The sequence below is a fragment of the Pinus tabuliformis genome, chromosome 5_1, assembly GCF_031772625.1.
Source record: "Pinus tabuliformis cultivar Carrire ecotype Pingquan chromosome 5_1, CPIR1, whole genome shotgun sequence".
In the NCBI taxonomy this organism is placed as follows: domain Eukaryota; kingdom Viridiplantae; phylum Streptophyta; class Pinopsida; order Pinales; family Pinaceae; genus Pinus; species Pinus tabuliformis.
Genome location: NC_142305.1, coordinates 95462135 through 95606313, shown reverse-complemented (window position 1 = coordinate 95606313; position 144179 = coordinate 95462135). Strand labels below are relative to the sequence as shown.

General features: G+C 37.9%; 1 protein-coding gene across 2 annotated transcripts; it reads left to right on the top strand.

Annotated features, from left to right (window-relative positions):
* The first annotated feature begins 52852 nt into the window (after nt 1-52852).
* LOC149163618 (uncharacterized) lies at nt 52853-133063 on the top strand. 2 transcript variants are annotated; one of them, XM_089430776.1, is made up of 7 exons: nt 52853-53008; nt 53094-53206; nt 53517-53596; nt 78930-79077; nt 79187-79336; nt 79423-79624; nt 132663-133063. In XM_089430776.1, the coding sequence occupies exons 1-7, from the start codon at nt 52930-52932 to the stop codon at nt 132755-132757; spliced, it is 867 nt and encodes a 288-aa protein (XP_089286902.1). In that variant the 5' UTR covers nt 52853-52929; the 3' UTR covers nt 132758-133063. The 2 variants fall into 2 exon arrangements, with proteins under 2 accessions (XP_089286902.1, XP_089286901.1); XM_089430775.1 differs by having other exon boundaries at nt 52860-53008; nt 53091-53206.
* Nucleotides 133064-144179: the final 11116 nt, after the last annotated feature.

Genomic DNA, 144179 nt, shown 5'->3' with positions numbered 1-144179 from the left:
CACTGGGAGTCCGTACATCCTGATCCACACCGGAGCCCAGCTGAAATCTTCCTTATCTGGGTCGAATCGAGGCTTCCATTCTGTAAGGTACAGTCCAGAGGAATTGAAAAAGTAAGGGCCGCCTTCAAATACCTTGGTTTTGTCCTCCAGGCAATTAAATATGGCTGTGAAGAAGCCCTTTGGTCCTAGCTGCAGTGTTACTTGTCCCTTTGGTTTCCATTTGGATGCGATCCAGCCATTCAGGGCTCTTTCTGTCGGCCAGAAGCCCAGGAATTTGCCTAACAGTGCATGATCCTGCATGTACTGTATTTCTTCATTAATTCGGTGACTAGGCAGTTCTATCTTGATGCGCTCTGTCGACTTGGGAATACAAGTAGCCGAGGTCGCCTTTGGCTGTGACGAAGAGGCGTTTGGGTCCTGTTCCGTTTCAGAGTCCGTGGCTGCAGTCTGATCTGCAGGGATCTCGTGATCACTGGCTTTCTGTCGTTCTTTCTCTTTGTCGCTATTCGTTTCAGGAGGAGGCGGCGGCATGCGTTTTGTTTTCCCGCTGATGGAGGAGTCATTCGAAGGAGGGGGGGCAGAGCCCGCCCCTCCTGCAGGTGTAGCCATAGAAGTTCTTCAGCCGAGGACTGGCGGCTTGTCGTGCCCTGTCAGGGTTGAGCAGGTAGGGTTCAGAGATGGCGGCAGGTACCTGTGCATTCGTAGGGTTGCAGAGCTCTTTCTCCCTTCAACAATTATATACTTATCAAAATGCAAGTATAGTTATTCTAGCAACAAACTTACAATTCAAGTTCCCCATTCCTATTATTGATGAATTACTGGATGAATTGCATGGATCAATTTACTTCACCAAGTTGGATCTTCGTTCAGGATATCATCAAATCAGAATGACGATTTAAGACATTCCGAAAATGGCATTTAGAACTCATGAGGGTCATTATGAATTTTTGGTCATGCCTTTTGGCCTTACCAATTCACCTTCAACATTTCAAGGTTTGATGAATTCAATTTTCAAACCATTCCTTAGAAAATTTGTGTTAGTATTTTTTGATGATATACTAATCTACAACAAGTCTTGGAAGGATCATGTTGAATATGTTGATAGGGTGCTACAACTATTGGAGGAGAAACAATTATATGCAAAAAGATCCAAATGTTTCTTTCGAGTCCAGGAGGTGCAATATGTGGGTCATATTGTATCTCATGAAGGAGTTAAGGTAGACCCTAGCAAAATTAAAGCCATTAAGGAATGGAAAATCCCCACATCCATAAAGCATCTGCGAGGATTTCTTGGGTTGACAAGGTATTATTGCAAGTTTGTTAGAGTTATGGGAGAATAGCAGCACCTCTAACAACATTATTGAAGAAAGATTCATTTTCATGGACTCCGGAAGCAACAAAGGCCTTTGAACATTTTAAAGAGGCAATGTGCCAAGCACTAGTCTTAGCTACACCGGACTTCACAAAAACCTTTATTGTGGAATGTGATGCTTCAGGAAATGGAATTGGTGCTATTCTAATGCAAGATGAATGACCCGTTGCTTTTGAAAGTTGTCCAATCAAGGAAAAGTTTTTAAGAAAAGCTATTTATGAGAAGGAAATGTTGGCAATACTCCATGCACTTAAGAAATGGCGACCCTACCTAATGGGAAGACACTTCAAGGTAAAAACGGATCATGATAGCCTTAAATACTTTTTAGAACAAAGATTATCCTGTGAAGAGCAACAAAAGTGGGTCACAAAGATGTTGGGTTATGAATTTGAAATCATCTACAAAAAAGGGAAGCAAAATGTGGTGGTAGATGCACTCTCAAGAAAGGATGAGGCTGTGGAAGCATTGTTGTGTGCCATTTCTATTATCCAACCAGATTGGATAAACGAAGCAAGGGAGGAATGGAAGAATGACGAAGAAGTGTGGGCACTTATTAGAAAGCTACAACAAGATTCCAGTACTTCTGATACATTTAGCTGGCAAAATGATTCGTTATGGTACAAAGATCACTTATAGCTCTGTAAGAATTCCCAGCTAAAACAAAATATTATTATGGAATTGCACAATTCTCCCTTAGGAGGGCACTCAGGATTTTTAAAAACTTACCACAATGTTAAGAAGGAATTTTTTTGGGATGGCCTTAAATCAAATATTCAAAAGTTTGTGGAGGAATGTTTGGTTTGCCAGCAAAATAAAGTTGAAACAATTAAGACACTGGGTCTATTACAACCTTTATCCATTCCAAGCCAACGTTGGGAGGAGGTTTCAATGGATTTTATCACAGGTTTACCCAAGTCTGAGGGAAAGAGTGTCATCATGGTGGTAGTTGACAGACTTACCAAGTATGCACACTTTTGTGCATTATCACATCCATTTAAATCCAGTACAGTTTCTACTGTATTTATGGAAACAGTTCAAAAGATACATGGAAACCCAAAGATTATTGTAAGTGACAGAGATCCCATTTTCACTGGAAATTTTTGGACAAAATTATTTTCTTGTCTTGGTACTCAGTTAGCTCATAGCTCATCTTATCATCCTCAATCTGATGGGAAAACTGAGATAGTAAACAAATGTTTGGAAGGATAACACTTCCTTCCATACAGCAACAAAAATGACCCCATTTATGGCACTTTATGGGTATCAACCACCATCCATCGCTTCATATTTAAGAGAAAATTCTAAGGTTCAGGCAGTGGAACATCACATCGAACATCAAAAACAAGTGCTCCAACTCTTAAAGGATAACCTCGTGTGGGCACAAAATAGAATGAAACAACAGGCAGATCAACATTGCAGTGAAAGAATTTTTGATGTAGGTGATTGGGTATTCCTACAGCTACAACCATATAAGAAAATGTCCCTAAAGCAAGCTAAGAAGGATAATAAATTATCACCAAAGTATTATGGTCCATACAAGGTGTTGCAAAAGATTGGTACTATGGCATACAAATTGGAGCTTCCTGCAGCTTCTTGATTGCACCCAGTTTTCCATGTTTCATGTTTAAAGAAGGTTATAGGTGACAATATCCCAATTCAAACAATATTTCCAGAACTTGACGAGGAAGGAAAAATTATATTGGAACCGGAAGCAATCACAGAAACAAGAAATTGACAGCTACGAAATCGATCAATTTCAGAGTATCTTATCAAGTGGAAGAACTTATCCGCTGAAGATTCCACATGGGAGGATGAGAATTTTATGCAGAAGTATCCAGAACTACTCAAGCGTTGAGGACAACACTTTTTTGAAGGAGAGGGGCATGTTGGGTCCCTACAATACTAGTGATTACCCCATTACTATTGTAGTTATACCCCTTATTTATATTGTTGTGCCCCTATTACCCCCATATTGTTATTTCTGTGCCCCAAATAATCCCTCTATTGTTATTTTTGTGGCTTTATATTATTATTGTTAGGTCGGCTGGATTATATTGTGACTCCTTAGACTCCTATATATAGAAAGGATGTTTTTTCATTTGTATCATCCAAGAATTGTTCATTTATGTAATGTAAAGGAGGTTGCCCCCTCGAAGAGGCTGAATTCTAAGGCATTGATCTATCTTTTCTATCTTTTCTTGAGCTAGTTTCATAACAATCTGTGTTCTTAGTTTGTACGAATTCAAGCCAAGTAGGCACATCGTTAGCATTTGCATCTGTTAGCTCATTGTGAGTGACAGTATTATTATCAACGGGAGGATGAGTTGCAGTTGTTGTGCTACTTCTCTTGTGCCCTATTGGAAAACATTAATAATTCCAACAACCTACATTAAATGCAGAGTTTAGCTTCTTCTTGAGAATTCGGCGGAAGTTTTGAGATCTATATAGCTTCCTAAAGATGCCACCGTCACTGACTCCAGAAACTTCTCCACTGTATATAAAAACCCTCTTTGGCAATTGAATGAGAAAGTGTTCTGTGTGATTGTGATTGTGCTGTGTTCAATCAGCTATGTCTTTTGTTCTCTGATTTGATATCAGAGCAAGGTCAGAGTGTGAGTCTAATATTGTTGAAGTTGTTTGACAGCGTTGTGTGTAGCAGTGTGTGAGAAATTGCTATGAGTGAAACTACTGTGTGAGTGGTGCGGCTATTAGATTTTTGCTGCACGAAGAATAGGTGTTGGGTGGAGACTGCAACCAGAGAGCCAACTATGTGTGATTTTTTGGAAATCACATTATTGCAGAAGGAGTTGCTTAAAGCACGTTGCTATGTGGGAAATCTAGTGGAAGATTCATAAGAAGGAGCTGCTTACGAAAGAGCTAGTCAAGGGCGCCTCTTGTTGAGACTATGGTTGTAGCTCCTGCCTCCTACTGACACTGTCACTATTGAATGGATTAGTATTGACCATTTTTTAGTAGTGCTCTCAAACATTTTATGTGAAGTTAAAAATCTATCTCATATGGAGATTTCATGAACTCTAAAGTTTATGAAAAAAGTCACTCTCGCATCTTCTTTCTAAGATAGAAGTTTAATGGTAAAAATCACAATATTTTTTGGAGTGTTCAAGTTGAAATTTGAAGAATAGTTACGGTCAAGTAAATATATATATATAGACACACACACACACACAAACTTCAAGTTTGTAATAACTACGTTTGTGGTGATTGTGCATGAGTGGATTTATATTCTAATTCTTTTGTATGAAGTTTTCAAATGAGTAGTGTAATTAGTGGTGAATTTGGAGTTTGATTTGTTGTGTTTTAAAAAAAAAGGGCAGCCATATTATCCAATGATATTGGATAAAATTTTATGATTTATGCTTGAGGGTTTATATTTGTGAAAATTAGTATTTTTTTGGTGATTGGTATAGTGAAAATAAGTAACATGGCTAATGTATTGGCAGAATCTTATTTATCTGACTCTAACAAGTTAGACGGTGAAAATTATGCAAATTGGAAGTTTAAGTTGCAGACTTTGATGGAAGGCAACAATACATGGACGATTGTGTCTGGAGCTGAAGTTAAGCAAGTGTCCCCTCAAGCCACACATGTTTCATTTCAAGATTGGGAGCGACGGGAAAACAAATCAAAGGTGCTTTTGCGGATGATGGTTAAGGACAACATTATTCCACACATTAGAGAGTGCAAAACATCCAAGGAGACATGGGACACTCTAAAAAAATTGTATGAGAAAAAGACTACAAATCGAATATTGTATTTAAAGAGTAAGCTTCTTTCAATTAAGATGGAAGAAAATGAAAGTGTTAGTAATTTTATTTCTAGAATTAAAGATCTAAAGGATAAATTAGGTGACATTGGTGAATCAATATCTAATACAGACTTGGTTACTGTGACATTAAATGGAATTCTTGATGAATATCAAATGTTTATCACTGGTCTTTCAACTAGAGAGAAGGCTCCAACTTTTGATGAGTTGGCAGGTATACTTATGCAGGAAGAAGAGTAGAGAAGAAGTCCTAAACAGAAATCTCCCAATTTAGATTTAGCATTGATGGCAAAAGGGAAGCAGTCCTTCAAAGGAAAATAGTGGGAGAAAAATAAAGGTGAAAAGCCACAGGTAAAAACATTTCAAGGTACAACTTTACCAAGGAAAAATGCCAAATCAAGTAGAGATGATGTGTGTTATTACTGTGGAAAACCTGGTCATTTTGCTAAGAATTGCATGAAAAGAAGGTCTAATCAATTTAAAAAAAGAAGGCATTCAGGAAATTATGCTGATAGAGATGAAGCAATTAGTCATGACTTTAGCAATCTTAAATTGTTTGTGTCCAATGCTGCTTTATCAGCAGAAACCGATGATGATAATGCTTGGTTTATAAATTCTGGTGCATCAATCCATATGTCATGCAAAAGAGATTGGTTCGATACTTATCATGAGATTAATAATGGTGGACACATCTATTTAGGAGATAATAGATCACATGAAATTAAAAGATATGGGGATATAAGTGTTATGATGCCTAATGGACAAGAATAGCAAATTCAAAATGTGGTGTATGTTCCAGGATTAAAGAAGAAGTTAATTTCAATCTCTACTATTACAGATCAACATTTAAAAGTTGAATTTGTGAAATCATTTTGTTTGGTAAAGGATGTGTAGGAAAACTACAAGGTTGTTGCAAAAGGAATGAGAATTGGAGGCTTATACAAGTTGGATGTAATGAATAATGGGCATCAAGCTTTGGCATCAACAGGCATGTCAACTATAGAGCTTTGGCATCAAAGGTATGGACACTTAAATCGTAATGACCTAATGTTACTCCAAAGAAATTGATGGTAGAAGGTCTTCCAATTATTAAGGGTGAACACTTTGAATGTGAAGGTTGTGCACTAGGAAAACAAAATAGGGAAGAATTTCTTGTGCATGAAAATAGAAGAAAACATGAAATACTTGAACTAGTGCATACTAATGTATGTGGTCTAATGCAAACTAAGTCACTTGGTGGAGCATATTACTTTCGTATATTTATTGATGATAGCACTAGATACATCTGGGTGTACTTTATAAGAAACAAAAGTGACGTGTTTGAATACTTTAAAGAATTCAAGAGTATGGTTGAAAAGCAAACATGAAAGAGCATTAAAATTCTTCAATCAGATAAAGGTGGTGAGTACACTTCAGGAGCTTTTATCAAATATTGCAAACAAAATGGAATTATGCAACAATTTACAGTACCACATACACCTCAACAAAATGGAGTAGCTGAGACAAATAATAGAACATTAGTTGAATGTGCTCGTAGTATGTTAAAAAGCAAAGGACTCTCTAATAGTTTTTGGGATAAAGCCATTAATACAGTTGTATATCTTAAAACTAGAATCCCTACTAATTATCTTGAGCACAAAACACCATTTGAAGCATTTTATTGTTTTAAACCTAAAGTTAATCATTTAAGGATATTTGGATGTAAGGCCTTTGCTCACATTCCTAAAGAGGATAGGAGAAAGTTAGATGCCAAAGCCATCACATGTATTTTTATTGGATATTGCACTGATCAAAAATCATATAGAATGTATGATCCAAGTACTCAGAAGGTATTTTCAAGTAGAGATGTTATATTTCATGAGCATGTAGATAAACAAATAAAAGAATATGAACATAATATATGGCATCTCCTTAGGAAAGCTTTAAGGAAGAAGAAGAAGTTGTGGAATCAATTCAAGTCCAAGAACACATGGACATTCCAAAAGACACATCAAGGAATCAAAGTCCACAAAGAATTGTTGAAGGCACTCAACAGAGAAGAAAAGGAGAAGGTACTCCACAAAGTAATGAACCTCTAAGAAGGTCAAAATGATAGATTCAAGCCCCCATCAGCTATAAAGATTATGCTTTAATGTCTCAAGTAATGACTGTTTTTGAGCCCTTAAATTATGAACAAGCCAAAAATCATAAAGAATGGATGGAAGCTTTGAAAGAAGAATATGACTCTATAATGAAAAATGAAACTTGAGAAGTAATAGAATTACCTGAAAATAAAGTCCCTATAGGATCAAAATGGTTGTACAAGACAAAATTTAATGTAGATGGTAGCATAGACAAGTATAAGGCAAGATTGGTTGCAAAAGGTTATTCACAAAAAAAAGGTATAGATTATGAAGATACCTTTTCTCTAGTTGCAAAAATGAATACAATCAGAATAATGATAGCATTGGCAACTAAATATGATTGGAAGCTACATTAATTAGATGTAAAGTCAACTTTTCTAAATGGTGACATAAAAGAAGATATTTATCTTGTTCAACCAGAAGGATTTGTAAAGAAGGGTCAAGAACATCTTGTATGCAAGTTAAAAAAGGCCTTATATGGACTAAAACGGGCTCCTAGATATTGGTATGAGAAAATCGAAAAATACTTCTTTCAGCGAAGATTTAAAAAAAGTAAAAATGATCCTAACTTGTATGTAAAGATAGACAGAAATGGGGATATAGTATTGCTCTATATATATGTTGATGATCTAATAATAACAGGGAGTGCTGATATATTGATTACAGATATAAAAATGAAGTTATCACATAATTTGAGATGAAGGATCTTGGTGGGATAAAGCCATTAATACAGTTGTATATCTTAAAATAGAAGCCCTACTAAGTATCTTGAGCAAAAAACACCATTTGAAGTATTTTATGGTTTTAAACCTAAAGTTAGTCATTTAAGGATATTTGGATGTAAGGCCTTTGCTCATATTCCTAAAGAGGATAGGAGAAAGTTAGATGCCATAGCCATCACATGTATTTTTATTGGATATTGCATTGATCAAAAAGCATATAGAATGTATGATCCAAGTACTCAGAAGGTATTCTCAAGTAGAGATGTTATATTTCATGAGCATGTAGATAAACAAATAAAATAATATGAACAAAATATATGGTAGTATCCTTATGAAAGCTTTAAGGAAGAAGAAGAAGTTGTGGAATCAACTCAAGTTCAAGAACACATGGACATTCCAAAAGACACATCAAGGAATCAAAGTCCACAAAGAAGTGTTGAAGGCACTCAACAGAGAAGAAAAGGAGAAGGTACTCCACAAAGTAATGAACCTCTAAGAAGGTCAACACGACAGATTCAAGCCCCCATCAGGTATAAAGATTATGCTTTAATGTCTCAAGTAGTGACTATTTTTGAGCCCTTAAATTATGAACAAGCCAAAAATCATAAAGAATGGATGGAAGCTTTGAAAGAAGAGTATGACTTTATAATGAAAAATGAAACTTGAGAATTAATAGAATTACCTGAAAATAAAGTCCCTATAGGATCAAAATGGTTGTACAAGACAAAATTTAAAGTAGATGGTAGCATAGACAAGTATAAGGCAAGATTGGTTGCAAAAGGTTATTCACAAAAAAAAGGTATAGATTATGATGATACCTTTGCTCTAGTTGCAAAAATGAATACAATCGGAATAATGATAGCATTGGCAACTCAATATGATTGGAAGCTACCTCAATTAGATGTAAAGTTAGCTTTTCTAAATGGTGACATAAAAGAAGAGATTTATCTTGTTCAACCAGAAGATTTGTAAAGAAGGGTCAAGAACATCTTGTATGCAAGTTAAAAAAGCCCTTATATGGACTGAAATAGGCTCCTAGATATTGGTATGAGAAAATCGACAAATTCTTCTTTCAGTGAAGATTTAAAAAAAGTAAAATTGATCCTAACTTGTATGTCAAGACAGACATAAATGGGGATATAGTATTGCTCTCTATATATGTTGATGATCTAATAATAACAGGGAGTGCTGATAAATTGATTACAGAAATAAAAATGAAGTTATCACAGAATTTGAGATGAAGGATCTTGGTGAGATGCACTATTTTCTAGGTCTTGAAGTATGGAGAGATTATGGAAGAACCTTAATCACACAAAGAAAATATACAAATGAAGTACTAAAGAGATTTCATATGAATGGATGAAAAGCAGTGAGTACTCCATTGGAACAAAATATCAAATTAAGAAGTGATGATGGAACAAAAGAGGTGAATGGAACATTGTATCGACAATTAGTAGGAAGTATAAATTATCTCACTACCACTAGACCAGACATTGCTTATGCAGTAAGCATACTTAGTCAATTCATGGCTAAGCCTCATGAAACCCATTGGATAACTGCAAAAAGGGTCCTTTGATATTTAAAGGGAACTATCAATTTTGGTATTGAATATACTAATTCTTGTAATGTTGAATTGACAGGTCATTATGATTCTGAGTGGGCTAGAAATCTGTATGACAAGAAATCCACCACTGGATACGTCTTCAATATAGGATCAGAAGCTATATCATGGAGCAGTAAGAAACAGACAAAAATTTCCTTGTCATCAACTGAAGTAGAATATAAAGCATTATGTAGTGGCACCTGTGAATCTATATGGCTCAGAAGAATACTTGAAGATGTTGGTGAAGGTCAAAAAGGACCTACAGTGATCATATGTGATAATCAAAGCACCATCAAACTGGGGAACAATCATGTATGTCATGCAAGGTCAAAACATATAGACACACAATATCATTGTGTAAGAGAAAAGGTCCAATCAAAATAAATTTCTATAATATACTGTAATACAAATGAGAATGTGGCTAACATATTCACTAAGCCTCTTGTGAAGGAAAAATTTGAGTTTTGTAGAAGTAAGTTACGTGATGTAGAAAATCAAGATTATATTGTAAGCCTAGCTGAGACTTAGACCAGTAGGCATGAAAAGTAAGAGGATGTTTATAGTGTCGTATGTATTGTGCTATAGTATATTTGTCATATGGTTGGAATTAAGGGGAAGTGTTGGAAAACATTAATAATTCCAACCACCTACATTAAATGCAAAGTCTAGCTTCTTCTTGAGAATTCGGCGGAAGTTTCAAGAGCTAGATAGCTTCCTGAAGAGGCCACCATCACCGACTCCAGAAAATTCTCCATTGTATATAAGAACCCTCTTTGGCAATCGAATTAGCAAGTGTTCTGTGTGATTGTGCTTGTGTTGTGTTCAATCAATGGTGTCTTGTGTTCTCTGATTTTCCCTTCTACTGATGTTGATAAGTTCCTGCTCCCGCTGCGCCACTCTCCTGATCTTTGTTTTTCGTTTTCCATTTCGAAGATAAAATAAAATGAATGGAGAGTTGTTTGTTAAGTGATGATATCAGCGACGGAACAGGTTATGCATTTTCGAAATGAATAGTTATTTTTATTTATAGACTATAAGACTAGCCCCATTTAGCCGACACCTTCTTCATTGTACTCGATTACATTGATACTCCAAAGAGAAAGTTTCGTACAAATCACTAGGTTAAGCGATTAACATGACCAAAAGTAGCGTTAGATGTGATATTTTCCAATCCTTTGTGATTTTGGAAACGAAATAAATTTGATAAATATCATAAAATAATAGTGTGGATGTGGGTGTGGGATGAGATGGTTAAGGATTCAATGAGGGCTTTAGATTTGGAAGATTTCATTCACTCCATTTGGTCCTCAATTCATTCGATATCTTCGCATCCAAACTTGTTGTGTATGCAATCTTTCCATAATGTAGGCTTCATATTTCGCATCAGTACTTGTATCCAAATATTAATCATGTTTGGAGTGGGAATGTTGCTAAGAGGGACAAGCCAAATATATTTAAGAGGGGTGAATTTGGAAGCAGTGGAATTATACTAAGGAACACAATTTTTCATGTTCTCAATCATATTTAGTATAATATCAATGTCATGGACAATAATGTAGGAGATACAAAGGAGGATTTTGGGCTTTTACTCGCAAGGGTGAATGAAACTTTGGAGTTGGTAATCACCCTAATTTCCCACCATTCTGAGATGATTTTGGCAGAATATGAGGTTCAAATTGAAGTTCTCTCCCAAAAGGTAAGTTAGATCTAAAGATGGATTGTTTACAACTTGCAAATGAGATGCCTGAATTTCGTGTGGAAAATAAGGAATGAAGGAAGGGGCAGTGGTCATGAGCTCATGCACGAGGATGCAGACCAATAGGACCAGGCTAAGCGAGCAAGAAAATCAGATGGATGAGGAAGAAGGCATCGACATCGATGAACATGGATTTATTCCAATTCAACTCGAAGACATCGATGAACATGGACTCATTCCAATTCAGCTCGAAGTCGTAGCAAAGGATGTCCAAGTCATCTACAGGATCTTGATTTCTTTATTGTTTTACATTTTTGTCATGTTATGTATATTTTTATTTTTTCATGATGTTTTTTGGAGAGTATATGGGAGGAACCTGTTTCAAAATGTAGCTTGTAATCTAGGGGTTAATTTTGATAGATGTAGTAGAATATTTTATAAAATGATATGGCCTTCAAACCAGGTTTCTCTAATGCAATCTTTGAAGATGAATAAACTGTTGAACATGGCCCTACTTATAAACAATCAGTGCCCAATTGATATACAAGCCCCTGACTGCCCACTATTTATGCTTCTTCCCTACATTCTCAAACATTGAGATGAGTTAAAATGAGTTAGATTTAAGTGTCCAAGGACCAAAACGATTGCAAACTTGTTTTCACAGTACAAGATGGAAAAGTAAATGTGGAAAGAAATTCAAAATTGTTTTCCTTCACAGACATACAAACTTGTCGATTCTGTCAAACCTCATGAAATTTAACCATTGAATGATAAATCAAGCTTATTTTAACAAAGTGATGCAGGAACATTCAACCCATGAAAATCAATGTAATTTAGTAGACATAAGGGGTCTTGTGTCTTAGGGAAGTTGGTTTCCCAATTATTGAGTTAACGTAAATATTTAGGCCTTTGAGTGATTTTCAATCAGAATAGGAATTAATTAGAAATATTTGTAAATGTTCTCGAATCTAGGAGGACATGACATGATTAGGATTAGTTAGGAATTAGTTTAAAGAAATTGTTTCTATTGTATTTAAAAGAAAAAAAAAGAGAGAGGTTGGAGGAGTTAGTTAGCCAGTTAGCTAGCCAGCCAGCTAAGGGGAGTGTGTCTGCAAGCCTACGAGAAAGAGAGCGAGAGAGGCCATTGTAATCAGAAGATGAGGCCAGAGACACGGGGTCTCGTTGTGTAATCAATTGTGATTTGTTTATATACAAAAGAACTCAATTCTGAGTTCGAATGTGTTTTTGAATGTTTAGTATTGAATGATGTATTGAATTGGAATTCAATATAAATGCGTGTGTAGACACATCAAGGCGAATACAAAGTGAAGTAAAAGAGGCAAAGGAGAGGAAGGAACAGTAGGTTCAAAATGGACCTTTGAATCCATTAAGGGATCAAGAAATGATCTAGGACGAGATCAATCAAAGGATCATAAGGGAGTAGTCCAAAAGGAGATGCGCAACGAAAACAGCGAAGAACAGAAACCATTAAGGAAACACTAGAAACCACAGAAGAATGTAAGGGATAGCATAAAAACCCAAGAAAAGAAGCAGATGAAGAATTGAAGTAATGAGGCTTAGGGAGCGTTGGATCTAGAAGATCAACGGTCGAGATTAAATCACATCCGCGGAGTCCTTTTAAAATTTATCGAAACGTAGCCTTAAAGAGTTTCAATGAGTGATCGTCGATTGATCATGGACCGTTGGATCGGGACCAGATCAACGGTCCAGATCTAATCACAGGTTGCAAGTCAGAGGTACCTAGGGTCAACGATGGTGACTCAGCAGTTATCAAGGTTACCTTTATCACAATCACTCCTCATTCCTCCATGGGGTTTCGTTAAAAAAAGGCCTATCGCATCTGATATGCGATTAACGCAATGTCGGATTTCAAACCTTATACAATTGCGTCTATAACAATATCAAGTCCATTAATCGCATGTTGCATTTCTCTTTGATCTCGATCAGTGATTCATCGGCGATCGACTTATCGGTTAATCGCTTATCGCATTATCGTTGAACCATCGTCTGTTAACCCTTGGCTTCTCCAATTTCCGATTGCGATTTAAATCATGACTGTTGATCTGGTCCCGATCCAGCGGTCCACGATAAATCGACCATCGCTCACCTACCCAAGCTTAGTTTTGATAACTTTTAAAAGGACTATGCTGATGCGATTTAATTCATACCGTTGATCTTCCAGATCCAACGGTTACTAAGCGTTAACACTTCATTTCTCCGCTCTTCCGCTTCACTTATATTTTATGCCTTTCTTAAGTTTTCTATGGTTTTTGGATTTATTCAAAGCTTTTGGTCCTTTGATCTATGTCATCCCAGATCGTTTACAGATCCTTCAATGGATTCAAGGATCTATTACGAATGTCTCATTTGTTCTTCTCCTCTGTGCTTTTCCTTGACTATGCCTCTTTGTGTTACTGAATTATCCTTCACATATATATATATATATATATATATATATATATATATATATATATATATATATATATATATATATATGTGTATATATATATATATATATATATATATATATATATATATATATATATATATATATATATATATATATATATATATATATATATATATATATATATATGTATATATATATATATATATATATTACAATGAATCCCAATTTACTCACAATTTACTCATCACTCATTATTCCACACTCAAAACACATTTAAATCAAAATTGATTTGTATGTTGTTAATAAACAAATAATTCCATAAGAGACACTCTCGGCCTGATCTCATGATTACTATGGTCTTTGTTTACAAACTCCGCCCGTAGGCTTACAACCACACTTTTTCTATCTGTCCAGCCTATCTAAAACATCTAACCTATCTATCCCTCTTTGCTTTTTAGGCTTGTGTTTATACATAAGGACTCTAAAACCAATTCCTAGTTTAGATCCATGAAATTCTTAACAAATTTCCTAAAACTCCTTTTTGTTCCTAAAATCATGAACTCACTCCTATTCTAGGATTTACAATCAATTCTCAATTCCTCAATCTCTCAACTATCCTAAATCTCTCGTGTTCTCCTACATTCGAGAACATTTACAATAAAGCCTCACAATATTCAATTAATTCCCTACTCTAGCTTCTCTCATTAAAATCACTCAAAACAGTAATAATTACATTTAATTCATTCTTAGGAATCTAACTTCCTTAAAAGCACAATACCCTTATGTCTACTAGAATACAATGAGTTTTCTTGGGTTGGATGCTCATTCATCAAACTAGCTCTCCTAAATTAGTGTGTAAGTTGAGAAATTGTCTCAACCAAGTGAGTCTAAGATAGACGCACTACCTTAAGACCATTTACTCACGTATTTAAATGTATTATTAAATTTTTTATATAATGTGAATTACATGAGCATGAGAGACCACATGATGGCTCTCTACCTTTTCCACCAATTTAATGTTTGTGTGCTAATTTGTTGTGCATATGGTTATATTGTTGTGTGACTCTTCTTCAAGTTATAAAGATAGATCTAGGTTGATTTAATTACTAATTATAATCAATTACAGTTACAAGTATAACTATTAATTTATTGGTTTTATTTCCCCTATAACGGGCTATATTGCAAATGAATATTATGGGCCAATACCATGGGTTCTCATAAACCTAGAGCGCCCAATAAATTTTTTGTTTTTATAATTCTAGTTTGAAGTTATTTTTATTTTATTATTTTTATTTATAGGATAGGATAGAACATACATTATAACATCTCTTCCATATTCGGCTCATATACAACTCTCTCTTTTCTTCAACTTCAACTTTATTAATGGCAATAAATTAATTGTTAATATTACTATGTGGAGAGGCACTCTTCAACCCAATATGGAAGAGATATTGTAATGTCTTATCCCATCCTATCTTTCTATCTAAATAAAAATAATAAAAAATAAAATTAGCATATTGGCCCATGGTATATTACATGTGGAATATAAAAATGAAAATAATCATACCTAAGAATAAAAATAACGTATTCACCCATGGTATTTATGTGGAATATAAGTAAAGGGGAAGACTCTTTAAAGAGAGAAAAGAGCAAGATTCATTCAAATTTTAAATCTACCATAGGATCAAAGGGATCAAATCTCTTTTTACTCTAAACGATATTTGCAACTCAAAAAATATGATCTCTTGAAATTGAGTAAATCTAAAAGTAAAATGACTCGAATTAACTAAGGTATATTTTAAACAAATAATAATTTTGATATTGAGTAAATCTTAGAATGGCTCTAATTAACATGTGTAATTTTTAAACAATAACTAATCGAAATAGATTGGGATTAACGGCCTAATATATGAGAAAACTTTCCATTACTACAACTAACTAATTTGAGTAGATCTAAAATTAAAATGGCTCTAATTAACTAGTGTATCTTTAAACAACCAACTAATCAATATGGATTGAGTTTAACGGCCTGATATTTGAGAAAACTTTCTTCTCATGTAATGGAGTAAAGAAGGCATCGGCGAGAAGGGATTAGCCTCGTAATTATGAAATTGTGACTCTATAAATAAGCAACTCATATTTTTCAAATTTCAAAACGTGTGTCATCGCTGATCTCATCACGTAACGAAACACGAAGATCAGGAGAATATCTGTTGGAGGAGGATAACTAGAGTAGTTGGCAGATATAGGGTACCTGTGGAGCAGTTATGAGATAGAGCTGCAGTTGTGGAGGAGTTGCCTAGCAGTTTGGCACCTCCGGAGCAGTGGCGCAGCATAGTCTCGCTTGCGGAGAAATTGGGAGCAGTTAATATTCAGAGCGACACTTGAGGAACGTATCAATGAGGAACAGCTGCTTGGCATTAACATTTCAGAGGAGCATATAAGTGATAATAATAGTATCACTTCAAGTTGCCCAATCTGCCATATATATTTTGATTTGGGGGAGGAGGACGCTTCTCAAATGCAGGGCGGCCATATCTACTATACCAGCTGCATTTCCACATGGCTGATTCTGATATTGGAGAAACGTATTATATTTATTAAAAAGTTGGTAGAGAATCTTTTCAGATTTAAAATATATAAATAATTTAATTTGACGTTATTACCTGTGTATTAATGTTTCTCTCGCTTTAAGTTAGAAATATGACTTCAATGGTTATTGGAAAATCTGAAGATAATGCTGATTCCTTACAGTTTTAAAAACAATACTACTATGGAGCAAATATCATGAATAAATTTATTAAGTTGTTTTTTACTTGTTGATTTCTCACCACTGGTGAAATGTAATATATATAGTTTTAATACCACATTTAACAAAATACCTTTAAATATAGGTTTAATAGTATATTTAATAAATAGGTTTCTATTTAATTGGTGATAGCCATGGAAATAAAGCTTCATCAAACCAGAATCCTTGGGTTCAAATCTTGAGCTATCTTCCAGTGAGAAGTTGGACATCATGAATACTTCACAAATAGGGGAACACATATACAAGATCTAAGAAAGGTAAGGAGTTGGACTTGATGAACACTTCACAAATAGGACAACACATATACATGGACTAAGAAAGATAAGAAATTGTTTAAGTCTAGGCATGGATATGACCAAAATTGGTGTAATAAGCAATGGTATTCTATAAAAATTGGTTACCCAAACAAATTACTACTAGCATAGTGGTAACCATAAATAATGAAAATATTAGATAGTTTTCACTTAGGATTTTGCAAAGATTTTCTAAGATCCCCTAGGCATTTTTAGCCTTACTTTCAATAGTACTTTCCTCTTGGTTCCAATCCTTGTAAATCTCATTGAAAGAGAGGTGAGTGATGTAATATGTAGATATTTTTATGTTTTGAAAAAAAACAGAGCGTGCTAATTTTTCATACACTAGACCCTAGTCATCTAGTTGATAGGAAACTAGCCTAAATCCATCTTAACCCCTAATCTATTAAGCTCCAAGAGGGATCAAATCACTCGAGGTACCAAAATATATTTTGTAGGTTTGCACCTCAAGGGATTTGACCCCTCTTGCATATTGCGACCTGTATATATTATATGATTTTATTTATTTCTCATGATTATAGAATTTGAAAAAAAAGAAGGTATTTATAAAATTATAAAATGTTAACATGTGTATAACATCTATTGCCTACATCTGTTGAGATTTCTTATATGTGCAACCATGAAATTCCTTTTTCATGGCACAAAAAAGAGTATATTTTAGTTCTATTAGTTCATTAAACTTATTTGCACCTTGTTCCTCTTCCTTTAGATCACATTTTTCATACATCATCATTAAGAAATACCCAACATGCTTCTTTTTGAATGGTGGTATCTAGGTGAGATTTTGGAAGCTTATGAGGGGTTCTGAGTGAAAATGTCCAATATGGCCATATGTTATATAACATAATAAGTGATAGAGTGTTCAACATCTTCAAACAAAGAGTGATTCCCAATGATCCAAATGCCCTAGGTGATTATGGAAGGGAGGGATTTGTAATTTTTGATGTGATGGTTATCCAACTAGGATATCAAAGCACTTCAAGTGAAGTTCCTTCTCAAGAGTAAGGAAGCCCTACAGAGTTTTGGGTTTTTATCCCATATAGCTATAAACATGGTTTTGTTGGATAAAAGAAGAAACATAAATATCTTTTACCTTGTTGGGTAGTGTAGCTTCCAAATCCTTTCTTCCCACTTAGGGCGATCAATATTGATTTCTTGAGTAAGGGCACTATAGTAGAGTTTGGGGAGTTACCCACCAAAGGGTTTAAGGGACCAAATCAATTTATCCTTTTGACCTAAGAAGGTGACAAAGGAAATTTGATGTGATTTTAAATATTTTAACCACACTAGGCCTTGGTCTTCTTGAAGCCTAAGTTCTTTCCAAGAGAAATAGTGAGCTTGTTTTATGATGGTATCTCTTTGCTAGATATAATTGGGGGAGAAACCCCTACCTATTAAGTTTAGGTCACAAAGTAGGTTCTCAACTGTTAGATCTTTTGAGAAGAGATATATGTTTTTTAGCCCCTAACCTCCAATAAGCTATTGGGTATGTCTTGCATTCTTTACTCAAGTAGCTCCATGCATAATTGGTTGTAGTGGATGCATGTAAGGAGGTCACAAAGAGGGTGAGTCCTTTTACAAAAAAAGTGTGTGGTATTTTGCATATGTTTTTAGTATTCAAGTACACATTTTTTCCTTTTGTCAGTTTTATGAAATGGCATTTCAACTTGCGGTTTTCCATTTTTTAGCTAAGGAATTAAGGTGTAATTTAATTCAAGTTAATGGAATAAGAATTTTGGATGCTACAAAATCATACATATTGTATTGTAAAGGTTAAAGTTTATTGATGATAAAAGTTAGAAGTGTGGCTCTAGATAGTTTGTTTGTTTTCCTAGTTTTGATTTCCAAGATAAATCTTTATGTAATATGTGAATTTCATTGTTTTATTTTTATATTTATTAATAAGCTTTGTATGCATTACGTTATAGTGTAAGGTTTTAAACTTACATTTGGTATTAGAGTGATTATTATCTTTAGGGAGACACCTTTGTAGTTAAGGATCTAGTTATCTTAGCTCTGTAACAAACCTTATTTTAATGGGAGTTTTGTAGTGGTGATTATTATGATGGATAAGAATGGTGGAAATTTTGAAAACAAATATTGAGAAATTTAAAGGGGAAATTTTTGTGCTATGAAATCTCAAGATGGAAGATATTTTAGTAGACAGATTAGTCAAATGATGTGGATCTAGATAGTGCACATATGGGAATGTCGATAGTAGACTAGACAAAGTTGAATTAGAAAGTGAAGAGCACAAAATAGTTGCGTTTTTCATATTTAGTATTGTTAAATGTTTCAAGAGAATATTTATCCACAAGATTATGGAACAATTTAGGGGATAAGTCCCTAGTAAACAAACTTTTTCCATGAATGAAGTTGTAAAAATTAAGGATGAATGATGGAAAGGAGTTAAATGAATTTAATACTATGGTAAGTTAGTTATTGTTTATTGATATTAATAATTTATAATTAAAATATGTGTATCCATTATTATGCACTTTATCAAACTCATTAGAGAGTTTGGTTATATCCATAGGTAGTAATGCAACTAATTTAAGTTTTGATGGTGTGGTATCATCCCTATCATCAGAGGATATGAGGAGGGAAAACATGGAAATTGAAAGTACAAATATCTTAGTTATAAGCTGACATTTACAAGATAAAAATAAGAATAATTCTTCAAATGGGAGATCTAAATCTAGAGGTAGAGCTGAATTTGTTGCAAGTTTTGTAAATAGATGTTGGAAATGTCAAAAAGAAGGGAATTTATGGAAGAATTGTAAATCCAAAAGTGTTGATAGAGGGAAGGAATTTTTGTTACTTCCCTATAATACTAGTGTAGCCTCCATGTTATTGTTGTGCCCCATGGAATCCCACTAATGTTATTATTGTGAATCACAGAAACCATTTTTTTTATTGTTTGTCCTTACATTATTATTGTTACGCCGGGACAGTTGCAGTGCACAAACCAATAACGCAATGCTAGAACATTTAACCTTTCTAGAACATTCGTCCTCTAAACACCTTTGAGCATAAAGTTTTAAGGGAAAAATCTTTTTTAGAGTCTTTAAACTAAGGCGAATATTTGCATGTAGAGGCTCTCATAGTGAAAAGGAAAATTGGTGACGAGAAAGAAGGAAATTATCTCACTGTGTTAATTCACAACATGTTGCGATGAAAGTGTAGTGATGAGAAAGAAAAACACAATGAAATGTAGAAAACTAGCGACAAAACTTTTGCTCTTTTTGCAAGCTCTAGACAGTTTGTGTTGGCTTTTAAATGAAATCTCAAAGTTCTACCATGACTGGAAAAGGAAAGGAAAACTGAATTTTCACCTGTGAGAGTACTTGGATCGTCGAGCTGCGAGAAATTGAACCTTGTGTGATTTTGCGACACCACTACCTCCCTTCGTAGTGAAAGAGCCAAACCTTTTGAGCTTTCTAATGCCAATAAAGAAAAGTTGAGTGCTAAGAGATAATAATTCAAGTTCAAATGATCACATTGAATGGCTTGGGGCGAAGGTGATCATGCTAATTATGATTTAAGGAGAAACATCATGAAACTAGAATGTTTTTCTTGGATTCGTAGTGCATTGGGAAATTAAATCACTATCCTCTCATTGTTTTCCTTTGATGACTTAACATGTTGTCCTTTCGAAATAACATCCAAAATGATGTAACGTTGCCTCCAAAACGTTGGACACGATCATTTCATGATTGCTTTGATAAAGACACTATTACCAAATTAAGGTGGCCTACTAAGTCCTATTGATTTGGGGTAGCATTGGAGGTTCTCTAGCCATGAAAATTGTTGGAGAGGCTAAAGCACATGAGATCTCCAAGACCTAGAAATTGTTTTGGAAAAAGCCATCAAGATGAAGAGTTACTAAAAATAATTAATATTTTTAATGAGTTCCTAAGTATAAACAAAGGAAAATGAAAATATTAATTGGTATTAGTAAAGATAAGGATGAGAAGCTGCTAAAGGATGGAGATCAAGTCTATTCTAACTCAGTCATTGATTAGGGACTTAATCATAGGATTTGATTCATCAATAAGAAAAGTATAAGAGACGGCTTGAGGGTTAGTTGGAGATATACTAAAGCAGACCAATCAACTCTATTTTTGGAGTGGGGCTCACTGAGAAATTCGAACAAGAGGTCTAGATTACAGACAAAGGTAGCGAGTACACAACAAAGAGGTAGGAATCATGCCATAGGACCAGCGTAAAGTTTAGAGAGGCAGGCACATGGATACTTAGGAAGAAGAAGAGGCATATGGACTGCTAAGTCACTGGAGCGCATTTGTGGGTGATGCAGAGAACCCAAGTGCTAACGCAGTGAGGTAGATGTTGCCGCAGAGGGTCTAGGAGTTTCTCAAAGGCTAGATGGACAGACGTTGAGCCAAGGGGAGGCATCAGAGGATTTTTCTCTGTTGGGTGAGCCAATTTCGCACCCTAGTTGTACTCGAGAAAAGCTTAATAATAAAATCCTCCACTACTGCACTGGTTTTCCCACATTGGGATTTTTTGGGGACCATTGTTCAAAAATATATGTGTTGATGTGTTTGATTCTTGTATTATGGTGTGATAGTTGCAGTAGAATTTATTTTAATATTTACTGAAGGGTTTTCATAAATAACTTATTGGAAAATATGTAGGTAAAATAAATCATTTGTTGCAATAAATTAATTTTCACATGGTATCAGAGGAAGTAATCTGAGATACGAAGGGAAAATCAATTATGGGTTGAGATAATGATGCATAGGCATTTACATCAGGAGACTTGTGCAGATTTTCAGGAAATTGCACAAGAGAGAGTAATTTCGATTTCTTTATGCTAGCTTCCAGATTGGAAGAAGAAGTTGCTTGTGTAACAAGCTCTGCATCATCAGAGGTATGTATATAGACAGTGGAGCCTCTTAGCATATGAAAAGAATACGAGAATGTTTCTCAAATTATTAGGAGTAAAGGATGAATTTTTAGATCACCATGGGGAATAAGGCAAAGTGTACTCCAATAGGGAAGGGTACCATAGTTTTTCAAATAGAAATGGGAGAGCGGTTCCATGTTACCAATGTGCCGCATGTGTCAAGACTAGGGATGAACTTACTTTCCGTATCACAACTTCAAGGTAAGGGCTATGACGTTTTCTTCATTAAGGAAAATGTATACGTAAAAAACTTGAACTGGAAAAAGAAAGTATAGATCGCAATCAGAAGTAACAGGTTGTACAAGTTACAACTAGAATCACCAATGGAACTGATAGGCAGTAGTGGAGACAAGGATTTGAATGAAATATGGCACATAAGAATGGGAAATTTGCACCATGGGGCTTTGAGAATTCTTAGGAAAACTGTAACAGTAGTTCCAAATCTTAGTACAGAATGAGATGATCTATGCAGACTATGTGCTCTGGGCAAGTATGCCAAAGCAATATTTCCTAGAATTAAAAACAGGGACAATAGTGTACTAGGATTGATACACTCATATATCTGTGGACCTATGTCCACTAAAGCTCTTAGTGGTGTTGAATACTTCATTACCTCTATTAATGATCACTCAAGGAAAACTTGGATCAGTTTTCTGAAAACCAAGGACGAGGTTTTCTAATTATTCAAAGAGTTCACAGCTCTGGTGGACAATCTGACAATGAAGAAAATAAAATTTTTGTGCTGAGATAATGGTGAAGAATATGTCGATAAGAACTTCACTAATTTTTTCATTGAGGGCATCAAAAGAGAGTGGCCAGCTCCTTACAATCCAGAGAATAATGAAGTAGTAGAAAGGAAGAACAAGATGATCATGGAAGAAGCTAGGTCCATGATGTATGATCAGGATATGCCAAAATTCTTGTGGGAAGAAGCATGCAACACAATAGTCTATGTTCAAAATAGAAATCATCATAGGGCATTGGGCAAGATTAATCCATAGAAATCCTTCACCAGACAAACTCCTGAAGTAATCCGTTTTAGGATATTTGGGAGTTTAGCATATTGTCGTATACCCAAGGAGAAAAGGAAGAAGTTAGATCAAACTGCAGAGAAAGGATATCTAGTGGGATATAGTGAGATCACTAAGGCATATAGAATCTAACTTCCAGCGAGGAGGAAGGTAGTAGTTCGACGAGATGTGAAATTCATGGAAGATAGTGCCTTTAGAAGATCTTGAGAAATGTCTTCCATGGAGTAGTCAAAATATGAGTCGTTGGTCAAACCACTTTAACCAGCGGAAGCCAAGAATTCTTCCTTACAACAAGAAGAATCACAAGAAGAGGACGAGCTAATAGAAGCACCTACTACAAGAGGAAGAACTAGCAGGGAACTTCTACAGATTCTGCGTGATGCAGAAGATTTCATTGGTTCACCATGAAATAATAAAAGGGAGCCAAAATAGCCAGATAGATTTCAGGCATTAGTAGCTCAGGATGGGGAGCCTTCCAGTTTTCACGAGGCCGCTCAACATAAAGTTTGGTTGGATGTGATGGTAGAGGAATAAAACTCTATAATGGTGAATTATGTTTAGGAAGTAGTGCCTAGGCTTGGAGATAGATCAGCACTAGATTTACATTCCTGCTATGAGGGAGTTTTGATTTGGGGTAGAATATAATGTGATCTAGCCTGGAAAATTGGTGGAGAGGCCAAAGCACATGACATCACCAAGATCCAAAAATCATTTTGGAAAATCTATCCAAATGAAGAGTTATTAAAATAATTAATATTTTTAATGAGTTCCTAAGTCTAAACTTAGGAAACAAAAATATTAGTGGGTATTAATAAATATAAGGATGAGAAGCTTCTAAGAGACGAAGACCAAGTCTATTATAATCTCAGCTGTTGATTAGGGACTTAATCTTGGCCATTGATTCATCAATAGGAAAAGTATAAGAGAAGGATTGAGGGTTAGTTGGAGATATACTCAAGGAGACTAGTCAGTTAAATTTCTAGAGCAGGCTTGCTGAGAAATTTGAACTAGAGGTCCCAATTGCAGTAAGAGACAGTGAGTACATAATAGAGAGGCAGAAATAGGCTCGGACGACTAGCCCAAAGTTTAGAGAGGAAGACGCAGAGCTACTTAGGAAGACGAAGAGACAGCTGGCCTACAAAGTCACTGGAGGGCCTGCATGGGTGATGCAGAGAGCCCAAGTGCTGATGTAGTGTGGTAGATGCTGACGCAGAGGGTCTAGGAGCTACACAGAGGCTAGATAGATAGACACTAAGTGTAGGGGAGGGGTCCGAGGACTTTTCTCTGTTGGGTGATCCAATTTGGCACCGTACTTGTACTCGATAAAAGATTAATAATAAAATCTTCCTCTGCTACACTGATTTTCTTGCATTGGGTTTTTCAGGGACAATTGTCCAAAAATATCTGTTTTGATGTGTTTGATTCTTGTGCATGTATTTGTTTCTGTATTATGGTGTGATATCTACATTAGAATTTATTTTAATATTTACTAAAGGGTTTTTCAAAATAACTTATTGGAAAATAAGTAGGTAAAATAAATCAGTTGTTGCAGTAATAGATGGGGCTAAACCAATCACACTAATTAAAGACTAGTTACATGATTTTTGTACGATTTTTCTTTGTAAGGAGAAACATAATTTTAGACATTGACCTCTCAATCAAAATGACCTAGACATTTTAAACAATAATAATCAGTTAATTCATGACTAATATTTACAATTTTGACCTTAGATACATTGCAATAATAACAATACTCAGATTCCTAAACAGAGCACACTAACAGTTTAAACTCCTCATGTTTTCCACTATTCTAATAGATGTGGAAGATCTAATCGTTCTCATTTCACAATCTCCTTTACATTTGGATCTTACGTCCCTACTTCACTTGGAGTCATATCTAGGTCTTCGTTTGAGTATCAAGACTGAGATAGGTTGCATAGATCCCCTTCCTTCACTTGGGACTACCCTGGTTTATCTAGGCTTTCTATGTTGGTTGGAGGAATCAACATCACTATTTGTTGGTCCTCTATTTCCTCATATTTTGGAGATCTTAATTTCCTCCTATAACGTTTCGTCAAACAATTCATCAAAATGTTTCTTAGATTCCTTGTTTTCACCAGAAGGATTTTGTTGTTGTTTCCTTCCTATTTTACCCTTTGCACTCACTATTGTGAAACCATAAGAGTCCTTGTATGCATGAGATCTTGGCTACTATACCTTAACATTATCAAAACAATTGCCCATGTTTTGATCGTGGTCAATGCTCTACAACTAGATGTCATCTTGGAATTCCAGATTTACCGAATCTAGGAGAGCACCTGATATATCAATTTTGACACAGATCTAGGCATATGTGATGTACTTTCCCTTTTGGGTTTCCTTCAACAACTTCAAGAAGTAACCTAGCAAATTGTCGATAAATTCTAGATTTTGTAGTAGCTAGTAATCTAAAGGAAAAGAATATAAGGTTATCCAAACTAGAATGGAGGTAAATGTTTCTTGATCTAGTGTAAAATTTTCCTTATAGGGTCACATCTATAGCGTCACTGAGGAAATAAAGTATGGTCCTCTGTCAAAGACCCTATCTCTGTATCCCATGTTAGAAAATACAATCGTAAGGAATACTTTAGAACCTAGATTGAGGTCAACTTCTAGTCTGGCTTCCGAGATGTAATGGATTAATATGGTCTCTGTGGGCTTGGGTTTGTGGATTCTAGAGCACCAGATTAGGATTCCTTTTTTATGTAGACTTACAAGCCCCATTTAGGCTCGCCTTTGCAGAACCAGGTCCTTTCTCTAAAGGACCCTTTTTCTGCTGCGTTGGAATTTTCACCATTTGTCTATGCTTCCTTTGTTGAATCCACCAAGTGTCTCCTTGTATACGCTCCCCTAACCTGTCAGTATGGACCCAAAACCCACATTGGGCTCCCCTTCCTCTGTCAACCATGACATTTCAATAAAAGGGAGTAATTCTTCCTCCTCCTATAACTGCCATGTAGACTCAGAACTTGCAGAGTTTGGATCTCCCACCTTCTCTTAGTGTTCTTCCCCTTTCTTGTAGATTCCTCTAATTTCCATTTATATAGTACCTTTTTCTTTTTTAAATTATGACTTTGTACTTATTTCTCCTTTTAGAGTTTAAGGACTCATTAGAAGCATCCCTAATGAATTTTATAGTAATAATAAACTCTCCCATATGAAGGGTTAGCCATTTTATTACCCTTTTTGACCTATCATCTTGTTAGAGTACTTGCTAATGGAAATATAGAGGGTTATTATAAAGTAATGATATTTCAATATTGTGCTTAATTCATAGGATATTTAATTATCTATTTAAATCCTTTATAAAATCATTATCTTTCTTTTTCTCTAAGATCACATGCTTTTAGTTATTAAAATTATCTTCTATGATAATTTTGTGTATGATAAAGTTTAGAGTAAGGATTAAAGGTCTATGATCGACATTAGGCTCATTGTTATGAAACCAACTCACAAAAGGATAGAAAAGATATATGAAAACCTTATAAATAAGCCCGTTCGAGGGGCAACCTCCTTTACATTACACAAATGGACAATTCTTAAATGATACAAATGACAGGACCTCCTTTCTATATATATATAGGAGTCTAAGGGGTCATAATATAATCAGAGCCGACATCATATTAATAGTGTAAGGGCACAATAATAACAATAGTGGGCTTCTATGGGGCATAATAATAACAATATGGGGACTACATGGGCACAAAAATATAATAAGGGGGTTGTACTAATAACAATAAGGGGTTACACTAGTAGTATATGGGCCTAACATGCCCGTCTCCTTCAAAAAGTGTTGTCCTCAATGCTTGAGTAGTTCTTGATGCTCTGTATAAAATTCTTGTCTTCCCATGTGGAATCTTCAGCGGGTAAGTTTTTCCACTTGGTGAGATACTCTGAAATTGATCGATTTCGTAGTTATTGGGTTCTTGTTTCTATGACTGCTCCAGGTTCCAATATGATTTTTCCTTCATCTTCAAGTTCTAACAATATTCTTTGAAATGGGATCTTCTGCAACTTTTGAATGAGTGGCCACACTTCTTTTTCCTTCTTCCATTCATCTCTTGGTTTTTTTATCCAATCTAGTTGGATAATATAAATAGCACAAAAAAATTCTTCCACATCCTCATCCTTTCTTGAGAGTGCATATAAAAAAAAATTTTGCTTCCCTTTTCTATAGATGATGTCAAAGTCATAACCCAACATATTTCTGACCCATTTTTTTTGTTCTTCTAAAGATCATTTTTGTTCTAAAAAGTATTTAAGGCTATCATGATCTAGTTTTACCTTGAAGTGTCTTCGCATTGGGTAAGTTTGCTATTTCTTAAGTGCATGTAGTATTGCCAACATTTCCTTCTCATAAATAGCTTTCTTGAGATGTAGCCATAAAAATACCCAATCACCTACATCAAAACATTTTTCATTGCGATGTTGATCTACCTATTGTTTCATTTGATTCTGCACCAAAGTGGTGTTATCATTTAAAAGTTGGAGAACTTGTCGTTGATGCTCGATGTGATCTTTCACTGCTTGAACCTTTTTCTTCTTGATATGTCCTTCTATCTTTAGAGTTTGAGGAGTGATAATTTCTTCCAATGCTTTACAAGAGATGGTCGGGTTCGTTTCTTGATGCTCGATGTGATCTTTCACTTCTTGAACATTTTACTTCTTGATATGTCCTTTTATCTTGATAGTTTGAGGAGTGGTAATTCCAGCCAATGCATTACAAGATATGTTTGGATTCATCTCTTCTTTCTCAATGTAATCTTTTACTTCTTGATCCTTTTTCTTCTTGATATGTTCTTCTATCTTGAGAGTTTGAGGAGTGGTAATTCTTGCCAATGCTTTACAAGATATGGTCGGATTCATTTCTTATTTCTCTGGGGTTGGTTCTTGGTGTATATCCTCTTCTTTTGATGTTTCTTGATCCTTTTATTCCTCCTCTTCGTACTCTATGTAAAATAATTTCTTCTCAGCACACTTATGACCTTTAATGTATTTCCTATCACAATTGTAACAAAGACCTTTTTCTCTTCTTTTTTTTCCAATTGTTGTGGTGTAAACCTTGTAGGTTGTGGAAAGCTAGGAGAAGAAACACTTCCATAATTATAGTCGTGAGTAGTTGGATTCCTTGTTTCCATAATTTCTCTTTCAATTTTTCTGTCCCACCTGAATGCCTTCTCCAATGAATTAGGTTCCCAAAGACGAACCTCATGTGAATGTTATCCTTTAAAGTACATATGAATGCATCAATTCTTTGCTTCTCTGGAATAAAATTTACCCTTATGTTCAATTTTTGAAAGTCCTAAATGTGCCTTCCATTGAACACTTTTGTTTGAGATTTATTAATTGGCTAAACAAGGTGTTTCTCTTTGTATCCTCATAATGTGCTATCATTTCCTCCGTGAAAATTGACCACGTAACCAGTGGTTTACGAGGACAAAGACCTTTATACCATAAAAATTGATTCGTTTCTAAATAATTAGTTGTAATACATACCTTTTGTAACAGCGGTACACCATGTAGATCAAAGTATTTCTCCATATGTAGTATCTAACTCATCAGATCCTTGCCATTGAACTTCCTCATCTCGATTTTTCTTGATTTTAGGAGCTCGATCTTGAAACGAATGTAACTCTGTACTTTCTGATCTTTAAGTTCTGAAATTTCGGTTTGTAATAGCCCTCTGGGTCCTCTTTCCAACTCCACAAGTCTGATCAAGATTGGATTCTCCAATGAAGAGTTATGCCAAATCTCCTCCAATGACCTGAGTATAGACTTGTTCAGTAGAGAAAATTTGTATGACATGCCGCAGGTCACTGTTTTGCCCTTCGGATTTGAAAAATACACACAAAAGACTAAAGGCCATTCTCTTTTTGAAACTTCTTATGAAAATTCAATCTGATGCTTAGAAAGAAAGTTATGACAATTTTCCCAAGGTGACCTGTTTGGAATGTAATTCAAGGGTCTACAAAAAGCCTAACTTCCTCAGAGTATATCTTTGAAACTATAGTGAGAAAAGATCTGAAATTCAAAGCCATATTTTAGACCGATTTTGTCTCAAATGGGTGTTTTTTTAACTTTTGAAACTTTGTAGCGAAAGAGCTATAGCGAAACTTCCACGATAACCTGTTTTAGAGGAAATTTTGGATATTGCAAAAACCCTAAATTCCTCAGATCATACCTCCGAAAATATAGCGTGAAAAGATCTGAAATTCGAATGCAAGGTTCAGACCAATTTCTTCACAAATGGTGTTTTCTGTAGCTTCTGAAACTTCATAGCAAAAACGTTATAACGAAAATTCCATGATGACCTGTTTAGAGCAACAAAACCCTAGAATCGAAAGCTTTGATACCAAAGGTTATGAAACCAACTCACAAAAGGATGGAAAAGATATATGAACACCTTAGAAATAATTCTCTTCGAGGGGGAAACCTCCTTTACATTACAAAAATGAACAATTCTTAGATGGTACAAATGACAAGACCTCCTTTCTATATATAGGAGTCTAAGGAGTCATAATATAATCAGAGCTGACATGACAATAATAATATAAGGGAACAATAATAACAATAGTGGGCTTCTATGGGGCACAATAATAACAATATGGAGACTACATGGGCACAACAATGTAATAAGGGGGTTGTACTAATAACAATAAGGGGTTACACTAGTAGTATAGGCGCATAACACTCATGGTTATGTAAGATTTAAACATTTATTATTTCGTTGTGAATGAATATATCAAATATCATATAATCTAGGTCACTGCTCTAAGCCCATAAATACAAGTCATCCACATGAATTCCCACCACTTTATTAGAGCATTGCACATTACTAAATTTTGAAAACTCTAAAGCTTGATTTTCTAAGGCCCAACCATATTCTCAACTAAGCCTTCAAACTATATTTTGCATTTATCAACTAAAATAAGATCTATATTCATGTACCATAAACGATAAAGGATGGGATCATTTCATAATTAAATTGCTTGGTTAGTTGATTTTGTTACAAAAGGTAGAATTAATGTGTAAATTAATGTATTTATAAATATTTTTCAATATTAATATCAAACTTTTGTATTTACATATAGAGATTTTTAACCTATAAATATGATTTCTAACAATCCCATAGCTTATCAATACCACATGCCCAAAAAATAATGACTTATTTCATATCACACTTTTAGTTATTGAAGTTATAGTTTAATAATAAACATTGATGAATTGGACATGGGATGAATTTTCTTTTTATTGCTCAAAGAGAGCGTAATTGCATACTGGATTAATTTTTATCATATATTCTTTGGCAGCTTGGATTTTCCAACCACCATATTTTATCATTGCATAGTCTTCTTCTGCATATTAAAGAAAAATAACAAAGCTAGGCCATTGTTTTGAAATTCTTTTATCAATTTAAAAATATTAAAATTATAATCCTTACAAATCTATTATAAAAAGAGGAGTACTATTTATGAACATTGCATGGTTTTCTTCTATGTGGAAAAAAAAAATAACAAAGTTAGGCCATTGATTTGAAATTATTTTATCAATTTAAAAATACTAAAATTATAATCCCTACAAATCTATTATAAAAATACTAGGAATACTGGTAATATTATTTATGAGATTTTTTGGACTTTTTGGTGCTAGAATTATAGGAACTCGTTTTTTGACTATATATTTGGAGCACCTAAAAAACCCCTAGGGCATTTCCCTGAAAAATTTATGGTCAAATCTTGATTTGTGATATATAAACTGTTTCTTTTACTGTGTATATGGATTCAGCACCCTGAAAAGCCGTAAAATATCACTAAAAACAACTGATTGTTAATATTCCATACAGACTATCTCAATATTACATTTATTTTGATCTTGTGATATATAAATGCATATTGTCTGATATGTGTCTTTGGAAATCTAATAAACAATTTCAAATCCCAACCTCCTTGGTAGGGATTTGGATCTGTGGCCAAATGGGAGCAGGCTGGACAACTATCTCGGGATAGCATCAATATGAAAATGCAAATGCTATGGAAGATGTGGCACAATGCATTTGAGACAAACATCCTCACCAATTGAAAATTGATATGGCAAACCCTATTACCAACCTCTAACATAATATTTTTATATTTAAACTTTTTAAAAAACCATTGATTTTAGCTTGTCAACCTAGAAGGGTTAAATAAAATTAACTTAAATACAACAACATGCCCTTCAAATTTGATTCCTTCTTACTATGATAAATAACCACCTGGAGGAATGTATTGCCATATAACTGTGAAGGATCTGGATCTGTGACCAAATCTACGATGGCAAACTGGATAACTATCTCGGGATAATAACCATGTGCAAATACAATGGGTGTGGTAGATGTGGCCGCAATGCATTTGAGAGACATTCTCGCCCAATTGAAAACCGATATGGTAAAATAGGAAACTTGAACTTATACTATTACCATCACTTATATGCTCCTCTGAAATGCTTACTCTACACAACCCCATTAAGCTCAAATACTCCTCCATTGGTAACTGCTCCTCTCTGGTTGTGGGAGGAAACTACTCCACAGTTACAGTTAAAGCTATGTGTCGCAATTTCTCCCCAACAACTGTGTTTGTCTGCTTATTTAGAAACTTCTCCTCAGGTACGGGGCCATTTGGCAACTTCTCCTCCACAACTCTATCTGTTTCTTTATTTTATACGAATTCAAGCCAAGTAGGCACATCGTTAATATTCGCATCTGTCAGCTCATTGTGAGCGACAATATTATTATCAGCGGGAGGACGAGTTGGAGCTATTGTGCTACTCCTCCTGTGCCCTTTTACTGATATTGATCTGCTGCTACTCCCGTTGCACCACTCTCTTGATCTTCGTGTTTCGTTTTCCATTTCGAAGATAAAATAAAATGAATGGAGAGTTGTTTTTTAAGTGATGAGATGAGCGATGGAATAGGTTATGCATTTTCGGAATGAATAGTTCTTTTTATTTATAGACTATGAGACTAGCCCGATCTAGCCGAGACCTTCTTCAGTGTACTCAATTACATTGATACTCCAAAGAGAAAGTTTCGTACAAATCACTAGGTTAAGCGATTAACGTGACCAAAAGTAGCGTTAGATGTGATATTTTCCAATCCTTTCTCATTTTGGAAACAAAATAAATTTGATAAATATCATAAAATAATAGTGTGGGTGTGGGTGTGGGATGAGACGGTTAAGGATTCAATGAGGACTTTAGATTTGGAAGATTTCATTGACTCCATTGGTCCTCAATTCATTCGATATCTTCGCATTCAAACTTATTGTGTATGCAATCTTTCCATAATGTAGCGTTCATATTTCACATCAGTACTTATATCCAAATATTAATGATGTTTGGAGTGGGAATGTTGCCTAGAGGGACAAGCCAAATATATTTAAGAGGGGTGAATTTGGAAGCAGTGGAATTATATTAAGGAACACAATTTTTCATGTTCTCAATCATATTTAGTATAATATCAATGTCATGGACAATAATGTAGGAGATACAGAGGAGGATTTTGGGCTTTTACTCGCAAGGGTGGATGAAACTTTGGAGTTTTTAATCACCCTGATTTCCCACCATTCTGAGATGATTTTGGCAGAATCTGAGGTGCAAATTGAATTTCTCTCCCAAAAGATATGTTAGATCTAAAGATGGATTGTTTAAAACTTGAAAATGATATGCTTGAATTTCGTGTGGAAAATAAGGAATGAAGGAAGGCGCAGTGGTCTTGAGCTCATGCACGAGGATGCAGACTAATAGGAGTAGACAAAGAAAGCAAGAAAATCAGATGGATGAGGAAGAAGGCATCGACATTGATGAACATGGATTTATTCCAATTTAGCTTGAACACATCGATGAACATGGATTCATTCCAATTCAGCTCGAAGCCGTAGCAGAGGATGTCCAAGTCATCTGCAGGATCTTGATTTCTTTATTCTTTTATATTTTTGTCATGTTGTGTATATTTTTATTTTTTCATGGTATTTTTTTGAGAGTATGTGGGAGGAACCTGTTTCAAAATGTAGTTTGTAATCTAGGGATTAATTTTGATAGATATAGTAGAATATTTTATAAAAGTGTATGGCCTTTAAACCAGGGTTCTCTAATGCCATCTTTGAAGATGAATAAACTGTTGAACATGCCCCTATTTATAAACAATCAATAACCAATTGATATATAAGCCCCTAACTGCCCACTATTTATGCTTCTTCCCTACATTCTCAAACATTGAGATGAGTCAAAATTAGTGAGATTTAAGTGTCCAAGGACCAAAACTGCTTCAAAAAAAATTTCACAATACAAGATGGAAAAGTAAATGTGGAAAGAAATTCAAAATTGTTTTCCTTCACAGATATACAAACTTGTCAATTCTGTCAAACCTCACGAAATTTAACCATTGAATGATAAATCAAGTGTAGTTTGACAAAGTGATGCAGGAGCATTCAGCGCAAGAAAATCAATGTAATTTAGTAGACGTAGGGCTCTTGTGTTTTAGGGAAGTTGGTTTCCCAATTATTGAGTTAATGTAAATATTTAGGCCTGTGAGTGATTTTCAATGAGAATAGGAATTAATTAGACATATTTGTAAATGTTCTCGAACGTAGGAGAACATGAGAGGGTTAGGATTAGTTAGGAATTAGTTTAAAGAAAATGTTGAGCAACTGTAAAGAAACTGTTTCTAATGTATTGAAAAGAAGAAAAGAGATAGTTTAGAGGAGTTAGTTAGCCAGTTAGCTAGCCAGCCAGCCAGGGGGAGTGTGTCTGTAAACCTACGGGCAAGAGAGGGAGAGAAGACTAGATCAACAGTCCAGATCTAATTGCAAGTCGTTAGTGAGAGGTACCCAGGGTCAGCGGCGGTGACTCAGCAGTTATCGAGGTTACCTTTATTGTAATTGCTCCTCGTTCCTCCACGGAGTTTCATTAACAAAGGCCCATCGCATCCAATATGTGATTAACACAATGTCAGATTTCAAACCACATACAATTGTGCTTATAACAATATCGAGTCCGCTCATCACATATTGCATTTCTGTTCAATCCCGATCAGCGATTCATCGGTGATCAACTCATCGGTTAATCGCTTATCTCATTATTGTTGAACCGTCGTCAGTTAACCCTTGGCTTCTGCAATTTCTGATTGCGATTTAAATCGCGACCGTTGATATAGTCCCGATCCAATGGTCCACAATCAATCGGTGATCGCTCATTACAACTCCCTAGGCTTGGTTCTTATAACATTTAAATGGACTCCGCTGATGCAATTTAATCCAGATCATTGATCTTCCAGATCCAATGACTGCTAAGCGTTAACACTTAATTTCTCCACTCTTCCACTTCACTTAGATTTTATGCCTTTCTTAAGTTTTCTGTGGTTTTCGGATTTATTCAAAGCTTTTGGTCTTCTGCCTTCATTTTTCCGCTGCGACTCCTTTTGGCTTGACCTCTCATGCTCCTTTGATCGATGTCATCCCAGATCTATTACGAATCTCTGATTTGTTCTTCTACCTTGTGCTCTGCCTCGGCTGTGCCTCTTTATGTTGTTGAATTATCCTGCACACACACACACACACACAGATATCTATATATATATATATATATATATATATATATATATATATATATATATATATATATATATATATAAATATATATATATATATATATATATATATATATATATATTACAGGGAATCCTAATTTACTCATCACTCATTGTATGTTGTTAATAAACAAATAATTCCATAAGAGACACTCTCGGCCTAATCTCCTCATTACTATGGCCTCTGTTTACAATCTCTGCCCGTAGGCTTACAACCACACTTTCTCTGTTTGTCTAGCCTATCTAAAACATCTAACCTATCTATCCCTCTTTGCCATAAGAACTCTAAAACCAATTCCTGGTTTAGATTCATGAAATTCTTAACAAATTTCCTAAATCTCCTTCTTGTTTCTAAAATCATGAACTGACTCCTATTCTATGATTTACAATCCATTCTCAATCCCTCGATCTCTCAACTATCCTAAATCTCTCTTGTTCTCCTACATTCGAGAACATTTAAAATAAAGCCTCACAATATTCAACTAATTCCCTACTCTAGCTTCTCTCATTAAAATCACTCAAAATAGTAAAAATTGCATTTAATTCATTCTTAGGAATCCAACTTCCTTAAAAGCACAATACCCCTATGTCTACTCATGTATATAATGTATTATTAATTTTTTTGTATAATGTGAATTACATGAGCATGAGAGAGCACATGATTGCTATCTTTTTCACCAGTTTAATGTTTGTGTGTTAATTTGTTGTGCATATGGTTATATGGCTGTGTGATTCTTCTTCAAGTTATAAAGATAGATCTAGGTTGATTTAATTACTAATTATAATCCGTTACAATTACAATTATAACTATTAATTTATTGGTTTTATTTCCCCTATAAACGGGCTATATTGCAAATGAATATTATGGGTCAATACCATGGGTTCTCATAAACCTAGAGTGCCCAATAAATTTTTTGTTTTTATTATTCTAGTTTGAAGTTATTTTTATTTTATTATTTTTATTTATAGGATAGGATAGAACATGACATTATAACATATCTTCCATACTGGGCTCATATACAACTCTCTCTTTTCTTCAACTTGATTAATGGCTATCTATTAATTAGTTGTTAATATTACTATGTGGACAGGCACTCTTCAATCCAATATGGAAAAGATATTGTAATGACTTATCCCATCCTATCCTTTTGTCTAAATAAAAATAATAAAAAATAAAATTAGCATATTGGCCCATGGAATATTACATGTGGAATATAAAATTGAAAATAATCATACCTAAGAATAAAAATTATGTATCACCCATGGTATTTATGTGGAATATAAGGGGAAGACTCTTTAAAGAGGGAAAGAAGAGCAAGATTCATCCTAACTTTGAATCTACCAAAGGATCAAAGGAATCAAATCTCTTTTTACTGGAAACCATATTTGCAACTCAAAAAATTTGATATAACTTTGAATCTACCAAAGGATCAAAGGAATCAAATCTCTTTTTACTGGAAACCATATTTGCAACTCAAAAAATTTGATATCTTGATATTGAGTAGATCTAAAAGTAAAATTACTCTAATTAACTAAGGTATATTTTAAACCATTAATAATCTTAATATTGAATAAATCTAAAATTAAAATAGCTCTAATTAACATGTGTAACTTTTAAACAACTAACTAATCGATATAGATTGGGTTCAACGGCCTAATATGTGAGAAAACTTTCCATTGCTACAACTGACTAAACTGTGTAGATCTAAAATTAAAATTAAAATGGCTCTGATTAACTAAACTGTGTAGATCTAAAATTAAAATGGCTCTGATTAACTAGCGTATCTTTTAAACAACCAACTAATCAATATGGGTTGGGTTTAACGGCGGGCGAGAAGGGAATAGCCTCGTAATTATGAAATTGTGACTATAAATAAACAACTCATAATTTTCAAAGTTCAAAACGTGTGTCATCGCTGATCTCATCACGCAACGAAACGCGAAGATCAGGAGAATATCTGTTCTAGGAGAATAACTAGAGACACACCAGCCGCTATGGAGCAGTTGGCAGATATAGGGTACCTGTGGAGCAGCTGCGATATAGAGCTGCAGTTGTGGAGCAGTTGCCAGATAGAGCTGCAGTTGTGGAGCAGTTGCCTAGCAGTGGCGAAGCATAGTCTCGCTTGCGGAGCAATTGGGCGCAGTTAATATTCAGAGCGAAACTTGAGGAACGTGTCAATGAGGAACAGCTGCTTGGCATTAACACTTCAGTTGCCCAATCTGCCATATCGATTTTGAGCTGCAGTTGTGGAGCAGTTGCCTAGCAGTGGCGAAGCATAGTCTCGCTTGCGGAGCAATTGGGCGCAGTTAATATTCAGAGCGAAACTTGAGGAACGTATCAATGAGGAACAGCTGCTTTAACACTTCAGTTGCCCAATCTGCCATATCGATTTTGAATTGGGCTGGGAGGACGCTTCTCAAATGCAGGGCGGCCATATCTACCATACCAGCTGCATTTTCACATGGCTGCGATCACAGAGTATTTGTATTTGTCTTTGTATTTCTAGCCTTCATATCAAAATTCTCTATCAAAATTCTCTGTGAGATTTTTAACCTATAAATATGATTTCTAACAATCTCATAGCTTATCAATACCACATACCCAAAAAATAATGACTCATTTCATATCACACTTTTATTTATGAAAGTTATAATTTAATAATAAATATTGATGAATATGAATTTTATTTTTATTGCTCAAAGAAAAAGTAATTTCATACTGGATTAATTTTTATCATATATTCTATGACAGTTTGGATTTACCAACCACCATCTTTTATCATGGCATGGTTTGTTTTTGCATATTAAAAAAAATACCAAAGCTAGGCCATTGTTTTGAAATTCTTTTATAAAAAGAGGAATACTATTAATCCTTACAAATCTACTATAAAAAGACTAGAAATACTAGTAATATTATTTATGAATTGGATTTTTTGGTGTTGGAAATATAGAAATTTTTTTTGACTGTGTATTTGGAGCACTTAAAAAATCCCTAAGACATTTTTATGAAAAATTTATGATGAAATCTTGATTTGTGACATATAAACTGTTTCTTTTACTGTATATATGAATTCAGAACCCTGAAAATATATAAATTCAGCAGTCTAAAAAAACCTTAAAATCTTATTAAAAACAACTGATTATTAAATTCCATACAGAGTATCTCAATATTACAATTATTCTGATCTTGAGATATAGAAATGCATATTATCTGAGATGTGTCTTTGGAACTCTAATAAACAATTTCAAATCCCAGCCTCCTAATTCGTAGGATTTGGATCTGTGGCGAAATGATCTGTAGCAGCAGGCTGGACACTTATCTCGGGATAGCAGCAATATGAAAATGCAAATGCTATAGAAGATGTGGCACAACGCATTTGAGACACACCTCCTCACCAATTGGAAATAGATATGGCAAACCCTATTACCAACCTCTAACATAATCTTTTTATATTTAAACTTTTTAAAAACCATCGATTTAACCTGTAAGGGTTAAATAAATTTAACTTAAATACAACAACCATGCTCTTCAAATTTGATTCCTTCTTACTATGATAAATAACCGCCTGGAGAAACGTATTGCCAGATAACTGGGAAGGATCTGGATCTGTGACCAAATCTACGACGGCAGACTGGACAACTATCTCGGGATAATAGCCATCTGCAAATACAATGTGTGTGGTAGATGTGGCCGCAACGCATTTGAGAGACATTTTCGCCCAATTGAAAACCGATATGGCAAATTGGGCAACTTGAACTTATACTATTACTATCACTGATATGCTCCTCTGAAATGCTTATTCTACACAACCCCATTAAGCTCAACTGCTCCTCCGTTGGTAACTGCTCCTCTCTGGTTGTGGGAGGCAACTGCTCCTCTGCAACTCTATCTGTGTCTCTAGTTTGTAAGAATTCAAGCCAAGTAGGCACATCGTTAGTATTCGCATCTGTTAGCTCATTGTGAGTAACAGCACTATTATCAGCGGGAAGACGAGTTGCAGCTACTGTGCTGCTACTCCTGCGCCCTTCTATTGATGTTGATCTGCTTCTGCTCCCGCTGCGCGGCTCTCCTGATCTTCGTGCTTCGTTTTCCATTTCGAAGATAAAATAAAATGAATGGAGAGTTGTTTGTTAAGTGATGAGATGAGCGATGAATAACACGTTATGCATTTTCGAAATGAATAGTTCTTTTTATTTATAGACTATGAGACTAGCCCCATCTGGCCGACACCTTCTTCAGTGAACTCGATTACATTCCAAAGGAAAATTTTAACGCAACCAAAAGTAGCGTGAGATGTGATAATTTCCAACCCTTTGTGACCAAATCTACGGCGGCAGACTGGACAACTATCTCGGGATAATAGCCATCTGCAAATACAATGTGTGTGGTAGATGTGGCCGCAACGCATTTGAGAGACATTCTCGCCCAATTGAAAACCGATATGGCAAATTGGGCAACTTGAACTTATACTATTACTATCACTGATATGCTCCTCTGAAATGCTTATTTTACGCAACCCCATTAAGCTCAACTGCTCCTCCGTTGGTAACTGCTCCTCTCTGGTTGTGGGAGGCAACTGCTCCACAGTTACAGTTAAAGTTATGTGTCGCAACTGCTCCACAGCAACTGTGTCCGTCTGCTCATTTGGCAACTGTTCCTCAGGTACGGGGCCATTTGGCAACTGCTCCTCTGCAACTCTATCTGTATCTATAGTTTGTACGAATTCAAGCCAAGTAGGCACATTGTTAGTATTCGCATCTGGTAGCTCATTGTGAGTGACAACACTATTATCAGCGGGAGGACGAGTTGCAGCTATTGTGCTACTCCTCCTGCGCCCTTCTACTGATGTTGATCTGCTGCTGCTCCCGCTGCGCGGCTCTCCTGATCTTCGTTTTTCGTTTTCCATTACGAAGATAAAATAAAATGAATGGAGAGTTGTTTGTTAAGTGATGAGATGAGCGATGAATAACACGTTATGCATTTTCGAAATGAATAGTTCTTTCTATTTATAGACCATGAGACTAGCCCCATCTGGCCCACACCTTCTTCAGTGTACTCGATTACACTCCAAAGGGAAATTTTAACGCAACCAAAAGTAGCGTGAGATGTGATAATTTCCAATCCTTTGTGATTTTGGAAACGAAATAAATTTGATAAATATCATAAAATAATAGTATGGGTGTGGGATGAGATGATTAAGGATTGAATGAGGACCTTAGATTTGGAAGATTTCGTTCACTCCCTCTGGTCCTCAATTCATTCAATATCTTCGCATCCAAACTTGTTGTGTATGCAATCTTTCCATAATGTCGCTGCATATTTGGCATCAATATTTATATCGAGATATTAATGATGTTTGGAGTGGGAATGTTGCTAAGAGGGACAAGCCAAATATATTTAAGAGGGGTGAATTTGGAAGCAGTGGAATTATATTAAGGAACACAATTTTTCATGTTCTCAATCATATTTGGTATAATATTAATGTAAGGAGAATAATGTAGGAGATGAGGATTTTGGGCTTTTACTTGCAAGGGTGGATGAAACTTTGTAGTTTGTAATCACCCTGATTTCCCACCATTTTTAGATGATTTTGAAAGAATCCAAGGTTCAAATTGAAGTTCTCTCCCAAAAGGTATGTTAGATCTAAAGATGGATTGTTTACAACTTGCAAATGAGATGCTTGAATTTCGTGTGGAAAATAAGGAATGAAGGAAGGCACGCAGTAGACTAAGCAAGCATGAAAATCAGATGGATGAGGAAGAAGGCATCGACATCGATGAACATGGATTTATTCCAATTCAGCTCGAAGACATGATGAACATGGATTCATTCCAATTCAGCTCGAAGCCGTCGCAAGGATGGGATCTTGATTTCTTTACTCTTTTATATTTTTGTCATGTTATGATATTTTTATTTTTTCATGGTCTTTTTTGGAGAGTATATGGGAGGAACGTGTTTCAAAATATAGTTTGTAATCTAGGGGTTAATTTTCATAGATGTAGTAGAATATTTTATAAAAGGATATGGCCTTGAAACTAGGTTTCTCTAATGCCATCTTTGAAGATGAATAAAGTGTTGAACATGCCCCTATTTATAAACAATCAATGCCCAATTGATATACAAGCCCCTGACTACCCACTATTTATGCTTCTTCCCTACATTCTCAAACATTGAGATGAGTCAAAATCACTGAGATTTAAGTGTCCAAGGACCAAAATCGTTGCAAACTTTTTTTCATAGTACAAGATCGAAAAGTAAATGTGGAAAGAAATTCAAAATTGTTTTCCTTCACAGACATACAAACTTGTGGATTCTATAAAACCTCACGAAATTTAACCATTGAGTGATAAATCAAGCGTAGTTTGACAAAGTGATGCAGAAGCGTTCAGCCCAAGAAAGTCATTGTAATTTAGTAGACATAGGGGGTCATTTGTTTTAGGGAAGTTTGTTTCCCAATTATTTAGTTAAAGTAAATATTTAGGCCTTTGAGTGATTTTCAATGACAATAGTAATTAATTAGACATATTGTAAATGTTCTTGAACGTAGGAGAACATGAGATGATTAGGATTAGTTAGGAATTAGTTTAAAGAAACTGTTGAGCAACTGTAAAGAAACTGTTTCTAATGTATTGAAAAGAAAAAGAAGAGAGAGGTTGGAGGAGTTAGTTAGCGCCAGCAAGCGGGGAGTGTGTCTATAAGCCTACGGGCAAGAGAAGGAGAGGGGCCATTGTAATTAGAAGATCAGGCCGGAGAGACAGAGTCTCGTTGTGTAATCAATTGTGATTTGTTTACATACAGAAGAACTCAATTCTGAGTTCGAATGTGTGTTTGAATGTTGAGTATTGAATGATGTATTGAATTGGAATTCAATATAAATGTGTGTGCACACACTTTGAGGTGAATACATAGTGGAGTAATTGAGGCAAAGGAGAGGAACAAACCGTAGGTTCGAAATGGACCTTTGAATCCATTAAAGGATCAAGAAATGATCTAGGACGAGATCAATCAAAGGAGCATGAGAGAGTAGTCTAAAAGGAGATGCGCAACGAAAACAGCAAAGAACAGAAACCATTAAGGAAACCCCGGAAACCACAGAAGAATGTAAGAGATAGCGTAAAAACCCAAGAAAGGAAGCAGAAGAGGAATTGAAGTACTAAGGCTCAGGACCGTTGGATCTGGAAGATCAACGGTTGAGATTAAATCGCATCGGCGAAGTCCTTTTAAAATTTATCAGAACTGAGCCTTAAATAGTTGCAATGAGCAATCGCCGATTGATCATGCACCGTTGGATCGGGACCAAATCAATAGTCTAGATCTAATTGTAAGTTGCAAGTCGGAGGTGCCCAGGGTCAGCGACGGTGACTCAGCAGTTATCGAGGTTACCTTTATCGCAATCGCTCCTCGTTCATGCGCGGGGTTTCTTTAACAAAGGCTTATCGCATCCGATATGCAATTAACGCAATCTCGGATTTCAAACCTTATAAAATTGCACCTATAACAATATCGAGTCTGCTCATTGCATGTTGCATTTCTCTCCAATCCCGATCAGGGATTCATCGGCAATTGACTCATCAGTTAATCGCTTATCTCATTATCGTTGAACAGTCGTCAGTTAAACCTTGGCTTCTCCAATTTCCGATTGTGATTTAAATCATGACTGTTGATCTGGTCCAGATCGAACGGTCCACAATCAATCGACGATCACTCATTGCAACTGCCCAAGCTTGGTTCCGATAACTTTTAAAAGGACTTCGTTAATGCGATTTAATCTGGACCGTTGATCTTCCAGATCCAATGGGTGTTGAGCAATAGCACTTCATTTCTTCACTCTTCCGCTTCACTTAGATTTTACATCTTTCTTAAGTTTTCTGTGGTTTTTGGATTTATTCAAAGGTTCTGGTCTTCCGCCTTCACTGTTCTGCTACGACTTCTTTTGGCTTGACCTCTCATGCTCCTTTGATATATGTCATCCCAGATCATTTACATATCCTTCAATGGATTCAAGGATCTATTACGAATCTCTGATTTGTTCTTCTCGTCTGTGCTTTGCCTCGATACTGCCTCTTTGTGTTGCTGAATTATCCTGCATATATATATATATATATATATATATATATCTGATACAATGAATCCCAATTTACTCATCACTCATTATTCCACACTCAAAACACATTTAAATTAGAATTGAGTTGTATGTTCTTAATAAACAAATAATTCTATAAGAGACACTCTCAGCCTCATCTCCTGATTACTATGGCCTCTGTTTACAAACTCTGCCTATAGGCTTACAACCGCACTTTTGCTATCTGTCTAGACTATCTAAAACATCTAACCTATCTATCCCTCTTTGCCTTTTAGGCTTATGTTTATACATAAGGACTCTAAAACCAATTCCTTGTTTAGATGCATGAAATTCTTAACAAATTTCCTAAATCTCCTTCTTGTTCATAAAATAAGGATCTGACTCCTATTCTATGATTTACAATCAATTCTCAATCCCTCAATCTCTCAACTATCCTAAATCTCTCATGTTCTCCTACATTCAAGAACATTTACAATAAAGCCTCACAATATTCAGTTAATTCCCTCCTCTAGCTTCTCTCATTAAAATCACTTAAAACAATAATAATTACATTTAATTCATTCTTAGGAATCCAACTTCCTTAAAAGCACAATACCCCTATGTCTACTAGAATACAATCAGTTTTTTTGGGCTGGATGCTCCTTCATCAAACTAGCTCTCCTAAATTAGTGTGTAAGTTGAGAAATTGTCTCAACCAAGTGAGTCTAATATAGACACACTATCTTAAGACGAATTACTCATGTATTTAAATGTATTATTAAATTTTTTGTATAATGTGAATTACATGAGCATAAGATACCACATGATGGCTCTCTGCATTTTCTGCCAGTCTAATGTTTGTGTGTTAATTTGTCGTGCATATGGTTATATGGCTATGTGATTCTTCTTCAAGTTATAAAGATAGATCTAGGTTGATTTAATTACTAATTATAATCAATTGTAATTACAATTACACTTACTAATTATAATCAATTATCATTTCCACATGGCTGCGATCACAGAGCACTTGTCCAGTTTGCCGCCGTTGATTCTGATATTGGAGAAACTTATTATATTTATTAAAAAGTTGGTGAAGATTCTTTTCAGATTTAAAATATATAAATAATTTGATTTGAAGTTATTCCCTGTGTATTAATGTTTCTCTCGCTTTAAGTTAGAAATATGATTTCAACGATTATTGATTGAAAAGATGATTCAGAAGATAATGTTGATTCCTTACAGTTTTAAAAACAATACTATTATGGAGCAAATATCATGAGTAAAATTATTATAGTTGGTTTTTACTCGTTGATTTCTCACTAGGGGTGAAATGTAATATATATTTTTAATACCACATTTAACAAATACATTTTCATGAGAAGACATATTTCAAATTAATAAATATCGTTTTAATAGCATATTTAATAAATAGGTTTCTACTCAATTGGTGATGGCCGTGGAAATGGAGTTTCATCAAACTGGAACCCTTGGGTTCAAATCTTGTGCTATCTCCCGGTGAGAAGTTGGACATCATGAACAATTCACAAATAAGAGAACACATATACAAGGTCAAAGAAAGGTAAGGAGTTGGACTCGATGAACACTTCACAAATAGGAAAACACATATACATGGACTAAGAAAGATAAGAAATTGTTTAAGTCTAGGCATGGATATGACCAATTGGTGTAATAAGCAATGGTATTCTATAAAAATTGGTTACCAAAAAAAATTACTATTAGCATAGTGGTAACCGTAAAGAATGAAAATATTAGATAGTTTTCAGTTAGGATTTTGCAAAGATTTTCTAAGATCCCCTAGGAATTTCTAGCCTTACTTTCAAGAATATTTTCCTCTTGGTTCCAATCCTTGTAAATCCCATTGAAAGAGAGGTGAGTGATGTAAGATATAGATATTTTTATGTTTTGAAAAAAAACACAGTGTGGTAATTTTTCATACACTAGACCCTAGTCATCTAGTTGATAGGAAACTAGGCTAGATCCATCTTAACCCCTAATCTATTAAGCTCCAAGAGGGATCAAATCACTCGAGGTGCCAAAATATATTTTGCAGGTTTGCACCTCAAGAGATTTGACCCCTCTTCGATATTGTGACCTTTATATATTATATGTTTTTATTTATTTCTCATGATTATAGAATTTGAAAAAAAAAAGGTCTTTATAAAATTATAAAACGTTAACATGTGTATAACATCGTTTGCCTACATCTAATGAGATTTCATATATGCGCAACCATGAAATTCCTTTTTCCTAGCACAAAAAAGAGTATATTTTTTTTCTAAGTAAACGCTAATTCTATTAATAAAAGGAAAATATAGTTACATGGAGGTCAAGACCTCAGAGGAAGCCGAAGCTGTCCGACAGAATAGACAAACTATCCCAGGGTTGAGATAACTAGATACAAAAGACCCAGAAGCCATACATACAAAGAAACTGGCCATAATGGTAAACCACAGTAGACGTCAAAGGGGAGCTATAGCCAAACTTTTTGTGCTGCCCGGATAACCATATGCAAAATTGAAAAACCAAGGACCTGATAAACTTGCCGAGCCAAGACGTGATATAAAACATATTGACAAAAGATCTGATAAACTTGCCGAGCCAAGACCTGATACAAAACACATTAACAAATTTGTAATAACACAACACATTGGACAAAAGAACTAGAAGAGAAACTGTGACATCAGACGAGGGCCCGGAGGCATCAAGCATCTGTCTGGGGGTCCTGACCTTTCTTCTCCACCAAGCAAGGATTGCCCATCCACGAGTCATCAACATTGTCCTCAGCACGGGTGCCGCTGCCACCTAGAGGAGTCGCCAAGCGTTGATTTCCATCGGAGGAGTTCGTCGGATTAACAGAAGCCGAGATATCCTGTGTGTTGTCTTCTGGAGGCTTGAAGACATCAAGGACACTCCCCTCAGCCTGCAACTCACCACAATTGAACACAATGCCCACATCTTCTCCCTGGATTTCGCTATCATCCTGAGACTACGAAGTTGAGGTATGTAGAGAGACACTAGGCCGAGCTTCTTCCTCCGCCAAAATTACAGTGATGCTGGCCGAGAGAACTGGTCTATTGAGACGACTATGGAATTTGAAGTGGGTGTTTTGGAACGAATTGTGCGAGAATGGCTTGTCATTTTCTGAGGAGGGGGAAGCCGAAGCCAGAGGGATAATATTATGGGGAGCAGGCTGAAAGCGCCCACGGTTTCCACTACTGTGTCCATGACGAGAGCAACCATGGTGACGCACCATTGTCAAGGGAACGAAGTAACCTGAAGGAGATGAAGAGCAAGGCCAGGCAGAGTATGTTCGAAGGTAAGGGAGCTGAATAAAGGTCTTACACCAAGCATGCAGCCAAGCTATCAGAGAAATTCAAGGATGCAGGGACAGAGACGAGTTGATGAAGGGAGACCCAATGGGGATGACAACGGATAAAACCAATGAAGCCATAAATAAAAAATCCTGCGAAGAGTCTCGAATAGGAGGCACATTCAATTCTGAATGCTTGATGATCTGCAGGTACCACTTATAATCCATCTTAATCCGCGAGAGGATTTTGGAGGTTGTGTGGATTTGCCAGCTACAGGTCTAGATGTCGGCTTTACATAAAACCTTCATTAATTAAGACATTAAAGCACCCACATCCGGGTGTGTTTCTTCTTCCTGGTTCATATCATTCTTCACTATGGTGTGGTAATTCATTAGTTGGGAGTCTGAGGCGATGCTGGAGAGTGATCCTGTATGAAGTTCCAGCCCACATTCCACTCCAATATTTGCAAGAAAGTCTGCCAATTTATTTCCTTCTCGATGAGTATGCTTAATGGAAATGGCCCTGTGTCGAGAAAGCCAGATATCAATGAGCTCAAGCCTTTGTGCCATTCGCCAGTTGTTGCTTACCTTGTGCGAGGGAGTGCCTTGCATGATTTTGGTTACCATATTTATAATGATCTGTGAATCCCCTTCTATGATAAGCGGAAAAAATCCTTTGTCTTGTGCTAAGGTAAGACCTTGCCATAGGCCTTCCAATTCCGCTGAGTTGTTGGTATCCCAACCTTTTGAGCCAAGAAAAAGTAGTAGAGGAGCCCCCTGATGATCTTTGAAGACCCCTCCGAATCCTGAGCTTCCTGGATTGCCTTTTGAGGCTCCATCGAAGTTAAGCTGAATCATGTTATTGGGGGGGGAGTCCACTTTGTAGGCAGACAGCCAAGCGGAGGTGGGTTTTCTTTGGAGGTAAGCTCTTGATTCAAATGAATAATCCAATTTTCCCAGATGGATTGTTCTTGCGGTAGAGAAGGAAGATCTTCCTGGGACCAAGAAATTATGGAGAGGAATTTTTTGATATTTTGGCAGAATATGGTCCAGAGATTCTCTATAGACATGGATTGGTCCTTGAATATCCTGCGATTCCTTTCCTTCCAGATGTTCCACATCAAGAGTCCAGGGATACGATTCCACAGATTGTTTAGAAGTTTGCTTTGATACGGTGATTGGTTACAGTTGCGAACTGTAGCTTTGATGTCCCCATGAACTCTGCCTTCTTTTTGGCAGCGAAAGCTAACTTTTTCCCATAGCTTGCACGCAATATGACAGGCTTGCATAAGATGTATAATGGATTCCTCTTATTGCTTGAAGTTGGGCCATATGGAAGGGCCATGATAATTTCTTTTTCTAAGATTATCCCAAGTGAGGATTTTATTTTGACATAGGATCCAAAGAAAGGTAGAAACTTTTGGCCAGTTGGAGGGGTCCCAGGCTTTGCTCCATAGTACATCTTTGACTATCCACTCCTTGATGATTATATTGTAAGCTTCCTTTGTGGTAAAAGTGCCTTTTTCTTCATAGCCCCACCTAAGAATATCCATTTCCTCTGAAAAATGTATTTTCCTTTTCAATAATTCTGAAGTGAGAGAGTGTTGAGCTTGTTCAATGCCGTACCTTAGAATCTAATCCGCTTCAACCCAACGTCTATAACCCTCTATGGAAGAGGGATTCCAAAAGTGTCTGACCTTGTCTAACTCATGCAAATCCTGCTCCGCTAACTGTAGGTGAGAAAGAATGTCCTTGAGCTTTGGCAGCTGCTACGAGGAGTCCTCCCAGAATCTAGCCGTGTTGCTATTCTTGACTTCCCAAAAACTATGCTGTTGAATTAGGTTCCTATGTTGTTTGGCCGAATTCCATATCAATGATCCCATGCCCACTTCTGACATTCGTATTTGTTCTTCAATTGGGCAATTTCTTGTGTATTTAGCGGTCCATAGAGAAGCCCAGGGAGTGAATGGTGCAGAGAGCCATCTCCACCAAATTTTGGCTCCCATGACTTCGTTACTGTGAGACGGGTCCCTCAAACCAATGCCACCAGCATCCTTCGGAAGGCATACTTTATCCCATTTGACAAGAGCCCATTTACGGGTGGGTCTAGAGCTACCCCATAAGAAGGAGCGCTGGAGCTTCTTGATTTCCTTGAGAACCCATTTGGGAGCGGCCAAGATAGAAAAGAGGTAGAGCGGCATGGAATGAAGAACAACTTTTATGAGGACTAATCTGCAGGCCATGTTAAGAGCCCTGTGAGTCCAAAGGAAGAGACGAGCCTCTAGCTTTTCTAAGAGGATTTTCCAGGAGGAGTGCTTAAGAGCCAAGGCAGTTAGAGGTGCTCCTAGATATTTGGATGGGAGTACGACAATGGTGAAGCCAAGAATATGCGCTATTGAATTTTGGGTAATGACAAGAGTGTTAAAGAAGAAAATTTGAGACTTGAATTTGTTGACATTGGCTCCAGAGGCTTCTGAGAAATCCGACAGGAGAGCTTTGAGTTGATAGGCTTCCTGACCAGATGGATGGCCGAAAAGCATGTTGTCATTGAAAAATTGTTAGTGAGAGAAAGTAGGGGAGTTGTGAAAGGATAAGCCTTTGAGGGGATGAGATTGCTGGGCTGATTTGAGGCTGCGACCCAATCCCTCTGCCATGATGACAAAGAGGAAGGAGAAAGGGGATATCCCTGCCTAATACCCCTATAGGGACAAAAGGTGGGCGAAGGTATGCCATTGATGAGCACAAAAAAGAATGATGAGGATAAGAGAATCATAACCCAACTTACCCAAGGAGGAGCAAAACCAAAATCTGTTAGAATTTTTCGAATATAAATCCAACTTAAGCTATCAAAAGCCTTGGATAAGTCTATTTTGAGCGGCATACCTAGTTTCTTGGATTGCTTCAGTGAATGGATTATTTCATGAGTTAGGATAATTCCATCTGTTATCTGCCTACCTTCTACATAACCATATATTTCAGGCGAGATGATGAGAGGAAGCAATAATTTCAGTCTGGAAGCAATAATTTTTGATACAATTTTGCAAATAATATTGTATAAAGAGATAGGCCTATACTTATCAGGTGTGTTGGGCTCCGCTTCCTTGGGAATCAATGCAATGAAAGTGGAATTTAACCTAGGGAACGTCCATCTTAATGTACGCGATTCCTCCACCACTTGCCAAACCTCCAATTTGATCAGGGCCCAAAAGTTGTGAAAAAAATTGGAGGTAAATCCATCCAAACCTGGCGCTTTACCAACTTTGAATTGATGCACTACATCTTCAACTTCCTGAAGGTCTACAGGTCAGAGAAGGAGTTGATTAAGCTCCTGTGAGTTTAGTTTGGGAATGTTCCTCATAATTTTGTCAATAGCTGGTGTTCTGTCTATGTTTGGCTCTTGATGTGCTTGCTTGAAATAATTGAGGAATTCACTTTCAATACCTTCATAAGTTTCAATCTTTGCTCCCTGCTCATTTTGAATGTGGGATATGTTGTTATTCATTCTGCGTTGAACGGTAGTTCTATTAAAAACTTTTGTGTTTTTTTCACTGTCCTTCAACCACTTTATTCTTGATTTCTGTCTCGATAGGGTTTCTTCGTGTTTTGCTCTTGCTAAGATTTGTGATTCAAGAATTTGTTCCTGTTTTGTCAGGTCCTCAGATTGTCCTTCGATTATGATCCTCTGGTGCAAATTCTTCATGTCTTGATTGAGGGCATTCTAATCTTGAAATATGTTACCAAAAGAAGTGTGATTCCAATGCTTGATTTTGCCTTTGAGGTGCTTGAGCTTCTATTGAAATTGAGACATCTTGGAGCCACTAGGAGGGGAAAATTGCTCCATGCTGAATTGACTAACTTATTGAAGTCCGGATGAGACATCCAGAAGGCTTCAAAATGAAAAGGCCGTCGAATGTTGTGATCGGGGCGATTCCACTGAAGGGCTATAGGCCAGTGATCAGAACCCGATATCGACAGGATAGAAGCTACAAATTCTCCACCCAAGTGAATTGCATTGTCTGATAAGAGGAATCTGTCAAGGCGCAAAGCAATCTTATGCAATACTTCTCTTTTGTTATTCCATGTAAAGAAACCATTGTTAGAGGGGATATCGATAAACCATTTATTTTGAATGAAGTCTTTTAGGTGATTCCCATCTCTGTTACGTCTGTTCCTACCTCCCTTTTTTTCTTCCAGCCTTGCAATCATGTTGAAGTCGCCTCCGGAAATCCATAGAGGGTACAACCTATTTGTGTTGAGCTCTGAAAGGATGTCCAGGATTTCAACTTTGTGCATAGTTTCCTGAGGAAAATACACATTAGTAATATGACCATAAATGTTAGTGCCATTTATGTGAAAGATTGCTTGGATGAAGTTCTTGTTTGCATGTATATTGTTGAGCAAAAGAGTGTGCACGTCCCATAGAATTACAAGGCCGCCAGATGCCCCATGAGCATCTACAACTGTTACCATCCCACCTAGCCAGGCTTTCGCTGCAATTTTTTCCAAAGCTATTGAGTTGCATTTAGTTTCTTGCAAGAATAGAATTTGAGGTTTTTCTTGCATGATCATGTTTTTGAGTAGTCTGCCTTTCCTTAGGTTGTTGAGCCCTCTAATGTTCCATGAAATCAACTTCATTGGGAAGTATTGGGGTTGATGTTGAAGTACTTAGTTAGCTTGGAGTATCTGCCTGACTCCACTAACATTTCTCCTATTCTGATAGTTCTTTGGAGAGTGGTTTTCCTCCCACGCTTTTTGTTGTCTTTGGCAATAAACTTTCCATCCCAAGGACTTCCAATCTGAACACCAAGAGAGTGATGCTTTTGTGCTCACGTTAGGACCTCCACCTGGTTGTCTACTTGCCGATCTGGGATTTTATCAAAGTTATTTGTTTTTCATGCCTGCTCTAGGCCTAAGATATCAAGTTCACCAATGTCTATTCTCTCAGCATCTTCCTCCATGAATTGGGATTCTTGTAACTCTTCAGTTGTTTCAGCTGTCGTTCTTGGGCTGGGTGTTGTATTATCGACCTCCATTCCTTGAAAGTTCCAAGCTGGGGTTTTCAACTGGGTATGGGGAGAGTTTTGCTGATCAGCGGATCTTCTGGGAGCGATAAGGTCGCTTTCTATTTATCTTTAATGGTTTCCTTCTCAAAGAGAGAGGGATTTTCGGACTTAGGATCATCATTACTTGCCAAAGCAGCAAAGCTGTTTCTGGTTGAAGGTTTGGAGGAGCTAGCTGGATGCATCCTGGGATTAGTTACCGATTTCTTGTGGTTTCTTCTGCGGCTAACCACTTTGGTGAATCCATCAGGAGCAGGCTTGTCCGAGGACATCTGGGAGGGGGGTTTTCTATTTAGAGAACAGTCCCTAAATAAGTGACCCAGATCATGACATTTCCTACACCGAAATGGTACATTCTCATAATCTATCAGCTGAACACATTCAATATCATCATGAAATAAAATTACCGCATCTGGCAGGGCTTGATTGAGGTTCATGTAGACACATGTTCGGGCATATGAGGTGTATCTGCTGATTTTTGTTTCCTCTGCCACTTTGATAAATTCACCTAGTGCATTTCCGATTTCTTGCAAGGAGTCTTCCTCCCAATATTCCACAGGAAGAGAGTAAAGCCTTATCCAAACCGGAGTCCAACTGAGATCTTCCTTGTCAGGGTTGAAACGTTCTACCCATCCTCTGAGATACATACCAGCGGCGTTGAAGAAGTACGGCCCTATGTCCAGAACCCTGTTCTGATCCTCCAAGCAGTTGAAGATGGCCGTAAAAAAACCTTTAGGCCCTAGTTGCAGAGTAATGTGACCCTTTGGATTCCATTTTCAGGCTTCCAGCCTCTTAGCGCTTTCTCAGTTGGCTAAAGTCCGATGAACTTGCCTATTAACGCGTGATCCCTCATGAACTGTATTCTGGCATTGATTCGATGGCTTGGAAATTCTACTTTTGGCCTTTGAGTATCTACTGGCTTGCATGTGGATGAGCTGACCTTGGGCTGATCTTGTTGATCCTGATCTTTGTCCTGATGTGGGCTTGGATCCATATTACCGTCACTCCGCACCTATGTGTTGTCATTTTCTTCATTTCGTTTCTTTTTGTTGTCGTCCTTTGGGGGAGGCGCATCGCCCTCCCCCTGAGGGGGAATCATTAGTCCTAATATTGCCTACAAAATACGTTTGGCCGCAAATCGACCAGAGACTGTCAAAGCTGACCTTGCTCAGGAGGAGAAGAACAACACCGCAGCTTACAAAAAAAAATAATTTTTTTCAATACTTTAAATAATTTTATTTTTATTTTTTGCAATTTAAAGAAGTATACATTTTGAAACTTTTTTTTTTCCCTTTATTTTATATGTCAATTTAAATATTTATTTAGACATGTTTATTATTTCATTAAAAAATAAAGTCATAGACACAAATTTTGATAACTCTCGATCTAGTGGTTGGCACAATGGGATGTTATCCCCTTTATCTGGTTTCAAATTTCACAAGAAAACATGTGTAATCCCGAAGAGTAAGTTACCTTATCCTTCTCATGGAATCTAGACTCCTGCTAAGTCATAAATTTGTGATATATCCACAAGAAAACATGTTTAACCCCAAAGAGTAAGTTACCCCATCGTCCTCATGGAATCTAGACTCTTGCTAAGTCATAAATTTGTGATATATCTACTTACACTGTTAGATGTAATTGTAACCACTAAATTTAATATAATTTTGGTCTTATAATTGCAACCACTAATAATTGCAACCATTAAATTTAATATTCATTAATTCAGCACAATTAAGTCATAATTAATATAATATAATATAATAATAAAGCCATAATGCAGGGAATATTGTTGTTTCATCCGATATTAAAAACTTAAAAGAAAATGGTTTATCTTGTGCAGAAGGCTGGCTGGTTGAAGATGAAAACAAGAGAAAAAGGGTTTAAGCGTAAGAAAGGGCGTCGAGAGGGTTTAAGAAATCATGAAATAAAAAAAAGTTATGTTTAAGCGTGAGAAAGGGCGTCGAGAGGGTTTAAGAAATCATGAAATAAAAAGGTGTTATGTGCAACAGGACAATGTTCGCTAGGAGTGCACGGCGATTGTCTCCAATGGCTGCTAAGATGCCTTTAACCCCGGCAGGTGACCGCTTTTTCTCCATTTTCCCCGTTTTAACTCTTCGGCAATTAATCTTTCAATTCAATTTACGTGCCGTCGGTTGCAGCAGGTGTTCCCAATAAACGCCCGGCGACCTTCGCCAACTGCTCAACAACAGAAATGGCGACCGAGAATCCATTCAAAGCTGAATTTGAGAAGTACCGCGACCAACTCAACGAGATGGTATGCTTCGAACTACTAATTAAATACCTTAAACGCCATTTTTGTGTGATAATGGTATAATAACCTTGCCATTGACTTCGTTGGTTAATGCCAACTAGTAATCATTATATTATATGAATTATTGATAACGTTGAGGCAGCAGGGAAGATCTGACGGACTTAAATGCATTTTTGTCAATATGTGTATTTCCCCCTTCTTAGAACGCTCTCAGAAAATAAGTGAATAACCAATTTTTCAGAAAATGTTTACAAATTATAATAACCAAGTGACATTAAAGAGCCAATAAGATTTTGTCTGGTGCGGAGTGTAGAATGACAAGAGGGAGAGGCTTGTGAAGGCCAGCCGTGATGTTACACAGAGCAGCAAGAAAGTTATTTTCCAGGTTCATAGGTATTTTCTATCCTATTCCCTCATTTCTCTGTAATTATAACTAAAATTCTTCTGTAGAAAACAAAACCCATATAATAGAAAGGGTCTTTCATATACAGAATTCCAAAATATAATAAATAATAAGTATCAGAATGCTAGGAATTTGACCTTAGGTTTGCAGAGGATAAGGATGAAAAATGTCATTTTTCTGGATGTGGTTCACAGACTCCAAGATCTGTGACTTCTGAATGGTATCTCTGAATAACAAGGTGCTTTTAACGACAGGAACTCTAATTGAGCTAACCCTCAAAGCTTGATGAAAAATGTATCTCATCTTCTGAGCACTGTTTATGTTTTTATAGATATGTAACATATATGGCTGTTTAGTCCTGTTTTACCAGGACGTGTAATCCCATTGTGTTTTTCTGCCAGGATACTATCTTTAGATATAAGAAATTCTGTTTTTCTGCCAGGATACTATCTTTATATATAGAAAATTAGGAGCAATAAGGACAGTACTCCTTCCAACCCTATGTGCACTCATTTTGTGTTTTTGGCCAGTTTAATAATATCTAATCAGCACAGTATTTACAAACAACTAGTTAGCATTCTCTTTATGTGTATAATGATTACAAAATCTTGTTTATTTTTTTATTTGCCAGTAAGATAAGTTAATTTTATTAATGAGCACAATGGACCCACAATAGACCACAATAGTAGGTTAATGGGACTTAAAAAGTAAGAGTGCGAAAACATCTGTAGATCAATCCTAAAACAAAAAAATTATTAAGATATAAGAACAATTTAGAAACTACATTCTAAATGTCCAGCTAAGAGAGAGTATAAGAGAAGGTGCAGGTACAATAAAAATGATAGAAATTGAAAATCTGCAAGAAGGCTTGCTCATTTCCTGCATGGGTGGGATGATCCACAAGAGGTGAGACATGTCTTTGGAGGATTTGAACCTTATGGGAGGGTATAAGACATCATTTCTTTATCTTTGAACCAAGGTCTCGTTCTTTGTCTTTGCTCATTAAAATTGCAGTAGATTTAGGATTAATAGAGACCACCATTTGTGTTGTTTTTTTGCAATCTTATACCCATTAATTTGTCATTAGAGTTGGGAGTAATGGTTGTAGGGGGTCTAAGTTAGAAAGGAAAATGGCACTGCAAGAGAGTTGGACAAGTGTTTTTGGATTTGATGTATTCTTTGTGGGCATAGACCATGTACCTAGACATGTTTTTGTGGAGAGATTTTTCTTCAGCTACGTAGTTTCTAGATGCTGTTATAGATGTCATTGTAGTTTGAAAGGTTCTTGTTTGAATATTTTGCACAATGTGATTTCACCTCCAAGTTTGTCTTTGGTATGTTTATGGGTCTCTTGATAATTAAAGAAGAGAAGCAGGTTTCTGGGATTTCATAGCTCATTGAAAGCTATGAAATTATTGGTTAAGGGTCTGTTACCCACCAAAGTGGGTGACCCTATGAGAAAATTTTCTCCAATTCTTCGCATCCAGCCGGTCAGCCATGCAGCCCCTGATAGCCAACACTTGCTGACAACGTGCTATTTTATCTCCACCACTTACATCAGTCATATACCTTCTCACCCATCCGTCAAAAGCACATGGAAAAAGGTGGGCTTTTGATCAAAGGGCACTTTATTCATTTTGCAATTGGGTGCTTATGCTTGTTTGTATTTGGGCTTTTGATATGGATTATGGAGTGACCCGGAAGAAAGGGGGGTTTTGATTGTGATATTGTTCCCTCACCTTAAATGGGGTGTTAATCATTGATCCTAGTCCAGTGGGACCTCCCCTAATGGCCCAATGGGTATAGGACGGACACTACTCAGGAAGCCTTTATTGAGATAGCGTGTTCCATCTATCTCTATTCCATACTTACCACTTTCCATCTTCCATTACAAGCTCATATTCCACCTCCATTCTTCGGGTTCAACTGACCATAAGTTCTCTGGAATTTGGCACTCATACATCCATGTACCTGGATAGGGCTTGGAACTCTGCTTTGGGAGGTTGATGCAGCTAAAAGAAAAGGAAAAAACATATTATGGCCACAAAATAAAATAAAAGAATATCAAAATGCAAAAGAGGGCTGAGACATACACATTAGTATGTGGGCAAAACGCCTAGCATGAGCCCTACCTCATCACCCAGTTCCTGAGTATTCTTTGCTCCTTTATGTCATAAAAATGAACCCTTGCATGTCCCAACCTCGATGATCAATGAGTTGCCTCATCATTAAGGGGTAATACAATTGCTGTAGATCATTCAAAGAAATTTCTAACCCTTTGAGCTACGAGCAATAATACAAAGAAAAATCAAGCAAAAGTAAATACAAAGGCTGAGTTTGTATCTCATGCATCCATGGTCGTTCCCTCCTCACATCCATACACTTAGGATGTGGATCCCCCCATCATGCTGGGCCCTTTGACCGTGGCACTTGGCCACAAATTTATCAGAATTGGATTGGAACCGATGGAACCGACCAGTTTGGGGGCCAAATTGGTTTGGTTTAGGGGTTGGAACCGGAAATGGCCAGTTTGGTATTGAACCGACCATTTTTCACTGAACTGGCCAGTTTTGTACTGAACCAACCATTTTTCACTGAACTGGCCAATTTTGTACTGAACCAGCCGGTTTTGTACCGAATTGGTTGGTTTCATACAATTTGATCAAAGACATCGGAAACATAATTTTTCTTAAGAATTTTGTTGTTGTTGTTGTTGAGTGGACCAACCTAATAATCAAGCCTATGGCCCTAGTATTGCTATGCAATTCATGGTAATGTTAAATTCTTAGAGTAAATGGATACTTTTACTTAAATTTTTAACATTACCATAAAATGACTCAGGATGTTTGAGAGTGGTTCCGACCTCATTGGATTTCAAACGAAGAAAGTAGAATTTTAGATTTCACTTAAAATCCAACAGACTTAATAGTTTTTCAAGATCTGAAGATTGGGGGGATTGCAACGTTTCCATTGGATTTTGTCATGTACAAAGATATGAAACTAGTATTTAATCAATAACACCAAACCCTCTATGGCATTGGTTGTTGAACTGCTATGTCATGACCTTACTAAAAATGTACCCATCACTCAAACAAAATCTTGAATTGACATGCTATGTTTTTTCTATCTTATGTTAATGCTTAGAGTGTGACATTTGTGCCGAAGATCCCAATATAGGCAATGCTTTTGATGGTATGTAGGTATTTGTTATGACATCATTTCTTTTGGATGCTAGAGGCCATCTAGAGCCTGTTTGTTGATGTATTTTTGATTCAGAGATGGATTGCACTCGATGCTATTTTGATCATGTGCACTCTTACATGCTATAAAAATGAGAAGTTTTGTTTATTTGTGTATAAATGGTTTGGATTCATATGGATGCATATGAATATATAATGTATATGTTTTCCTTTAAAATTTGAATATTATATGTGTTTTTGGTCAACCGGTTTTTTGGTTCGTTTTTATTTCGTTTCGACCGGTTCCCGGTTTGGAGGTTTTTCGGTTCAATCACCGGTTTGGTTCTGATAACATTGCTTGGCCATGAAGTCTTCTCCCCTCCATACCATAATTATTCACTAACACCTATTGATTGAAGGGTGGATTGAGGAAATGTTACTTCCCTTGGGAGCTAAAAACACCTAATAGGGTTGTCCTTTAGCCACTCGTACCTAGGGAGGAAACATCATTGCGAGTTCAAGGCCCTAATTTTGGAAGGGGAGTCTTATTTGCAGTGTTAAATAGCCCTTTACATTCAAGTTTGGTTCACTTAGATGCAAAAATGATTATTGTACATGATGTCTGGTTGGTTTCACTAGACTTTATGTTGTAATTATTAGGTGGTTACGTAGCCCAGGCTTTGGGCACCTTACCCACATGTATCCAAGTCATTTGAGAAGCATATTGGCGGTGGCACCCACAAGTGAAGCATTGAGAGCCTTGGGTCTCCGAGTAGTAGCAACACATCACATCTACCCCTGGACACTTTCTGCACCTAGGACGTTTAGCCACTTTCCACTACATTTGATGATTCTTCAGGATGATGCACTTGGACCAGCATGCCCCTAGGTCGGCCTTGTCACTCTCTAAGAGATGGCAGCTGATCCAGAGCCCAAATGAGGATGGTCTCACCTTCTGAGACGTGGGAGGGCTAGTAGCACCTGGGAATCCCTCAACGTTGGAGCAAAGATGGGCATTTTAATTAGTTGGAGACCTAGGAGACCACCTTTGCTGCCCCAAATTGAATTTTGGGGTCCACAAAGGGATATTGATAGAGAATCGAGGGCCAACCCTCAGAGGATGATTTTTGGAGGCTTCTACACCACACTTGGAACCTAAAAGCCCCAATGCATGCTACATGGAGTTCATTTATTAGATGACGTCGGCCTTTTAAGGCCTCATGACTCACACGGGTGGGCTTTTATTTGAACTTATGTCTAACCTAGTTGGGTTGGCTTGTAACCCAAGGTTCTATTGTGATTTTACTTGTCTTTTAGGGGCTTTCATGTAAAATTAGAACTCTTCCTCATATAAACAGAGGAGAGAACTCTTTCACTTTTCATCATCATCACTTGAACATTTCAACCTCTCTTAGGAGAATTTCATCCTCTTGTATCTTGCCAAGATGTGGCCTATGGAATGTACTTTGCATGTTGGAGCTATTTTCTTGACCTTGGAGAAGTTATCTTGGATCAATGATGGATAATTCATGCATTTCATCTTGTAAGTAAGCTTTGTTGTTGAAGAATTTTTCATTTAATGTCTAAGGTATGGAATGTAATGGTTATCTAGGGTTTTTTTATTATGCCCTAATTTGTTGAAAACCAATTGCATAGGATCTAGATAGCCTCATTATGTGCTTTACTCATACATGAAATGTTAATGGTAGTCCCTCTGGAAACTCGTGTTGTAGCTTTTCCAAGTGCCTTTGATTCCTCACAAAGATAATAGTTAGGGTTTTGATTCTAGGGCATCAAAATATCCTAACTCCTTTGCAAGGATTAGCTAACCTTAAACATCCATAGACTCCATCCACCCAAGGAATAGGCATCGGCCATCCATTTGTTGGTGATCAAGTCAATTTTATCCAAACTTTGCTCTTTCATTCTCTTACCTAATTCGACCCTCTTAAGACCAAGCAACCAATTAGGGCTTAATACTAATTGACATGGAGAGGGAATTTTGGGTCTTGGAAAGTCTAAACATTTAGGGTTGAGTGGTTGCCACAAAATCATTCCCCTTTGGTAGATATTCGTTCCATCTTTATCCATAATTTCCCTTGCCTTTGTTTGCCCTAGGGTAAACCCTAGTTTGGTTATAACTTCAACTTGGGGTGTCTTGAGGGTTTCATGTGCCTTAACCTTGTTGGAATACATAGTAGGAAACCCTTTCTTGGTATCTTGACCATTGGCCGTCCCAACTCTCATCCTATCAATCAAACCCTAGGTCTTGTATTTTCGTAACTTGACCTCTTTCAAGGAAAGCGAAATTGCTTCCTCTTGGAGCCTTGTGCCTAAATTGTGTCTTTTCTTTGAAGGTCTCTTTGTCACCATGCACCTTTAAGCTTAAAATACCTATTAGGTGACCTATTTACATGCCAAAACTCCTCTCATCGGTGAAAATCCATAAAGAGCAAGGGGTTTTGGTTTTGGGGACAGTGGGCCATCACCACATTATTGTCACTTAGTCTAGTGTTTTCCTTATAGGGTACCCCTCTACAAAGCCTGCTAGATTTTGTGGCAGTACAGCTTGTTACCGCAAAATCTGGCAAGCCTAGTGCAAAGCTCCACGAGGTAGATTGACCACCATTGTCACCTCAACAACCTTTCTCTAGCTGTTTGGTGGCGAATTAAATACCACAAGCGAGGCTTCCCTCTAAGGATCACCTAAGGATATTCAACATCAGGATGAAAAGTGAAACAAACTCTATGATTGGCATAAGGTACCGACGGAGCCTAGAAGGCTAAGATACTCTTTACCAAAGGTTTAAGTACTCTATACTTAGACCTCTTAATTAGATTAACATGCTGCTACAAGTTAGGGTTTGATGTATATTCAATGATATGGTATGCAATTACATATGACAACTAGAAGAAATAACCTTCCAAGGATGGATCAATAAAGGAGCAAGAACATCGATTAGGGATGCAAGGTTTATGGTATGGAAGTGAGTTTTTATGGCTGAAACATGCATAAAACATCAATAGAAAAGATGGTGTTAGCCCCAGTGTTGCACAAAACAGGGATGTTTTTTTTGGAAGTGAAGCGTCAGAAGCATCATTTTCCAAAAATCTAGGAAGCGAAGCATCTCAGAAGCATCTATTTTATATATATATATATCTTTTTTTAATAGCTTTTTGCATTTATATTAAAAAAACATCCAAAATACCAAATTAGTTGTAGAAGATATGAAAACATGCATATTTGTACATAAATCAAAATAGATATGGCATCCATTGTACATCAATGATTAATTTTTTGAGCATCAACCATCTAGAATCTAGATTACTCTCCTCTTGTCTAACCTTTGCCTCTACTTCGATTCTCTAGGGATATTAGTCAACATTGCCCAATTTTGATCAAATGACCTAATCTAAGCCTTATAATATGGTAGAGAAAGTGTAACATGCCTGATCAATGATTTTGACTTGAATGAAGGGTACATTTTTGCTAAGGCCATGACAAAGGAGTTCAACAATCAACACTGGGGCGCATATAGGCCTTGGTGCTCTTGATTAAATGCCAATCACATACCCTCATACATGATATAATCTAATAAAATGCCATAATCTCGTTGATCCTGAAATCCTGAAAACTGTTAAGTCCGTAAATTTTGAATGGGATATGAAATTGTATTTTCTCCATATGAAGTCTGATGAGGTTGGAACCACTCTCAAACGTCCTGAGTCATTTCATGATAATGTTAAAAATTTAGGTAAAGGGATGAAAATGAAAGATAAAGGAGAATGACACTTTTAACATTACTATTAAGGAGCATCTAGGGAGCATCAAGGGGGCAACTTGGGAGTGTTCGGGAAGCATAGTACCTCACATAACTGTTTGAAAATCCCCAAAAAAAAGCCCGATGGAGGGGCAAAATCGTGTGAGCGGTTTTTGGAACCGTGGAAAAATTGTGGTTTTGGCCTACGAAAACTTGTCGAAATCGCGGTTCGGGCTTGCAGAGCCATGGTTCAAAATCCTCATGGTTCCAAAAGCCCAAGAACCGTGAAAATTTGGCGGAACTATGGTTTCGCTGGAGGATCGATGGCGGATTTGTCTAGAACGTGAATTCGCCTCCTGATCCCCGGGGGGGGGGGACAGATCTTGCAACACTGGTTAAGCCTAATGTTAGGATTTTATTATGCAATTAATGCTAGATTTTTCCTTTCTCCAATTATTAAATGTATTCCCTATTAAGAGGGCAATAACACATCAAGTGAAATCACCATTGAGCAAAATTTCAAGAAAATCCTAACTTGACCCTAGATGCCTAGAATTTAGAGAGGATAGAGAGAAAACAATTAAAGATAAAATGTTGATCAACACCTACTAGACTAGTGCCTTGATCTAATTGGGAAATGGAGTCTTTTAGAACAAATTCAATGAAGATGGCCTATGTTTTAGATATTTTCCTAAGTTACTTGTCTCAATCCAGATTTTGCGTTGATTTGATTTAGTTTTGCATTCTTGTGTTGGATTTGTCTTCTTTCTTGTTCTAGGGCTTCTTGTTAAGCCTAATATTCTTGGATTTGGTTTTTGATGTTTGGATATTTTCTGAGCTTTCCGGATCTATTTATTATTGTCATTAGCACCTAGTATTCATACAAGATCTGACTTTGTTACTTCACTATGATCTTGATCTATTCATTAACCAAACTTTTGGGTTTCCTTGAAGCCTTCTTGTGCTTGGTTTTTAGGCTTTTCCATTTCCATTTTTGGTGTTTCCATTGGATTTGAGCATCAAATGACATTGTTTGGGGATAAAATTTTTCCGCTTTCTACAGACAAAGATATTTCCAACGGTGTAAGAAGCGCGTCAATCAGAGTTCGTATGCAAAAGTTATGCCACTCAGAAGTTGACCTTCTTGTTTTCACACCGCGTCAACCCCCATTATTCATGGAAAAGGGGCTAGCCACATGATTATGGAGTAAAAGGCTCTAGAAGAGTATATATTGTAAATCTAGTTAAGATTTTATGTAGTCCAACTTAACCACTTGTAGGCTATTAGGTTGTGTTATAACCATGCCATTAAGAGGAAGAGGAATTCCATTCTTTTGAGTGCATTTATTCAATAGATGAGAAAAGATAGCCAAGAGGGATAAGAGGTACAACAAAGAGAGATGATTTATGCACTGTAGCAACCCACGAGCCAAAGGCCATACTTCTTTGTACCTGTAGGCATATTTCCAGATAGAGAAAGAGAGCAAAGCGACCTCACCTTCCAACTGCGTTTTCTCTTGAAAGGGTTTCCCAAAGCATATCTTGTGTCTTATGTGTGTTTGTCGTTCTCTATTTTTTTGCATAATTTCCATTCACATGCATGTACTAATTATAGTTAAATCTACAAATCTTGAATTTTAAATAAACTGTAATAGTGTAGGATTTTCAGATTCTTAATATAATATTATCAGATCTGTTGTGACAAACTGTCCAGTGGAATATCCATGACATTTTATGGATCATTTGGTATTAGAGCAGGTTTATTTGGGTATTTGAGGAGTTTGCAGGGGATCTAGGTCAACAGGGTTAAAAATCGTAAAACCCTAATCATGGTCGACGAATATGTAAATGACCCTCATGATCCTTTAGAGGTGAGGTTTTCATTGTTGGAACAACAAGTCACAGATATAAACCGCAATGTAAAACTCCTCATGGAGGCCTTGAGCAATAATATTGGGATATTCGGAGAAGATGGGGGTTCAAATGCAGAGGAAAAATCAGAAGGAGGATCAAGGGATCAGGAAGAAACAAAGAACTAGTCTAACAAAGCACTGAAAAAGATAATCCCGATTTGAGTGTTGTGAATTAATCATTGTTTAATATGGAAGAAAAAAGCATGGCAAGATCGATGATTTGAAGCTGAAGCACTGGCTGCAGTAACTGGAATTTTATTTCAGCGTCCATTAGATCGAGGAAGGGAAACGATCTCATTCGCGTGACTGAAATTAGAGGGCCATGCACTGACTTGGTGGGAGATTCACATAGAAACCCTGAGGTTGGAGGGAGAGCCTCCAGTGACTAAGTGGGAGGATTTCAAAACCCTCATTAAGTCACAGTTTTATCCCAATGGGTACATGAAGGACCAGTGGATCTAGTAGCATTACTTCAGGCAAAAGTCAGGCTAAAGCGTGCAGGAGTACAACACTCCAATTTTGAAATATGGCTATAATGTTGGGTATCTCTCCAAAGAATCCAGATGTACTCAAGTATTTTGGGGGTCTACACAACCATTTGCATGAGAAAGTTATGTTGTTTAAGCCCAAATCGGTGGATGAGGCTTGTGTACCAGGCATAATAACTGGAAAACATAAGCCTGAAGAGAGCGCAATCAAGTGGATCGAAGTAGAAGGAGCAACAAGATGCTTCTAAGGAGGGAAAGAAGAAGAAAAAAGGGGGAAAGATAAAAAGACGGTAGCCACAAAACACCAGTGAAAATATCCTTGCAACCAATGCAACCACTGCAACCACTGCAACATTGATGACCATACAGAGGAGAAGTGTTGGAAGTTGCATCCAGAGCTAAACCTGAAGAACACAAAGAAAAATAACAAGAAGAAGAATCTCATGGCCACTGATTCGAGCATCCAAGTTGAAAGAAACTCAGACGTGGATGAGAATATCGTTTGTACATCAGTGCAAAAGGAGGTGAATCTGAGTAGCCTTCAACAATAGGAAGAGAAAGTAATGACCAAACTATTCGATATAAAGATACATGTTAAGAAGAAAAAATATTAATGCTTAGTTTGACTTAAGATCGCAGGCGATTTTCATTGTAGTAGAGCTAGTCAAGAAGTTACGACTGGAAGTTCGTGATCATCCAAACCCATATCCACTGAGATGGGTAAATAAGGATGCAGAGCTGAAGGTAACTAAACAATGCAAAATTAGATTTGCAAATGATGTTGATTCTGTTGATGAAGTAGATCTAGCTGTGTTTCCCATTGATGTATGGGGAGTCATGTTTGGGAGTTCATACATGATGAAATATTCATGAGGAGAGCCAATCAATACCGACTCGTCAAGGATGGAAAATCATTTGTCATCAACGCGCACAAAGGCAAGTCAAAAATTTCACTGGTAAGTGCCAACCAAGCTAAGAAATTGATTAGTTCCAACAAGAAGTATGTTTTATTGTTTTTAAGAGAAAGTCAATATGAAGAGGAGTCAATAAGAGGCAATGAATCCCTAGAGGGGTGTACTAAGAAAAAAAATAAAATAACTGGAGAAGTTGTTATAGGCATACAAGGATGTGTTCCGAGAGACTAAAGGGTTACCACCTAAGAGAGAAGTGGAGAACGAGATCCAGTTATTTTCGGAATCCCCATTTCCAAATATTGGGTTGTATAGGCAGTCTGTTATATAAGAAAGTGAGGTGAAGAAACATTTGCAACAACGACTGGAACAATGCGTCATTCAACCGAGTACATCACCATGTGGCTCACCCATCATCATTGTGCCAAAGAAGGATGGGAAATGGCAAATGTGTATAGATTATAGGGCGTTGAACAAAATCACGCTCAAGAACCAACACCCCCTTCCCAAGATAGATGATTCGCTGGATCAGTTGCAACAAGAAAAATACTTCACCAAGTTAGTCAAATAAGAAGTTACGTGGAAGATCGGCTTCAAAACTCGGAAAGGTTTGTATGAGTGGTTATTCATGCCATTTGGCCTGTGTAAGGCACCAACTATGTTTATGAGATTAATGAATAACGTAATACACCCTTTTATAGATTCATTTTTTATTGTCTATTTGGATGATATACTGGTATATAGTGCTACCTGGGAGGAGCATATTTCACATTTGACGGAGGTGTTGGAAACATTGAAGAAGCACCAGTTGCTAACAAATCTCAAGAAGTGAAAATTTGCGCAACAGTCTTTGGTGTATCTAGGGTATGTAATTGGTGGAGGAAAGTTGAAGATAGATCCTTCCAAGATGGGGGCCATCATGAAATGGTTGGTGCCTACTAATGTTTATGAGGTCAAGAGTTTCATTTGGACAACACAATACTTGAGGAAATTCATAGCCTCATTTTTAGTGGTAGCAACACCACTCCATGCAATAATAGTAAGTGGCAAGAGTTTCTAGTGGGGAAAAGGTTAGCATAAGACTTTCGAGGAGCTAAATAAGAAGATAAATCAAGCACCAGTTTTGGCATTACTGAAATTGCAGGGACACATTGAAGTGGAGACAAATGCGAGTCGATATGCTATGGGAGTTTTCGTGGGTCTTAAAAAAAGTAATTTTTGAAGGTCCTCCACCAAGGGAATATTGTATATTTCAAGAAAATTTGGACCCTTGGACCTTGGTGGTGAGATCATAGTGGCCTATTTATAGGCTTGTATCCCCTTCTCCAAGCCGACGTGATCCCTTCTCTTAGGCCGACATTCCAAGCGGATACCATTTCTTTTGATTTCGGTGGGCATGAATTCGGTGGGTACATTTCGGTGGTTTTCATTTGATGATCTGGAAGGACTCTTTGACAATTATTGACTTTACAAGTGTAACAACTCATGGTTGTCTTTTAAACTTCAAAATAAACATTTGAGCATGAAACCCATGCTCAAATAATAATAATAAAAATACAAAAATTACATTGTTACATCATTTGACATAATGAAGACCAAACCTAGTTACACTATTTTCAACACTCTGGGGGTTTATCAACATAATTTTGCCGGAAAAAGTTTTAAATTTGGAAATTTTCGTAAGGGTTTAACTGATAAATTTGAAGCAGAAGCATGTCATTTTAAAATAACATTTTCTGGGAAATTTTCTTAGGTTTTTTGCTATCATTTTTCTCCTGTTTGTTGCCGTATTGACCCTCCAAAAAATTTCGAAATTTTCTTGTTGTCTGCGTTTTGTGGTTTCTGGAAAAATTTGAATTTCTTTGCTGCATCACTCTTCTGCTGCTATACTCCTCGCCCTCCTTGCTGCTGCTTTTTCCTCCACTTATGCATTGTTGCCAGCGTTCTATCCCTCACTGCCTTCTCTATCTGTAACCCTCGACCGTCATTCCTCATCACGCTGCCACCTTCTTGACCCGTGTTTCTCTTTCTGTCCCTTCCTAGCCCACAACCTTCATTTTCTTCTGCGTCCTCCCTCCATCCTGCAGCTTCAATGCTGCCCAAACCTCTTCTATCTCTGCTGCTATTCGCATCCTTAGCCTGCTTTCCTTTCCGCTCTTCCTCCTCGCAGCTCTCCTCCTGCTACCTGTCAAAGCATGCATCCCCACCTACGTTCTCCTCTTCCCTGCGGCTTCCCTCTTCCCTTCCGTCAACCTTACATCTGCAGCTCGAGCACCTTGCAGCTCCTCCCTGTTGCTGCTTGCGTGCAACTCCTCCAACACGTAGTCTCCTTCCATCCTTGCCACCGTCGAGCCCCTGCCAAGCTTGCATACACAACCAAACACTCAAAAATCGATATCTCTTTTCTTTTTGCTTCACTTAGGTTTAGGTTTCACTTTTATTTTTATTTGTAATTTTTTTTTCATTTTTTGTTTTGTTTTTAGTTTTGGTTAAATGTTTGATGTTTTACAAAAATAAAAGAATAAAAGTCTACTTTTTTGGTTAAGTTTCATTTTAATTTTGATGCTTTTTTTTTAATGTTTTCATTTTTTTTTGTTTTTCATTATTTTGATTTCGTTTTAGTTTTTATTTTTTTTAAACATTTAAAAATCTAAATAAAAAAAAAGAAAAAAAAAAGAAAAAGAAGAACATTTAAAAATCTAAATTTTTTATTTTTTTTTATTTTTTTATTTTTTTTTTTTCGTTTTTGTGACTATGAGATTACTGAGGAATTAAATCATAAGAGGACCTACACTTTTGCATTTAAAAAATTAAATTTTTATGTGGCCTATGGCCCATTAAAAATTTTAATTTATTAAAGTCCTTTTGATTTTATTATTTTTGGTCACATTAAAAAATTTAATTTTTTCATTTTACCACATTAAATTAATTGCCTAAGGAATAATTAAATTGTTAATCTAAAGTTTCTTGGTGTCCTTTCGTGGTAGTGATTTCTCTATTGATAGGTGTGATTAATGTTTTAAAATCATTGACTATTGGAGAATGATAAATTATTCTAGATCTGGGCTATTAATGAAAATCAATTTAAATCTAGAATCATTCCTTAGCATTTAAATTTCATAATTTTTCACAGGATTTAATTGCTAAATAAAGTTTTGGGCATTGATCACTCATGATCGTCACTATTTGTCACATTTATAAATTGCTCTGGATAACTTGTTTTTACTTAGTCTATGGTTAATTGAGTATAAAGGCACTGGTCTATAATCATTTCTATCTTGTGGTTGTGTCTTGGTCGTGTTAGTGTTTGATCTATTCATCTCAGTTAACCAAGACTCTTTTACATTCATCAAGTTGTCCATCCTTAAAATCTCCTAGAGCCTATGTTCCACATGCTATTTTCATCCATTCACCTTAGGGACTACCCCCCTTGACTTGTCTAGGTGAGAGTCTAAACGGAGTGAGTAAGGATTAGAGTGACAACCCTTACTCTGAGCGTTGTCGCGGTGCCTAGACACTTTGTGCGACAATAAGCCTCATGTTATTTTAAGTCAGTTGGGCTCTCAAGAGGCACGCATTCAACCTCCTTTGAAATCTATATAAATGAGACTATCTCTCCTCATTTTGGCCATCGATCTATCACATCAAGAGGTCTGTTCTAGCGCAAGAAGAAGGAGAAAAAGGAAGGCTGAAAATCTGAAGGAGGCCTTGGCATTTGGCTTGGGATTTGATCTTGTCTTGATTGCTGGTTTGGCTATTATCTTGATGTATTAGTGAATCTTGAACTCTCTCTCACATAAGGAAAGATTTATGGGTTTTCCCTTGTCCTGAAGCCTAATTTTCGTGTCTCTTGTTTCCTTGTTTCATGGTTATTTTCTACTGCTCTTTAATGTTTAGTTGTTGAATTTTTCTTCTGTGTAACTACTTAATGATAATTGATGTTATACTAATGCTAACTGATCATTAGTAGTTATCATGATGGAGAAAAAATGTTCTAGCTATAACCCAGAAAAATCAACGAGATCACATGCTGGAACTAAAATCATTGGATTGTTCAGGACGAATTTGTGGTGCTTTACTCTCTGTGTTAGACGAATCATTTGGGCAGAATAATGTAAGATTATCTTGGCAGTTATATTGAATAACTCTGAAGCATTTCAGCCTCCCGAGGCACAAACCCCCCTCCACTTGAAGCAGATTCGTCATCTATCTTGAGGCAACTTGGCCTCCCTGAGGCACATTGACTGAACATTGGTATCCTATCCTGAGGCTGTTCTGTTCCTGTCCTTGTTGGAAAATTGATTAGGGCAGCATATTAATTCATCTTATCCTTACTTTGACATTATTTGTGATATTATGTTATTCTTCTTTTGTTTATGCTTATGTTTTCATCATCAAATAAATGCCAGAAACAAAGAAGATCACATGAACACAAGATATAGGCTCCATCCCAGAGCAAAACCCCTCCAAGGGGAAAAGCTAGAAAGAACTTCTCTTCTTATAGAACCAATGTCAAAGGATACTTCCAAGACCAAACCTTAGACCAAGGCTGCCATCAAGAACCAAGCCAACCAGCCAATCTTTCAAGACAAGGTCTCCAAGCGAATTAGGGCTCTTCTAGCCTTCCGTCCTTTCCAAGACAGCCTGTAGCACTTGCTGCAATTTTGGACCTGAGGTAACCCTATACTTCTTAGGGTACTCACACGTGTGAGCAGCAGATAGCAAGATTTCAGACCTTCGCATTCTTTCTAGGGCTTCCTTCTCCTTCGCTAGCCTTCTCTCTTGTCTTCTAGGACTCTCGCATTCCTTCTCCATTGCAGATCGAACCCAAGAAGATACTTGATTGATGTGTGTGTCAATAGGTCGAATACCTTCCTTTATATAGCCTTTCCTAGGGCTCGAATAGCCCTCACAAGGCTGACTTGTTCCTGGCTGGCCGACTTGGTTCTTAGGAGCCTTCTAGATATTTCCATATAAAAATATTTTTTCTTTCTTTGATACAAGTGCCCAAGAGGGTCTTTTACAATAACAATGACTCTTTTGACTCATGATAAACCTAGGAGACCTAATGACAAATAACTTGAGCATGAAACCCATGCTCCAAAATAATTTTCTTTTATTCTTTTACATCATTTTCTTTCTCCTTTTAATAGACACATAAGATGACAAGGAGTCAAATGACAATTATGAAGACCAAAACTAGTTACATTCTTCAACAGTCTTGAGGTTATTCAGTCATTCCCTGAGGTATGATTGAATGGATCTTTACGACAAGGATTTCTCAGGCCCTCTAAGGCACATTCAAGTCAATTGATCAATTTCCCTGTGGAACTCGGCCACATTACCTGAGGCAGATTATGTGTTGCTGAGATTCGGTAAGGCTTTCCTGAGTGTTCGGTGAAGCAAGAATACATTTGTGAAGTGATCCTGACTACAGTTGCTCGTTCCACAGAGAATTAAGCATATCAGTACAGATTCTATAGGCTGTAGAAGAGTACAATTAGACTAGTAAATTTGAATTGTTTGACAGATAGTGTTGTGAAGTATTGGTAGAACAGTTCTGGTTATCAAAAGGTCAATTCTGTGTATTGTGCAATTGAGAGATCATATTACTGTTGACTGGAATAAATTGTGCTTATAAATTAATATCTGCTGTTGTGTAAATATCTATTGATTTTCTGTTGAAAAACCTTAGAAATAAATCCCTAGGAAGGGAAAAATTACCCTAGGACACTACATTTTCCTTCTAAAAATGTCATTGTGTGTATCGTTTTTTTCTTTATTGCAAGATAATGTGTTATTATATATATATATATATATATATATATATGTAATGTTTCATTTTTGGGGTAGTCACGTTTCCAGTCATACCCTTTTAGAAACTTCCAGATGTTTCTGCGTTTCGTTCAACTTAGGTTTTAAGTGAGCTGTGGTGTATTTCTTCTAAAGTAGTAGAGTGTGTAATAGGATAATTCTATGCCATCTAAATTACTATATTTTGAAAGGAATAATAATAATAATTATGATTAATTTTCTTTTTAAGAGATGATCCGAAGAACCATATAACCGTTTTGCTTTTCCTCTTAATGCTTTTTTCATGAATTTTTTCAGTAAAGTTCCTAGAATTTGTGCAGATACTGAACTGATTCACAATCCAGTTAATATAACAAGAGTAATCAATGAAGCCAAGACTACATTTGCTCAGTAGAAACTGTTTTTCATTTTAACAAATTGGTAGATCATGCTTGTTAGATTAGCTATTTTGTGTTTTCCTCTTTCAATGTTTGTCAACAAGACAATTGAAAGATGAGTTGAAAAGCATGTCATTTTAAACTTTAAAGGCTTGTCTAGTTAGAGCTCTCAGTTTACCCACTCTCTGGTAGTTAAGGTCATATTGGATTGACTTCAAACCCAGAAAGTGTTAGGGCTTTGCAAGTCTTTTTTTATTCTTACAAAGTCTAATTGGGGTATTTTACGAAGTTGCTGAAATTGGCACTGGGATAAAATCAGCATGGGTCTGGAAAACAAAAAAATCGTAAAAAAATCAGAAAAATATCTGTAAAAATCAGCAAGCATCAGCATAAAAAAATACAATAAATAAAAAAAGTGACCCATGATTTTATCCCAATTTTTACAAATTTTTCCTGATTTTTTCAGGACTTAAAAATTGGCAATTTTTTGGCCAAGAAAATCAGCGCAATAAAAAAATTGCAATTTTCCAATTTTATCGGAATGTTTGCAACACTGGTATTTTATGTGATTGGAATTTGAGGTTAATTTTTAATGTGTTGGAAAGCATACTGTGAAAATTCTATCACTGCAGCAACTGATTTACTTTCCCTACTTATTTTATCACAAGTTATTCATGAAATTACTTCAACAAACATTAAAATAAATACTTCTGCAGATATCACACCATAATACGGAAACAAACTTATGCACACAATGACACAGTTATTTTGGACTAATGTCCCCGGAAAAATCCAATGTGGGAAAACCGGTGCAGAAAGGGAGGATTTTATTATTCAGCAATTTTTTAGTACAACAAAGTGCCAAACTGGCTTACCCACTGATAGACAAATTTCCAGCACTTCTTTTGAACCCAGCTTAGGCCTTACTGACCTTTACGTCAGCCTACTGAGTCTCTGCGCAACCTCTCTGGCCTTATGCGTCACTCCTGCAGCCTTTGCGTGGATGACGCAGGCCCTTCTGGCTCTGCGCAGTCTCTGCCGCCTCTACGTGGCTTCCTCTGGCTCTGCATCTGCCTCTTCTGCCTCCGTGCTTATCTCCTGTCTCTTTGTTCCGTACTTGCTGCCTCCTGACTGCTCTCTAGACCACTAGTTCAATTTCTCAGCAAATCCCGCTCCAGAAATTGAACTGACTGGTCTCTCTCAGTATGTTCTCCAAGTGACCCTCAAGCCTCCTCTTATACTTTCCTCGTTGACAATTCAACGACCGAGATTAAGTCCCTAATCAACGACTAAGATTAAATCTAGCTTGATCCATGTCTTTTGGACCATTCTAACGCAGTTTCTTTTTTTTTGCTCATGCAAGAGTCAGACCTTCCAATTCATTAATTAAAAAATAAAGTACATAGAATACATCAAAACTCTCAAGGTCGATGATTGGGGAGAAATCCCATCAAAACTGTTCCCTACACCCTATCTCCAAACTCAACATTTCTCAAAAGAAAAATACACATGGACTTGGACCTGAAAAGCATATGGTTGTTTGCATATAAAGGCAGTAAATCTGCCCAATTTCATAAACTTTGGTACGGTTGTCGACATGGTATGCCTTTTTGCCCCCGGGAAGCTCTTTTCCTGCCAAACCTAGCCTTCCGCTTTAATCTTGACCTTTGAACCTTTTCAATCGATCTATCGGCTGTAGACCAATCGCCATGATAAGCTGCTCACCATTTACCGCAAGGATCCACAAACCTGCACGAGCGATCTGAATCGTTGAATCACCTTGTGCGATCCAATGGTGGGGATAAATATCGCAACCGCCAACATTCGTGCAAGTTAGTGTGCGATAAGGGTGGTTTTCCTCCCGACCCCATCGCCACGTGGAGCTCAACGAGTAGGATTGCTCCCGAAAGGGAGAAAACCGCTTCCCGCTTGTGAGGGCCCCGATCGCCTGAAAACCACTCAGGTCATGGCGAGAAGGGAAAAAATGGAAATCTTTGGTTTCGTGGTCTTTAGGTGTCCTTTGCTTCCGATTGTCCGCATCGTCAACCCTCCTTGACCTGATGCGAGAAGCATACGTCGCCTGCCTTCCTGCAACCCCTGAAGCCCTTTCGTCCTCATCTGTACAACTAGAATCTTTATTGAACCAATTAATCTAAGAATCGTTGGTTAACCTCTCTAGACCACTTTCAAAAGACCCCATTGTGAGCATGCCTCTGTACAAACAACTGCTGGTTAACTGTACCCGCCTCCATGGCTCTCTTGAGGAACACTGTATAGTCTTCATTTGCTTGGTTTTGACAGTCCGTCTTTAGTCTGTTTCTAGGGAACTCTCGCCAATTCCTCACTGCCCTATTATCTGTGCATATCACTCCTTGATTGGCTAGCAGATCTGCTAGTTTATTGGCTTTTCTTCGCACATGTGCAAAACTGACTGTTCTCAGTCTCTGAAGATGACTTTGAATCCATTGGAAGACTTGAATTAGCCTCTAGTTTGTAGAGGCTTTTTCCGGTTTTGTTCCCCAGCGTATTCTTTTGACTGAGTTAATGACCAGCTTGGAGTCAGCTTCAATGATTGTATTTTGGCGATTTTCTGAACCAGGAACTCAAGACAGTATGCCATGGCCATTAACTCTGCCATATTGTTGGTAGCCTTTCCCAAGTGGCCATGGAAGAAATACAAAATATATCCCCTGTCATCCCTTAACACCCCTCCATGGCCTGCCTTGCCCAGATTACCTTTGGAAGCCCCATCAATGTTGAATTTTAGAAAGCCCTTAGGGGGAGGATGCCAGAAGTCTAGTTTAGGATCCACAATAGAAACGTTCCTGATTAAGCCCTGAGGAACGAGACTCTGCAACTCTAGTCTACAGAGAATCCTCCAGTCTGTAGCAGAAGGGGGATTCGAGGGAAGATTTCAAATGGTATTGCTAACCGTTTCCATAATCTGTTTTAGGATCAGATCATAAATATACTGAGAAGAATTCTTAACATTCTTGAAGATTCTATTGTTCATTTCTTTTCAAACATTCCAAAGAATGAAGCTTGATGTAAGAGCCCATGCTGAACCAAGAACTTTGTTATCCAAAAAGTTCTTTCTCCATTTGGTGAGAGTATTGAAAAGACTTCCAATATCTCTGTCAGATTGTTGGAAGATAGCTGCAAAAGAATCCCATAATCTGGAGGTGAAAATGCAATTGTTGAAAAGGTGTTCCATGGTCTCCTCTTGAGCCTCATAAAGATGGCATCTAGAAGGCCCTAGAAAGCCTCTTTTCCTGATATTATCCCAGGTTAGAATTTCCTTGTGCAGAACCAGCCACAGAAAAAGTTTAATTTTCATCCAACCCTGAGTCTTCCAAAGGTTTTGCCAAATCCTATCAGGAGCATGGGAATCAAGTTCAAGGAGTATGAGTTTGGCTTCTTTGAGATTAAAGTTCCCCTCATTGTTGTTGCCCCATCTCAGCTGGTCACGCCCCCTAGAAACTAGAATTTTCCTTTGCTCTAACATTTTCATTAGTCTTTCCGCCTTAATTTGTAGAGGATTTCGGAGATCAATTTTCCTCCATTTTCTCCATTTCCCTGAACTATGAGTTTGATCCCAAAAATCCTTTACTTGGGTGAGCTCCTTGGTGTCTATCTCTGCTTTGAGGTTCTCATAATCCTCCTGTAACAAATAGGTTCTTGTTGCCATATATTCTCCCAGAATAAGGTTAAGTCTCCCTCTCTAATTTCCCAGAAGCTATGGTCTTGAATTAAGCTTCTATTATCCCAGGCTTTGTTCCAAATATGAGATCCTCTTATATTCCCATCCATCCTTATGCGGTCATTATCTAGCCAAGAACTTGCATATTTTTCTTTCCAAGTGATGGTCCATTGTGCTTCTGGTTCCTTTATCCAACGCCACCATAGTTTTGCCCCTAGAACCTTACAAAGAATCTCAGGATCATCCAATCCAAGACCCCCATGGTTCTTGGGTTTGCATATTTTTTCCCAAGCAACTAAGGCCCATTTTTTCTTTTCTTCCCCCTTGCCCCAAAGAAAGTCTCTTTGAATATTTCTCATTTGATGCAGAATTCCTTTAGGGGCAGGGATAGCTGAAAGCATAAAGATTGGGATTGATTGAAGCACAGCCTTAGTGAGGACCAACTTGCTCGCCAAGTTTAGTGATTTGATTGTCCATTTCCTGGTTTTGTCTTGCAACTTACTAATCATCGGCTCCCAAATACTCTTGTGTAATGGTTTTGCAGTGAATGGAACCCCTAGGTATTTCGAGGGAAGAGAATCTCTTTGGAAGCCTAGAATTCTAGCTATGTTCCTCTGAATAGCAATGTTGGTATTAAAGAAAAAAATCTTAGATTTGGAAAGATTAACTTCCATGCTAGAGGCCATGGCAAAGTCATTGAGGATTTGTTTGTAAGCAAGAGCTTCTTTGACTGTGGGTATTCCCTACAACATGGTGTCATCCACAAATTTTTGATGAGTTAAGGCTTGTCCATTGTCGGAGAGTTGTATCCCCCTGATGTTATCAACTACTTTTGCATGCTTGATAGCCCTACCCAGTCCTTCCATCATGAGGACAAAGAGAAATGGAGAGAGAGGGTCACCCTGCCTAAGGCCTTTGGAAGGGGTAAAAGTTTCTGAAGGAGAGCCATTGACTAGAATTGAAAAACTAGAAGAAGTAATCAAAGCCAGGATCCATCTTACCCAATTGTGATCAAACCCGAAAGCAATAAGAACTTTCCTGATATAGTTCCAATTCAGTTTATCATAAGCTTTGGCTATGTCCATTTGCATGATCATTCCAGCTTTTCTCTTACTAGTAAGAGAGTGCACCACTTCATGAGCTTGGATGATGTTATTAAGAATTTGCCTTCCTTCCACATATCCAGATTTTTCCCTAGAAACTAGTGAAGGCAAGAGGGGTTTGAGTCTGTTTGCAACCACCTTTGATATTATCTTGTAAATCACATTGCATAGAGCTATAGGTCTGAATCTATCAGGGGTTTGAGCTAGCTCCTGTTTAGGGATCAGGGCTATAAAAGAGGAGTTCAGAGCTTTCAAAATGGTTTTGTGCCTCCTGGAATCTTCCACAACCTGCCAAATGTCCCGTTTGACAATATTCTAGCAAGCTTTGAAGAAATCGACATTGAAACCATCCGGGCCTGGCGCCTTACCATTCTGCATTTCTTTGAGAACCCCACTAACCTCCTCTTCGGTCACAGGTTTGTAAAGGTTAACATTATACTCTTTGGAAACTAACTTGGGTATGTGCTTAGTGAAGTCTCGGATGTAGTGATCTCTTTCATAAAAGGTTTCCTGTGCTATGTTTCTAAAGTACTGGACTAGGGCTGCTTCTATTTCTTCATGAGATTTGAGATTATTTCCTCTTTTATCCTTAATCAAAGAAATTCTATTATGTGCTCTGTTTGCCATGGTGGATTTGAGAAAAAATCTGGTATTCCACTCACCACCTTTTAGCCATTGGATTCTAGATTTTTGTCTCCAGAATATTTCCTCTTGTTTGCATATATTCTCCCATTGTTGCTGATATTTGGTGGCTTGATCACTTCGGGTTTTGTCATGGCCCTCTTTGATAAGGGTCTGGTTAAGTTCCTGCAGTCTGTCTTCAATCATTTTTTTTCTCTTTAGAGATATTACCAAATTCAATCTTGTTCCAATCTTTAAGCCGAAGCTTGATGTGTTTTAATCTTTTCTGTAGGAGGAACATTTTGGTTCCTTGAATGTTTAAATCCTCTGCCCACCATTTGGTTACGTTGCTGATGAAATCTGGGTGGGAAAGCCAGATATTCTCAAATCTAAAAGGTCTGTTCCTGGGGTTACCAATGCCCTGAATCTCCAGTTGTACCGGCCAGTGATCTGAACTGCCAAAGGGTAGCACTCTTGCTACCATTTCCTTGTCATTGAGCATAAGATCCTCTGAGATTATGAATCTGTCTAATTTGGAAGCTACTTGAGACTCTCCTCCTCTTTTATTGTTCCAGGTGAAGATTCTGTTATTCATTTCAATATCCACCAGCTTCATCTTATCAATAAAGGTTTGAAAAGCCAATGAGTCTTTGCCAAGAACTCTAGTTCCCCCCCTTTTTTTTTTTTTTTTCCGTGAGTGATTTAATCATGTTGAAATCACCCCCTAAGATCCAGGGTATTCCTACATATCTATTTCTGAGAGTCTCCAGAGAGTTTAGAAGCCTAAGTTTGTCATCCATTCTTTGTGGGCCATAGACATTTGTGACCAGGTAGGTTTCCAGTTTGTCATCCATTCTTTGTGGGCCATAGACATTTGTGACCAGGTAGGTTTCCTTTTCTCCTACTGGTTGAATTACTACAGATAAGTAATCCCTAGATGCCTCCGCATCTATTAAGTCGATTTTTTGTGGATTCCAAAGAGTGAGAATACCTCCTGCTGTATTCTCTGCTTTGACTTCCAGAAACTCAAATCTATTGAGCCATTTACTGTGGATATCTCTTATCTTCTGAATGGAACACTTAGTTTCCTGAATGAAAATCACATCCGGAGATGCTTGTTTCATTCTATTACTCAGTAACCTTTGTTTCCTTTTACTACCTAGACCCCTGATATTCCAAGAAGTGAACTTCATAATTAAAGATTAGTAAAGGAGTAACTGGATAGGTCTTTCATCTTACTTGAATCTATCATTAGCTTCCCGCACTCCATCAACAACTCGTTCTGCTTTTTTCTGCCCCTCTTCTTTCCTGGGATTTTGGGTGCTAGTCCTGCTGTATTTTTCATCGTTTTCACTCCTTCGTTGCCTTGTCTATCTTTGTGTTTTAGTCTATCCAACCCTGTAGTTTGGGTCTTCCATAAAAACAACTGCTGAACCCTATTGAACTCCTCTGTAGGTAACGAGTCTAACCCTTCTTTGGTTCCTTGATTCAAGAAACCTTCTAAATCTAGGTTCTCTTTCTCAAGAATTTCCTGGAGTTCATGGTCCTCCATGTCCATCTCACTTTGGGTCATTTCAAGATCCATTGCCTGTTCTGTAGTACTTAGCATAAATTCTTTTTGTTTGTCGTTTTCTTGTATTGGTTCACTTTCTTCTTCTAATCCTCCACTGGGCTTCCTTCCTTTGCTTTAGCAGTATCTATTGGACCTTCGTCTACTTCGAGGACTTGGAACATGTTCTGGTTAACTTGCTGCCCTGCAGCCTTGCGTGTTCTTAGTCCTCTTTTGCCCCCTTTTCCTTTGTGTTCCACCTTGAAGAAGCTTTCTGGATCCTTCATTATATCAGCTTTATTTTTGTTCTCTATCTTACTGAGAGGGCAGTCTCTGAACAGATGTCCATGCTCGTGACATTTGTGGCATCTGAAAGGAATATGTTCATAATCTACTGTTTGTATCCATTCCTCATCAAAAACTTCCAGAATAACCTCATTCGGCAAAGCTCCAAAGAGATCCATTTCCACACATATTCTGGCGAAGGAAGTGTACTTTCCCCTTCTAGTAGCCTCAGAAACTTTGACAAAACGCCCTAACCTGTTTCCTATGGCTGATAGCGATTTCGTTTGCCAGTAATCAAGAGGTAGAGAGGAGCCTTACCCAGACTGGGATTGAAGTAAAGGTTTCGTGTTTCGGAACAAAGTTCATAATCCAAGGTCGCATATAGAGGCCTGCTGCAACATAAAAGTATGGCCCTCCTTCAAACACTCTGTCCTTATCTTCAATATTTGCAAATACTACAATGAAAAATCCCTTGGACCCAAGATGTAGGTTAACGCTGCCTTTTGGTTTCCAGTGGTATTTAATCCACATTTGTAATGCTTTTTCAGTGGGCCACAACCCCATGAATTTACAAATGATTGCATATGTTTGCATGTGATCCCTGTGCGCCTGCAGCGCTGGATCATTTAAAATGACTCTTGGAGTTACCGCCGCCTTGGGTTTGCATGGTCCCATGTGTGCTTTGTCTTTAGTGCTTTGTTCCTTGATTTCTTCCTCATTTTCCAAAGCATCATTGTGCTCCCTTGACTTAGTTCCCTCCTGCTCTTCTTCATTGCTTCTGTCCTTTCCTTTTGAAGGCTCTCTGTCATTTTCCATTGGTTTTTTTCCCCTGCTAGCCACAGCCTGCTTGTAGGAGGGAGTGGAGCTCCCTCCTGTGCGTCCTTTCATGGAGGACTGCCTCTGTGACAGTTCGAAACCCTGGTTGTCTTCCTGCTTCGTTCACTTGTCGTAGTCAGATCTCTTTACATCACCTAGTACATCTACCATCTATTATCTGTTTCAGCTCCTTGTTTTAATATTCATCTATGTATAAAATGAAATCATTCTAACACAGTTTCATATTAATATACATTAATTATTTTAATATCTCCTAAACTGTTTAGAATCTGCCCAAATCCTTTCTGGTTATTGGAGATCTCATGTGCCCCAACCTCTCCACAAAATTTCGTGGCTAGAGCACATCCGATGCTACCCCAAATCAATACATACCTATTTAGCTTTTTGGCTTATTAACCATATCTTCTGAGAACTTGCTATCCCAAATCTTGCCAACATCAGTGTCTTTGTTTTAACCTCTGATGCTGGGTTTATTGAGAGAGGAACTCACTAAATGTTGTGTCAGTTCCTGGCATCACCGATTCCAGTTATAGTGGATGATTTTTTGTTTGTCTGTTAAAGGAAGCTCTCAAGTTGTCTGCCTTGTATTTTCCTTCTCATTTTTCTCCAAATATAAAAGATTCTTGTGAATGATTTGTTTAAGCGGTTAGCTTTCGATTTCATGCTTTATTTTCTTTGATTAGTTGTCTTATCATATGACAATTTTCACTTGTTTTATGAATTAGGTGTTATTATTTGTAGACATAATTATAGCCTGAATTTGCGTTCTTGTATTAACTTTACAGGATTGGCAAACATAATCAGCAAACAGTTCTGAGTCAGGCAGAAAAAGATATTGAAGGAGTTACTACCCAGCATGTGTCACGGATTGCTAAAGAGTTTCAAGGCAGTAACAATGATGTTTGGAAGCTTAGAAGAGCTTATTCACCTGGGGTGGGTTGAGAATTATTTTTAGAACTTAGTATTTTAGATTCTACGTATCTGCTAGGTTGGTGGAGCCAATTGTAAGCTTCGCCTGAGTATTTGTCATTTGAATGGACAGATGCAAGAGTATGTTGAAGCAGCGACTGTGCTAGAGTTTTGTAAATCTGGAAAGCTTTTGACCCTTGCAGATCTTAATAGCAGACTCACAAAACTTAGTGATCCATCTACTAGCCCTTTCAAAATCGACCTTTCAGATTATCTTCTTGGGGTAAGGTTAAGGCATTTATGTTCTTACATATGAACTTTTGGTATTTTGGAAGACTTAAAACTCCTTGTAATGATCTCGTTCCTCAGATTGGAGATTTGACGGGAGAACTCATGAGGTTAGCCATCAGTCAGGTAGCTGATGGAGATGTAGAGGTGGCTAACACCATATGCAATTTTGTACGAGATCTTTATAAGGATCTCAGTCTTGTTACTCCTATAATTGATGATAGCTACGAAATGACCAAGAAGATGGAGACAATGCTTCAAAGTTTAGTAAAGATAGAAAATGGTAAGAATTTCTCCTTTTTTTTTACATTTCTATAGCATGCTTTTATATTTCCTATCATAATATAAGATCAGTCATTGTATGTTCCTATTAGTCTTTGATGACATTTGGACTTCGATTGTTTAGAACTGTGAAGGCTACTGTGTAAGAAGATTAGTCCTTGCATGAAAGTAATTAGGTCAGCGGCTTTTGGTAGCCCTGTTTTCTTCATATCGACATATTATTTATTATTGCTAGACTTTTAGGGGCCATTGGTTTGATTTTAAGTAAATGTTACTTTATCCCTTCTCTCTAGATACATCTGAATACGTATTGGATGAAATCAGTTTCAATGTGTCTGAGATGATGCACCCCGTTCTCCCTACTCTCCTCACCATAAGGAAAAAATGGAAAACACAAAAAAACACAGAAACATTAAATAAATCAGCATTCTTGATGATTTCAACAATTAGACAACTGAACATGTCATTAAACTTGATATGTGCAATATGCCATCCATGAACTAGAGCTCTCTGTGTCAGTGTGCAAGTACTATTATCATATACATGCATGTTAATGAATAGCCTCATGTTTGAAGAAATTTACCAACATAAATCCATATTAATTCCAGGTCCATTAAGCACCAAGAGTGTTAAAAAGGAAATTGAGGTGCGAATCTCTCATTGCTTAAAAAATCATGAGCTAAGATGAGTCTATGCTGGTTTATTGTCTTATTATGGTCTTTTTAATTTTGTATTTTTATGTATTCTTTTCTATAATTATGGTTGGACTTTTTAAAAAGCTTTTATCCTACATACTTAAACTTTTCTATCATTTTTTAGTATATTAAGTTATGTTACATTACACATCTCACATATTGGATCTAGAATGCACCTTGTTTTTGTTAGAAGTTTTGGGACATCTTTGGCTAGTTGACATCTCAGCGGACTAGATCCCTTCTTTTAGGTATTCTTTGTGTGTCCCTAGGCATTACTTGCCAAATAAGTAGATGAATGGGATTAGAATTTAGTATAGATGACATCTACATGCAGCTATGTCACATTGTTAGGATTCGGCAGCATTTAAGTTCGATTCAAATTTGAATATTTAATAAGGTTTGGATGAGGTTTGTCATTAGGTTCATGTGTGTGTAATTTTAAATTTTTGTTGGAAGCTGTATGTTATTTTTTCGTATATAAGCTTTAGTTTAAATTTCTATATTATTATTTTTTAATATATATAATTTTAAGTTATTTTGTGTGTTATTTTTTCATTATTGTAAACTATATTTAAATTTTAGAAGAGGAGGAATGACTTGTTATCGAGTTTTGTGAACTCTATAACAGGTCATTCCTCCTCTTCTAAAACTATCCTTATCTGTATGGATTCATTATTTAGCTAATGATAATGAAAAATAACATCAATAAACAAATATAAATATTATGACCCAGGGTGTTGTCCACTTTCCATGTGATCAAAATTTTTCCTGTCGACCGTGTAATGCTGTTATTTGAGTATATAAACTGACAGAGTGTTGTTCACTATGCAGTGGAGTGCTGTTACCTCAACCTGTGCAGCTGAGGTTTTCCACAAGGGACAAGTCTCGACTGTGCAGTGTTTTGACTATGTGGTAGACCCATGGGGTGAGTGGCGGGTGTTGAAGAATGTAACTAGTGTTGGTCTTCATTATTATATTTTAATGTATTTGTCAAAAGAAAGAAAATTAAATTTTATTATTAAAGAAATTGACTTATTAAAGCATGGGTTTCATGCTTGGATCAATTGTTTTTAGGTCAAAGTCTCCATTCAACATTGAAGGCATCTGGGGTTTATGTCAAGTATCCTTGTCCATGTCATAATGTAAAAGACCCTTCTTGGGCTTCATTTGTCAAGAAAAAAATATTTTAATGTAAAATAGGTCAATTAGGCCTCCTCCACCAAGTTTTCCTAACTGAGGGGCAAAAACTCCTAGATAAAGGTAGAAACTCGACCTCATTTGGTGCACTCACTCATCAAGTTTGATCTGAAACTTCTGGGGCTAGAAAAAGTGCGAAATTCAAGGGAAGAAGAGGAAAGGGCTAGCGAAGGAGAAGGAGGTCTCTATCAAGCACAAGAAGTCAAAATTCTCTCTCTCTCTCACACGTGTGAAGGAACTGAAGGTGTTGGAGGGTCGAAACTGTAGTTCTGTTTGGGCCGAAATTCTGTAGCTGGGTTCGAAGTTCTGTAGCTGGGAATTCAAATTCTTGGATTGTTGCTGGTTTGAAGCTGCTGGACAAGATGAGACCACTGAAGTGTGTTGAATCATATTGGAAGGTTGACTTGGTGGAGGAGGAAGGTCTTTGGGTCTAGGGTCTTGGTCTATCTCAACTTGAATTTGCTAGTGGAAGAGTTTGACTGGGTTTTCCCCTATATAGGGGTTTTAGCCCTAGCAGAGTGCCTACATATGGTGTCTTCGATCTTCGTGTTTTGATTTTGATTATTGCTTGATGAAACAAAGATAAAAGAAGAACATAAGAAAGCTAATAAGAACTCAAAGATATCACAAGTAATTATCAACATGAGAAAATCTTTTTGCCTTTCCGATTTTTAAATAGCGGGATCATGGAGTAAATGGGGGGATGAATTACGACATGGCCAATCATGTAGATTGACTAAGATTAACCCTTTTTAATTATTAAAATCCCCTAAATTGGCAAGCGAACGTCACGACGAATCTTTAATGAACATGCTAATTTTTTTTAAGGTTTGCTAAATTTCGAACCTAAGGTTCAAATTTGGTGAACACTGTAACTTAAATGTGTAGTATGTCTAGGTCACTATGTCTAGGTCATTAGGCTTGACCCACCAAGAGGGTTGAAGCCCAAGATGGCTTTTTATGTAGAGCACTTGGAGTTGAGATACAATCATGCATTGGTTGGACGTGCTTTGAATCCCTCTAGCTCAATTTTGCATGTCTTCTCATAGGCCATGGAGAGAGGCCGAGCATCAAATTCGTAGTCTTGAACATGATTTTATAGTCTTATCATTTACAAGAGATCGGAACAAAGGAGCACTTTATCTTCTCATGTCTTATCTATTATGAGATTTGAGGATGTTTCTACTATTTCTTTAAGGATCCCTTGAACTCACTCTCCACTTTCTTCCAATGCTTGAATTATTGACACTTAGTCTTGTTTTTGAGGGATACTTTGGGTCTCCGATCTTCCATGTTAAGGTTTGTTACCAACCAAAAGTGGGGAACCCCTAGGAGAAAAATTTTCTCCCCATTGGTTAGCCAACCAACTAGTATCCCTATGATGATCCATAGATTTCTTTACTTTAGAGCTCTCCACCTATGCCCCAACCAATGTTCTCTCCCATCTAGCATACTTCTTGAAGTAACGCATGTCATCTATTAGAACGTACACTAACCATTTTTGTAATCATTTTCTTTCATTATATGTTTGTGGCATACTAAAATGGATCATGGGACTAGCTAGATAATTGACCTCTTTTCATTGTACTTTTATTCCCATACTTCACTTGGGAGATTATCCTTTGTCCTTAGTCTAGTGTGACCTCCCTTGAGGTCCTTTTCTTATACTGTTAGGAGGAGCACTAATAGGAGGCACTGATTGATATTGTGTGCCCAAGGTAATCCATACTTACTACCTTCAATGTCTCTCATATATCCACTTCCATTCTTTGGGTTGATTGTTGTTGGTCATTGGAACTGGCACCCTATATCCTCATCTTTGTGTTAGGGCTCGAAAAGTTTCCTTAAGAGGTAGATGCCATTGAAAATAAGATACAAGCATATGAAGCACAAATGAAAGAAAATGAAAAATGAAAAAAGATCACTAGGACATTGAATAAGTGCGTGGGAAAAAAACCTAGCATGAGCTCTACCCCATCATTAGCCATGACCTAGTTCTTGAGCATTTCATGCTTTATCTAAAAAAAGGGACTTGTGAATGTCCCAACCTTGATAAGCAATAAACTACCACATCCTTAAGGGATATTGGAAAAGCATAAAGCAAGGCAGGTCACCTAAGCTATGCAAGAAAGAAAGACAAATCATTAAAGTAAAAGGTGCACCAAAGGGATGGAAAAAGTAGGCTGAGAAAAGGGGTAACTCATTCCTTCATGATTGCTCCCTCTTATCATCATTATACTCAAGATGTTGGATCTGCTTCAGCCGACCATGGCTATGTCCATCTTCTTTAAGGCCTTTCCCATTCCATGACCACATTTAACATACACATTTATGGACTATGGGCCTACTTGTGAAACGCCCCTCCCTTTGGGCGATGGAAGCACGTAGTAAGGCTAACTACATAATCATCCCTAACATAAGTGGTGTAACTTGCATAGAAATCATCAGCTATAAAGACCTTTGAAGGCAAGGTTTGTGTGAAGTATTTTTGTGCCCCTAACATTGAATATGGTTTGCTATGATACTTTAATGGTTTTTGTCCCTAATGATGTTTATCTCACAAGATCTTGAGGGTATGTTTTAGGGGGTTTCACATAGATACATTGGATGTCGCTTGAGAGATGGCTTGTCACCTTTCCAGCACATTAGGGAGGACGTCCAACCTTGATGTGAGAGCACTTGAGACCTTGCAGAGCCAACAATGCCCTTCTAAAGATTAATGTTGGGCCTTGAGGAGCCCCACATGGATGTATGCCCCCCTTTTTCACCTCCATATGTTGATATGCTTAGCTAAGAAGCCAAGATGTTAGCTTGATTGATGATGTGCCTAGAGGACCTAGAACCAAGGGTCAAGACGCTTGAGATGGGTGTTTCCTTGTTCCAAATCTCAAATGAAGATGGATATCGCTTGAGATGATTTGGGAGGGTTGGCACACTTCCTTTTGAGACTAACACTATCCCCTAGACTTACCATGTCAACCATGCATGTCATAGAGGATGACATATGCCTTCTTGACGATGATGTCTTGGTTGGGGAGGTGTTACTTGGAGATGCACCCATGCCCTAGAGTATGATTCTAACCTTCTTGAGGATGATGTCTTGGTTGAGGAGGTGTTACTTGGAGATGCACCCATGACATAGAGGATGACATAGGCCTTCTTGATGACAATGTCTTGGTTGAAGAGGTGTTACTTGGATATGTACCCATGCATGGTAGATACTAGAGGATTTGAGGTGCATGAGAGGGACTCTCATGTTCACAGGATGATGATGACCTTATATGGATTATTGCCTATCCCACGAGATTTATATTCTAGGATTGAGGAGTTGACTTGTATGAATCTTTATCTTTGTGACTTTGGTAGACATGATACACTTGTTGGAAATACTGAGAGGGGTGAATCAGTATTTCTTTTAATAATTAGTTAGTTATTAAAATTTAGAACATTAACAACAGAGCATTAATCATCAACACATCACAAGAGCATCGCACAAGAAATTTTTAGGTGGAAACCTTTATGGGAGAAAAACCATCAAACACTTTTCTAATATTTATGAGCAATGTGGAAAAAGTCGAAGTCGGGATTAATTCGGCAAGGGTCCAAAAGATGAAAAACTCAGCAAAGTCGGGAGTTTTTCGAAAAAGTCTGCAAAATTAAAAAAACACAAAATTATTCATTTTTTAAATTTTTTTTTTAACATCTAGAGTATCCACAACATCAAATAAATGCATTTCCACATAAACATGTAAAGAAAGCTAATATATAATATGTATATGAAGTCTAGTGCTACATCACATATCAAAATAGTGAATCAACTCCTGAATTTTGAGTCCTGTTTGAGTCTTAACTCTTAAGAGTCAAAATATCAACAAAAAATATAGTAAATGTACATCATGAGTCATCTAAAAGTCATCAAGTAATCACTAATCAGTCACTGAGATCCTCTTCCCCTTTTACGGGAATAGGGAATGGCTTTGCCTTTTCCTCTAGAGGAAGAAGACCCTGCCCCTGGGGATACAAAATGAAATGGACTCAATCGTCCTCTAGAAGCTGATGGAAGAGGTGGCCTCTGTGCTACGCTGCCGCTGTTGCTGCCCACCCTAGATGGTGTCACCTCCTCCTCAGCATCCTCATCCAGCTCTGCTACTGCCTCCTGACCCTAATGTTGCTCCGCCTCCTCCTCCTCTATCTCTGGCTGTCCCTCCTCTGCCACTGCTACATCCTATAGATCCACACCTAACCAATCCGGGATCGTGTCCAAGATTGGCCTCTCAGTCTCGACTCTCCATGCAGCGGTGGTATCAATATTGTCCAATGAGATGGCTTCCACAGCAGTAGGTTTCTGAAGCTGTCTCACCCACAATCGAAGATTGTAGTAGACGTAGACCATGTCATTGAGGCGTTGGGATTCCAATCTGTATTAGGGTCATAGATTGTAAATTAGTACTTAGAAAATTTAAATATTAAAAGTAATCAAACGAATTCAAAAAATTTAATTTGAAATCTTTTTAGTTTTTACCTGTTGCGCTTTTTGGAGTGTATTTTGTCAAATACACTCCAGTTGCGCTGACACCCAGAGGAACTGCATGTTTGGCTGAGCACTCGAATGGCAAGCTTTTGGAGATGGGGTACTCTGGCACCATAGCTTGTCCACCAAGCATCTACAAGTTAAAAGAAAAATGAGAAACATAAAAAAAACATTGAAATTCTAAACTTCAAAGTTTGAAACAAACTAAAGCTTACCTGGCATTTTGGTCGTCCTATTCTTAATAGCCATGTTAAAACCAAATGTGCCACCTCCCATCCTATAAATCTTCATTTCTTTAGAAATCTCCTCACGTTCTTGCTCAGATGACACCATCCTCTCGACACAAGTGAAGAATCCATCCATCACCTCAGCATCAAATCTGAAACCACAAGCATAAGAAAATGCAGGGTTGAGGTAGACACTGCAACATGAATGGGGCGATGGAGGGTATTGTTCCATCGCTGATCAATCACTCTCCATATGACCTGTTGTTTCTCTAACCCCTCGTCTACCTTATCTGCATAATAAGCACGAATGGCTTCTTTGGCCCTATCCATGGCCTCATACAAGTAGCCCATTGCGGGCTTCTCTCCATCAACCAACCGAAGAACCTTTACCAAAGGTTCTGAAATGGCATACACCTCCTCTACTCCTGCCCAAAAGCTCTGATCATATGAAGCTAGTCTGCATATGCCCTCTCCCTCCGGTTTGCGGCTAATAGATAAAGAACGCCAATCCGCTGAGAGAAACATGCTCTTCACCTCCCACATAGAATTCAACAGAGACTGAAGAGATATGAAAGTAGTGGCAAATCGTGTAATGGCAGGCCGCACCAACTCTTTGTTGTTGGTGAATTTTCTCATCAAGCTAAGCACAGATGAATGATTATAAATAAATTTTGTTATGCTCTTGGCTGATTCAACAATATCCCTCACAGTAGGAATTTTACCTATATCCTCCAACATCAAGTCAATGCAATGAGCAACACAAGGTGTCCAAAACAAGTTAGGATACCTCTCCATAAGCATCTTGCCAGCTGCAACATAATTTGCAGCGTTGTCCGTTATGACTTGGACAACATTGCTTGGGCCTACTTCCTGAATGAAGAGGTCCAACAACTCACATAATAAACGTGCATCTTTAATGTGTGCAGATGCATCAACAGATTTCATAAACATTGTCCCCTTGGGACAACTAACCAAGAAGTTAAGAAGGGTCCTACCCTTCTGGTCATTCCAACCATCTGACATGACTGTGCATCCAGTGTGCTCCCATGATGCCCTAAACTCTGCCAATCTAGCAGTGCACTCAGTCTTTTCATCTTGAAGAAGAGGCCCTCTCAATTCTGCAAAGGTGGGGGCTTTGTACCCCAGGCCAACGACAGCAACAACATCAAACATAGGCTGGTAGAATGGGTTTTTCTTGGCAATGTTGAAAGGAACATCACTCCGTAGAAGACACCTACTGACCAACTTGTCAGCTTCTGCCTTTTCCTTTTTTTTCATTGATGATCTGATCCCAGGTTGTGAACCAGTTGTTGTTCTAGGAACAAAAAAAGATGAGATAGAAGGATGAGTACCCATGGGTGAGGAAGGTGATGCTACTGTAGAAGCACTGCCACTTTCAATTTCCCCCACTCTTGAGCCCCCTACAAGTTGTTTTGTTATTGCTGCCCTAGTGTCTTTTCCGTCCTCTTTATCCATCAATGATTGAATGGCCCGTCGGATGATTTCTAGAGTTGTGTTTTTGCAAAGTTCAACATTTTGCCCTGGAATTTGCCCCAAATGGAATTTTAATCTGTTGATGCCTCCTGACATATGCTTGCCACACAACTTGCAAGTCAAATACATTCTATCCCCAGTTTCGGGTGTAGCATTAGGCTCACCAAACTCCCACATAGAATCCAAAATCGTCGGCATTTTGTCTTAAACTTTGAGCTTGAATTTAAAGTTTAAACCTGGGCACAAAAAAATTGAAACAAATTCAAATCAGCAAAATATAATTATTAATTTGTATTGCACTTAGAATTTAGAAACAAATTAGTAAATTTAAAATTTAAATTACAAATTTACAGTAATTTTGATTTTTAATTTTAAAAATTTTTAGACCCGCCGAACAGTGAACACTTAAGCCATATATATTTAATATTTATTATTATAAATTTATATGTTAACAGCTATACTGTTTTTAACTTTTTATTACGGATACACGGACAGACATGGATATGGTAGCTTTTTAGAAGATTTTGAATAGGATATGAGTCATATGACTAGGCTTGGAAATATATAAAAATAAATAATATTTATTATTTATAACAGTATATGTGAGTGCAATGATTATTTTTATGATAATTACCAATTCACTGATATTATTATTATCTCAATGAATACGTTTTAAAGGTCACAATATTTGCTGTAAAAGGCATTATTGGAAGTATGTATCGGTATCCACTTGCTGGTGAGTGGTGACAGAATTTAGAAACATTGCCCTACTGTTAATTTACAGTTGGTTCCCTGTACTCATATAAATATTCCATATCCATACGATAACCTAATATTGGCTGCCATATCTTATATTAAGTTACAGAACATATGGTATAATAAATATTAAAAATTGTTCAGATTTCACATCATTATTATGGTTCAATCTTCCACGATTCTTGAAAGTTTGAAACTTGAAACTGACAATACATATGTCACAGTCATATAAGTTTATAACAAATTTGGAATTTGGTAACTGGTTAATGGCTTTCCGACGTCCGCTGCCCTCAATGCGCATAGCGGCTAGCCATATGTTATTATGTAATATTAAATATATATGTAATGCGCATAGCGTCCTTATACAACTGGTTCACAACTTGCTCAGAGGCTTGATATTACTGTTTAGTATTTACATAATACGTAACTTTAAGTTTTAACAGCCAACGGAATCCGGATTTCTAAACCTGAACTTTGAAGACTGGTCACTCAAGTTTGAGCAGTGAGCAATAGCATACCTTGAGGCTTGCGGCAAATGCAACCTGAAACCCTTGATTCTCCACGAGTCCACAGCGCGGCGGCGGAACAACCAAAATAGACAGTGAGAAATGAAAATGAACCGAAATGTTTAATGAACGATTTCCGGGTTTTATAACTTTTATCCACGCGTTAATAAACCATGGCGATTTTTTCAATCGACTCTCGAAAAAATCGGGATTAATTCGATTATATCGCGATTTTTTCGTTTTTGAAAAAGTCGCCAAAAAATCGGACGATATAATCTTTTAGTTGAAAAAATCGGATTTTGAGGAATAAATCCCGATTTTTTCGGGACTTTTTCCACACTATTTATGAGTACAAAAATACTTCAGCTCCAATTTAAATGGAAGCTCCAACTTCCTAGTACTCTAGAAGAGCATTCAAGTTTATCAGGAGGCTCCAACTATTGAAAGCATGGTCCGACACCCTAGTTTACCAACTCCAATTAGAATGATGCTCTGATGCAACCATATGGCTACCATACCCTAAACTCCCTATCGGGACTCATTCACCTTAATTAGCCTTTAAGTTTCATGCCCTCATATTCATATCGAAAGCGTTATTTTAGGCTTTAGTCTTTAAAGACGGACCACAACACATTATCGGTTGTTTCTTTAATAACTAGGTCCACTTAAACTATCAGGACTCCACAACACTATCGGGAGTGTTAATATGCGCTCTAGTTATAAAAACCCCGAGCAACACTTTGTATCGAAATACATTGGGGTAAAGGGAAAACCTCGCTCCGAACATATAACCGGATCTCAAGATTTATAAGCGTGCTTCTATAAATATCGGTGGGTCCACTCTCGGTCCATCGCCTTCCTATTGCGCGCTTTGATCATCGATCCCTGATCGGCTGATCTCCACCGTTCATTCCCTTTTCCAATCCAACGGTCAGCATTCACTCTGAACATTTAAACTGACGCGCCAATTCTCCACCGTCAATCTGTGCATAGTGGATCCAACGGTCCACATCTATTTTGGGCGGACAATTAACATGGGAATTAACCGCCCGATAAAGCGGTTACCCTATTCACCCTCGTTGCTATGTGTCGAAGGTTGAATGGGATCGGGTGACCACCATTCAATACCACTTACAGTTCGTCAGCCACCCGAAATACCACGCACTGTAACAAAACTACTTTCGCGATCCAACGATCACGGTTGATCGCGATCTAATGGCTACGATTTGATCGCATATCACATAGTCGCAATCCTCCAAGCCAGGCTCTGTCCACTCTAAAGTGCCGATCCGATATTCTTATGGACCCGATATGGATATAAGCCACCCTTTATAAGATTTCAAATCCAGATTTCAGATCCGACTGTGTTTTGCGCTGATTCTTAGTGTAATTTGGGTTTTTTGCTTGCGGGACCAAAACTATGTAAATAGACTTCACCGACCCGGCATCAACAATGATATTTAAAATAAAGCCCCGACTTCTATCAATCATACGTTTTAGACATTAAACATAACAAAACTAAGGGATAATCACTCTGCCCGAATACAAACGAAACAAAAGCACAACGAGGGTTTCCGCAGGCTCGATAACTGTTCACACACACACAATATCTTTCATTCAACATAAAACGATTATAGAGTCTCGCCTTGGACGATTACTCAAATGAAAGATCTCTGTTTCAAAATACAATCCATGCACTATCCTTGCTCTCGCTCTACTCAATCCTCTCTTGAATCTTTCCTCTGTGGCCTGATTCTTCAAATTAGTGGCCTCCGTTCCTAATCTGTCAGTAGGCTTACAAGTCCATCGTGAATCCTCACGAATGCCCTCTCGCTCTATCTTCATAAAAGAAAGGAAATACATATATGTTCTGTCTAACCATCTGCTTCCACAAATGAAGGAATTCACTATATTCTTAGAAATCAAATCGTCCCCTAACTAATCAATATAACTAATTGGCTTGATCTCCACGCAGGGAGGATCACTTGCCACTTATTCCCAATTTTGTTCAGAATTAGGCAACAATTAACTACTTACATACTTTACAATTAATAAAATTAAACAACCAATTCTTCTTCCAAACTCTCATTAGCCACAACATGTGACCACACCATCACATTGCTGGCTCGGCCTAGATGCTCCTGCACCAGACTCCCAAGGTTAAAAATAATCATGATCTCCTGATCATGTGCTTCTAATTTGTGTCCTCTTGGATCCCATACTTTGTTCAGTAGTCTATCCTTGGTTGTTGTTGTTGTTTGTTGTTCTCCAGGTCTCCATATTTTATGCTGCATTGTCCCATTAGCTATGCTCTCATTGTCTACTGCCGTCTTTTCCATATATCTTACTGCTTTTTGCTCCTCATCACAATTTATGTCAGGCTTCCACACTTTAATTTGCAATTTACCATTACCTTCACCTGTACCATTCTTTCCAGCCAATCTTCCTTCCTTCTTTTGTCCTCTATTTAGTTTACTGGAATGTTGTTGTATGAGTTCCCACAACTCATCAATTTCTTTATCCACTTCACGTCTCAGATGATGAATACTATTCTTCTGCAACTGAATGTGTTCTTGCATAAGAACATCATAATCCTTGTGCCGATGCCTTCTCCATTGATCCCCTGCAACAATTCCATTTCCTTCTTCTGGTTTCTTTTTCATGGCTTCACCTCTTCTTACTTCAATTCTCAGTATACCCGCAACCCCACAAATTTCTTGAAAACTAAGAATTCTTCTTGCTTGCTTAGGTACTTGGAATACCTCTTCTTCTAGTAACTTAATTTCTGCACCCTTAAGGATCATGGCATCATATTTGTCTGCTTCTGAAATGTCATCCTCAACCTCTTCTTCATCGATAACTCCCTGTTGTACAATAGTATTCTTGTTACTATCATCCCTTGAACTCATCTCTAGTTCAACAATTCCATATTGTAATTTCAACATCATTCCATCTTTTTGAGACATTCTGATCTCATCCTTCCTTACTTCGATCTCATCTTCAGAATCAACTTGTTGTTTTAAATTGACTTCACATTGCCTTGTTTCTGCATATAAATCTTCACCAGAATCAATCAGTATACACAGATGCCTTACCCTGTTTCCTCATTATGCCAACACTTCTGACAACTTCTTTTCCATATAGTCCTTCTTTACTCTGGCTTTCTTCAAGGTCAATAATTTTCAATAACTGTTTAATATCTACAAAGTCCTCTATGTCAACCTTCAATAGCTGTTCTCCTCTGGCTTCAGTCTTCAATAGTTGTCCAATATCTGCATAATTTACTACAACTATGTTTAACAACTACTTTTCCCTCTGCATCACAAGATTATGTGAATTTCCTTCCTTTAACTTCTGAAAAATCATATCTTTACTTTTCCTTTCACTTATGACAACACTAAACAGTTGCCTTACTTCAGTGTATCTTGCATTTACACACAAAATATTAGTTTCAAAACTATGAGACACCAAGGTCTTCATAAGATTCTCCATTTGGTTTGTATTAGCTTCATTAGTTTTCTTGAGAAAACTCTTTGTTCCATATTCATATGAATGGATCTCTTCCTTTCCAAACATTTCTTTGATCTCAATAATTCCTTTGCCATCCTCCTTTTGACTTATCCTTTGGATGTCATCTGACTGGACATCTTCCTTCACTTGACTGTAACTTTTCTCTTTATTCTTCATATGACTGTGGGTAGTCATCTTCTCACCTGTTAATATGACAGTTTCCAATAACTGCTTGTTTTCTCTCAAGTTTATATGACCTGCAAACACACAACAATTTTCAATTTTAAAAATACAATACCTTCCATCCTCTTTTGATGCTTCAAGCACCAATCTTCCATCATAGATTTTCTGGATTTCAATAGATCCTTCTTGCTGTGACTCCATTCCTTTGAGTCTCTCCTTCTCTAACAAATCAATATGAATTTGTTCAAGTTCCTTGAACTCGTTTATCGGCTTGCCATTCCACCTCTGTCACAATAGCTTCCACTTGACCTGTTTCTTCATTCTCCATCTGTATCTTCGGTCTTCATTTGTCTTTCTTTGTACTGCCAGACTAATCTCTTGTTCGTCATTCTATTGCCAGTTGCTATACTTCTGCAATCTAATGCATTCCTCAAATTCATCCTCATGTTGCTGATCATCTCTTTTAAATTGCTGGTTTCTTCCATCTTTATCCTGCTGGATTAATACTTCTGTCTCCTTCATGTCTCTGAGGACATAACTTCCTTGTTGTTCCTGATCTTCCATTTCACCTTCAAATAATCTTTGCTCAATTTCTCTGATTTCAACATCATATTTATTTATGCTATCTTCTGTACCTACAGTCACATCATTAATTGCAGAGTCTAAACATTTAATTAACTCTATAAATGTTAGAGACATTTCATCCTTATCATGCATACTAACCACAATCTCTTCTTTATGAGGTTCTAAAAGCCTTATTTCTCCTTCAGGTTCCTTGAGCAATCTTTCCAAGAACTCTATTTCCATGTGAAATCTCTCAAGCAGTTCATCACAACTTCCATTCTCAACTTCATTCTTTTCCTGGCAATCCTCTTGAGTTATCTTGTTTTCTGCACTATCATATTGCAAAGTTCTTTCATCAATTTCATTAAACAAATTCATTTGTTTACCTTCTTGTAATACCACTATGGCATTTTCATTAGACTTCTGGTCCATATCAACTTCATTTGACTGTTTTACACCAAACAGAATTTCATCTATGAACTCTTTCTGCTGCAATAAATCAACACCTTCTTCCTCTAAAAGGCATTCTCCATCATACTTCACCTCATTCTTGTTTGTGATAGTTTCACTAGATTGTCCATCATCCTCTGCATATCCTACAAACATACACAAACTATGAGAATTAAATCCACAAGGCTTCATTGCCTCATCTGCTTCCCTTGTCATCATATCTTCTAATTGTTCTGAACTATGCGAATGGTCCATGAGATCTTCAACTGATCTCCCATTATCCTCTTCACCCAACATTTCACCCTGTTCTGGTCTACAAATGGAAACTTCCATTTTTGCTTCTGCTTCTCTGAGGTTTTTCATCAACCACTTTACCTGTTCTTGTTGCAGCCTTCTCTGCAAATTAGGCACTGGCTTCTTCTTCAAGACTCAACCTTGTCTTTGGTTCTCCTCTAGCAGTATTACTAACACATCAAATTCTTCTCTTATCTCAGCTATTTCCTTGTCAATCTCTGCTTGAATCATCTGTTTCCTATGGATTGTTTGAGCACCCTTCTCATTCATCTTGTAGCCTTCTTCTGAACCTTCCATATGACTTTCCATAGCCATATTCTCTTCTGTGTGAGCTCTACACCTGCAACCAATCAACTTCCTTCTAAGTTGATCTTCTCACCAAGCTTCTTCTCTGCCTGATCTCCAAGTCTTCTTTCCTTAGGACTTGCACTGAGCACTCTTGCTCTCTCTCTGGTTGCTACACTTGCTACTCTTAAGGACTCCTCTGTCCCTATCTATTCCAAGCCTCAGTTGGAATGAGGTTTTGCTACAATCTCTAAGAACTTCCAAAAGTTCTTCTACAGTCTTACTGCTATAGTCCTGTGCCCAACATTGCCATTCATTGAATTGCTGCAACTTTCATACCTTTTGTATCATAAATCTTCATAAGCAAGACATCCTTCTCGCAGGAAATTTTCTTCCCTTTTCTTGCTATGATACCAAAATGATGCAACCATATGGCTGCCACAACCTAAACTCCCTATTGGGACTCATTCACCCTTATTAGACTTTGAGTTTCATGCCCTCATATTCATATCGGAAGCGTTAATTTAGGCTTTAGTCTTTAAAGACGGACCACAACACATTATGAGATGTTTCTTTAATAATTGGGTCCACTTAAACTATCGGGACTCCATAACACTATCGGGAGCGTTAATATGTGCTCTAGTTATAAAAACCCTGGGCAACACTTGTATTGAAATACACTAGGGCAAAGGAAAAACCCCGCTCCGAACATATAACTAGATCTCAAGATTTATAATCCTGCTTTTATAAATATTGGCGGGTCCACTCTTGGTCCATCGCCTTCCTATTGGACGCTCCGATCACCGATCCCTGATCGGCTGATCTCCACCGTTCATTCCCTTTTCCAATCCAATGGTCAGCATTCACTCTGAACATATAAACTGACGCACCAATTCTCTACTGTCGATCTGCGCGTAGTGGATCCGATGGTCCACATCTATTTCGGGCGAACAATTAACACGGGAATTAACCGCCCGATAAAGCGGTTTCCCTATTCACCCTCGCTGCTACGTGTCGAAGGTTGAATGGGATCGGGTGACCACCATTCAATACCGCTTACAGTTCGTCAGCCACCTGAAATACCACGCACTGTAACAAAACTACTTTCGCAATCCAACGGTCACGGTTGATCGCGATCTAACAGCTACGATTTGATCGCATATCCCATAGTTGCAATCCTCCAAGCCAGGCTATGTCTGCTCTAAAGTGCCGATCCGATATTCTTATGGACTTGATATGGATATAAGCCACTCTTTATAAGATTTCAAATCCAGATTTCAGATCTGACTGTGTTTTGCATCGATTCTTAATGTAATTCGGGTTTTTCGCTTGTGGGACCAAAATATGTAAGTAGACTTCACTGACTCGGCATCAACAATGATATTTAAAATAAAGCCCCGACTTCTATCAATCATACGTTTTAGGCGTTAAACATAACAAAACTAAGGGATAATCACTCTGCCCGAATACAAAGGAAACAAAAGCACAACGAGGGTTTCCGCAGGCTTGATAATTGTTCACACACACACAATATCATTCATTCAACATAAAACGATTACAGAGTCTCACCTTGGACGATTACACAAATGAAAGATCTCTGTTTCAAAATACAATCCACACACTATCCTCGCTTTCGCTCTACTCAATCCTCTCCTAAATCTTTCCTCTCTGGCTTGATTCTTCAAATTAGTGGCTTCCGTTCCTAATCTGTCCGTAGGCTTACAAGTCCATCATGAATCCTCCCGAATCCCCTCTCGCTCTATCTTCAGAAAAGAAGGGAAATACATATATGTTCTGTCTAACCATCTCCTTCCACAAATGAAGGAATTCACTATATTCTTGGAAATCAAATCTTCCCCTAACTAATCAATATAACTAATTGGCTTGATCTCCACCTAGGGAGGATCACTTGCCACTTATTCCCAATTCTGTACAGAATTAGGCAACAATTAACTACTTACATACTTTACAATTAATAAAATTAAACAACCAATTCTTCCTCCAAACTCTCATTAGCCACAACATGTGACCACACCATCACATTGTTGGCTAGGCTTAGATGCTCCTGCATCATGCTCCAACACCCTAATTTTATCAGCTACAACTAATAGGATGCTCCAACACACTGCAAGCTTCGACTTGCCCTAGCACCAACCTGCCACCCTGAAGTATATTCAGGTTGCAACTTTAAGGAGACTTCACTCTCCTGCGTTGCACCACCCAACCACCCTGAAAATATGAAATCAATTGTGGGCTCCCATACTAGGGACAATGACCAACTTACGTAGATATTCAATAAATCCCTTGATAGTTGATTAACCAATAGTGATAAGCCAAAATAGGTCAACCAAAAATCTACCCTCCTTGAATACTGTCAGCATGCACCGCCTTCAGTCGAAACACATAGTAGGCTTCATACCTCAATATCGTATTTGAAGATGTTTGTAAAATATAACACTGTTGTACCTGAAAATGTCTACAAATGCACCACTATGAAATTTACTGAAGCAGAGATGTCTTAGTTTTTCTCTTATACAACCTCGTTTGCTTCAATTTAGACTACTTAACATGTCTGAAATGCTTTGAACATTGTCTTCAACTAATAACCAAATTGCCTTAATGTCTTTAACAACCCTTGAGTAGAGTATTACTATTGTAATTATGAGGGTAGAGACAATTTTATCCTTGATCCCTCACTTACTTCCTTAGCTTAGACTAAGACGTGGATTTGGCCTCGGGAAGTCAAACATGCTTTTGCAATGCCATAGGACCAGTACATCAAACAAATTTGTAAACCCTAGAAAGATTTTCAATACTTGTAATGGGACATACCTTGAATCGCTTCTTAGTAATTATTCTTCAAGTAACCTTACTTTGGTTTTAATTAAGACTTCTTGTCGCCTAAAGTGTACACCTAAGGCACCATGCTCGGAGTAGGGGTTGTCACTTTGATCCCTACTCACTCTGTTTAAGCTCTCTCCTAGACAAGCTAAGAGGGGTAGTCCCTAAAGGTAGAAGGAAAGGGAAAACTTGTTGGAACAACAAGTCTTAGGAGATTTAGAGGCAAGACAATTGCTCTTAATGCAACATGATTAAAGAGAGATGGCAAGTGAGACAATTTATGAGCAATGTGAGAATGGATTTGATTGGATTAACGTGAGATTAATAGTTAGACCAGTGCCTTTATGCAATGCCCAAAATGAAAGACTTGCACAATTGGATATTTTCAAGTCACAGTAACGACAATGCTGCAAAGAAATGTTAGTACCAAACCAAGATAATTGAAAATATGAGCGATAAACTTTAAAGGACAATTTGCAAGGAAAATATGCTTGTTCTTCCACATTAAATAAGAGACAATAAGCTAAAACTTGTAATGATAGATTGAGCTCACAATCCCAATTATAATGACCAATGATGATGAATGCAAGACCTATTTAATGTGAAATGCAGGATCATGGTTGATTTTAGTTATATGCCTTATCCAAATGAAAGTCTTCTCAATTGTTTTGAAGCAAGCCTTACAAAAGGTTGTAGAAAGAAGTCCAGAGGAAGGAGGCTAAGGCCTCATTAATGATACCTACCTTGGAGTTCTAACAACCCAAGTGCCTCCGTTCCTACAAGGGATTGCCCACAAGAGAACTGCAAGGTCACTTGTTTTAACCATTGAGTAATGGTCAAACTTCTCAAATTGGATTGAAGAAGGTAGTCCTAATTTCTATACAACCAAGCTTATGCTTGGAGGTAAATTTTAGAAATGCAAACTAAAACTAAATTGACAATGCAAATAATAGTGAGATTAGATAGTTTCATTGAGATACAACAATAGCAAAATGCTTGCATGTAAGAAGTGTTTAATTTACTTGTAGCCAAGATTGTTTAATTATCATTTTGAAACCCAAGATTACAAGATCCCAATAGTGAACCAACGAAGCACTTCAAGGTTACTCAATGAAACAATTAAAAACAAATATTAAATGCCTCAGTTATAGTGCTTATTAGGATGTCCTTCACTTATATGATGTAGCAATTAGAAACAAGTGAAATTTAAATGATACAAGCATAAGTAACCAATGACAAATGAGATTGCTAATAGTGATAGATGAAAAATGCAGCAAGAACTAGATCTGAACTATGCAATGCAAATTCTAATCTAACAAGAGAGCAACAAAGAGTTTGTATTTAAGAGAGAAAGAAGAAAAGGCTCCTCTCAACACCTTGAGGAGATCACAAAGAAGACAAACAATTCTATCACCAATCCACTACTCCTCAAGCAATCAAATGCAAAGTTGAGTGGGTAAGAATATGCTTCAGAGATAAAGAACTATTCACCAGACCTTATGAAAAGCCCATGACCAAGCAAGATCAGTCAACAAGCACGCACAACCAAGCAAGATAAAAGGCTAGAAAAAATTATTAAATTTTTTATAAATTATATGTGAATTAATTTTAATTATTTCAAGCCTTTGGTTATTAATTTTGTTGTGATTATCCTCCAAATATTATGTTTCAAATCTGAGTGATGCTCGGCCTCCTAGAGGCTCATGACTAGGAGGAACAAGGCCTCTAGGCCTTGCGACTTCCCTTCAAACAATGATATGTCAAGCCCTAACCATAAATTAGTGAAAATCCTTTAACAAATGGAGCGCTACCCCTACAGACACAAGCGTTAGTCTTTAAACAAATGTGTTGACCTTGAAATTCTTAGTGGTTAGGCCAAATGAGGCCTTTAGGTCTTGTAGCTAGCCCTAGAAGGAATCTCCAATGGATCAGATTCAAAATAGCTAGTTACCAAACCAAAGCAAATGACAAAACCCTTGCCAATGATGAGATTAGGCCTACAAACGATGAGGGTTAGCCTATAAATCAGACGCAACAAATTTTCAAACCTTATTAGGCTTGCGGTCCTCCACAAAAGGTCTCAAAAATAGTTCAAACTGACAAAATGATACTCAAACCCTTGCAATTATCTCAAAAATGAATGCAACTTGGATACAAATTTAGAAATAAATTGAAGCCCTAAAAAAACTTCGTGAAAATTATATGCCTCAAACCCTTTAATAAAATTTTGTTTTGGAAGTAGAAGATAGCCCCAAATGCTTGCATTCAGGGCAAAAAGGGTTTAGTAGGCTACGAATTTGAGAAAACGTCCTCAAAAAAGGATTCTTTAAAACCCCGGATCAAAAAATATATGTATGGAAGTAGGGTTTTGGAGACAAATAAAGTCTGCAACCTCTAAAATTGTGACTTTCAACCCCTGCAAACATAAAAGATTAGAGAAAAAACCTTTACCGGTAACCGGGTCAAACATGCAAAAAAAACTGGGTTTGACCCCTCCCTTTGCTCAGAAACGACAAAAACTGGTGCTAACCGGCTGATTTAGGGCGGAATTGGTTGGTTTATGGTCAAACCGATCGGTTAGCTGGCAAGGCTGCGGAGAACACCCGCAACACAATTTAGGAAGCTTCTAGGGTGTTTTGGAGGGAAAATAAGGGTTGTTTCCCTCCAAAAACACCCTCTCCAAGCCTTTAAAAGGAGCTTGTCCCTCTCATTTGTCTCACACATCTCATTTGGAGTTTTTGTGAGTTTGATTGGGAGCTTGGAGAGTGTTGAGTTTTTGTTGGAGTAGTCATCTTGGAGGCTTGGAGTTGGAGTTGGAGCTATTTTGGAGATAGTTTGGAGCTGTTAGTGGAGTTGGCATCTTCAAGAGGAGGCTAAGGAAGCTAGTTTGCATTTCCAAGTAAGGATTTTCACTTGAAAAATTCCTCATTTGACTGTTGTCCATGTATTAAATTTTTTTATGTGTTCTATCATCTATGCTATCAAATCTCTAGTTCTATGCTATCAAATTTTATAGGCTACATGTGCATTTTTTTCCTAAATTTAGCTTTGGTTTTCCATGTTTCTTAGCTGCAATTTTTTTTAAATGGCAGATTTCTTTGCAAATTTTAATTATTTCAAGCCAACATGGCTCCAAAAGCCAAGGATAGTGCATGGGCTCATTGTGATTTGATTGATGGAAAAATGATATGCAAATTATGCCATAAACCTATTGGAGGTGGGGGTATTCTCATATTGAAACAACACTTGGCTGGGATAAGAGGCCAAGTAAAGCCATGTGAAGCACCAAATGAAGTGTTAGGTCCTATTAGGGCAGAATACCTTTCCAAGTTTGAAAAGTTTGAGGAGAATAAGGCTAGGGAGAAGGCCATCCAAGATGACATTGCAAGGAAGAGGGAATTATTAGAAGCCATGAAAGAGAGTGGGTATGATGATTATGAGATTCAAGACTCCTCTTCTATCCCTTCCACCAATGACCCCTTTCACTATGTTCCTCCTTCTTTTGGCCAACAATCAAAAGGAACAAAGAGAACAAACATCCAGAGTTATTTCTCATCCTCTGCCAACATTGCCTCTTCTAATCCCACTTCCTCCCAGCCAAGTCGTCAACCCACTTTAGATCAACATTGAAAAAAACAATGCAAAGAAACTTCTTATGAATACATTACTAGATGGTGGTATGATGCATATATCCCATTTAATGCTGCTCGCTCACCTTATTAACAAGCTATGTGGGACTCTGTTATAGTTGTAGGAAAGGGCTTCAAAGGCCCTAGTATGCATGACTTGAGGGGAGCTCTTTTGCAAAAAGAGATTTCTTCCATTGATGAGTATTTGGTTAAGTATAGAGATTCATGGCTCAAAACAGGTTGTTCCATCATGTTAGATGGATGGACCGATGGAAAGAACCGCACTATCGTTAGTTTCCTTATTTCTTGCCCTCAAGGAACCATGTTTTTGAGATTAGTTGATGCATCTGATAAGGTGAAGGATGCAACCCTTCTATTTGAGCTTTTGGATGACATTATTCAGGAAGTGGGGGAGCAGAATGTTGTGCAGGTCATCACCGATAATGTCTCACACTATGTTCTCGCTGGAAAGATGCTTTAGTCCAAATATAGGACCATATTTTGGACTCCATGTGCTGCACATTGCATAGACATCATGCTTGAGGACATAGGCAAAGTGGAGTGGGTAAAAAACACTGTAGAGCATGCCAAGTGCATTACAAAATACATTTACAACCACTCATGGGTATTGAGCCTAATGAGGAAAAACATTGGGGGCAAAGAGCTTGTTAGGCCTGCAATTACGAGATTTACAACTCACTTCCTCACATTGCAATGTCTCAATGCTCAACATAAAAACCCACAAAAAAATGTTTTCTTCTGATGATTGGACTGAATCTTGGTGGGCTCGTAGACAAGATGGCAAAGACACCAAAAAGAAAGTGTTTGACAATTATTTTTGGAAAAGGTCTGTAGAGCTTGTGAAAATTACCGAGCCCCTTGTTAAGGTGCTAAGGATGGTGGATGGGGAAAAATTGGCCATGGGCTACATTTATGAGGCTATGGATTAGGCAAAGGAGCAGATATGGGTAACTTACAAGGACAGGTTAGCTAAATATGGCCGTATATGGGAGATCATTGATAATAGATGGAACAATCAACTCCATCGTCCTATACATGCAGTTGGGTATTTTTTGAACCCAAAGTATCATTATAAAGCTCGGCTAGGAGATTTGCAGGATGGGGAGGTCAAAGCTAGATTGATTGATTGCTTGGAGCGCATGGTCCCTATCCATGCAAACCAGTTGTAAATACATAGACAACTTACTCTTTTCAGTATGGCAGTTGGTACCTTTGGCAAAAACTTGGCAAAGATGACAAGAGATGTGGATCAACCAGGTAAACAATTCCAATTTCCAATTTGTTTTTCTTTTCAAGTTAAATTGTTTACAAATTTACAATTCAAATTATCCATAAATACTTGTAATTCGTAAATAAGTAATGAAATGAACTAAGTTACTAATTGATGTCTTTTTCTTTGCAACACATTGGTGGGAGTCATTTGGCGGCCAATGTCTTCAATTGCAAAAGTTTGCAATTAAGGTCCTCAGCCAAACTTCTAGTGCTTCAGGTTGTGAGGGCAATTGCTTTGTTTTTGAGTGCATACACATGAAGAAGAGAAATTGTTTGGAACAAAAACGGTTAAATGATCTTTTCTTCGTGCAATACAACCTTCGACTAAGGCAGAACCAAATGATGAACAAAACACTTGATCTAAATCCCATTGTGTTGGAAGATATTGATCCAACATCAGAGTGGGTGGAGGAGACTGAAGATCCTGTGTTTGATGTTGATTTTGATATTGACATGGCATTAGTGGGGGGTGAGGCAGATTTGGTGGTGCCATTAGAACCAGGATCAGTAGCCGCATCAAGGAAAGACAAACAACCAATGGAAGGCACTAGTCGTGCAACTCGACCAACTCGTGCTTCCATTAGGTCCACTTCTATTGTTATTGGTGGCAGTGCTACTGAGGTTGCAGATGAGGCTGAGGTATCCTCAAACTCTGAACCAGATGATGTCTATGTAGCTCTTGCCGATGATGATGATCATGTGTCTGGTAGTGGTGATGAATTTGATGATTGATCATGTGTAGATTTTAGAGTCTAGAGTCTAGACTTGTAGTCTTGTAGTAGGCCAATGGCCTCATAGCTTGTAGCTTTGTTTTGGACTTTATATCCCATTTAGAGCCTCATTGCTTATGTATTTTGTGTTGGAGAATCTAGGGCAAAGTAGTGTTGTGATGATTCTCCGAGACTTGATAACAATTTGTGATGCACTTTTACAATTTATCCTCTTCTTCTTATTAATGTGTGTGTTTCATCAAACTGCTACCAAAACAAAATAACAAGAACACAAAATTTGGTTCTCTGCTAGGGACAAACCCTCTCCACTCTTGAGAGGAAAACCCTTTGTAAGATTTCTCTTATTGAAGCTTCTTATTTGAACAACTGCCAAATCCTAGACCCTTGACTAGAATATCTTCCAAGCATATGTCAAATCCTTCCTCTTTTTGTACTGTCACTTCTTCCGGCACTTCTTCCAGCACTTTGTCTTCCAGCACTTCTTCCAATTAGAGTCTTTTTCACCTTAGAGAGATGGGCTCCTTCACTAGGCTTGTGAGCCTTTGGAGGCTTGATCTCTTACCCAAACAAACAGGACTGTCTGCTGTCATACCCTTGCTGCACCTCGCACGTGTGACTGTTACCCCTAGAAATAGTCCTTAATACTTCAATTTTCTGCTTCCTTACTTCGCTGAGAGTTATTCTTCTTCGCTGGAGTAGAAGGCCTTTGTAGGCCTAAATACTAGCCCAAACCATAAAGAATGTACCCCTACAACTTCACTGCTGATCTGGCCACAGACTGTTTCTTATCTCTTCACACGGGTGGCTGTACATACCCTAGAAAACAGCCCTGTACCTTCACTGTCCTTCCTCCTTTCTTCGCTGCCCTAACAGACTTCTTATTTTGGCTTTCTTGTCTTTTCTCTGCCCTTACTCGGCTGTCCTTTTCTTATTTCAGAGCTTGACTTCCACGTTGAATGAGGAGTGGACAGCCTCTATAAATAGAGGTCTGTCGCTCATCTTTAAGGCAGACTAGACTGTCTTTTAAGGCTGACTTACAGTTTGTACCATAATTCAATTTTTATTCATCTTTTTGCTGCTTGTAGACTTCGTTGGTGTTAGGAGAGGATTTGACCATGCTTGGAGGTGTTCCTTTGACCTTGTATGATGTCATACATGATGTAACATGCCCTCAAAGGGTTTTATCATAATTACATTTTGACTTTGACTCTCTAGAAGCACTTCAAAATGTGCTTGACCTATTTTTAATGAGCAAGAAACTCATTGACAAATAATACAAAAATAATTTCTCTTTTCTTGAATAAGTACAAATATCAAAATTACATTTATGAAGACCTAGCCTAGTTACATTTCACATTTTGTCGATGATATGTATTGCACTCGGTGCCATTTTGATATATTCACGTTTACATGGTATATAAATGAGAAAACTTTGCATATTTTGTCTCTATTGGCTTGGAATCATGGTTTTAAATCTTAAAAATAGTTTTTTTCATTAAAAATTAATTATTTATTGTATTTTTTTAAAAAACGGTTAATTTAGATATGACCAGTCCCGGTTTGAACCCGGTATATTAGGTGGTCCGGTTCGGTCACTGGTTCCGGTTTTAAAAACTATGCTTCATAGTCATACTAGAATAATTTTTACAATGGCCACATAGGGCTGCAGAATTTGGAATTACAACTTCGACAAAACTGTTGAAAGATGATGATGATATCTGGATGTCTGACTGCTTGAACATGATGGAATGCTTTGAAAAAATGTATGCTGCTATAGGATAGTTGACATAGAGTGGTCAAGAAGACTCAATGATGTTATGTCAAGAAGGGCTGAAGCTTGTGTCAAATACCTTAAAGAAACAAAGATTAGGGTAAATTTAAGGATACATTCCCTAATTTATAGATGCTGCCAACTCATATTAACTTCAGTAATTCTTTATTTCTGTTCCTTTGGTGATCCGGTCTTACAGCAATATCATTGGGCATTCATCAATAGAGATTTCAAGTGACTTGGACTAGATTTCTAAATTACCTCAGACATTCATTGCATTGGTGCCTAAGTACCTTCAAATATGCCTCTGACTTTTGTGAATAAGTCCTTTGGAATTGCTTCAGACAAAGGGCCGAAAGACACTGAGAGACAAGCTTTCAAAATACCACATCGAACTGATGAAGGGACTGAATATGCATGTGCCACAGAGCTGATCAAGGCTACAGAGAAGTCCTGAGATAGGCCGAAAATTAGACTCAGAGGAGGCCAAAATCTTGCCAGAAAGACGACCAAACCAGTGTATAGAACATCCATGAATATGCCTCAGATTGTACAAATATACAATGCCTCAAAGAATACAGATCTATCTCAGAAAAAGGGGCCGAATGTGCTCCAAAATCCTCAGCGAAAAAGCACAAGATGTCACAGAGAGACTGCAGAGATGCCAATGAATGAAAACAATGCTCCTCAGAAAAATTGCAAGTTTTAGATGTCTGCCTGGAGGGCTGAATGGCCTCATAAATTTGCTTCAGAAAAAACCCTCAGAAATGGCCCTGAAATGTATGCATATTCGCTTCAGATTAGATCAGGAAGGAGGCCGAATGACCTCAGAAGACACTCAAACCCAACAAAGATCAAACAACAAAAGGTAGGAAATATTTCACCGAAAATTCTCCCTCAGATCCGACCTTTCTAAAGGCTTGGCTTGTGTTATGTAAAAATTAGTTAGGATTATGTAAATTTGATTAGCTGTAGTATTTAGGCAAAAGGGCATGACCAAAGATCATGCCCTTTCACCAAGAGGCACCTAAGGTTGTATATAACCGGGGCTCTCTCTAAAAATGTAATCATCAATTCAGTATTCATTTATTAATAAAAATATTTATATATATACATATTTCTGTTATCAAGAAGTTTTCACTTCATTTGGTATCAGAGCTAACGAATCCTCTCGCCTGTGCTGGGTTCAGGCACCCATCCCAAGTTTTTTTTTTGTTGTGCATATCACCGACTGCGCTGCCACCATTACATGTGCTGTGTTATCTCCACATTATCGCCCGACTCCCATACCCGCACGCCTTCCACCCGCTGCCAATCACGATTCCCATACCCACACACCTTTCCATCCGTTGACTTCACCTCCCTGTCCACGACCAACCACTCTACAGCGCAGCGCTTTACGGTTAGCTCACGCCCTGTCCACGCACTTTCCACCATACATATGCTCTGTGCATACGATAGAACCCTCCGCACTAGTCCGTTGTCTGTCTGCCCTTCCGCCAGTAGCTCGACCCTATCTGTGTTGTGTCACTGCCTGACTCCAGCCGCGCACACACGTCCATACAAATTGTCTGCGCATACAACCCTTGTCAGCCCGCACACCGCATCCCTTTTGCCTTCGTCCAGCCCTAGCACTGCGGTGATTTCCACTTAAGGTTTTTTTTTTGAACGGTCAGCAGGAGGTGACCCCCACCAACGGACGTGATAGTCAGCGAAGATATATAAATTTATATCTAACGTGAAATATATATGACGTAAAATATATATAACATGAAATATAACGTGAGATATATATAACGTGAAATATATATATATATATATATATATATATATATATATATATATATATAATGTTAATATATATATATATATATATATATATATATATATATATATTATATAATACATATAATTTAATTAATTAAATTTATTTTAATTAATTAAAAAATAATAATTTAAGCTGGCAGATAAATACACGCCCCCACAAACTCGCTCAATGTCGACAATGACAATGGCGGATTTCCAAAAAAAATTGTTGGACGCGGAGCATAGGATAAATAACAACCACGATGAGGTCAGTAAAAGATTAGATGAATTCAAGATCAAGCTTGAGGGGCACGCTGACAATATCAAAAAACAGGCTGACAATATCAAAAATCAGGCTGACAAAATAAAAAATCTTCAGGATACGACAAATTGAATAGAAATAAAGATGGAAAATCAACATGTCCAAACAGAAGTAGACATCAGAGAGGCCTTAACAATGTTGAAACTTCTTTGTAAAAAGGCGAATTGTACACCCGAACAACTACTAAAAGAAAATGAAGAGAATCAAGAGCATGTCTCATCAGATTCAACAAAGTCAACAGACTCTCATGAAAAAGTTGAATCCCCAAAAAAATCAGCGACACCCCACCAAGAAGTGAGTAACGCAAACCTTACAAACAAGCAACTCTGGGATACCTTTACCAATCAACACCCCTTTTTCACTCAACCATTAGCAACATACCAGTGAAGGGAAAAAGTCGAGATGCTGAAATTCGATGGAAACGAAAAAAACAATGTTGCATGGATAAATAAAGCAGAAGAATACTTTGAGATATATGACATCAATGACGATGACGAAAAGCTCAGGCACGCATCTATGAAAATGGAAGGGGAAGCATATAATTGGTATATGTGGTGGAAAAAGACAACACATGTCATTCGTTGGAGAAAATTTAAGGATGCATTCTTTAAAAGATTCCAAGGTGTAAAAGAAGAAGAGTTCTTTTCAAAACTCATCAAATTACGACAAAAAGGAAGTGTGGACGAATACACTCAAGAATGGGAGACCTTAGTAACATGAGTACCTGAGTTATCAGAGTCTCGTCTAATTCAATCATACTTCTGGGGACTCAAAACCCATTTACACGTAGAACTTGAGATGCATGACATTTCATCAATAGAAGTAGCAAGATGAAAAGCAAAAACAGCCGAAAAGAAATTTGAACAAATATTTTGGTCAAAATAAAAAAAAACATATTCAAGACAAAGAATACCTCAGTATGCGGACGCAAAAAATACAAGATATGTTCCACCACATCGTCATGAAGATGAAAAATCTAATGTGGAAACGCAAAGGATAAAAGAGGGTAAATGCAAGCGCTGTGCTGAGAAGTGGGGCCCCAAACATAGGTTTGCTAAAGGACAAGAACCAAAGAACCGACATAATTGTGAAGCAACCAATGATTCAAATAGTGAAGATTTTGACATAGAAGAAACAAAAGATGCCCTAGAATTCTCACCAGAATTAGATGACGAAAGTATTCCGCAAGTGTCATTATCAGCTATGACAGGTATATCACAACCTCAGACTTTAAAGTTAAAAGGACACATAAAGAAGAATAACGTGGTGGTTCTCATCGACTCTAGTAGCACACACAATTTTTTAGATGCAACCGTGGCAAAGAGACTCAATATTTTTTTTCATTTCCCTTACCAAACATGAAGGTGATGGTAGCTGATGGTAAGAAGATTAAAAGGTGGGGAAATGCCATAAGGTTAAATTGCAGATTCATGACTTCAGTTTAGAGTCTCCGTTTTTCATGGTACCATTAGGAGGAGTAGATGTAGTCTTAGGTATCCAGTGGTTACGAACTTTAGGTGCTTATGCTGCCAACCACCAAGTACAATTTATAAAATTCAAATGGGGAGGTCAGAAGTACAAATTACATGGATTCCAAGCGCCAGAAAATCAAGTTGTATCATCATCTCAGATGATGAAGATGATTCGAAAAGGAGCACCCGCTTATGTAGTACAATGTCACTAGCTAGAGATGTTATCTGCAAATATGACCAGTGAAGAGTCACCAGAGATACAAGGTCTAATTCGGAAGCATGAAAAAGTATTTCAAGACCTATGAAGATGCCGCCTAATAGAGAAATTGAGCATACAATAGAAGTCAAGGCAGGATCAGACCCTGTCAACATCAAGCCATACCGATACCTACATCACCAAAAAACAGAAATTGAGAGATTAATCCAAGACCTCTTAAAGTGTGGGATCATCTCGAAAAGTAAAAGTCCTTACGCTGCGCCAGTGGTGTTGGTAAGGAAGAAAGATGGTTCATTCAGGCTATGCATTGATTATAGGGGATTAAACAAAATAACAATCAAAAACAAGTTCCCAATCCCCTTTATCGACGAAATGTTTGTTGGCATTATGATTCAAGTGTTGTCCTTGATGGCAACTCACTCAGAGGATGGTACAGGTGCTCAGAGGTTGGTACAGGTGATGGCAACTTAATCAGAAGACAGATCTCAGTACAGCATACCAAGGAAGCTCATACACGCCGTTTCGTTAAGCCCAAGTCGCGTGTACACGCAAGTTCGATTCATAAAAAGCGCGTGTATGTGGAAAGGTTCCTTTGGTCCATGGTGGTTAGTCCTTGGAAGTTGTGCCTATGATTTCGGACCATTGTGTCTCGACGGGCGTGTCGATCCCTAGTTTTGAAGTTGATGGTATTGTGTTACTATGGTTTTGGCTCTTGGTATTGAGCTAGGCCTAAGACTATATAAGGAGAAGAAGATCATTAGGCAAAATCATCTTTCGACAAGGCTTGAATATCTAAGAGAGAAAGAGATCTGATATGCAGGTTCTGGGTTGCTTGATCTAAGCCAAGGAGAGATCACATCGATTGATGGAAGACTAGATCTAAGGATAGATCGGGATCTAATGGTTTGAAATGCACTATCATGATATGGTTGATTATGCGTATTTCTAGATCTGCATATTGTCGCAATGTTACGTTTTGGATCTAACTAATGTCTGGTACAGCTGCAAATTGAGAAAGTTTATTTTTAGATCTGTACGCAGGTTGGCTTCGGTAAAAGAGCGTGTATACGCGGGTTTTGCTCATTGAAGTAGCGTATATCTTTTGAAGCTTGATTTTGGGTTTACAGTGGGGTCTGACTGTTATTGCAGAGTTCTGTAGTCTGCTCTGTGTTCTGGTAACTGGTGATTGACAGGGTTCAGTGGTTCAGTGATTCAAAGTTTGGTTGTTTTATGCTTCAATGATCTGTTGTGGAAATTGAATGATTTGTGGTCTTCAGATTGTAATGTTGTGCTTCAGGAATATCCAAGTCTGAAAATGTATGAAAAGTGATATCTGAAAGAAGGAAGATTGTAGGTCAGCACCTACGTACTAGTATCTTGGCTAGTACAAGAGCAAAGGGGGTTGGAGCTCCCTTCCAAGGAAGTTTGGAGAACGAGAGAAGGTTGAAGCCTTCTGCAGGTTGTAGCCTGCGTACTGGTATAAGGCTGCACCAGTACAAAAGATTGTAAACTGAAGTTTCATATTAAAGAAAGATAGAGACAACTTGCAGCAGGTGGTTTTCACCCACATTGGGTTTCCACCTTATATCTTGGTGTTCATGTGTGTGGCTTTTTATCTGTTCTGTTTTACTGCACATGTTTACTGTTAATGTGATGAATAATGTCCTGATGCACTTAATTGAAGAATAAGCTAACTAAATTGTGAGTTTTCTTCCTATACGCTGTTTTACTTCGTCACAGTAGCGTGTACACGCTGGTTCACTTAACTGAAGTAGCGTATATGTTTCTGAGCATTTAAAAAGTTTGATTAATCAGATAATACTGATTCACCCCCCCTCTCAGTATTATTTCCAACAATGTTGGGTGAGCTACATGGCGCAAAGTATTTCTCAAAATTGGACTTAAGATCAGGCTACTATCAAAGTAGAATCAGATTAGAGGACACACCAAAAACGACATTCCGAACACACGAAGGTCACTATGAATTTAAAATAATGCCATTTGGATTAACCAATGCACCAACAACGTTTCAAGCAACCATGAACGAATTATTTCGTCCACATCTTAGGAAGTTTGTATTATTATTCTTTGACGATATTCTAATCTACAGTAAAACTTGGAAGGAGCACTTGCAACATTTGGACAAAGTTCTTACACTACTTAAAGAACACCAATTTTACGCAAAAAAATCCAAATGCACCTTCGGAAAGGAAGAAGTAGAATACCTTGGACACATTATATCCCATGAAGGCGTAAAGGTGGACCCTAATAAAATCAAAGCTATAAAAGAATGGACAAACCTGCTAATATATCCAAGCTAAGAGGGTTCTTAGGTTTGACTGGATATTACCGAAGATTTAATAAAAACTATGCACATATAACTGCACCTCTAACAAATCTTTTAAAGAAGAATTCGTTTCTATGGGAGGAGGAGGCATGAAGGTGTTCTGAAAAATTAAAGGAAATTATGTCTAATGCTCCCGTATTAGCAACACCAGATTTTTCTAAACCATTTATCATTGAGTGTGATGCTTCCGGATTCGGTATAGGTGCAGTATTAATGCAACAAGGACATCCAATAGCTTTTGAAAGTAGGAAGTTCAACAAAAGAGAACGCCTCAAATCGACATACAACAAAGAAATGCTCGCTATCATGCACGCACTAGCTAAGTGGAGGCAATATCTTTTGGAAGTAAGTTTTCTATTCGAACAAACCACAATAGTCTCCAACACCTCCTTCAACAAAAAACACTTTCCGAAGAACAACAAAAATGGATTGAAAAAATTGCCGCTTTTGACTTGGAAATACTACATAAAAGAGGTAAAGACAATGTGGTAGCAGATGCCCTATCCAGGAAAGATGAAGAACCAACACTACTTGTAATTTCGGTTGTTGTCCCTGAATGGCTTAACGAAATTCGAAGTGAGTATGCCAAGGATCCAGAAATAACAACAATAATCAATAACCTTCCCAACAACTCAAAATTTGAGTGGAAGAATGATATCCTATGGTACAAGGGAAGAATCTATCTAAATACAAATTCCAAGTTTAAGTTTAAGGTACTCAAGGAATCACATGACTCAGCGTCAGCTGGACATGTAGGATTCTTTAAGACTTACTACAATGCATGTCAATCCTTCTTTTGGAAGGGAATGAATCGTGATATTCAAAAATATGTAGCAGAATGTGACACATGTCAAAGGAATAAAAGTGAAAATATTACGACACCAGGATTACTTCACCCTTTAAACATTCCAAATGAGAAATGGGAAGAAATCTCGATGGACTTGATCGAAGGATTACCAGTATCTGAAGGCAAGGACACGATTTTCGTAGTAGTCGACAGACTCACCAAATATGCTCACTTTATGGCAATAAAGAAGTCATACTCAGCAAAAGAAATCGCTGAAATATTTTGCAAAAATATATATAAGTTACACGGTTTTCCGAAAGTCATTGTGAGTGATAGAGATGCCAAGTTCAAAGGTAATTTCTGGAAGGAATTGTTCAGCCATATAGGAACGTACCTAAATATGAGTTCCGCTTATCACCCTCAAACAGAGGGCCAAATAGAGGCTGTCAATAAATGTTTGGAGGCCTACCTACGTTGCTACGCTACAGAAAAACAAAATAAGTGGGCTCAATGGTTACATCTTGCTGAGTGGTGGTATAATTCCACTTATCATACATTAACAAAAATGACGCCATTTCAAGATCAACTAGAAGAAACCCAAAAAATCGTCCAAATATTAAAAGAAAACCTGAATACTGCAAGGAATCGTATGAAGCAACAAGCAGATCGTAACAGAACCGAAAGAGAGTTTGAAGTCAGAGAATGGGTATTTGTTAAGCTCCAACCATACAAACAATTATCCTTAAAACAGAAAGGAAAAAACAAATTGGCACCAAAGTTTTATGGACCTTATCAGATCAACAAAAAGATTAGCCAAGTTGCGTATGGTTTAAGCCTTCCAGAGACAAGTCGTGTTCACAACGTCTTCCACGTATCTTGCCTTAAAAGGGCACTAGGTAACAATCAAACAACGCAAACAACGCTTCCATCCTTAGATGATGAGGGAAGAGTCATTCTAGAACCAGAAGGTATTTTGTCTACTAGAGAAAGAAAGCTTCAATATCGTACTATCAAGGAATATCTGATCAAGTGGAAGGACTTACCCGAAGAAGAAGCTTCTTGGGAGAATGAATCATTTTGTCAACAACATCTGTCGTTACGTATGCTTTGAGGAGAAAGCATTCTTTTGAGAGGAAGGCAATGTTATGTAAAAATTAGTTAGGATTATGTAAATTTGATTAGCTGTAGTATTTAGGAAAAAGGGCATGACCAAAGATCATGCCCTTCACCAAGAGGCACCTAAGGTTGTATATAACTGGGGCTCTCTCTAAAAATGTAATCATCAATTCAGTATTCATTTATTAATAAAAATATTTATATATATACATATTTCTGTTATCAAGAAGTTTTCATTTCAGCTTGCTACTCAAAAGGCTTTAGATAGACAAAGAGATATCACGTTGAATGCCTCAACTTTCTTACCAAATTGAAGGATAGACGAGTCCCTTATATAGGATTTGTGGAGGCTAGGAGCGGACTTGAAAAGGAGGGAAGCCGACTTTTGAATTTTCAAAATTTGAATAATTGTTGGAGCCTAATAATCCTGTTTTGGAGGCCGACTTAAGCAATTTATTTTCCTTTGACCATATTCCTTTTTTTTTTCTGCAATCAAACAAAATAGTTAGGATAGACCAATTATTAATTTAATTGTTGAAACACAAGTAAGCCAATCTATGGGCTACTTGTAACATCTTCTTTGGGCTTTTTGATGACATGAATGGGGCTCCAATCTTTAAATAGGTGTAACTCCTCAACCATGAGGAATTAGGAGACGTACCACCGGCCATCGGAATTGGCATGACAAGGAGAATCAAATAACGATGGTCTTGACCCCAAAGACCTTGATCTTCCTTGTCATTTTTGTCATTGAAAGCAGGGCTTCTTCTGGCAGCTGCTTGGGTAGACATCAATGACAACCATGGTTCGACAACACTTGTCTTGTTATTATATGGAGGTGCGATCTTCTCTATAAAATGTCCTCGACACTTCACAATGTGTTGTTCATTGATTTTGGCCCATGATGCTGACTTAGAGGGTGATGAAGCTTGGCATGCTGTTGATGTTCCACAGAGATATTCCTTCATATTCACAAGTGGTCATCATTCATCAGAGGATCAAGATACTATTGTAGCATGGGCGACAAGTTCTTTATAGGTGAAAGTGGTTGATTCCAAGACATATTTGTAGGTAGCATATTTGGTGGAGTTGCAAAGGGAGCGTAAAGGTGTTATTGTAAACATTTCCTTTGTAAAGAGGGAATGTTAACATTTAATGTTACTCCGAAAGTGTTTACACCATGCCTGGGGTGCTTCATGGAATTTGGGATAGATGGTGTATGTTCAATGCTTGGATGGTCTTGAGATGGATTAGCACATGAGAGATAGTCCTTCAAGGATAAGAATAATTGAGCTCTTTGGATGCTTAACCTTAAATGGTTGTTGGTTTAGTGTTCTTCCCTTAGGTGTTCGAGTTCTCTTGATAGTTTGGTGGACACCTTTCATTGGCACCCCATGAAGGATCCTATCACTTAGAGAGCACCCTACATGGGTTGAGGAGCATTATGAAGCATTGAAGAGTGCATTGATTCCTAGTTAGCTTGTGATAGCTTTGATGCCTACTTGGAGGACGAGAGGTGGCTCAATGTTGCCTATGGCTTTGACGGTGGTCTTGCAAGGACAATTGACTTAGTGGAGTACGTTGCTTAGGAGGATTGATGGAATTTGTCGAGGCTTGTGATGGAGTGATGTGGATTTTCCTTTCATAGATACATCACATTGGAGCCATTATCATTCACAACATCATCTTGAGCAAGACATATGTACTTTGGAGTGTAGCATCTCACTTGTGTTGGCATACAAGTGCCCATTGTAGATTGTTTGTAAGAGTTAAGGCCCACATTATATTGTTGGCCTTATTCGTCATATAAATAAAGGAGGGAGGTAATCTTTCCATTGGTATATGTTCATTCAACCACTTGTATTCACTCTTGTGATGAGTTATGATTGAGAGAAAAGTGTGCACTAGCCTCTCCCTCTCTCTCTCTTTATCTAGAGTCTTCACATGTTTGATCTCTTTCTCCCTTGAATTCCTAGGGTTTCATGGTCTTCTTGGAGTACCTTGGAGCATCTTGGAGGTCTATGGTTAGGGTTTATTCCTTGAAGATAGGAGATTAGGGTGTTGTGATAAAACCCTTAGGGTAGAATTATGAATAAGAAGAAGAGAGGATGCTTTGCCTTGGGGGATGCGTTGGAGTGATTCTTGCATATTGGATCTTCTTGGTGGCTATTTTTTATTGATTTTCCCTAGCTAGGGTTGGTATGGCTCAATTTGTACTAGTCTTAAGAGAAGGCTGTGATATGTGTTGCCTCAAAATCTAGTAGGCCTTGTGAGAGGCCTCACAAGGCAAGAGCTAGATTAAGATACAACAATGAGGTGGTTGCCACTGTCACCTTGGAACTCCAACTCCTACTCTTTAGTGGGATTTCACCAAATGAGAGGCTTCCCAGTTGATCACATAAAAGATGTTCTAATTCAATTGACTCAAGGTGATGTATGTGAATGGATGAGAAAGGTACTTCTATGGATTAGGGCACAATTATCTAATAAAGGAATATCATACCACAAGCAAAGCCTAGAAAAAAGTGCTTGATACCTAGGGTTTTAAGAAGTAGCTTGACAAAGGTACATCTAAGCACGCAAGCATAACAAAAAGGTTTAATTGGAGGTATGATCAACGATAGATGGAAAACCTTAAACCAAGCCCTAAGTTGAAGCCTTGTATAAAACTAAGGTTTATTGGGGGACTAAATTGCTTAGGTTTGATGACGTCAACCCTAATGAGGCACTTTTCACCATGAAATAATCTAGATTTTGAGTAAGGTCAATAAAGGTGAAAATTAACCAAATCAACTCCAACATGTTAGTTTTTGAAGCATCAAAAGTGTTCAAGTCTCGAAACTTTGCAGAGAGGCTAAAACACTAGAGATCTCCATAACCCATAAACCGTTATTGGAAATTCCACCTAGAAGTGCCTCAATTAGATTATTAGCCTATTTTTTAATATTTCCTAAGTCTAAACTTAGGAAAAAGGGGTTAATTAATCAATATTAATTGAGAAAGGTGTGAATCATCTAGAAACTCACACAAAGCGATCCATAAATGATCTCAGCCATCGATTATGTTTTAATCTTGGATGTTGGAGTCCCAACTGGAGGATGGGTAGATGGAGAACACACACTTGAGACACTTTGAGATCGATTTCCTTGGGCAGTTCAATTCTCCAGAGAGAACAGCAACCGAAAGAGTTTGAACCAGAGAAGGAAGCAAAGATAGAGAGGGGCAGGGACAATGAGTTCATAGGAAGAGATTCCAATTCCAAAGAGTAGCTTGTAGAGAGACAGAAATAGCCACAGAGAGGCTGACATAGGGGTTGCGCAAAAGTCTCTAGAGGCAATTCGATTTTGCTGGAGAGAGGCTGAGTTTTAGTTCCAAAGGCCGGAAAGATTTTCTAGAGTGCCGAAGAGACAGTTTCTCAGTCAGCAGTAGACAGGACGACTTGAGGAGCAATTGTTTTAGGCAGAGCATGGAAGGGATTGCGCTAGGGTGACGCAAGCTTGTGCAAAAGCTATTTGGACGACTCACTTGGAGCTGGCACTCTAAGCCTGAATTGCTTGTGGGGTGAGGAATAATTCCTTACTAGAATTTTGCCAGTATTTTTCTATATAGGATTGCCATATTTCGGCATCCAGTTGTACTCAAAATTTCTCACTGCTGCTTAATAATAAAGACCCTCGGTTGCTGCACCAATTTTCCCAAGTTGGGTTTTTCTGGGGACTTCTGTCCAAAAATAATTGTCATATTTTTATGTGTGCGCTAGTATTTTCTCAATTTCTATTTCATCTTCTGCATAATTTAATTTGGTGAAAATTTCAGTTGTGAATTATTCATTGTTTTTACGGGCAAATAAACTGTTAATTAATTTACAGTTAGAAGAATAATTTCCAGTTGCTGCAATAGTTGAATTTTTCACATGGTATTAGAGTGATTTTGATCAGATGGGGAAGCTCAGAAGTAGAGGCAAAAATTCCCTGTTCAAAGGGAGCAACAGGACGAGTTTCTGAGGGGTTGCATAGAGCCTCAACTAGGAAGTGCGAATTGCTTGAGCAGTTCAATTTTTCAGTGTAGGTAGGCAAAAAATTAAATCCTCCATCCTCCATGGTTATGTAGGAGATCTAACTTGAGAAATTAAATCATGTTCTTGGTATCACATGTTTTTCTTGAAAGTATGTATTATAGGTATACAAGATTATGACTTAATACAAAGAGAACACTTCAAGGAATCCTTACAAGGTTTGTCAATGAACACCTCCAGGTATGTCCTAGATCATACATATTATAAGATTCTCTTAAAAGTACATTCATCGTATTTTGAAATTTGCGTTACATTAATAACATTGTTATGTCTAGCTGTCTTGAATCATAAAGATTCTTGTTTAGGGTGATTCATCACTTGATAAATCTACCCTCTTTACATGCTTGATTGTTCTTATAGAACCCTAGACAGGTTCTCTGGAAAACTCTAACTTAAGGGTATGCTAATGTTGATATGTGAAACCCTAGCCTACCTAGGGTTATTGGAAATGCTATTTGAAGTTTTTAATGATGATGTCATGTTTGGGGTTTGGGTATGATCATGAAACCCTAACTTGTTAGGGTTGAATAATGTTGTATGAGATCCCAAATCTTTGGAGTTTTGGTATATTTGGGTTTGCTTTGCTATGTTATGAAACCCTAGATCTTTAGGGTTTGGTTGGATCTATAAACAAAACTCTTGTTATGACTTTAAGGTAAGATCCTAGGAATGAAACCCTAGGTGTATATGTGTCCATTTGGTTAAAATCCTAGCTTGGTCTAGGTCTTAGGGTTTAAATCTGAGCCCTTATCTGAGTTTGATATTCTAGGATAATGTTGTTTGTGAAATCTAGGGTTTTGCAGCTAAACCCTAGTAGTTAAATTCTCTAGTATGTGTGAAATAACAATTTGGAATCTATCTATATAGTGATTGTTGAGACTGTCTAAATGAGAAATATAGGATGTACATCAAACCCTAGTAGAAGCTAGTCATGTTGTTGATTACGCGGTGAGCTCATGTATAAAATCTAGGATATATATGAAATCCTAATGAAGAGTCTAACATATGAATTCTAATAGTTGTTAGACACATTACTTGTTTGAATTGTTTCTAGGGTTTTCTATATGAAAGAACTTGTCATATCATTGAAAGAATATTGAAATCCTAGATGAGTTTAATATTTTGAGTTGTTGATGTGATTTAGGGTTTAACTAAACCCGGGCAAGAAGTTGAAATATAGTCTATTGTTGATTATGTTTCTAAAATCTAATGCTTCCGTTATTATAAGTTTCTGATATGGCTAACTTCATGCTTCTATAGTTTTGGTTGTACTTGTTATCTAAGTTGTGCAGGTACATCATCTTCAAGATGGTGAAGATGATCGTAAGTAAAGTTGATGTGATAAGCATGATATATGAATGACTCTGATAAGAAGGATGGAAGCCATGAAAGATTCTCTGATAAGAAGAAACTGATCTCCCTGGGTTAAGAGGGAGCCCGAATAGAAGAAATCTCCCTAAGATTAAGAGGGAGCCTGGATAGAGGAAAGCTCCCTGGTTGAGAGGGAGGGCATAGCATAGTTTTGATTGGAGAATGAATTTTGAAGGATATGTTGCTGCATGTGAAGTAGGAAAGGAAAGTGTATGATTGAGGAATCTTCTGTCAAAGATTCGGTTGATACTCCTACTGTGTTGAGAAGCAACATCAGTTGTCTGAAAGACCTTGAAGGTTTGTGTTTGTTTATGAACGTGTGAAAGTATATTATTGATTGGGGTTGTTTGTACAGGTAAATCTCTCGAAGTTTTGGTAGCATGCTGGTAACCAATCAGTGTGATCGGGAGAGATTTGTTGTCCTTGATCTACTAGATCAAGGTGTTGATTTGGGGCAGTATCGAATGTGCTCTAGCCACGAAAATTGGTGGAGAGGCTAAAGCACATGAGATCTCCAATACCCAGAAATGGTTTGGGTAGAATCTAACCAGTTCAGGAGATATTGAAATAATTAATATTTTTAATGGAGTCCCTAAGTCTAAACTTAGGGAAAATAAAATATTAATGTGAATTAATATAAAACTGGGTTAGAATGGTCCAAAAGTCATGGATCAAGCCAGATCTAATCTTAGCCATTGATTAGGGACTTAATCTCGGCCATTGAATTGTCAACGAGAAAAGTATAAGAGGAGGCTTGAGGGTCACTTGAAGAACACACCGAGTTGATCAAGAATTCGATTTTCTGGGGCAGGGCTTGCTAAGGAAATCAAAGGAGTGATCAGAATTGCAGCTGAGGAGCAGTGAATGCAGTAGCAGAGAGGCAGAGATAGTACCGGGAGCATCAGCGCAGAAGCTGGGAGAGGGTTGATGCAGAGCTAGCTAGAGGCCACGTAGAAGCAGCCAGAGGCCACGCAAAGGTAGTCAGGAGCTGCACAGAGCCTGAGGAGGGCCAACATGGGACACGCAGAGGCTCCGGAGGCTGACGCAGAACCTCGAGAGGCTGACGCTGGGCCAGAGAGGTTGACGCAGACCCTAGAGGCTGATGCTAAGAGATTTCGTGGGGCAGATTGGGGCTGATATCTGTCTCCGATTGAGAGGTACTACTGCCGAGGGCATTCTCTGTTGGGTGAGCCATTTTTGGCACCCAGATTGTATTCTGAAACTGCTTAATAATAAAACCCTCAGATAGCTGCACCGGTTTTCCCGCATTGGGTTTTTCCGGGGACATTAGTCCAAAAATAACAGTGTCACTTGTGTGCTTGTTTTTTCCTTCAGTTGATGATTTGTATGTGTTGAGACTGTACTTGTATTTATTTTTAATATTTACATGGTAAATAACTTGTTAATTAACATAACAAGTAGGAAGAAATAAATCAGAAAGTACAAGAAGGATTTCTAACAGTTAGACTTAGAAATTTCAACATGGTATCAGAGCATGGTTGCAGATCACAGGATAACTGAGGGCATCAGTCGAGCAGAAACAATTGTCTCGAGTGACAGAAGCTGTTCCTAGCAGAAAAGCAGCAAGGAAGGGGTGACGCAGTGCCTGTGTCATCAGTCCAAGCCGGAAGAGGATCATCGCAGTGGGAGAGAGGAGCAAACCTGACCTACGCAGTGCCCGGTCATCTTTCTCAGTGAGGAAGGATTGGTGCCTGTGGCCAAGAGGTGCGGATTTTGCTGGTGCCGGGATTGCGCAGAGCCTAGAGGCTCTAACCTTCAACTTGCTGGGGCATAGGAGGCTGTGGGTAGGTTGCGGAGTGAAGCTGGTGGGGTACTGTGGTCAAAATAGTACCTAACAGGGCAAGACCAAGGAGGAGGGAGTTGCTGTCGAGGATTTGTAGCAAAGAAATCTAGATCAATGGTGCAATTGCATTAACGATTGGATTGGGGGCATCTTGACATTGGTAGAGGGGTTTCGAGGAGGGAATTCGAGGCTCAGAGGGAGTCACACCGAGAACTTCCAGGAGGGAAGTAGAGAGACTCGGAAAGGTCGAAAGAGGAGCAATGAAATGACAGTGAACAGGGTAAGAGATCAAGACAGACTGGACAGAGCTTCAAACTTCGTAGTTTGGGAGGCCAGGATCTTATCCGTTCTAGACAGGAATCGTCTCAAGCACTTCGCCTTGAACACGATAGCGATCCCAGTTGACCTGGCTGAGAACGAAAAAGTACGAGGAGGCAATGGCGAGGGCCAAGAGCATCATCCTTGACGGGGACAAGGACCATTTAGTACCACATATTGCCGAAAAGGACACGACAAATGCGATGTGGGGGGCCCTGTCGAAATTGTATCAACATACTTCCGTGTAGAGGAAGATGCTACTAAAAAATCAGTTGTGGTCATACCAGATGCAGAAGGGAGAACAGATAGACACCTTCCTCGGTCGATTGAAGGAGATCCGGGATCAGCTAACTTCCATAGGGGCCACGCCGGATGAGGAGATGATGGTGAGGACCGCATTGAACGTAGTCTCAGAGGATTGGGAGGTATTTGTCCAGAGCATACTGGGCAGGTCAACCCTTCCAAATTGGGAGGAACTGTGGGCGGCTCTTCGTCAAGAAGAGATCAGAAGGCTAACCAAGGCGGGAAGCAGCGAAAAGGGGGTCATAATCAAGTAGGAGGAAGAGGAGGATGCTGCCCTAGCATATGAGGGAAAGCAGGACAAACGAAAGAAGGACCTCTCCAAGGTCAAATGCTTCCACTGTGGAGAACTGGGTCACTATGCAAGCTAGTGTTTGAGGAAGAAGAGCAAGGGAGAGGCTTCTGATACCAAGGATGTGCCAACAAGGGCGGAGAAAGAAGTGGAGATAGATGATGACTGTGCCATGAGTGCTCATGCACCTCAAGAGAAGAGGTGGGGAGACATCGAGCTGTAGTCAGATGGACTATGGGCAATGAGAGGCAGGATCCTTGAGGTACCCAACCTCTTGGATTATACCTTGCTACGGGAGCCTCGAAGAGGAGTAGCAGGATTGACGGATGTCAGAGTTGGGAGATCAGTTACTTACTTCTCAGTAACTGAATTGCAGTGCAACAATTAGTAGTGGCATTGTTATGGGCAGCATGATGCAACATGCTGAGAGGGGTTGTAGTGTAGATGCAGCAGTGGCAGTGGCAGGGCCATGGGTAGCAGTACATGATGCAGCGGTGCAGAGGATGTTCAGCAACAAGCCTAGCATCAGCACAGGGACCGATGCCGGATGATCAGGGTGATGCTCAGTGAAGAGTATTACTAGAGCACAATCCTCACAAGAGGGAGTGTTGATTTGGGGTAGTATTAGATGTGCTCTAGCCACGAAAATTGGTGGAGAGGCTAAAGCATATGAGATCTCCAGTTTGGTTAGAATCTAATCAGTTTGGGAGATATTAAAATAATTAATATTTTTAATTATAAAACTGAGTTAGAATGCAAATTAATATAAAACTGAGTTAGAATGGTCCAAAAGTCATGGATCAATCACTGCATTCCTTGTCTGCTAGTGGCACCATCCAATGGGTTGTCAGCTAGGTGCAATCTGATTCCTTGGCAATGTCGCCACAGTGTTTGCCACTTCTCTTCCGCGATTTCCTGTCTGCTTGTGCAAACCTGTCGGATCATGCTCCGATTCCCTGCATCATGTTTCTTCTGTGGATGTTTACTCTGCAGCCCTAATGGGTGGCTTCTTTCTATGCGTGAGTTGGGTGGGTTTGAGAGCCCACTTAGGGGTGCTGACTTGCCCCAATTTTTTATTTGATTTTAAACTCAACCAAAAAAATGTCTTCAGCCCCCCTGTACCACAATTTAAATTCTCATCTGTACCACTGTATAGATTCCATACAACCGATTTCCTTTTGCCTTATAAAAAATAATTTGCACCTTCTACGATCGTGGTCAAACCTAGCATCAACGATCTTGTACAGATCCTGGCTTTTGCATGATCTTGAGATTACTTTTCAAAGTTTCAGGCTCTGATACCATGTTAATTTTTTGTGCAAACCTAGCACATGGAAATTCATTAACCTAGTAGATTGTGAATTGACTGAATGAAAGCACAACTAGATTCTTAACTTAATTAGCGGAAACAAATTTTACATTAACCAATCTCAATCACAATAACAAATGAATTCTGCCCAGTCAACGGTTCTTCATTATATTCAGAACTTACTTGGGCTCCTGTCCGGGGATAATGAACCAATTAAGAAAAACTACAGGTATACAATGCTTTGTATCTGATATAGCAGATCAGGTCCTAGATCAGTCTTCAATATCCTTGGCTGATCTAGATTTCTAGTTCTCCCTGTTTGCACTTCCTCGGACCCAACACACTAGAGTATCACACTTCTCACTGAAATGCCTGTCTCAATGTCTTGTGCTGCTGTTTGGTGTGTCTTTTCCTGTTTTTATCCTTGCATTTATAACTTTACATTGAACTAAATCCCTAACCCTAATTTCCAATGTGCTTGACAGCCAAGATTATTTTTGGTCTCACTTAAATTCAATGGCTAAATTAAAACATAATCATTATTTCACCTTTTGTGAGTTGACTTTAGCTCAATTAGTCAACATAATAATTTATGTGTTTTTCTAAGTCAAAACTTAGGCTAAGTTACAATAGCAACTTGCTCACACTTGAATAAGTGTCCTAAGGAGATCTGTGGGTGACTTCTTGCACACCTAGACACTTAGGGCTGTGCAAAAGTCCCTGCCCGAACTACAAACATCAACAGAAAATCCATATTCTAATAGCCTTGCAGGATCTTCATCAGCTAGTCATTTATGTGTAGTTGAGGCTGCTTGTTCCACTGATTACATTTTTACATGGAACTTTCACATCCACAAATTGTTTCTTGTTTCTACCTATTTTTTCGTCATTTCATACATCACCAAATCTTGCCAAAAAAATTGAAGTCTCTAGAAATTTACCAAAAGAGCTAAATTCCCAAAACAGTTGTTATTCTTTACAGTCTAGGTCAACCTGAGTAATATCGGGCATATGAATGAGTGTGCATCTTCACCCCGTTTCAGGTTATGTCAATCAAAATTTGAGCTCACTTCAGCGTTTCTGACAGGAACAACTATTCCTTTCTCTTTCACATATACAAGCCTGCCTCTGAGTTACCAGTCCATTGAAAAAATGGTCACGTTAGGAATATTGCACTATAATATTTAATGCTATCCTTTGAGCCATTTACATAAAAAATATCAAGGTCTTACTTAAAATGTCCAATGGGCATCACTTGCTGACCTCGAAAGAATATAATTAAACTGACAATCTGAGAGATGTCCTACACCCAAGAATTTAGTCCTCCATTCTTCTTCACATCCTGAAATGCTTAAGGTAATTTTGATGGAGGTTTTATTTGTACTTCTGAGCTGGACTGTTTTAAATTTTCCCTCCTAAGCATTTAGTTGGGGCATAAGCTTCTATGAGCTAATCATTGTGATGAGGTAAACTTTAAAATTTACTCATCGTAAGCTTTAGATGCTCAGTGTGATCCTTTCGGTGAACATTTTCCTGGTACCTTCTGCTGTATGAGTGCACTGAGCTCTGCAGTTTTTTTATTTCCAAGCTCATTTACATATAATATCGACCAGTACGTTAGGCTTTTCTGGAAAGACACGATCAACAGTGCTTTTTCTCACTGTTGGCATCCATTTGATGGTATAACATTTGTTTCAATACATTTTTGGAGGCCTTTTTTGCTTAATTACATTACTGTAGTATTACTGTCAACATCGCATCCTTTGAATCCAGTTTTCTGTAGTCCTGCAAAGCTGTCTCTTTTTGTTGAAGAATCTAGGGCAAATATGATTAGTAAGGTTCTTCTAGTCTTGATAACAATTTGTGAAGTGCTGTTACAATTGATCTTAGCTTGATCTTCTTCTTGTTATTAGAGAGTGTGTTTATTTCATCAAATTGCTACCAAAAATAAAGAGACAAGAACACATGATGTTGGCATTCTGCTGGGGCCAAAACCTCTCCCTCTTGGAGAGGAAAACCCTTCAATCTCTTCTTATAGATATCTAATTGACGAATGCCAAGACCCTTAACAACACTGCTTGACCCAGGCTTACTTCCAAGACACTTGTCACCATCTCATAGATTCTGCACAGTCATTCTTCTTGCATAGTTCTGAGATCCTTCTCCTTCTAGCTGTCATAGTACTGGAGAATCTCGACCTCTGAAACCTTAACACTGTCCTGTTCTCCTCCTTCACTATATATCCCACAGTTCAGTATTCTCGCTTGACAGAATGTTCTATCTTCGGTCTTCTTTATCACAGCATCTTGCTTTATATGTCTCCTTGTATGGATACTGTCCTAAGACAGTGGCTGGTTCATTGGTACACGTGATGAGACAGAGTATACCCGAAACTGTGATGAGAATCTTCTTCGTAGTGATGAAACAGAGGCTGCCCTAACCCGAGACAGAGATATATATATTTCGTAGTTTACTTCATATCACTGTGATGAAACAGAGATTACTTTAACCCGAAACATGTGATAGATATGGTTCATATTCAATTGCCTTCGCATTACTTGTGAGATTAGTAGATCTTCATCTAAAGTAATCTCTCAGCTAATCTTCATCTATAGCTATTAGTATGCATAGTACATACAAAATTCAAATAAATGTCAGTGGTACTGGTCACATAAATGATAAATCTATTGAAAATTTAAATCATGATTCATAATTCATAACTGAAAGACAACTTACAACTACAAGATAGTAAGATAAACACACTGACAACTGTAGTTTTCTCATTAAGTCATCAAATCAAAATGTGTTACATAGGTAGTGTTGGTGCAATGCCAATGGCAAATAGAAATAGAAAATATAAAACAACTACAGGTATACAAGCCTCAAGGCATCAATTAGCATCAGAATCAGCATCATTGTCCCCATCATCATGGTCCCCACTGCTCTCCTCTACATCCTCCTACTCCGCTGTATCCATAGTCGCCTCTGCATCTGCTGGTATGGAGGTTGACCCCTCTAAGTCATCAAATCTAACAGGCTCTAGCACTGGATCATTGAGATCCATGTTGGCCAATGCCAACTCAACAGTGGTGTCCAGACCCATATCATCAGGAACAATGTTACTTGGGAGCGGGAGCGGGAGCGAAAGGGGGGAGTGGGAGCGAAAACGGGAGCGAGAGCGACATATTCAGAAGCTCTTGGTTTGGTGCTCTTGATTAAATACGAGTTCCATACCCTAATACATGACAAAATTGTTAAGTTTTGTAGATGTTCTATGCTAAGAGCAATTTCACTTTTCTCACAGCAATCATACAAGTAGTTAAGCAAAATGCATATAGAACATATAAGCAGATCTTACAGAAGACAAATCAGAAACAGGAAAAATGTGTGTGTTCGTTTCGGCGGTCAACAGGATGCTTCAACCAGCAAAGTCTCCTTTGGTCAGCCAGCCCAGATGTGTCACAAGATCCCTCCAACTAGTAGATGAGTCAACCCAAGTCAATTCTACAAAAGTCAACGCTGTCCTGAAAAGTCAACGCAGGGGCAGCAAGCTAAAAGTCAACGCAGCAGCAAAACGGTCAACCCTTTGACCTCGATTTTTGTGCCAGATAGTACGGCCTTCAAAAATCGAACTTTCCACCAATTTTCAGCTTGATTGGACCAAGCGTTGACCAAAGTCAACGCTGGTCAAACTTTCTGCGAAACCCTAGCAGCAGAAACCCTAGCAGCAGAAAATCCGTACGGTCTGTCCTCTTCGTCCTTCCCACGTGTGGCTGAAATTCGTCCTCCAGGTAGCGTACTCTCTAAGATGAGAGAGGAAGATGTGAGTTGAGTTGTGATGAAATTCTCTCCAACTTTCCCTGTATATATATCCATCAATGAGGGTGTGTGACACATCTGTTGGGCATGTGAGCCTACATTACAAAACTGGCTGACCTTGCACATATAATTTATTAAGAATAATAAATTCACAATATAAGTTCTGCTCATCGGATTAAGACTATTTTTATATGGATTTTACACCTCTCAGAAAGAGGAATCCAACAAAAATATTAGCCTCTTAATCTGAGCATCAGAACATGGAGTTTGGACCTAGTTGTCCAAATTTAACACTCCCTCTCAACTAGGGAGAACTCCATTTATTAGTGCAATCAACATCGTGAGTCATCCCGCCGAAACTTGCTTTGCTGGCTTCTTTATTTCAGAACAGAAGTGGGTCAGTCACAAAGACATCATTCCCCGACTGACATAGTCAGTCCAGAGGTCCCAGACCTCACAAATCTTGATCCCAGATCAAGTGGTTGGACCATGCCATCCTAGATAGAGAGTACGGCAATCTCTGATGCGTCCATCAGTCTTTGCTAATAGTCTCTAACTTTTCCACACCTCATTGGCCAAATGAGAGGTACTTCCCATGAGCCCTGAACTCAATGGGTAGGATGCATACGGGGCACAGATAAATGAGTGGCGAACCAGCTCAATAATCACAAGGGTGGGGCAAAAGCATTATGAGTGCTTATAGCTCCGAGAAGCTATCCCCAAAGCCCCCCAGAGCTCCCAGAGCTCATCGTCCAACAGGACCCACATCATAGGGTCTTTCCACGACACCAAGACTCTCACGGAAGGTTAGGAACTTGACCTTCCCCAGGGGCTTAGTGAGAATATCCGCGACCTGCTCATCAGTTCCTATATGATCGAGCCTTACGGCGCCTCGCTGTACCATATCCCGGATAAAGTGGTACCTGATATCAATATGCTTGGATCGGTCGTGGAACACAGGATTCTCAGTCATACGAATCCCACTCTGATTATCACAGAGTATCACAGTGGTATCTAGCACATGTTGGAACAACTCACTAAAGAGCTTCCTCAACCAAATTGCTTCACAGCAGGCCATACTAGCAGCAATGTATTCGGCCTTCACGGTGCTCAAAGCCACCGACTTCTGCTTCCTGCTCATCCATGAGATCGAAGCAGAACCAAGATTGAAACAACATCCAGATGTGCTCTTACGATCCACCACACTGCCAGCCCAATCGGCATCAGTATATCCACGGAGTATCACACTCCCGGCAGTGTGTCTCAGCCCATGGTTTATCGTGCCCCGAAGATATCTCAAAAGATTCTTGGCACCAACCCAGTGAAAATGATGAGGCTCAACCATCTGTTGACTCAAAGTATTCACTGCAAAACATATGTTCGGACGGGTGTTCACTAAGAACATCAAAGCTCCTATGAGTTGACGATACTCAGTAGGATTGGCCAAGATAGGCCCTGCAGCGCTGCCACTCAACTTCTTAAAGTTGAGTTCCATTGGTGTCGACACGGACTTACAGTCCACCATCCCAAATCTTTCCAGAAGCTTCACAATATATTTTCCTTGAGAAAGGAAAATCTCTCCAGGTCTCTGCCAGACCTCCAGGCCTAGGAAATAGTGCATCAGTCCTAGGTCTTTCATCTCGAACTCAGCAGCAAGCTCCCTCTTACATTGATGAATGAGAGGGTCATCACCTGTCAGGAAGAGGTCGTCCACATACAGCACTAGAATGAGAGGCTTTCCTTCCACAACCTTAAAGTAAAGGTTTGGATCAGCATTGCTTCGAGTGAAGCCCAGCTTCATCAAGTAACTATCCATCCTCTCATACCAAGCTCTGGGTGCTTGCTTTAACCCATAGAGGGCTTTCTTCAACCTGCAGACATAAGTGTCTCGATCTTGAACTTCAAATCCCAGAGGTTGTTCTACATACACCTCTTCCTTTATTGCACCATGCAGAAAAGCGGTCTTGACATCCATCTGATGAAGACTCCATCCTTGCGTAGCAGCAAGGGCTATGATGGATCGGATGGTGGTATATCGTGCCACAGGTGCAAATATATCGTCATAGTCAATTCCTTCCTTTTGAGAGAAGCCACAGGCAACAAATCTTGCCTTAAACTTTTCAGCACTCCCATCAGGTCCATGTTTAATCTTGTAGAGCCATTTAGAGGTGACAACAGATTTGTCCTTCGGTCTCGGGACCACATCCCAGACATCATTCTTCATAATAGCCTCATATTCTTCATGCATAGCATCCTTCCAGACTTGATGCTTGATGGCTTCCTCAAAAAAATCCAGGTTCAGATTGTATAATAGAACTCATGGCAGCTAGATACCCTTGGTATCTACACGGCTTCTTGCTTTCTCGGAATGTCCCCCTTGGGGCAGCATGACCCTTAGCATCTTCGAGGGTGTCCCTGAGCCATGATGGCCTCTTTCCTAGAGAAGGGGAAGGATCAATAGGGTCCATAGGCCCTTCAACATCAGGCATAGTCTCATCCTGGGGTTCTTCCAGATTTCCAGGTCTTTCTTCATGATTTTCTTCAGATCTAGGAAGATCTACTACTTTCTTCAGGGAAGCATCTTCATCAAAAGTGACATCATGGCTTATCTCTACTTCCCTTTGACCAGGTACATAGACTCTATATGCCTTAGAAGTCTCACTGTAGCCCACAAACATTCCTTTCTTTCCAGTAGCATCCAGCTTACTTCTCTTTTCTTTCGGCACATGAAAATAGACAGGACATCCAAAAATTCTAAAATGTGAGACATCAGGTTTCTTACCAGAGAAAAACTCTTCGGGAGTTTTGGAGTCCAAAGCGGAATGAGGGCATCGGTTTTGAATGTACACAGCAGTATTTGCAGCTTCTCCCCACAGAAACTTTGGAAGACCCTGGTCACATAGCATGGCACGGGCAGCTTCCACAATAGTCCTATTCTTGCGTTCAGCAACACCATTCTGCTCAGGAGTATATGCAGTGGTAGTCTCCCTCTTAATGCCAGCTTCTCTGCAAAAGTCTTTGAACTCATTTGACTCATATTCAGTGCCATTGTCAGTCCTCAAAATCTTGATCTTCTTTCCGGTCATATTTTCCACCAAGGCTTTGAAGGTACGGAACCACATGAAAGCCTTATCCTTCTTCTTCAAGAAGTATATCCAGGTTTTGCGAGAGAAGTCATCAGTAAATGTCATATAGTAAGAACATCCCCCTAGGGATGTTACAGGCAACATACCGGAAAGATCAGAATGGACCAGTTGCAATATCTCAGATGTCTTTGTGACACTTGAGGGGAAAGGTCCCCTTGAATGTTTTCCTTCAGCACAGCCCTTACATACACCTTCATGATTATTTCCAAAATCAGGCATCCCTGTCACCACCTTCCTTGCTTCGGGAAGAGCCTTGTAATGAGGGTGTCCAAATCTTCGGTGCCATAGTTTGGTTTGACGGATAATATCACAAGTCATAGCTCCCAACGGACTCCCTCCAACCTGGTAGAGTGTACCAACTCTAAAACCAATTGAGATAGCTTCCTTGAAGCTCTTCTTCCACATGAGTACCTTTCCATCAGAGAAAGTTACATTGAATCCTTTGTCTTCCATGGCAGATACAGACACAAGGTTCTTCTTCAATTTGGGTACATAGAGTACATCTTGTAGATGGAGGACTTGTGAAAATTGAAATATCACTGCTAGGCATAACTGTCATGAGAGTAAGTGATACTACAATAAGTGCAGAAGATCACTGTCAGAAAACTATGTCATATTGTCATGTTTCACTACAGAAGATGGGGTCTGATAATAAGCCCACTTGACTACCCTTAAGCTCTTCCATATATCCATTTTTAAGACTCCAAAGCATCTGCCTTGTAACAGCCCTTGTTGTCCCTCTCAAGGGACTATACTTGGAGCTTTACCAAGCATCTTCTTACAGCCCATTATACCAGAATTGCAAACTGTCTAATATGGACCATAATATCTGGCAAATTCATCATTACAAAAGACAAGCACATACCTGTGATAGACGTCATATTTCTGTCCACAAATACATTTCGACCAATGCACAGACCTTGAAATTTCGGCCCTGGTTAGGGCTTTCTGTGGCTGCTACGACAGCCCTACTATACAGCCTTCAAACTTCTTTAATTACTGCGTTGATGGTCAAGGGTACTGCGGCCTTCTTCCTGCTCCTTGTTGGGCCTCTCGGCCCTCTCAAAACAGACTTTTGTCCCATTGTAAAACTCAAAATCACTCAGCGGCCTGTGCATAGAGAATAACCCTTGTCTTTATGCCCAGAACTCCTCTTTACAAGCTCGGCTAGCCTCCTTCCTTACTCGGCCAATCAGATCATAAACAAAAGACACAGAAATACTCCTCTTCGCACTTTGGCCAGAGCTCTTAAGCCTGCGGATACCTCTCCATCACTACGACTTGACTCTTCATGACTGCAGCCTCATGTCCTTATGACTGCGGCTTCCTTTACTGCCTAAACATATCCTCTACAGCTGCGCTGTATATCTTTCCGTTACAACGTGTATATCATTGATAGCGTATATAATCCTTTATGTACAGCGACACAAAGGCATCCATTGACATCGATGATGATTGCTATAGATAGAGTTTGTCTTCACCTCAGCTCCGATACCATGTTAAGTTTTGTAGATGTTCTATGCTAAGAGCAATTTCACTTTTCTCACAGCAATCATAGAAGTAGTTAAGCAAAATGCAGATAGAACATATAAGCAGATCTTACAGAAGACAAATCAGAAACAGGAAAAATGTGTGTGTTCGTTTCGGCGGTCAACAGGATGCTTCAACCAGCAAAGTCTCCTTTGGTCAGCCAGCCCAGATGTGTCACAAGATCCCTCCAACTAGTAGATGAGTCAACCCAAGTCAATTCTACAAAAGTCAACGCTGTCCTGAAAAGTCAACGCAGGGGCAGCAAGCTAAAAGTCAATGCAGCAGCAAAACGGTCAACCCTTTGACCTCGATTTTTGTGCCAGATAGTACGTCCTTCAAAAATCGAACTTTCCACCAATTTTCAGCTTGATTGGACCAAGCATTGACCAAAGTCAACGCTGGTCAAACTTTCTGCGAAACCCTAGCAGCAGAAACCCTAGCAGCAGAAAATCCGTACGGTCTGTCCTCTTCGTCCTTCCCACGTGTGGCTGAAATTCGTCCTCCAGGTAGCGTACTCTCTAAGATGAGAGAGGAAGATGTGAGTTGAGTTGTGATGAAATTCTCTCCAACTTTTCCTGTATATATATCCATCAATGAGGGTGTGTGACACATCTGTTGGGCATGTGAGCCTACATTACAAAACTGGCTGACCTTGCACATATAATTTATTAAGAATAATAAATTCACAATATAAGTTCTGCTCATCGGATTAAGACTATTTTTATATGGATTTTACACCTCTCAGAAAGAGGAATCCAACAAAAATATTAGCCTCTTAATCTGAGCATCAGAACATGGAGTTTGGACCTAGTTGTCCAAATTTAACAAAAATTCAATGGAAACATTGCAATCCCCCAATCCTAAAATCCTGAAAAACTGATAAGTCTGCTGGATTTTGAATGAAATCTAAAATTCTACTTTCTCCATATGAATTCCAATGAGGCCGGAACCACTCTCAAACATCCTAAGTCATTTCATGGTAATGTTAAAAATTTAAGTAAAAGGATGAAAATGAAGATTAAGGAGAATGTCACTTTTACTTTAAGAATTTAACATTACCATGAATAGCATATCAATACTAGGGCCTAGACTTGATCATGAAGCTGCCAAAATGCTTTACTCCTTGCTCCAACAGCACAAATCACTTGCCAAATGACAATTTTAATGAGCAAACACGCCCTTTTCATTCCCGCGCTGAGCTTAGCGAGTCCTGGAAACCGGACACGTGTCCTAAAATCGCGACACACTTTTGAAAATCGCGACATGCCCTCGGACACGACATGTCCGAAACGGACACGACGTGTCCTGTGATTTGGACACGAATCCGGAGTGAATCATGTCGGATTCGCTGGATTCGGGATTCGCAGGGGGTTTAGGATGAATCCGGTGACTTAGAAAAGAACTATTTGACCTAAGTAAAACACTTCTTGCTTATGAAACCCATGATGTGAGGAATACAATAAAAACATTTGTTTCTTCTTTATAAATATTAAAATCATAATTACAACTTGTGGTGAAAACCAAACCTAGTTACACTTTCTCAACACTTTTCGATATACAATAATGAGGGTCTTTTAAGATCTAATTCTGTTTTAACAACACAGATACATAGCAATAAATACTCTATCTGCAAAGCGATCTTAGGTAGGATTACATGATAAGCACATGTTTCATTGAGTTGCCATAATCCAAGTAATTTTGAAACTACCTTAGTATGTTTTTCTAAATATTTCAAATGTTTTAATAATTCATGAAAAGCATTTTATAAATCATACATTTTATAAATCATAAAAATTACCTGAGAAGGTTGATGTTGCTTTGTATTTGAAGTTTATATCTTACATGTCATATAAATATCATGGCCCTGATACAAGTTGCAAGTGACTGAATTTGCTAATGGCTGTTCTCACTTCAATATGAACACGGTTTTCATTGTACAAGGTTCTTAACAGTACAATATTGTTTGGGTTTGTACGATAGTACGATCAGCTACCTTGGATTTGTTAAGGTCTTTGAATTGGTATTGACTTACTGGGTTTATGAATGGGCAGCTTGCTATGCTGTTCGAATTAGAGGATCAGAATACATAACTGATGCTCAGGGTGAGCAGTATAGATGCACATTGGCACTTGATGAAGAAGGATAAAATTGGCGTTCCTCTGCTGCAATGACTGGATGGAAACTTGGACCTTGTTAAGATGCAGGAAGGTCCACGCCTTTGTTTCTTTGTATCTTGCAGTGTTTGGAAGTTGCTTTAAATTAGCAAATGTTCAGTTTATTACTCTGGTCAAGTATGTAAATGAATGCAAGTCTGCTCTTATAGTTAAGCAGGCGGCCAAGAGTTTAATGGGTATAATAGCTGACGTTCATCTAGCATTTGGATGTAATGTATGATATACTGTTTTGCTGGTTTTGTGATGAATTTTTAATCTTTATAAGCGGAATTTCATTATGTTTTGGTGCTTTTGACGAAATATGATTTACGAAAGAAATCAGATGAGAACAATAGAGGTGAATATTTTGCAAAATAAATTCAATCGTCTCTTATGTCTCTCGTTTTGGGAGCTCGAGCTAATTTTGTAGACATCAAAATATGAATGCTTAAAACAAAGAGTTTATTCGGAGTGGCTATTAATTTTTTCTCTTTGTGCTAGTGCAAAATAACTATTTCAAATACATTTACATTTGATTATCTAGGATGCTTTTTATTTGCAGGTGAGATTTTAAGCTTTTCATAAGAGATTCTTTTGATTTTTTATTATTTACTTTATCATATCATTCTGGTCTTGCTTGCACCAAAGCTACTGCTCAACTTGGATAAGTGTATTTATCATTGAATCTAAGTAAAATAACGAGAAGGAATACTTATTGGTTAAGTAGTGCCAGTTGGTGAGATTAATCATGCATTCTAATGATTCTAATGTTTCTCTTAAAGTATCAATTGCTCATTTGGGATACATGTTATTTAGTATATCAAATAAAAGTCATTGGAAGGAATATTAAGTTGTAAAATAGTGTCAATTGGTGAAAATAATCATTCATTCTAATGATTCCTATTGCTTCTATTGAAGTATCAGCCACTCATCTGGGACAATGTTATCAGAATTGCACTGATCACTAAACCAGTTGACCCCTAAAATTGGCAACAGGTTGAAAGTGGAGCAGAACTGAAGAAAAAAAAAATTTAAACAGATAATAGAAAAATATAAAAAAAATTCAAAATTCAATAAAAACATATATAATCCTTGTTAATCTGAATCATTAGACACAAATATGCAAAATTTTCTTATATGTAGATATACCATAATATTATGGAGTGCAATTTATATCTGAACCAAAATACATAATTGGCCTCTAGAGTCCAAAATAATTCTGGCTATAACAAATAACCATATATCATCAAAATCATTGCCTATATTGGTGGTGTTCCTAAAGGTGACCTATTGAAAAGAACAAGGCCAAGTTATTCGATAAAGTAAAATATCCTTCTCACTTTAGGCTATCTGAAAGAATTGAGTAATCTAACAGGGTAACCCTCTTTGAACACAATATTTTGTTTGAAAAATCTGTTCTTCAAACAATTGAAGAAATTTTTTGTTCTAAAGTTCTAGGCTTGTAACAATTACAAACATGAAGTTCAATACCTAACATTTAGATGTGAATAACTTAGAACAATAAAAATAAGTGTTTGGAAATTTTTCAATTTATAAATATTAAATTATACAAATGGCGCCATTATTTCATTTGACGAGCATTTAAGATGATGATAGAGTAAAATATGAAAAATAGTAAAAAAATAGATAGTTAGTACCTTAGAAATGAAGATCTGAGATTGTAAAAGATGGAACCAATTCTTCAAATTCATAAAACTAGTTTAGATCCATTTTAATCCTAGATCTATCAAATATTGAGAGGAATCAAATCTTTCAAAAGAGCAATTCTCTTTGCAAAGCTTGAGGAAAGGTTTCCACGTTAAGAGATTTGATTTGTCTCGGTGCTTGACATGTCTGCGGTTCAGATGGATCTATACTGGTTTATATTAAATCACAGTTTGGTATAATTCTCATTCCATATTGAACGATCGACTATGAAATAAATAAATTGTAATATTTTGTTGCTGAAACTTAGTTTTCTGCTTTTAATTATAGTCAATAGAATGACCATAGGAGTCAGAGATATTTAACTTTTTCATTTTTATATACTTATTGGTAAATAAATTCTTGAAGATGTATTGTTTTAGAAATAGTGAAACATCGACCTTTTATTGTTATCTTTTCTGTGACTTGTAGTTTTATTATTTTTTTAAATTGATTTTTTTTTTTAATATTATGTTATTAATGTTGACATTAACTCAATGTTACCACATCTCCAAAGGGTTCACATGTTGATCTTCACTCTCAAACATGATCAAATGAAACTCATATTTTACGCTACTCAACTCCAAGAGGAAATAATGTTGATGGAGCATTTCCTCCCATGTGTTGAAAAGTGTAACTAGGTTTGGTCTTCATAATGACATGTAATTATGATTTTATGTAATGAGATGTAAAGAAGAAAAATAAAATTATTGTATTGCTTGCTTCATGGGTTTCATGAGCAACAGATTTTATTTTTGAGTCAAGAGTCCCATTGAGAGACTTTAGGAATTATATGTCATTTAGTCATAAAATGATAGAGTCATTGTCATGTAATGAAGTCATGTTACACTTTGTAAAAGGTCAAACTTGTCCATGTAAAGTATCTTCCAAGACTTCGTCACTTATTCTCTTCAAGTCGGCCTACATCGATGGAAGAACTTGCTTGAAGAAGTCATCCTAACTACTTGTGATCATGTCGGCCTAAAGGACATGTGATGAAGTGTATAAATAACTGTGCTTGCCCTCACTTATAGGTAAGCAACTCGACAAGCAATTCGATGAAGAGAAGTGCGAAGAAGACGCTACAAAGAGAAGTGCAAAGAAAGGATAAGGAGGTTTCTTTTGGGCATAGCGAAGGAGAGTTTCTTCTGCGGATAGCGAAGGAAGGATTCTTCTGGGGTCAGCGAAAGAAGGATTCTTCTGGGGTACTTGTTCTAGGTGATCGAGATAGATCAAATCATAGAGACCGAGATTCTCTAGAGGAAGCCAGTGTGAAGTCTAGAGATCGAGATTCTCTAGAGGAAGTTGAGAAGAGCAGTGTGAAGTCTAGAGACCGAGATTCTCTAGAGGAAGCCAAGAAGAGTAGCGTGGAAGGTTGGAGACTGAGATTCTCTAGAGAAAGTCAAGGAGAGCAGTTCAAGATCGAGAAGAAAGTTGAGAAAGGGAAGAGGCAAAACATCAAGGTTGGTGACATGGTTCTTGGGAGAATACTAGAGTCAAGGGTCTTTGTCATGGTCTTGGTATTCGTCAATTGAAGATCTATAAGAAAAATTTTGAACCGATTTTCCTCTCAAAAGGTGAGAGGTTTTGGCCCTGGCTGACTAGCCTACACACTGTGGCGCTTGTCTTCTATTGTGGATATTGGTAATTGTCTTGATGAAAAGAACATAATAATAATATAACGAAGAGAAGACTATAAGCTAAGAAGTAAAAGTATATCACAAACAATTATCAAGTAGAGAGATCTTTTAAACTTTTTATGCCCTAGATTTCTCAACATGGTATCAAAGCTTAGTTGTTGAAGTCAAGAAGGGGCATTCAATCAAGAAGACATCAAGCCTTGAAGAAGGATCATAAAAGATTCAAGGGCTACCAAGGTCAAGATCTTCAAAACCTAGATCGAAGAAATCTACACCAGCAAGAGTCTTGAAACCATCTTCAAGAAAGAAGGAAGACTAAACATTCAAGAAGGATCGTGAATCAAGCTCTCCCTCATCAATCTCTCAAGAAGCAAATCCTATATCAACATCAAGATTAAGGAGGAAGCAAGCATCAATTTCTCAAGTAAGTCTATGATTATATTTGATAATAACAAAATGTCTTTTTGCAAGGAAAGCAATAAATTAGGTGGGATTGCAAATTACCTTGCATGGAAGAAAAGGACAAACCTAAATCTTATTGAGAATGAGGTCATGGATCACATCAAAGGGTTGATAACCCAGCCTCCAAAAGAAGATACTCAAGCACGTGCTAGATTCATGAAGAGAAGTGAGAGCCTAGAGGATTCTTATAGAATCTATAAAGACTCTCTAATCCCATATGTATCAAAGTTGGAGACTGCAAAAGCTATATATGACAAATTGGTAGAGTTGTTTTCCGTAAGTACTGCAGGAGAAGTAATCTCATTAAGGCAAGAATTCTACAAACTAAAGATGTCCAAGGAAGATGGAATAACTTCATACTTCACGAGGATATAAGAAATTCAAGATCCAATTACAAGAGATAGGAGAAGTCATGTGTGGTAGAGAGATGACCATAGTGGTACTAGATGCATTACTGGAAGAATGGGGTAACTTCACTTCAAGTTTATATGGAAAGAAAGAGACTACTCCATTTCAAGATCTATGGTCACTCTGTAAGATCAAAGAAACCACACTGAAGGCGAAGGTTGATGTAGGATCAAATGAGTATAATCAAGCATATGTTGCTATGGCAAGAAGAAAAGGGAAATTTGGAAAGTTTGGTCCTCAAAAGAAAAAGAACATGGCTAAGGTAAGATGTTATGGTTGTCAAGAACTTGGGCACTATAGAAGAGATTGTCCTAAATGTAATAAGGACAAGAGGGATAGGGAAGAAGCCCATATTACTGAGAAGTGAAAGAACGCGAGACAAAGAATCTTAAGAAGGAAGAAATAAAAGATTTCTACTATGACTAAGATGATCTCCTTCACTAGAAGGTACTTTTCATTTGTAATTTATAGATAGGAAGCAGTGTAAATAAGATAGGATGCATAGATTAGAAAATAACATCGTGATATAAGCATTAGAAGGAAGAGCTCTTGACATGGGAAGCAGAAAGAATTTTTGGAATAAAATTCTATTGATTACAAGAATAAGAGCTCTTGGAAACCTCATTGAAGTCTCAGGTGATAATTATAGAAAGAAGTAGAGGTCATCATCGACTGGGATCATCATACAATAGTCAATAAGAAAACATTTGTTGGATGAGCATATGAAAGATCTTTGAGTTTCAACTATGTAAACTTTGAAACGGGAACTATAAACTCAAAACGGGAACTCTGGCAAAAAAACCCCTAAAAAACATAAAAAATAGTGCTAAAAATGAAAAGTGTATACTGGAACGATGATTTTATTTTTTAGGGGTCAATTTTGAACATGTTTTAAAAATGACAGTGACTGCGAAATTTACTACGAAATTTTTGTGCAAAATATAGCTTCAAAACGAAAGTGATGATACTGGAACAATGATTTTTTTTTTAGGGTCAATTTTCAAACTTTTAAAAAAATGCTAGTAAAACCAAATTTTTATGTGCCAAACAAAGTTGTTTATGATGAAAAAACACATTAATGTTTTTGGTAGAATATCATTTTTCTTTCCTAAGTATAAATTCAACATGTTTTCAACCATAACATGCCAGATACAAAAGAAATTGAATTTTTTTCAACTATAAAATTAAAAAACCATGACATTATGAACAAATTACATCACTAAATGAATTCAAAAGTCATTATTTGTATATTGAATAAAACATACATTATATCTCTAATTTAATATTGCATTGTAGATATTTTAAACAATAAAAATTACCATAATTAAGACATATAATCCAACAACATAAAAATGCCTCGCAACTTCTCATTTAACACCATATGGAAATCATCAATTTTATTTCAAGATACGATGCATACATCAGTGATATAAATTGTCTTAAACAATTATTCAAAATCACTCATATTTTCTTACACACCATCAGAATTCACATCTTCAGATGAGTGATTGGACGCTGACAAAGATGTTCTATATTCTTCTCTTTCATCAACTAGTGCCCCATCTGAGTCCACATGCATGCCCAACATTTTAGGTTTCAAAATTCTTCTAGATTTACGACTGGTTTCAACAGACTCCCATCTCAACACTGTTCCTTCTGGTAACAACCTTTTCAGAATCTCTATCGTCTTGAAGCAAAGAGTTCCTCTCTTTGTTAAATTGAAGTTATAAACAAGTATGTCAACATCCTCCAATTCTAATATGTCTGTGCGGAGGCGATTTATATTTGTACCCTTTTTTTTTTCTCTTTCCACCATTTTTTTTGACAACTACCATCTCTGGCTTATACACACCATTGAATGGGTGTGTATTTGTGGCATACCAATGTACTTCAACACTTGTAACATCCTCATTTTCTGTAAAGACCTTTATAACCTTAGCAACCTAGAATGGATAGCCATTGGGATCTCCATCTGCTAGCACTACAATCATGCAACCCTCCTTAATATCCTGTACTGAACTCCTGTAAAGGTCTTCCATGGCTTCATGTTGTGCACGAGATTTTCTGGAACCAATATACATCTCTCTTTCCTCTGCCTGTGAAGAATTAATAATACCTTGAGATTGTTGTTGTTCAACAATGCTTATTTCCTCTTGTTCATTCAACACATTTTGTGGCCAAATAAATGGATTTTTCAAAGGTATATCTTCATTTGTTGTTGTTGAAATGATATCACTTTGATTATTGAAAAATGACCCCCACCAAACTGAATCATCAATGTCAAAGTACTCATATGTATATCTAATACATTTTTTAATTTCTTCTAGGCAATCAGAATAATTTATATCTCTATTTTGTCTGCGTGCATTCTGAACTTCACCAACTGATTGTAATAACAATATTTTTGATGCAAATATTGGATGATCTGGAATGAACTTCAAAAATTGCAAACTTGATGATAGTACCCATTCTGCAGTAGTTGAATACTTCTTGCCCCATATTAGTCTTTTCCCATCAATTTTTTTGATACGAAATTGATATTGGAAGCTAATGTCATTAAGTTGTTCAATGCATTTCCCCTCACCATATGATCCCAGAATAAACCTTCGCATGTCAATAGTTTCTTCCAACACATCAAAAGTAGGCTCTGGCATGTATGATTTCTTAAGACATTCAATTAGTGATGGCAAGCTCCCAACTTGCTTCCTCCTCAATATGACTGAAAAACGACTGAACATCTGATCAATATGGTCATGAGTGTGCCCAACAAGAAGGAAACCAACCTTTACCTTTTGAAAAATTCTCAATTCAATAAGCATGTTTAGATATCCAAAAACAACTTGATTTTTGTTTTCACGGCAAGTGTTGTCCAATTATAGATACCGAACTTCAGGAAGATTACTAGACCAATGAAAAATCACATCATAAATTATGGTTATGGTTAGATTTGCATCATTATGAATATTTGGAGCTGTGAAGTACACCCTTGGCAACATTTTCCCATTGAAGACCATACAACCGACCAAGTGAAAATGAATAAAATTTTTCTCCTGTAAATTTTTGGGTGTGTGAACAAATGTGGTAAAAGTGTTTTCTTCTGGTCCATACCATCAATTATCAAACCCAAATATTTATTTGGATTATCATAACACTTTTTTCGATGCTTGTACAACTTCTTCCTTTCGTTTGTTTGTTGTTTGCGATGCTCCTGAAGTTCTTTGACAATTAAATCTACACAACATAAAAAAATTCATTAAGAAATATGTTTTTATAGTTGATGACTTACAATTTTAAAAGTTAAAGTTATGAATGCTTACCTTTTTTTGACCCTTTAAATTTATCCCTTTTTGATTTAAGAGAAGCACATGTACTGCAAATCCCCATCCTTGTCTTCTTAGGAATACGTACATTGTTGAATTCTTTCTTCCATACTTTCACAAAATATTGATATGTAATAAACCTGCCATGTCCCTCAGCAGCTTCTGCATATTCTTTGTATAAATTGTAGATTTCTCGTCTTGAAAAATTATCTGGAATATGTATTGTCTCTCTATTTGGCATACACTCTCCATGCTTTGAAAAGAAATCTTTCATCCATGACATTGCAGTATTTGATAATGGCCCAAACTGTCTTTTATGAAGTACTTCTGAATAAAATGTGGGATCATTTTCCAATTTTTCTTGAATTCTCGAGAGACAAAAATTCCCAATCGAATGAAACATTTTGAAAGCTTTTCTACAGATAAATAAAGTCCTAATATGATGATCATAACCTGACTATGTGGATTGCATACACCCAACTAAATATGAATTTTGCATGCTTTTATTCATTGACAAATATCTCTTCCTGCTTTCTAATGCAAATTTGAAATCCATATGTTTCAAGCAATCTTTTTGGCAACATTCACTTGAAATGAGAGCGCTGATAGAACTTCTTCTCGTCAAATATTCTGCGCTACCCCTTGTATAACTAGAACAACTTGCATTGATACGAAAAGGTCTGCTCCGACTCCTCGATACAATATTTCTTGGCAACATCTCCATCATTGGATCATCATTTGTATAAGGATTTTCATCATCATTAAGTGAAATGTTATCCACACTATGATCAACTCTGATTTTCAAATATTGACTTGGAGGATATTCTTCATCTTCCCCTTCTTCAGTGCTAGTTTCATAGTCCTTAGAATTCGGACTGAATGGAAAATTTGACTCGATGTTTAATGGATATTCTTCCTCATGTGCATTGTCAGTGCTACTCTCATAGTCAATAGAATTAGGACTACATCGAAAATGTGACTGTTTACTTATTGAAGATGCTACATCCCGTCCTTTATCACTGCTACTTTAATACTCATTAGAATTAGGACTAAGTGCATCATCCTGTCCTTCATCACTGCTGCTCTCATAGTCCTTAGAATCAGGACTAAGAGGACACTATGACACTCCATTATTTTGAAATTCATCATCATGCTCTTCATGACTGTTGCTCTCATAGTCCTTAGAATTAGGACTAAGTGGACACTGTGACACTCCAATCTTTTGAAATTCATCGCGCTCTTCATCACTACTGCTTTCATAGTCCTTAGAATTAGGACTAACTGGACACTGTGACACTCCATACTTTTGAAATTCATCATCATGCTCTTCATCACTACTGCTCTCATAGTCCTTAGAATTAGGACTAAGTGGACACTTTGACACTCCATTATTTTGAAATTCATTATCACGCTCTTCATCATTGTTGCTCTCATAGTCCTTAGAATTAGGACTAAGTGGACATCGTGACACTCCATTCTTTTGAAATTCGCCATCATGCTCTTCAAAACTGTTGCTCTCATAGTCCTCAAAATTAGGACTAAGTGGACACTGTGACACTCCATTCTTTTGAACTTCACCATCATGCTCTTCAAAACTGTTGCTCTCATAGTCCTCAGAATTGGGACTAAGTGGACATCATGATACTCCATTCTTTTGAATTTCACCATCATGCTCTTCATCATTGTTGCATTCATAGTCCTTAGAATTAGGATTAAGTGGAATCTGTGACTCTTTATTTATTTGAAATTCTCCATCCCCTCTTTCATCAGTGCTACTCTCATAGTCCTTAGAATCAGGACTAAGTGGAAGAATTGACTTTCTATTCATAGTGGAAGAATTCCCGCTATATTCATCAATATGAATAGAGTTGTTACGTGATGAAGAAGTTGATGGTGTATAAATCAAAATTTCACTATCAGAACAATCCATCCCTTTCAAATAGAAGATGTTGAATGATACAAATGGAGAGTCTCCTAAAGATATTATATAGCTTAAAGAATGAAAATTTTCCTTCAAAATTTTTTTCTCTAAAAAGTTTCGCGAAAATGTAAACTAATTTTTTTATGAAATAAATCATTAAAATTAAAATTGTAAACTACAACTTATACATTAATTATTTTAATAGTTAAAGCATATAATATTTACTAAACAATTGATTTTTTAAAATAATATATTCTAAAATAAATTAATCCCATATTCAACCCGTTGTAAAAAATTTCTACAATATTCACTTTATATAATTTTAAAACAAATTATCCCACATTAACCGTACGATAAAACATCTCCGTAATTTCACTTATATATTAAATTTCATTATCACTATTACTCATATCACATCCACGTTTTCTGAAGTTCGTTGAAAGACTCGTGAATTTGTGGAGTAGCTACATTGCTATCAACAACATATTCAACGAACAATTCTCACAATTGAAAGGCAAGTAAAATTTTTTCCTTGAAAATTTTCATATTAAATTACTTCAATGAAGAAGAAATTTATTTATTTATTTATATATTTTTTAAATTAATAATTTTTCTGAGCCAAAATAACAATTACGTCCATCGTAAGAATGGTGGGCCCGATCAAACTCAATCGCCCAATAGCCGTGGGTGGGTCGTTGTGGTGTCGCAGGGTAAGCGGGGAGGTCGGGCGAGCGGGTGGGGTGTGGGGGCGGCCCGACGGCTCGCCCATCTGTCGCGGGGGTTGGGTGATTCTGAGAATCGCCCAACCCCCGTGATGGGTGGGCGAGCTGCCGGGCTGGGCGGCGCAACCCGACTCACCCCCTATCACCTTCCCCCCTTCCTGACAACCTCACCCTCTTCACCTACATCCTGCCCCCCTAACCCACTACTTTCCCCCTCACCCCTCACCTCTCCCCCTACCCTTCCTACGCGCCCCCCCTCACCTCTCCCCCTACCCATCCCCCCTTCACCTCCCCTCACTAGCCTACCCGCCCCCTCTCACCTCACCACCCTCCCCGCTCCCCCTACCCGCCCCCTCACCATCCTTCCCCCCTCTCACCTCACCTCATCGCACCCCACCCCCTCTCTGCTCACCCTCCACCCCCCCTCACCTCACCACCCTACTCACCCCTCACCTCACCTCATCCCACCCCCTCATCACCCCACTCGCCTCCCCACCTCTCCCCTTACCCCCCTCCCCTCACCACCCTACCCGGCCGCCCTTCACCCCCCCTCACTACCCTACTCGCCCCCTCTCACCTCACCACCCTCCCTGCTCCCCCTACTCACCCCCTCACCTCACCACCGCACCCGGACCCCCTCACCTCTCCCCCTACCCTCCACTCCCTCAACTTACCACCCTACCCCCCCTTCACCTCACCTCACCCCACCCCCTCACCTCCCTACCCACCCCCCCAACCTCTCCCCCTACCCTCGGTCCCCCCACCTCCCTCCTCCCCACCTCACCACCCTCCCCACTCCCCCTATCCGCCCCCTGAACACCCTTCCCCGCCCTCACCTTCCCTATCCACCCCCCCTCACCTCACCCCCCTCCCTACCCATGCCCCCTACCCGACCCCCCTTGTAAGGTCTTCGCAACTCAGGCAGACGAGCAACGGGCGCGCGGGCACGGTGGGCGCACACGGGTGCGACGAGCGGGCGAACATGCGACGGGCGGGCGCTCCTTATGCGACAAAGTGTGAGGAACCTCCGGACAAGTGCGACGTTAAAATGCGACGATAGGGAGAGACACTTAAAATAAACTAAGTGTTGAACCCCCTTTTATATGCGATGGCAAATGGAGTTGGGCCGACTTGTGAAGAGCACACATATGGGCGTAGAGTGATAACTTATGGGGTCGGCCTTAAGGCTGGACACCCCTCCCAAAACTCACGCAGAATGTGTATAAGTAAGTGAGCCT

Coding starts and splice junctions, on each gene's coding strand:
- LOC149163618 (XM_089430775.1), top strand. CDS start 52,930: ATGTGCAACAGGACAATGTTCGCTAGGAGTGCACGGCGATTGTCTCCA. Junction 53,597..78,929: donor GTTATTTTCCAGGTTCATAG/GTATTTTCTATC, acceptor TTAACTTTACAG/GATTGGCAAACATAATCAGC. Junction 79,625..132,662: donor TTTAGTAAAGATAGAAAATG/GTAAGAATTTCT, acceptor ATGAATGGGCAG/CTTGCTATGCTGTTCGAATT.